General features: G+C 37.9%; 1 protein-coding gene across 1 annotated transcript; it reads left to right on the forward strand.

The window, feature by feature from the left end:
* The first annotated feature begins 22,576 nt into the window (after nucleotides 1-22,576).
* Nucleotides 22,577-121,355, forward strand: Megf9 (multiple EGF like domains 9). The gene is made up of 6 exons (XM_057784642.1): nucleotides 22,577-23,328; nucleotides 68,132-68,333; nucleotides 101,559-101,698; nucleotides 106,970-107,113; nucleotides 114,428-114,697; nucleotides 116,521-121,355. Exons 1-6 carry the CDS (start codon nucleotides 22,740-22,742, stop codon nucleotides 116,967-116,969), a joined length of 1,794 nt encoding a protein of 597 aa, XP_057640625.1. The 5' UTR covers nucleotides 22,577-22,739; the 3' UTR covers nucleotides 116,970-121,355.
* Nucleotides 121,356-133,826: the final 12,471 nt, after the last annotated feature.

Raw genomic sequence — 133,826 nt, forward strand, 5'->3', positions numbered from 1 at the left:
AGCACCATTCGGGTCTTAGAACCCAGCACATAGGCAGCAACACCTGCCAAAAAGAACAAAGACCTAACCCATCAAAGTCCATAGTTTTGAGAAAGTCCCTAAATGCACTAACCATGTTTTTGACTTCTATTGTACCACTTTTGGCTAAAATTCTTGCTACCTGAGGTATAGCAATCCAGGATGATATTCCATAACACAAAGACATACACATGCACACACACATAAGCATGCACATGTATACCACATTAACTTACATATATACACACACATAGACATGCATATGTACACACCCAGAAATATACACATATACACACAAACATAAAAGTACATGTGTACACACACATAAATATACACATGTACACACAGATAAATATATAACAGGAACACACACATAAACATTCACATATAAACACAAAAGAAAATGTGCATGCATAGACAAACATAATCTATACACATACACACACAAGATAATAAGTATGCACATGTTTACAGATAAGCATATACACATATACATGTAAATATATGTATACACATAAAAGTATATACATGCTCATACAAAAGCATACACATGTATGCAATATACAAATGTGTGCAACATACACATGTATGCTTATATTAATTATACATACATACACATAAATATATATGTGCAAACACAAAAACAAACACATGAACACACAACCATAAATATGCACATACATATCATAAATATATACAAGTATACACACCTTAAATAAAAACATCAAAAAACATATAAACGTGTACACCCACATAAATATTCACATGTACACATACATGGATATGTTCATATATACATACAAAGATATACACATATAAAACCATACACATGTAAACATAAGCACGTATATGTACATGTACATAAGTATGCATTTCTATACACACAAAGTATATCCATGTATGCAAACAAATATACACATGTACACAGATAAATATCACATATATAACAACACACAAACATATGAAGTACAAATACATGCATTGATATACACATGTACACATTTAAATATATGCATATACAACATGAATAAACACAATTACATACATAAATATGCATCTGTACAAACAGGAATTTTCATATCTACATTCAAATAAATATACTCATGTACACACACATTATTATACTCTTGCACACACCTAAACATATACGATGCACTCCAACATAATATACCCAGGAACACACACATAAATACAAACATGCACACACATAAACACAAACCTAAAACATGTACTCTCACAGAAATATTCACATGTACACACAGAGAAATATACACATGTATACACAACAGAAATATACATATATATACCAACACATACACAACCAAAAATACAAACATAGATATATACATGCAAATACATATACAACATAAATATATATAACTATTGTTGTACATTTACTTAACTCACATAGGAATTCCATAACAGACCAAAGTATAGAAACCACCAAAGTCCAGTTTGGTGAGTGAGTCATAAGTTTTATTTGGGGCTACATACAGAAAGATAAGTGAGGGCTTTCTTTCAGGAGCAGAAATGACTCAAAGAGCTACATTAAAAAGCTCACCCAAGCATGGGTGACAGCTCACAAAACTGGAAACGTGGAGCATGCTGCAGTCTGCAGGCATCTCAACAGGCACCTTCAGGGTGCTTCAGCGCAACTCTTCTAGGCAACTTGACTGGTTTCTGCTTCTTCCGGGTGGCTGGTCTGGTCTCAGTCTCTGCAGCCTTTCTCCTCTATCTTCTTTCCTCTTCGGTTTCATTTTCCCGGAGGACTCTTAGCTTTCATTGTTTCCTCTGGTCGTCAGGGACCTATGAATCTGGTCAGTTTCAGGGCATTCCTGAAGTTCTTTTGAGTTATTTACCTTCCTGCTTAAGAGTCTGCCCTACAGGATGTATGTTGCAATCTCAGAGGTAGCTGTCATTTAATACCCACCCCTTCCTCCAACTCTGACTGTGTTTCTGCCCCCTCTTCCACAGAGATCACTGAGCCGTGGGGAGAGTGACTATAACATTCATCTATGACATAGAAATAGATCATCATGCCACAGTAACAGCCAGTTGCTCTCAGGAGCTTTCTCAGTGAATGAGTTGAAGTTGGTAACAGCAGTGATCTATGAATATAAACAAACATGTTTAGAAGTCATCATGACAGGCACATCACATCCATCTAAAAAACCATAGAAGTTGCTTCTCAATGGGGACCTATATGAAAGGTTTTTGCCCTGGCTTATACTACCAGGCTTGAACTCTCTCTTATGGAGCAGGCCTTAAATACAATTGGAAGGCTGTGCTACCCCCAATGGCCAAGCCACTATTGCCCAAGTAAGTACATCCTGCCTAGCATGTCAGTATTTTAGCACACAGTGTCCATAGCTAATCATGAATGTTGGTGACATTTCTCCACCAGGAGTTTGTGAAAAGCACAGTGCCCCTTCCAGCACTGTGAAAGCCAATGAGCATGGTGGGAGTTTCCAGGGAAGTCCTAGCTTAATTTCTCCCTGTCCTGCAGTCAAAGGGTGCAGGGCCTCTAGCAATATGGTCTTAAAATCTAGTTCTGGCACACAGCCAATAGCAGTAGCCACAGCCTGTAAGAGTTTATGGGACCTCACAGAGAGGTAGCCTAACCCTGGCACTGGAGTTTTCATTCAGTAACTTTATGACTTTGGGTATTGCCCTTTCCCGACCATGTAGGATATATTTTGGATTTTTCTTTTTTTCAGTTTTACCCTCCTCCATAGGGTTGTAAGGTAGCTGGAAGCACCATTGTACCTAATTGTCTCTCCAATGGCTCTCCAAATCTGCAAACCACTCAGAGGTCAGCATTATGTCATCTATATTAACAGAACCCTTTCCAGAGTCTATCACTGTCTCGACACTGTTTGAAAGTCCAAAGTTCAAAGTCTCTTCTAAGACTCATGGCAATCTCTTAACCCCTTAGAAAAAATCAAAGAGCAGATTACATACTTCCAATACACAGTGCCACAGAATGTGCATTACCATTCCTAAAGGGGAAAGACAGGGTGCAGTGAAATACTGGACCAAAGCAAAACTGAAAGCCAGCTAGGCAAACTCCAAGCTCTGGATCTCCATACCTGATGTCAAAATGTTCTTCAGATCTCCAATTCCTTTTAATTTTGTTGTTGTAACACACTTCCCTCTCTTGGGATGGTTCCATACCTGGTCTGCAGCTCTCTGCAGGTTTCCCACAATTGGTACCTTCAACATCTTGGGGCCTCCAGTGGAAGCTAGACTTCACTTTCATAACTTCATGGAATGACTTCTTTGAGTCCCCCAAGCAGGAACATCCCTGACATATGCCTGACCTTAGTGGCTTTTCTTAGCCACATAGGAAGATTCCACAATCCTTTCTTGTTTGCTTGACTCTAAAGCCAGAACCACATGGTCAAGGTTGCCAAGTGCTGGTGCTAGATGGGGTTGGAACTTGGCACTCTCATTCAGTCACATTTGTACCAGATTTCTGTTGATGCTGGTTTCATTTACTGCTTAAGTTTTTAATTCGTTTTTACAAGTTGGAAGCTCAGCTGGGTGGAATCTTGCCCTAAGATAACCATTCCCTTTATTCAATTACAATTGGATTTTCCTTTAAATTTTTTATCTCCTTGAGACTGAACTTATTGCCATTATATTTTCTGGTTTAACTTTTCTCCTCTAATTATACATTTCATATATATATATATATATATATATATATATATATATATATATATATATATTGCTCAGCCTGCTTCTTTTCATTGTAGATGAGTTCAAGGCTGGCCTGGTCTATAAAGAGAGTTATAGGACAGCCAGAGATGCTACACAGAGAAACCTTGTCTTGAAAAAAAAAAAAAAAAAACACAGAGAGAAAGGTGGGAAGAGGGTTACAACAACAATCAATACTAGGCTATTTTGAAATCTGCTCTGCTAATGCCATTAAGTCAAAACTCTTCAATTTAGCCTTGGGGAGATTTTTAAGACAAAGGTAGTAAGCAGCCACATTCGTTTCCACCAAATATGACAAGAATGGTCTCTAGACCACTTACTAATATTCTTCCCCTCTAAAACATCTTGAACTGGGTCCTGACAGTTCAAATCACCCTCAGCATTGTCTTCCATGCTCCTATAGAACGGCCCTCTTAAAGTAGCCAACCACTTTTCTAGTCCAAAGTCTGTAGTGATGAGGTGGCGAACAGGTCTGCTTTTTGTCCCACCCGACTCCTGCATGGTTAGCTTTACATCCGAAATAACAACACACAAATTGTATTCATTTAAACACTGCCTGCCCCCATTAGCTCTAGCCTCTTACTGGCTAACTCTCACATCTTGATTAACCCATTTCTATTAATGTGTGTGTAGCACCACGAGGTAGTGGCTTACCGGGAAGATTCTAACCTACATCCATCTTGGGCTTCATCACGTCTGCCTTATTGCCCAGTCTTCCTCCCAGCATTCTGTTCTGTCTTCCCTGTCTACCTATGTTCTGACCTATCTGGCCAAGCAGTTTTCTTTATTAATTAACCAATGAAAGCAACAGATAGATAGAAGACCCACCTATATCAAAAGTCCCAGCATCTTTTAAATTCCTCCAACAAGCAGCATAGTCAGCAATAACTCCTTGGTAACAACTTCCATCTTAGTCACTGTTTTAATGTTGTGAAGAGACACCATGACCAAGGCAACTCTTAAAAGAGAAAACATCTAATTGGGGGCTTGCTTACAGTTTCAGAGTGAAATGTCCAACACAAGTGAGAAGAAAACACGAGACACAAACAAACCCATTTAGGAGTTTATTAGAAGAGGGGGGTGCTCACAGGCCCGAGGAAACATATGGGGGGGAGAGCAAAGCTGCCTAGCACATGCGCACAGGGGGAAGACGTGGCTATGTCAGACGCTGATGACATGCGACCCACACCTTGAAACAACATGAGCACAGGAGGTTTGTATGGGTATGTCAAATGCTAATGACGCAGATGGTGGGTGACCCACGCATACACACAAGGGCTTTAGTGGAGGTAACCACGCATGTGTGCACGTGGGTCATGCGGGCCCTTTGTTTCCAAGGGTCCGCCCACATGTGCCTGCCTTTAGGACCCAGAATTGCAGCCTTATAGGTGGCTGAATAATTACACAGAGGCCTTGTCCATTATCATCAAGGCAGGGAACATAAGTGTATGTGAATGTTACTTTCCTGCCAGTAGCTCCCAAATAAACACACTGAGGCTTATATTAATTACAAATACTTGGCCAATAGCTTAGGCTTGTTATTAGCTAACTCTAGTATTGAAATTGATGCTTTTTTTATCTACACTTTACCACATTACTTAGTATCTTTTCTCAATATGGCTTGTCCATTTTGTTTTTCTCTGTCTCTCTTGAGACTCCCCTGACTGTTTTCTTCCCTTCATTCCCTCTATGTCAGGCTGTTTTACCAAATCTCTTTCTGCCTGGTTACCAGCCAATAATCTTTTTACTATCAATAAGAGCAATACTTTTTTTCACAGTGTACAGGATTATTCCACATCACATAAGGACAGGAATGGCAAGCCTTGTTTTGGAGGAGTACTTGAAAGCTACATCCTGATCTACAGGCGAGAGGTGGGGGGTTGGAATGGGCCTGGTATGGGCTTTTGAAACCTCGGAGTTCACCTCTAGTGACACACTTACTCCAACAAGGTCACACTTCCTAATCCTACCAGAGTTCTACTCTGATAGGTGACTAAGTATTCAAATATATGACTCAATGGGGGGCCAGTATTATTTAAACCACAGCAGGTGCCTTTTGGATTTAAATCTATTTAGCTATTGGGTCAATTATGGGGGTAAGGCAGAAATCCTCAGTTGCAGTAAAGGAGACTGGTCTTCACACAGCTTGCATAGTATTGCACACACACCTCACTGCTGTAGGTATGTATGCCACCTTTGTAGAGTTTGATTCTGTACTACACCAGAAAACAGTTTGTCCAGGAGGCCTTCAGTCTATACAGTCACTGAGGTGGAGCCAGTTCTGATTCCACCTTCTGCAATGCTGTAGCTTCCTCTCCTTTGCTGTTCTAGTGCTATGTGCATAGATTCTTCTCCTTTCCATGACTGAGACTAAAATCCTACTGGAACCATTTGCTCAGGTAGCTTAAGCCACAGCCCCCAGTCACAGCTTCTGAATTCATGGTGACTTCCAGTAGGAAGAGGCACCAGGGTAGTGGTGCACACAGCTGTTTAGCTTGTCCTACAAGGATCTTAGCTTGCTCAAAAGCTTTTTGAGCTTTTCTGTCCCAAATCCATATAACACTCTTTATCAACTTATACAGAGGATGCAAGATATGATATGAAAATCTGCCAGTATCCTAAGGGTCCCCCAAATGCTTGTAGCTTCTTTACATTTACAATTAGAGACTGTTGTGGGTTTTATCAATAACATTATCAGTTATCAGACACATGTTACCAGACCATAAAACTGCAAGAATTTTTACAATCGTGCCTAGGCCTTTCTCTTCAAACCACAAAATCTGACATGCCTTTCCCTTTACTGGCCTCCCAGGTGTATCCATAAGTTTGGGATAGCCCAAACCCCTCTATAGCCAAACATCATTCCCCTTCTTGTCACCCAATTACAAAACTCTACCAATTACATCACCCAGGATCAATACTAACTCTCTCCAAAGTCTCAGTCAGGGGACTTAAGCCTCTTATTTCTTACCTCTTAAGAAAAGGGCTTTTGTGCCCACCCCTTCCCCACTTAGCAACCCCATGCTCACAGTTTAAAACCCAACAGAACCCACTGTTTGGTTCAGTATCTCCAATTATTAACTCTGTAGTGGGTCTTTGGGTGAAGAGGACCCAACTCCTATGCTCTCTACCATCACCTTAGGGACCTCTCATTTCTCTGTTCTAGAATTCAAGGATGCCTTCTTGTCCATTCTTCTTGACCCTTCAGCCAGAAAATATGCTTGCTTTTACTTGAACTAACCCAGGCACCCATCTTTCTACTAACTCACCCGGGCTACCCTACCCCATGGATTCTGGGACAGTTCACATCTATTTGGCCAGGCTTTGGCCTCTGATTTCATCTCTTTGTGTCTTCTTTAATCAATATGTAGATGATCTTCTCCTCTGTAGTCTGTCCCTAAAGATTAGCCAGGCTGACACCTCTACTCTACTAAATTTTTTGTCTAGCAGAGAATATAAGGTCTCACCCTCTAAGGACCAGCTGTTCACCACTCAGGTCATTACCCCCAGTCATTCACAGTCCCCACAAGCACGGATGGAATTCTATCCTTCCTAGGGATGGTTGACTTCCAATGTTCTTAGATCCCTTCTTTCTCTCTTCTTGCTTGTCCCCCAGATGAGGTAGCCCTTGGCCATTTACTTAAGCTGCTCCTTTCACCCATTGCCAAGCCTTTCCATAAGCTTCAGTGAGACCTCCCAGTCTGAACCACTAATCAGCAGGTCAGATTAATAGCTCTTACACATGCCTTTCAACTAGTGAGGGGAAATCCAAACCAAGCTTCTAATCTGATCAAGCTGCTGATCTGACTCTCTAAGATATATATGAATCATTTGTTTCTGCTTACTTCTGCCACCCACCATTGATTCCAAATTCTAGAGTCCATCTCTTCAACCACTTCCCTCCACCTCCTCTAACCATCTGTCTCTCCTTGCATGCTGAGTAAATGACCTATCTCTAGCTACTGGAGCCTGTTAATCCATCCACGGAGCCCACCACATGGGCATCTCACTGTTATGCCCTCCAGGGCCCCACCATGTGGGCAATTCTCTAGTTACTAAGATACTTGCTCCTGTCCCTCTGTTGGAACCTTTCCTGTTTCCTTGCCTTCTCTCCATAGGAGCTGCCGGCCAAGTCCTGCAGCCTCCTTAAGCTCTTCTGGGCCTCTAGGACCTTGTCTCTCCTGTCTCAGATTCCTTCTGGAAGTCTCAGCTTCTCTATGTCCCTCCTAGGCTTCTCTTTTGTGTCTCAGCTCCCACTTGGATCTTATAAAACTGCCTTTGGCAGAGTTCATTTTGTAACTCTTTCTCCCTTCACAGACTCAGATTTTATTTTAAAAAAAAATTGTTCTGTTACTGCAAACAGCTTGACCTCATTCCAGCCCAATGATCAAAACTGGAGTGCTCAATTATAAAATTCTTCCATATGGTAACACCTTCTGACAGGACACAAACAAATGATCAGAAAATTTTTTATATCTAAACGTGCTCTCTCCTCTTCTATTTCTTCCTATCTACACATGTCCAGGGTAGTTCTTGCATATAGATGTTTAACATTGAAGACGCCCCCCACCTCTAAGACATAACCCATCCTAATAGGATTAAAAAATTGCTCTGTAGCAAACTGTCAAAGTCAATCCAGTTCTCTAACTCCCTTGTCTATCTTTCCTTCACTGGAGCTTACTCCTTATACCTGTTTTCTCTATAACCAAAAGGAAGATTACTGTAAACAGTGGTCAGAAATTATATTCCTCCTCATAGTCCACTCTAGTTAGTCCTGGGTTTAAAAACATGCACCACCACCCAGCTAGCTAGTGTAGCTGCTGGGATTAAAGGTGTGTGCCACCACTCCCTGGCCTGTATGGCTGACTAATGTGGCTAGCTTTGCACTCTGATCTTCAGGTGAACATTATTAGATCATAATAAATGGATTATAAACTAAACATCATTGTAAATAAATGGTCTGGCTGCTTTGGACGTTGCTGGTTTTGTGTTCCTCGCAAGTTAAACCCACAACTACCATTCACAGCCTCACCCGTTGGTCTATTAGACTCTCTCACCTCATCACCTACTAAGTGCTCTGAACCAAACATTACTACCACCCCTTATCTCTCCCACCCTTTGGTATCATAGACCATTTTGACATTCATGGGCACACTGGTTTCTTTGGACTAACCCTCAGCACTACTACTCAGCCTCTATGCCCAAACATTTACAATGCCTTCATCCCTTGTGGCACTGATTTACTGCCTATCCACTGGGTGGGCTGGAACTTGTGCCCTGGTGTTCCTCCTTTTTAAATTAGAGGTGATACCTAGTGAAGAAGCTTTGCTGGTTCCCCTCTTCATCCAAGACCTCCAACAGGTGGCTCAGACCATCCTTACCCTCCAGGACCAAATAGACTCATTAGCCACTGTAGAACTACAAAAGCACTGAGAATTAGATCTGCTAACTGGAGAGGGTGGCCTTGCCTTTGTCTCTTCTTCAGTGAGGACTGTTGCTTCCACATCAACCAACTGGATATAGTAGGGCAGTATCTGACAACTCCAGACAGATCTTCAAAAATGTAAGGCACAGTTTGAGGCCTCTGGCTGACAGATCATTGATGGTCCAATATGGAATGATACTACCTTTCTTAACTCCCTTTCTCCTCCATCTCCCAATCCTACTAATTGCTCTCTGTCTTAAAATTTCTTGTCTAGATTCCTTCAACAGCAAATTCAAAAGAATTCTAACCAGACCTTGCACCAGTTGTTATTACAGAAATATTAGCCCCTGGTTACGGAACCAGAGACCCACAACACGTGACTATATCCTGATGGTGAAGGTCTAGTTTACCACAAGGTCTTCAATGCTCCCAAGGATCAGGAAGTAGTTCAGTGATAACATTGCCGTCCTTCGGAAAAGATCCATGGTTAGTTATCAAAAGTAAACAGAAAAGGAAAGGAATTCATTAACTTTATGTCAGCTATATAACAAAACCTTTCCCAGCGGATGGGGCAGAACAAGGCAACATCCTGAACCGCCATCCCATAGCAAATACTGGGGTTACAAAGATAACCTTGGCAGAGCACTCAAAGTCTGTTGTCATCTGTTCTAAGCAAGTGCCAGGTGATCCTAGTGGTTTACTACAGTCGTACAAAACCCAGAGTTAACACGGCCTGGTAGGATTCCATCCATTCATATTAATTGTTTCCTCTACAGATCAAAGTTGGATATAAAGCATGGCTAGGACAGGATAACTTCCTGTAATCCTCAGCCATTCTCTCTGAGCCATTAGGTTTTTATATACTGGAACTCTTCCACAGAACCTCCCTACATTTCTCCACACCTGATAAAAATGATGGGTCTGACTTCATCTATTCAGCCCTACTCAGGGTCAAAGGTGAGCATGGTTTTGCTCTCCTGTGCTGTACCCACTTGCTCCCTAGGTCAGAGAGACCCTGGGTTGGCACTTGCTCTGTCGCTGCTGTTGCCTCTCCATATACCATACCTGGATAGTTTCTGGCTGGGCAAACCATCTTCACCCCAGAATAACCTTTTGCTGGAGGGAACTGTACCCTCCTTAATTGAAACATATAATTACCCACCCATGGAACAGGCTTGCTTGTCTTCACCTGTAATGTTCTATCATGGATGTCTTCTGCGAACTACAAATCAGGCTTTAAAAGAGTGGTTCTCAACCTCTGAGTTTTGACCCATGGGGGTTGCATATCAGGTATCCTGAATATCATATATTTACATTACAGTTAATAAGAATGAAAAGTTACAGTTATGAAGTAGCAATGGAACAATTTTATGGTTGAGGGGGTCACCATAACATGAGGAACAGTATTAAAGGGTCACAGCATTAGGAAGATTGAGAACCACAGCTTTAACGTCTTCCTGTTTCTTAGCACACAATTTGACGTTCTCTCAGTTCTTTCCTTAGGAACCGAATTTGACATAGATCCTGCTACATGTATTATTAAGTAACCCAGGCAACCTATTCCTCTGTTTTACCTTTGGCTTACTGCCTGTAGCTTGTTCTTTTATTTTACAGACACTTTACATTCTGGTCTAAGTCTGTCAAAGCCTTTCCTGCTTTATAAAGATCTTACCCATCAACAGGCTCAGCAAAGCTGCTGAAGTTCCATAGCCATCTCAGGGTCCTGCTAGATCAATCTTTTTCTTTAACACTGAACACAGTGTTATCTGGTCCGGTGAACTTGGGTTCAAACGTAGCTTCTCTTATTCCTAATTCCTTCAATAGCCTCTGCCCCACTCCATGGGCTTCCAGTTCCTAATATTTATGGAACTTCAGACAGTGATAACTAAGTGTTCTTAATGGCTTTAATAAGCCAATCCATCAGGGACTGATTCCTTGCATACTGTCTCAGGTTATGCAACCTTTGCCTTAAGGGTGGTTAGTTACATCACTCAGTTTTCCTGTCTCTACAGTACTTCCAATCCTCACGGCCTCATAAGCCAGGCTGAGGCATTTTCTTTCAATGTTTAAGTCTTTCCTAATTTCAGCCGCTGAAGTGCTGAGTGTTTCCTAATCACACTAGCTTCTTGCATTGGCCCATGGGTGCAGATTTTTTTTCTACTAAAAAAGGTGTTATTTTTTGCTTTTACCATCTCTCTTTCATCCTCTTGTTTATATAATTTAGTTGCCAAATTAGAGGTTAGCACAGAGGATGCTTGCTTTATTGTTGCAATTGTTCCTGTACTTGAACAAGTTCCTGCTTTACATAATCAAGTTCCTGCTTAGCCTCCCTCTTGGCTTCAGAAGCATTTCTAACTACACACAACAGTGGCCAGGCAAGCTCTACCATTGCTTGTCAGCAGTTTTGACTCTTCTGCACTAATCTCAAAGACTACAAAATTTATTCTAAACCTTTGACTTTTCAGGACATCTCTGTACTCATGTGTTAGAACCGACTCATAAAGCAGACATGCCACCCTATACCATATAGATGAAGACTGCCTTTCTGGTATTCCTTCCACAGATACTCCTAACACTCATGGCTCACTGTTAGTTGTATGTCTCACTACCGGTAGCAAGAACTATGCAACTGCTATCATAGTGAGAAGGCACACTAACATACACAATACAGAAAAGGGCAACTGTACCACAATATCCTCCATGGATGTTCCCCTGTCAGGCTTCTCAGCCTCAGTAACATGCCGTTGTCAGTACAGTGCACCCACTCCTCCCCAACTCATCTTTGGTTCTGTTGGACTCTGGTTTCAAAGTACAGATACTACCACAGTCCAACTTGGAGAACCATAGGTTACATTGGAGTTTCATACAGGAATATGGGTGAGGGATTACTTACGGAACAGAAATAACTCAAAGACAGGTGCATAAACAAAGTCCACCCCAGCATGGGAACCAGGAGCACACTGCACAGCCTGCAGGCATAAAGGATGTCTTTCCAGATGCTTCAGTTAGTCTAAACCTCTTCCAGGCAGCTCAACTGGTTTCTGCTTCTTACAGACAGCTCAGCTGGACTCAGAGTCTTCTTGCAGCTTTTTTCATCTTAGAGTATTCTTTACAGCTCAGTTTTCTTTCAGCTTAGAGGGACACTCAGCTTTTCCAGGGAGGAACCTAGTAAATCTAGTCAGTTTCAGCAACTTCCTGAAGAGATTTTGAGTCATTTACCTTCCTACTTAAGGATGGTAATGTTTCAGTCACAAAGGAAACTGTTATCCAACAAGAACACACACAAAAATATACACATATATGCACACAAATATGTATACTTGTAAAATGCATAAATATACTCACAAACACACACTTAAATATACACATATGAACATACATAAACACACATTACAATACATTAACATAAACACATACATACATAATCATAGATATGTATGCACAGATTATGTATGTTCATGTGTATAATTATGTACATATACTGTATATATTTGTGTCTATGTGTATACTTATATGTGTCTACAAAGGTGTATGTTTATGGTGGCATGTATACAAGAGTATATTAATGTTTGTGTGTTTGCATGAGAATGCTTATGTATGTGTTTACATGGTGTATATTTATGTGTATATGTGAACATTTTTTGTGTACATGTGGACATTATGTGTATACATGTATATATTTATGTGTGTGATTATGTGTGTTTTTATGTGTTTATATGAGTGTATTTATTTGTGTGTACATGTGTATCTTTATGTGTACATGTATATTTATATATTTGTATATTTATGCATGTATATGTATATATTATGGGAATATATAAGTGTGAATGTTTATGTTTGTGTGTATGTTTACATTCATACATGTGTGTACATGTGTCTATATATGCACACAAATGTGTTTTTATTATGTGTGTACAGGTGTGTTTTATCTGTGCATGCATTTTATATCCATATTTATGTATACATATTTATGCTTATGGATTTATACAAGTGTATGTTTATATGTGTTTATGTGTACATGTGTATATTCATGTGTATACACATTTCATTTATGTGTGTGTGTGTATCTTTAGGCGTGTTTACATGTGTATAATCATGTTCGTACCTATGTGTATGTATGTATGAGTATGTGTATATGTGTTTATGCATGTGTATATTTCTGTATGTACATCTGTATATTTTGTATATATACATATATGTGAGTGCACATGAATATATAATCAAGTGTATGGATGTGTATATTAATTTGTCTGTGGTCATGAGTATTTATATGTATGTACATGCATATATTTGTGTGTACATGTGTATGTTTATGTGTGTATATGTATATGTCTTCAAGAATGTAAAAGTGTATGTTTATATGTGTATGTGGGGATGCATTGCTTCTTTAGATTTGTGTTTACATGGGTATACTTACCTGTGTACATGCTTATAATTATGTTGCATATGTGAATATTTGATGTTTACTTGTACATACTTATGTCTGTGTACAATGTGTATAATTATACCTGTACATGTGAATCTTTATTTGTGTACATGTCTATATTTGTACATGTGTACATGTGAATATTATGTGACTCTGCAAGTGTATGCTTATGTGTTTTTATATTTGTGCATATATTTGTATGTGCTTGTTTTTGTGTGTACATGTCCATGTTTGTGTATATCCATGTATATGTTTATGTGTGTGCACATATGTATATTTATCCATGTACTTTTGTGTACATATATATGTTTATGTGTGAATACATGTATATATTTTTATATGACATGTATAGGCTTATGTTTGTGTGTCCATGTGCATATTATGTATGTATGTGTGCATATTTACATATGTATGTACTTGTGTATGTATCTTTATGTGTATGTTTATGTGTTTATATGTACAGGTGTCTATTTATGTGTGTAAACGTGTATTTTTATGTGTATGCCTGTGTGTACATGATTTTGTTTATGTATGTGTACATGTTTATATTTACTTATGTGTGCAAATGTGTACATTATTCCTCCCTATGATTTCAGAAAAATATTTCATCCTCAGAGTGGCTTTCCTTGAACACTGTAAAAGGATATTGCTTCATTATTTGTTGTTCTCTAATTTCCCTTGTAACATTCACTATCTTCTCTAAATATCTGGGTTATTTGCCCATTTATGTGTTCATCACTGGCCCTACTTGCTTTGCTCTAAGTACCATGAGTGAAAAGCAATTTTGGTTGCTTTCTAAAGTGTCTCTGAATTATAGCTTGTACATTTTTGGTGGCTAAGTGAGTGAATAAATGGATGGATGGATGGATGGATGGATGGATGGATGGATCTCCTAGACCACATATTTGATGCACATTTTGTGGGTTCCTTATAGGACCTTACAAGAGATTGGGTTTTGCCTTCAACACCAAAGTCTGGGAGTGGTGCAGCTGAGCCCACAAAATTGTGGACTTTCCACCAGAACATTTTTCCTGAAGGGAAATGATTCTGGGCAGCGAATGCAGCTTGGCTGAATAATAGACTAAGTCCCCAAAGGGAAACCGGACGGCAGAGATTCCAGTGTTAAAGAGGTAGAGCTGCCAACATGTGGCTAAGGATTCCATCCAATTCCAAATTCCAGACTGTACTTGGGCATTTCACACACCCGGTAAGTGCCCGGTGATCATCAGAACAGTGCAGAAATTGTTTGGGGAGGGAAATGAGACCCATGAGCTTGAAAGAAGGCCTGATCTAGGACCCTCTTAAGAGGCTGTTCTAAGTTTGGACTGATGGAATGAGGAAGCTGTTTTTACTTCCCTTTCACAGTGTGGCTGAGTTGGGAAGATTTTGTCATTTCTCAGGTCACTGCTGATGTTTGCAAGCAGGCCCCATTATTTCCACTATAAAATCCTGCTTTCCCTACTGATAATAAGCTGGCAGCTGAAAACCACCTCTATGATTCTAGAATGGCAGTTTCTGTAGAGAGAACTTGGGATGTGAAGAGAACCGTGGCACAGAAATCAAAAGTGGGAAGGCCTGTGGGTGTCCAGCTGGACTTGAGGCTCTCATTGGCCCTCAACTGCCTCCCATGTAAGGAGTGATGGTGACTTGGGAGTTGGAGGGTTTAGAATCTGACCTTGATTCAGCAGCCATTTTTCAGTGTGAGGTACTGTCAAGACTGCCGCCCCTTTTCTGTAAGTCTTGGTTTATAGTTCACAGACAATATGTTTAGAGGGTCTGAGGCTCAAGATCACTCTTGCTGTGTAGGTTCAACTAAGCTATTTCATCACCAAGCAAAATATGTATAGCACTGAGCCAAAAACTTCCTAATAGTGACCACTCAGTAGTGATCGCCCTGTTTTCACGCTTGTCCCTTCTGTAACTCTTTCAGACACTTGCTTGTTTCTTTAAGGTGGGTTTTGTCTATCCTTCAGAAGTCAGCCCTTAGAAGTCAGTATAAAATCAATAGTTGCCATGATATAGTTGATCAGAGGACATCAAAGGCCTAAGCGATTTCAGGGGCACCTCAAATAGAAGGCAGAGTTAAGTGTCCACTGTTCCAAATCCTCCTTCAGTGCTGGTACTACCCTCTGGCAGGCACAGATTGTGGTGAAGGAACTTCATCAGAGGGCAGAAGGCAGAGGTCATAGGATGGAAGGAGTGTGACTTCTCGGCCAGTCAAGAAATTCTGGCAGTGGAGACTCAAGGACATTGGATTCTCCTGACCTTCACCTATTATAAAGAAAGGCAGTTGAGGAAAAGCAGTCCTATAACAACGTTTCTTGAATAGTCATGATTAGCTCTCAATGCTTTATATATTTGGTTTTGCTTGATGATGCTTATCCTACCAAGAAGGAAACCAGGACAGTTAGCTGAAATTGCTTAACTGAATCTACAAAGCTAGAATGACCAGGATTGAATCCAAGGACTCTTTACTGCCAAATTGATGTCTGTCCTAACAACAACAGTCATAAAAAAAATAACCAAAGTGGAGAGAATGTAGTAAGCAGTGGTAGAAACCACTTTGGAACTGAGGTCTAAAGTCCTTGGTGACCTTGGACAAATTATTTGACTACTTTGAGTGACAGGATACTTCCTTATAACATGGGAATAATCAATCTTTACTTCACAGTATAATTTTAGAGGACTGCACATGCCAAGTATTTCCTGTTGGTGTCTGACATGCAATAAATGCTCTGTAAATGTCATTCACTGTTAGTATTATTGTTACTGCTATTACTTCCTTCTTCCTTCCAGGGCTCTTACAAGGCTGACAGGGGGAAGCCGCTGGGAAAGTTCTGTTTGCTGTGTGCTTGTCAGCAATCTCTTTTGTTACAATTAGAACAGTCTAAGGGAAAGAGTTATTCCAGAAGCTCAGATCCCATTCCCCCTCAGAATGGTTCAAATTCTTTGCTCTGTTGCCAACAGTGATGACGAGCAAAGTTTGACTCAGTGCCCACTGTGAATGACGTCCTTCAACATCTCAAGAACTGTTCAGCAAATGCTTTTTCTGGGCTTATTTTAACATCAGAGAAGCTTTGAAGCTAGGTTTCAACATTTAACATTATTATTTAGAGATGGTGTTTTTCAATGGATAAAGGCTTCTGACTTAGAGGTACCAGAGGGTAGACCAAGGGCATGAAGGAAAAGCACCTTAGATTCAAGCTAATTATGTTGTTGATTGTTACTGATTATGACAACAGTGTATGTGCATTGTAAAAAAAAATGCAGAAATATATGGAGAGAAATTTAAAACATCCTGAGGGCAGTCACTCAGAAACAAAGAATGCATATAGATCAGTGTACTTTGACTTGTTTTTATTCTGTTATTATTTTACATGTATGGCATAATTGTAATCATATCAGTCATGTAATATATGTTTTCCATAATTTCATACTACCAGAATACGAATTCACTTTATTTTTTGTTTTATGTTTATATATCTTTACTTATGTCTTTGCGTGCTCCCCCTCTCTCTGATTGTGTGTATGTGTGTGTCGAAGGATTCCAGAGGAAGGTATTGGATCTTTGGAGCTGATGTTACAGATGTTGCTGGGAACCAAACTTAGGTCATCTACAAGAGCAGCAAGTGCTCTTAATTATTGAGCCATCTCTCCAAGCCCCATGAATTCATTTTCAGTTTGCAGATGCTTCATATTCCAACAAAGAAGCATAGAACAAAAGATACTTAATCAATTCCTTTTTAATTTTTTTTCTAATTCTTACTAACCTTTTTCCCTCCCTGAGGCAGGATCTCCAGACTGGTCTTAATTTCTACTTCTACCTCCCAAGTCTTGGGATCAGAAGCATCTGCCATCATGCCAAGCTTTCAATTTGTGTACACACACGCACACACACACACAAATATTTATTTTCTTTGAGTAGAATCTTAGTGATAATTAAGAGTTGAAGAAGAATGAAAAGGAGGAGGAGAAGAGAGTCAAAGAAGAGAATTTACAAGTTCAAGCCTTCCTAGAAAGACTTCATTCTATTAATTTTTACAGTCCTAACAACTGTGACACTCTTTGATCAGTAGCAAGTAAAAGTAGTTCTTAAAATATTTTGATTCCATGCAAATCAGTAGGTTTAAAAGGATAACAATCCACCATCTTGATCTTGGATTGCATTGCTGACTACTCTAGCCACACATGCAGCATTTCTTGTTTTTAGTCACATGTTTCTTCTTTTGGGAGTTGTCTACTGTGTTCTTTGCTGGACAGACTTGATTAATAGTGGCCCTGAATACCCTACAGTTGTCTGAAGAAGATGCCAAACCTTGCATTCAGCCACATCTGATAGGAGACCAGGTTCCTGAAGGATTAGTAAGAGTCTGTATTAGCACTTGTGTTTCAGTGAAACCAGAAAGGGCAAAGAGTCTGTGTATCATAAAGCCTTTGCTATCATATTTTTATGCTTTCTGACTTCCAGTACCTCTTTTTTTCTGAATTGCTGCTCTAGCAGGAGGGCTAAATTTGGTGCATGTGTCTGACCTTTCTTCAGTATTTGCCTTTGGCCTCCTGCTATGCACAACACCCATTGTCCACATTAACAGACTCCCGTATAAAGACAAGAATTGGCTTTGAAGTCAGACAGACCTTGGACAAGTCTCAACCTTTTAGACATTTGTTTTTCTCTTTCTTTCAAGTATAGATGACAGTCCCAACTATAAGGAATGAATGTGTTTCTGGTTTTTTTTGGTGCTGAGGATCAAATTCAACGTCCCACGCATGCCAGGCAATCACTCGACTCAGCTTCCAGGAGTATAAAACTCCGGAACAATGCCTGCCCCATCACAAGACTTCTCTTACCTCAAAAATTTCTGAGCTGATTCTGTGGATTTCATGCTTAGCTAGTGCCTAGCACAAAGTGGAATTAGACTGTCCCTTCTTCAGCATCTGCTCAAACAGACTCTGAGCAGACCTTCTCTGCATCTTTGTGACCTTAACTGCCATAGTGGGACAACAGGAAAAGTACTGAACCCCATTCTGATACACAGCATCAGAGTCATCACTTTTGTCTGCTCATCTCTTCCTGACATGATATCATGAGCATTTTCCCTTTGCAGTTAATGATGCCAGCCTGAATCCAGCCACTCTTCCTTATTAAGGGACCTTAGGCAAGCTGCTTAACTTCTCTGTGTCCTAGCTTCCTTATACTTGGATCATACAGATAATGAAAAGGTATAGAATCACTCTGTGCTACTCCTAGGCTTGTGTGTTGAAATCCTAACACTATTCCTATATAGTATCTGGAGGTTTGTGGAAAGCAGTAGGCCAGCAGAGCAAAGTCCTTGTGAATGGGTTCAGTGTCCTTATAAAAAAAAAAAAAAAAAAAAAAAAAAGATCCTAGACAACTCCTTTGTCCTTTCTTCCTCAAGAAGACAGTGAAAGGATAGTATCTGTGAACTAGGAATAAGGCTCTTCCCAGACACTCTATAAGGTGGCAGCATCTTGATCTTGGATTTCTTAACCACCACAATTGTAAGAGACAAATTGGCATTGTTTGTAAGTGCCCTAGTCTTTGCTATAGTAACCCAAACAGTCTAGGACATAAGTACTTACTTGGTGAGGTTCTGAGAGTTCAATGAAGTAAGTCATGCAGATCTCATGACTGGCACATGCAAACTCTGTTATCTGCTATTGATATCGGCTCTACTTATCTTGACAGCCACCCTGATATGATGTTCTATAATTAAATTGAACAGATGTATTCCTCTTTTCTGATGTTGGATATATATGGTATTTCCCATTTTTAAATGTAAACTATAAAGTTTACTTACAAAATAAGTCTTGTTGGGCATGATGTAATCCCAGTATTCAGGAAACTAAGGTAGAGGACTATTGTGAGTTCTAACCTAAACTGGGCTACATAGGGAGTTGCAGGCCAGCCCGGATCACAAAGTAAAACTCTGCTTCAGAAAACTTAATAAAACAAGCCATCTTGTAGTTTGTGGTTTAGAGATAAAATCAAAGCAGCGACTTAAAAAAATGTGGGCTGGTGAGATGACTTAGAGGACAAAGGTACTAGGTACCATGCCTGGCAACCTAAATTTGCTATGTGAAACTCACACAGAGGAAGGAGAGAACCAGCTCCCTCAAAATGTCTTCTGACTTCTACATGTGAGCCAAGGCATGCATATGATCATGTGCGTACACACAAATGAAATAAGCTTTTAAAAAGTAATAAAAAGAATTAATGTTGAATGGAGTAATACCAGTATATTTAAGTTATTTTACAGAGCTGGAGTGGTGGTTATATCTGGATGCCAGCACCTGGGAGACTGAAGCCAGTCTATGCTATAAAGGGAAACTGTCTCAAAGTCTTATCATAAAGAAACTCAACATATCCTTGCCATGTTTCTGGTTAATTGTCCCACCTGAAAAACCTAGCCTGAAACATCCTTATCTGAGGCCCAGGAGACTTGGTAACTCCGCAAGGTCTTCTAGGCCTTTATTTTGGGATCCTCCTGGCAGAAAAGCCAAATCAGCTTTTCTCCTCCGGTGGCAGAGAATCTCTGATACAGCACAGCTCCGGCCAGACCAGCAGTTTTTAGACAGCATTTGGAAATATCCAGTAGGGCAAGAGTCAAACCATGTCACCTGATCTGTAGTTTATGGGACAGAGGTTTCTTCAGACAGAGGCTTCTGTCTGTTAGTCTTTCAGCTAACAAAACTCAGAGTTAGCAATAGCAACCAAAATATACAGAGGGCATTTTGTGTGTCAGGATATTTATTTTTTTTTTTAAAAAAAAAGTTCTGATTTGTTTAAGGAATTAATGGCCTCCTTTTATAAACCAGGAAACTGAGGTTCAGAGAAGGTAAAGTTTTCCTCCAGGGAAACTTGATCGGAATCTGTGGCTGTAAAGGCCCAGCTCTCCCCATGAGCACAACAGGATCTTTGAGTTTAACCAGCATGTATTAGTGCTCTCTGCTAGGCACTGGCACAAGGAGAGAAAGGCAGGGGTATTAACCACAAGTTCTAGTCCTAAGGATGTGAGTGCCCAGGAGAAGCAATTAAGTCATGTGGGTGGTTCATTTTATTTGTGGTACATATGTCTGAAAGCCTTCATTAATCCTTTTAGGAAGAGGCAGGGGTTGAAAGATCAGGGTTATAAACAAGGGGCAGTAGGGAAATGTATGCGTGTGTGGGTGGGTGAACTCCCACTCAGAAATTCAAGTCTCCTAGAGGATGTGGCATGTTGGTTGGGGTTGAGGAACCAAAAGAATATGGCTTGGGGGAGGGAATGCCATGTCCACTCCCTTATTAAGGACTAGTAAAAATAGAACTCTGGTCAGTACTTGCTAAATATTGACCTTCAGAATAATATATAGCCCTTTCATTTTGCCCCCTTTCTTACATAGATAGGTCTATAAAGACACAGCCATAGACAACCTCACACTCAAAAACAGGAAATTGACACAAAACAACACTGATACACATGCACACATTATTATGTTAAACATATCATATGAATTTATACAAGTTCTTATATTCACAGACTCACAGATACACACAATCTTCTCAGAAAAACAAATATGTTTATGCTTTCATACACAAGCTTGAACACATCCTCTCTCCACCCACTACTCATTCAGGCAAATAAATGCATGCTTTCATTAACACGCACGAGTTCACACACAAATCTCACCCTGCCTGTCTGGTTAGAGGCGAATGACTAATGGGAAACCATGCACAAAGGCAAGCATCCTAGGAGAGGCCAGGGCTGCCTTTAGCAGTGAAGCTGGTAGGATGGGACTAAACCATTGGAAGACAAACTTCATCTGCCAGGCTGAACTTAGAAGTTGCTCAGCCGAGGCTACAGAGTCAGACACTGCACTGGATCCTATTGATGGTGTAAGTTTGCCTGCCTGATTTCCAACATCTTCCAGAGTTTGTCATCCAGGGTCAAGCTATGCTATCAGCCCCACCCCAAGGCCGGCCACAGGCTGGAATCTCTGGGGATGTAGAGGCAGTGCAGGCTGCTTTCCAACCTCAGGAGTGTCCTGACACAGTGCAACCCCGAGTGGTTAGAATTAATGAAGGTTTAGAAGGGTGGGTCAAGCACTAAGCCCTTCGTGTACATGATATCATGCTCACAACAGCTCTGTGAGGGGAATGGGGTGTGTCCTCTCATCTCACCATTTAAGTGGTTGAGAACACTGCTTGAGCCACAAAAACACTCAGCAAGAGGTGAGGAGCTGAAATTCAACGTGGTCCTGTCCTATTCTTCCCGAGGTTCGGGCCACAAAGTGCGCATGCGAGTGTGTCTCCCCCGCACCCGAAGCTTGCACCTTGTGCTCACGATGGGACTCTAGACTGTCCCATCCAAATTAGTCCAGTGCCAGGCCCGTAGCAGGTGTCTGTTGGGGGTTCTAGGACTGACTTGCTGAAGCTGTCAGCAAGAGCTTCAGTTTCTCCATCTCTGAAATGGGGGTGGCAGTGATGACACTGCAGGGCGGGGGCCAGGCTCTCTTGAGCAACAAAGTGAGTGTGGAGTACCCATCTATATACCGCTGCCCCCTCCCGCGCCCATCGCCGCGACGCAGCCGGTCTCCGCCCGAGTCGGGGTACCGCTCCGCGTCCCCATTGTTCAGGAGGGCGGAGATGGTGCCCCCAGGGGACTCCCCGCCCCGGGTCCAATTCGGAGCCCAGTGGAACAGATGACTTGGCCGGGTGTCTGCCGCGCGGGGCGCGTCCTTTGTCTGCTCGGCGGCGCCGGGTGCCCGAGGCCCGCGTCCCGCTCTGTGGGTAGACAAAGCCGGGGCAGCCGCGAACCGGGCCGGCTCCAGCGCCGCTCGCGCCTCCCGACGTCCCGCCTGCTCCCTTCTGCGTCCTCTGATTGGTCCGCGCCGTTACAAAGAGGCCGGGGAGCGGGCGGGTCACGTGGGTTGACGCGGCTTCCTATTGGTGGATCCCTGCTGTCTATCGAGGAGGGCGGGCAGTGCGCGCTCCGCCGGGTCTCTCCCTCCGCTCTGAGGCCCGCCCGCGGGGCCGGCCGCCTGTCAGAGGGAGGTGGCGATGGTGCGCCCGGTGGCGGCAGCGGCGGCGACGGCTTCCTTGGTCGGACGGCAGGGAGGAGAAGATGACTGACCGACCGACCGGATGAATGAATGAATGGCGGAGCCGAGCGCGCCATGAGGAGCCTGCCGAGCCTGGGCGGCCTCGCCCTGTTGTGTTGCGCGGCGGCCGCCGCCGCTTCAGCTGCCTCGGCGGGGAATGTCACCGGCGGCGGCGGGGCGGAGGGGCAGGTGGTCGTGTCGCCCACCCCGGGGCTGCGGGACCAAGCCAGCCACCCTTTCCCTAAGGCCGCGGCTCCCACGGCGCAGGCCCCGCGGAGCGGCCCCCCGCGCAACACTGTCCGCAGAGCCGGGGCTGCGACCCCGCCAGCCGGCTCCCCGGAGACCACCCCTCTCCGCCCCACCGCGCCACCCGCTGCCACCACCTTCCCGGTTCTAGGCCCTTCGTCCGCCACCCCTGCGGAGGAGGGACGCACTCCCGCCACCCAACCACCACCCTCCGGACCCGCGCCCAGCACCCTTGAGAGCACAGCTGGCCAGGAGCCGACCACCCCCATAGTCACCACCGCTCAGGCGCCCAGCACTGCCGGGACCCCGACTGCCGAGTCCTGGAACAGCAGCCGCCACAGCAGCGTCCCGCCCACCGCACCTGACACCGAAGCCCCTGCGCCTCCTCCCCCAGGTAAGTCTCGGCGCTTGCTCGCTCTCTGTCCTTTCCCCAGGCACTGCCCGTCTTCACCTCAGCCTCTGTCACCCCGTTCTGGCCACTTCGTGTCCTATAGACTCCCAGGGAAAATCCAGGCTCCAGCTAAGACTCAACACCAATCCTCCAAATCTAGAAAGCCTTTTGTCCCCCCTCACCCGGTGCTGTGCTCCATCCAGAGGGAAAGGCTGCTTAGTGCCTCTTCCTAAAACAGGGTTTTCTGGCTTTTATCAGAGTCCCAGAATGGACACAAACTTTTGGGATCCGCTCAGAAGGCCACCCTGCCTGGGTTATTTGGGGGGAAGTTTGAAAGCCAGAATGGTGCTCTGTCAACCCCCAGGTAAAAACCTGAAAGGATTCCTCCGAAGTTCCAATTTCCTCATTTCTTTTTATTGGTGTAGTTAACAGATGCTCGTGTGTGTGTGTGTGTGTGTGTGTGTGTGTGTGTGTGTGTGTGTGTAGGGGACGGGGGTGGAAGACATACAGAGTGAATTTTGCCTATAAACAGATCACTTTGGGGCCTGAAATTAAAAATAAAAATGGCATTGTAATCCATATCTTCTCTGCAAGAGAAGTAAGTAGACTTGGTAGATTATTTGGGACAGGTGTGTATCTAGGGTGAGCACGTTTATAAATTAGGTTAAATCCCTTCCTTGCACTACTTCATTTTGTCTCGATTCCAAGGTCAGTGCTTGGGCAAATGCCATTTAAGCAAGGATGTCCATTTTTGCCCGTTTAAATCTAGGATGTTCCTTATTGCTGATGTTGACATGGCAATTTCTGTTTGCGCTCACAGTAAGAAATACAACTCTTCTGCTAGTGAAACTCTTCAAGCAAAGTTAAGAGGCAACTGCTGTTCTTTCGCCCTTTGTATCTTAAGTGGGTCTGGAGCTCAACCAGTAACTCCTACCTCTCTAAGACATTTGACAAGTTTCTGAGATCCTTTGCTTTGCACTGGGGTGGAGATTTGCCTAAAGCAGTTGTCTAGCTTGATCTGATCATTGACCTAATTCTTTGGCTCAGTGGTTTACTGTGGAGTCAGGTATGGACTTTGGACTATAATTGAGCTGGTAGAGGATTTTCCCAGATAGTTAAGTTTTGAATTGTAGTTGGAGCTTGTCAAAGGCATAAGTAGGAATGCAGATTATTCACCCCCAAGAAGCCACATTTGGATCTCTTTCAGTTTCAAGGAACATATTAACTAGCCATTTTTTTTAGACCTGAGATACTTTTTGACTTTTATAAAGAGATTGACATATTACTAAAGTTAGATTAGTAGTTAACTCTGAAGTCCATTTTTAGGTTTGAATTACAGCTTATTGCCCCCCTTTGCCTGTGTAAGTCTGAACAGGTCACTTAGTCCTTGTGCTCTCACTTTCTTCAGTCTTGAGATGAAGGTTATCATAGTCCTTATAGGTTTGCTGTGCAAATTATGTAAGTTGGGCCGAGTGTGTATAGTGATATACTGAGGAAGCAGAGACAAGATCAGTTCAAAGCCAGCCTTGACTACATACCAAAGCTCTATCAAGAAAGACAAAAACGGGAGAGAAGTTAGAAGAACAAAAATATTTCCCTAAGTTAATGCATACCTAACTAATGCTTAGGAATAGTTCCTGGGGCATCATGCACACCACGTGTATGCCACTTTTCGCTATGATCAGCTCTTTTTCTGATCAGAAAATTATTAGAGAAGCTGAGTGGAGATTTGTGATTTTTATACTTTGTTTTAATAACAGAAAAAGAATGTTAGAATCTTTAGAGTGTTAAGCTTACAATATTTAAGTAGAAATTGTGTGCTTTTGTTAGTATCTGATAGATACACTTGAGTCATTTCACTTTTATCATTTTAAGTTCAAAAGAAATAACTAGAACCCTACAAAGAAAACGGTAAGTATCACTTTATCGCTTCTCTAGTTCCATTCCCTAGAGGTTACTCTTCTTAGCAGTTTGGTGGAGCTTTAAAAGAATGCTCTGGGCATCTATCAACATAAAAATACTTTAAGATAATTTTTAGGGCTCAGGGAAAGAGATTTGCTTGGATTGCACCGTATCTGACACCATCAAAACTTAATCAAATAGTCTGTAAAAATTAAAATGCAGTAATTCTATACATATTGTTTCAACTTAGTGTATTCACTTAACTAAGTAGCATAAAATTTAATTTTTTCATGTCAGTACTTAGGATCTACCTTATTCCTTCCAATAGTTGTGTTTTTCGTTGTAAATGTACACAGAATAAGCAGACTTGTTTAACAAGTTCCTTATTAATTCATTTAACTGGTTCCTAATTTATATATACATAGATTACTTTGAAAATCACAGAGAAGAATTCTTAAGTCTATATGTATTTATTATGTTCTCTGATACTTTGATACCAAATCAATACATATAATTCAAATCAACTTGAAGTGAAGCAAAGCTGGGGTGATGAATATTTACCAATCTGAACTTTCAGTAGTTTCCATGTTCTAATATTCATATGGTTGTCAATCTGTAGCAAACACATTCAGGATATCAAACTGAGGTCATTCACCTTTGTTTAAATAGTCTGTAATTTATACTCTTCTGTGAATTCATTCTGTTGTCTATATTTAGTTCTCAGAGACTCAACTGACTTTGTGGCCTTCTGGTAGGCAATTTTAGCCTTACAGTGATATAATTAAGTGGGACTTTTTAATTGTAGCATGAGCTCCATTCTACTTTAGATAGTGAGCATGGCTCTTTGACAGAGGTAAACTTCTACTTGAATTTGAAAAAGCTGATTTGGCTTGCAAAGCTGGATATCCTGCCTTTGGGGAAGATGGTTGTAAAATTTTATTTCAACATTTCTATGAGGACTGAGTACCATTTACTATATCATTTGGTTGAGCAGGTCTTATAGCTGCTATATGAATCAGTAAGAATTTTTCTCCTGGAGATTTAACTGAAAGCTCTTACCTAACTATCAGTTAGGGCCCAGTTGTTTACAGGGTCACTGATCTGCAAACTGAAACTAATTATCCAGCAGGCAGGTCCTTTCCTCTCACAAACCTAGTACAACACTATATGGATTGTTGGATGAAGAGTGGAGAGAAATGCTGTGATCTTACTAGAGAGTAATAATCAGCAGTAAGGCCCCGAGGTAAGGACAAATGCTTGCTTGTTTGTTTGTTTTAAATGGACTTCGGAGGCAGGTAGGAGCTTAGAAGCCACTAAAGACCAGTATGACTTGACATTTTAAGAAATACTTCTATAGTCTTAGGTGAAACACCTCTGCCTGTACCTAACACTTAACTAGGCAGAGTCTGGGCTTTGGGAACATGTACAAGTCTGCTTTCCCTGTTCATTTCTTCCGATTTTGCAGATGTAATCGTACTCTGAGTCTTAGCTAAATAACTTCAGCTTCTTCAATTGGTCTTTGACATGGTTTCATAATTCTTCACTATCCTGGTCACCTCTATTCTGAATCTTTTCAGTCTTTGTCTCTCCTAAAACAGAGCTGAACTGAACCTAATAATCTACTTGTACTCCAGTATAGCTCATAGCAGAGAGAGTGGTTACCATTGTTCAATACTGATTATGTATTTAGTTCCCTAAGCACAGTTTCTTTTTTTTTTTTTTTTTTGGCAGCCAAATTACGTTGTTGACTCATTGACTATATTGAGATATCAGACTATTTTAACTTATATATAATATATTTAAAATATATGTTAGATAAATCTTCTTTTATCTGAACTTAGAAATTATTGTAGTTTTCTAAAAATATAATCTGAAACATTTTCCAAGCTCTTAAGATTGATTATGTTAAATTCAGATGATCTTTTTCACTCCAGATTTGTCTGTCTGTTTACTCCACCTAAGTTGTTCATGGCGTGCAGGGTGTTCCTACAGACCAAGTCTAAGCACAAGTCAGGGCAAGTTATAGTTACCTCACTGGAAAAGGAAATTCGTGGATGTTAAAACAGTTTGGAAGGAAAGGGATAATAGTTTAGATTAGTTCTTAAGGGTCTCTCTCTTCCAGCTCTTAAATTTTGAGATGATTAGATATATATGATTCAAGGTACCCCATAAGCAATCTTAATTATTTATTTATGATTCAGACTACAAGAATAGATGTTGCTTATCCAAGCCAGAGAATCCAGTTGAAATCTCTAACTACTATGAGGTATGAATGCAACATTGCAAATGGATTCTTTATTTGCTTGGTTTTGTTTAAGATAGGGTCTAGTTGTATAACTCAGGCTGACCTCTAAGTTGTCATCCTCTTGTTGCTGTCTCCCTGGTTTTTGAATATGCCACTATGCCTGGCTCTTTAGAATAGATTTGAAAGGAACATTCTAGAAACTCAGGATCCTCCTAGCTGAACCAGAAAATGTTTTCTTTATCCCAACACTCTCTACTACTAAAGCCCAGAGTTGTCTTATGTGTGATTATTTGTGACTGTAACATTTATTTTATGAAAAAACAAACTCTATAGGCTCCAAAGATAAAGATTTAGAGTCTTTCATCCAAAACCTGTGTGTCTTGATATGTTGGAGAATACTTCAGATTTTTGAAAGTTGGCAAATGCATCATGGTGAAGTTAGGATAATATCTACTAAACAGACTAATGAAGACTTCTGTATCAACATGTACATTTAGTGGGATAAAGACCGTAAGTAACCTTGCATTTGACCAGGTCAGGCTTTGTTGACATCCACTTTCAGCGAAGGGCTTGGAGGATAGACAGCATGGTCTTTACCTGTCTTGGAATACATGCAAGCACTTCTGTCTGGCATTTAGATAAGGTTTCACTATGTTACCTAGATTGGCCTTGTATTAAAAAACTCAAGTCATCCTTCTGCCTCAGCCTAAGTAACTAGAATTACAGGAACTCACCAATATGCCTGCATTCATAATAGTTTTTCTTCAGCCCCTAGTCAATATTTAAGAGCCACACTTGAGCCCTATCTCTGGTGTTGGCCATTTGGCAAAAGCAAGGTAATGCAAAGTCCTAGCTCAACCATGCCAAATGAGAACAGAATTTTTTTTTTTTTTTTTTTGGTTTTTCGAGACAGGGTTTCTCTGTAGCTTTGGAGCCTGTCCTGGAACTCCCTTTGTAGACCAGGCTGGCCTCTAACTCACAGAGATCCGCCTGCCTCTGCCTCCCGAGTGCTGGGATTAAAGGCGTGCGCCACCACCGCCCGGCTGAACAGAAAATTATTATGGCCAATATTTCTCTGTGCCTGCCTGGGAAGGGGCCTGTATGAGCTGAGGCAGGATCTTCTGCCTTGGGAGAGGGACTATAGGGCACTGATATTAAGAATAGTTTAGAGCTGGGGGTTTCTCTGCCATCACTTAAAGCTATAGTTTGGGAGCCCATCTTAAACATTGTCCCTTCCCTGGACTAGTTGTGGCTTGGTCCTAGAATTGGTCTGCATCCCTACCCTCTACACCTCAAGAACTGGAGTAAGTTAGAGGGAAACAGCATGGGCATTTGGGTAAAAACATGTGGGCTCCGAACACTGAGAATGCTCTGCACAGCCTTCTGCTTTGAAGACAAAATGGGAGTCTAGTGGGTTCTGTGTTTCTCTTGCCTCAGGGCCAGACTGAAGTGTGGGGGTGTATAAACCTTAGCACCATGAAGAGATTAAGGGTGGCTGGTGCCTCTCGATGGTGTTGTTAAAAGGGAGTCTACTTGAGGCTAATGAAGCTTCAGCCTCTTTTGGTATTTGTTCTAAATCTTGGTATCTTTTGCTACTAAGAGTTACAGAAAAAAAAAATTGATTTTGGATCATCCACTATTTAGCATTAGGTTTGAAGGCTATGAACCACTGTAATAGTAATTGCAAACATGCTGTGCTCCTGGCACAAAATATCTTACATGTGTTAAGTTATTTAATCCTTTGAACAGTGAGATACTGAATTATATATTATGATCCTTATTTTTTTCTGATGCTAGGGATTAAATCCAGGCACTTACACATGAGAAGCATATACTCTATGGGCTATAAACTCAACCCATTTTATAAATAAGGAAGCAGGCCCAGAAGCAGTGCTCTTTGGTATTTATTGTGTGCTGCTCATCCATCTTTAACTTTTTGTTTTATAATGGTTTATTGCTGTGATACTAAACTATAGCTCATCTTTTTTATTAGGATTTATCTTGCTTTGATGGATATATTTGTCTGAATTATCTTTAGGTCCAGAGACAGGGATTCTTACATTTTATTGTGTCTTATTCCTTGCCTTAGTGCCTAGTTTTGTGTAGAAATTCCTTCATCTGATTAGTTTCTGGAATATCATAAACTCCATAACATTAGTTTAGAATCTTTCAAATAAAATTTCCAGGAGGTCTTCTGGCTAGTTGAAAATTTACACATTGAAATAATCTGACTAGGTCTTTTATCTTGATTTAACTAAAGACTCATAAAATTAAAGTACATTACTTTTCATCTCAACATTCTAAACATGTGTGCATTACCTTCCAGACATCCTGGCTCCCTTATAAAAAGAATGGACCAAAGTATTATATTGCTGTTTTTACTGATGGGCAAATTATGTGTAGAGAGTTACTGCTCTAGGGACATTTCATAGAGCAGAAGTAAATAGAGATAGGTGATCTTGTTTAGCTGAAAGAAGGTTAGATAATATTTGTAGTTTTATATAGCTTTAATCTATGCTTTTTACCATGGTCTTTCCTTAGATATAAAAAATCTTTATTGTTAATTTTGGCATTATGTTACAGGTACTTCTGTGGCTACTTTTAGGTCTTTTAAAAATACAGATTTCAGTTTACCTCTTTTTTTTTTTATAGTAGAAACAGTTACACCATCTTCACTTGTACCTTTAAAAGGAGATTCTTTTTTTAAAAAAAATTGTGATAAAGAAGATAAAGATTGTACCAAGATCCATATGTGTTTAAATTACAGTAAATACTTACTCAAAAGTAGTAATCTTTTAGGTCTTTCTGCCCAAGTATGTCCAATAAATTATGTCAAAATAGTCTCTGTAGTAATACTACTTTTCCATGAGTTACTGTCAGAGAACTCTTTCCCTACTTTCCTTCTCTATTTGCTAATGTTTTCAGTGCAAACTATTCCTTGTATTTCTCTTACTCTGTCTCATTCTTGGGCCCTACCCTTCTTTCCGTGTTATTTAAGGAGCCAAATTACCCTCTCTGGTGAACAATTTACCACTTTGTCCTCCTTCAGTGCCTCTTCAAAGCCTGATTCTTCTAAGAGATCTTTCTAGATGAACAAAAAGTCCTTGAAGATGTCTTGGTGTCAGGGTGCATGGGGTTGAACCCTTTTCATGCAGAACAAAACCTGTCTGTTTTTTTTTTTTTCCTGTGACTTTGACTTTCTTCTTGATGATTTGGTTTTAGTCTACATAATTTAGATTATTAAGCCTATTTGATAAGGAAATATCATTTATATAATAAACACATGTAATTCTTTTCAGTACATGGTGCTGGAAAAAATGAAGAAAGTATTTCAAAATGTTGTTGTTGTGTTTTGCTTTTTAATGTTGGGAATCAAATCCTGGGCCACAATTTTGAATACTGGAAAAGCATTATCACTGAGCCATATATCCAGTCCTAAAGTTTTCATCATTTTTCAGCCTTCCATTCCTTCTAAGGAACAATAAAGAAAAAAAGAAACTTTCCTAACAACAAAATATAAACCTTTTAAGGAGCAATTTCCCTTTTCTGTTTATGAATAATAAGTACTTCTTGTTACATTGATTTGGTATATGAGGCTTAATTTGGTTGAGAAACAAATATTTTCATCTTTCAAATGACAATTTTCTCTGTAGAAATAAAATTAATGTTAATAGTGAACCGAATGAACCTAATAATTAACAAGTATGGTTCTTGAAATACTCAGCATCCTCTAGCGTTTTCCATCTATGTTAGGTTAATTTCTGTGTATTATATGAGTGTAAAAAGGCTTAGTTCCTGCCCTCTTTTGATCCTTTTATTGGTAAGTTGGTAGGTTTCACATTTGATCATTTTTATTTCTAGCTGTTGTCCTTGGAATTTGTTGAGTTTAATTCTTTGGCTGGTTTTTAATTCTTTTGGCTCATATTTCAATAGCAGAAAGATGTTGATTAGAGATTATGATTGTCTACCTTTCTTTCCTCAACACTAAATAGGGTTCAATATAATAATAATAATAAACCAGGCATAATTGAAAATAAATGGTGCTGAAGATAACAAGTGAAGCAATGAAATTAGATTGGGAAACTCAAGTAAATTTCTCTTTTTCATTTTAAAATATTTTTTAGGGATAGGAATAATAGGAATCTGTTTGTAAATATGTTAATCTACTTCCTCAGCTGTGTTGCCCCAAATGAAATTGCTGGTATAAAAGAAACTTCCATTTTACCTCTCTTTTCTTGTCTGTGGCGAAGAATATAGAGTACTTATATGGCCAATTGCTTGTCAGGAATTTAAAATATGTATCATCACTTCTTCAACAAGAAAGGAGTTAATGTCATCATCCTCATTTTATAGATGGCAAATCCTGGGACTCAAGAAGCTTAAAAGAAAAGGGAAAGATCAGTGAGATGACTAAGCTGATTGTTGCCAATCGATAACATGGGTTCATTCCCCTGGACCCTTGTGGCAGAGGAAGAAAACTGGCTCTTGCAAGTCTGATTTCCACATGTACATGCAAGCACACTCTTATGTGCAACCAAGCATGAACACCTCGTCCACCGATACACTAAATAGATGACTGTAACAAGAGGGGGAAGGAGTTGGCTCGGACAGTTGTCCCACAAGTGATCTCCCACTCACTCAGCATGCGCATAAATAAATAAACGTAATTTTAGAGAGGTTATTTACATTTATATCTCCACTGATTAACCCCAACTAAAATTTCATTATTTAGTGATGAAATAAATGGAGTGATTGGTAGTTAAGAGTAGGCATGCAGTATATGCAGTAATCATGATTTTTCTCTTTTAAAATAAACTTCCCTCTAACTTTTCCCTTTTGATTATAATAGTAGGACATGTGGAACTCTGAGAACTCACATATATTAAATTAATTATTCATTTTTATGACTTGGCATTTTTCATTCTATCTTTCTTAGTTGAAAGAAAAGCTAAAGTAAACAAATGAGAATCTGATGACTTTTGTGGAACAAAAAGCTAAGTTAGAAAGCAGAATCCTTGTCTATAAGATATAAGGACTTGGGGCCCTTTTACTAATCTCACAAGTTGCGCAAATAATTTCATTTGTAAAATGAGATGAGACTTCTGGATTGTAAATTGGGCTCTGTGAGTATTTGTGCTTCCTCAGGTGTTTTTGGAGTCCAGTATTGGGATGCAGGAGGTAAAGTGCGTTTACTCATGCAGTTATCAACCTCCAGTCCCGACTTTTCACTCCCATACACTACCTACCTTCCAGTCAGCTTTGTTCTCCTCTGGTCTGTATCATGAGTACATTCTTTCAGTAGAGATTTAAATAAGAATTCTGCTACTCTTAAAAGTTTATGGCAAATAAATTATACTAGTTTCTGAATTATTATATAGTCATTAAAAGTCTTTCACTGGGTAGCAAAATACATAGGAAGGAGATCTACCAAAATAGTAATTGATGAAAAGTTAAGTAGGAGGATTGTGAGTAAATTTTAAGTCTTTTCTTTGTGTTTTTGATGAAATTTCCAAGTTGTTTTTTTGTTTACTGTATCCAATTTTAATTCTGTAGTCATAACATAAATATAAAATGAGAACAATGGACAATAGTTGTAATAAGCATGATAAATCTCTGTGTATAAGAGATTAAGTCAGATTATATCACACAAAGTCATTTACCTACAATTCTGTAGTAAGTTTGATGTGCATCTGAGATATTTACTCAGCATCAGTGAGAGGTAATTCTGAAGAAAGCTTCTGCTGAAGATGCTATCTTGATATAAGATACCTACTGAAGCCTGACAAACCTTAGATATGTAGAGATGATGGATCATATATATTATACACACATATATGTATGTGTGTGTTCTTTTGGGAAGATTAACTGTGTTTTCTTTTTCTTTTTTATTTTTTTTTAATTTTTATTATTATCATTTGGTTTGTTGAGACAGGGTATCTCTGTAGTTTTGGAGCCTGCCCTGGAACTAGCTCTTGTAGGCCAGGCTGGCTTTGAACTCACAGAGATCTGCCTGCCTCTGCCTTCCGAGAGCTGGGATTAAAGACATGCACCACCACTGCCCGTCTAACTTTGTATTCTTTAGGAAATCTGAACATAGGAAATTTGGTCTTTTCTCCATTTTATTCAGTTTAAAGGATTGAAATATGTGCTTTAAAATCAACTTATCTTTCACTTGTATAGAAATCTATTCAAAATGGAACAAAACCTTAATTTAAAACTTGAAACATTGCAGCTTCTAAAAGAAAACAAAGGTGATATCCTTCAAATGGTAGGGTAGACAAGAACATTTTTAGTAGAATACTACTATCACAGGAACTGAACTCAATTATCAGTAGATAGGACGTCATGTACAGTGAAAGAAATAACCAGCAGAGCAAATATCCCACATAAGGGGAGAAAATCCTTACCAGCTGAACATCAGACAAGGGACTTAAAGCCAGAATTTGGGAAGAAATGGTGAAATTAAATACCAAGGAAATAGCCATTTAAAAAATGGGCAATGAAATTATATACATTTCAAAGAACACACAAATGTCTAGTAACTCTTTTAAGAAATGTTCGTATCCCCATGCATTGGGAGAATGTAAATTAAACTATTTTGAGATACCACCTCATCCTACTCAGACTGGCTATCATAAATAAATATGATAACAAGTATTGAACAGGATGTGGAGAAAAAGAAGTCTTATATTCTGTTGGTGGAGGTGCAAATTAATATAACCATTGTGAAAATTAGTTTGGATCGTTCTCAAAAATTTAGAAATAGAACTAGCATATGACCCAGCTATTTCATTCCTGGGCTTATACTCAGAGAATCCCACATCCTACCACAGAGATAGCAGCCCCATGTTTATTGCTACTTTATTCACTATAGCAAAGAACTGAAGTCAAACTAGTTGTCAATCAACAGATGAATGGGTAATGAAAATTTGCTAGACATATAAATGAACACTATTAGAATGTATAATATTAAATATGGCCAAACAATTTCGGAAAGAAAAAATATGTTCTCCCTCATATACATAATCTGGCCAATAATATATATAAATATGTAAGCAATATGCATGAGGTACAGTATAGCATGTAGAAAAGAAGAAAGGCTAAATATTAGGAGATGAGGAAGGATTGTGTACAAAGTAATGGACACAAATTATGAAAAAGGATATAAAACTAATTGTTTTTATGGTTATAATTCTGTCATTCATATTTAATTTTTGAAACTAAATAAATACATAAAAATATATTTGATAGTGAGAGTGTAAAATCCAGTCTGAAGCTCCATAACTTCTGTTCCCAGTGCTATTCAAGCTGAATATAAGTTCATTGAGTTGTACGGTTTGGGGGTCTGGTTAATTTGGATGTGTCATTTTTATTTGCAATTTTAAAAATATATAATAAAATTTAAAATAAGAAAACAATTAAAATTATTTTGTTAAAATAACATACTGTTTAAATTAAAAAATATTTTAATTCATGGCATTGTTCACTGTCTTTACCAATGATAATCTATAATTTTTTCCCCTTAAAGATACAGAACCCTCTAGAATCTTGGTTTCAGTCTGCCCATATGGTTTGCAGTTATATCAGATGGGTTGCTTTTATACTGGTAATAGAACAGCTGTTCTATAAGATGCCTTGCCAAGGAGACAACTAAGCTCCAAGGAAAGGAGAAATGTATTCATTTGGAAGAAGGAATGTATTCTGCCTAGTCAAAGAGAAAGTGATAAGGAAAAGGAATGTTTTCAACTTGCAAGAGGAATGCTAAATAAAATTTAGTTAGTCAACATTAGGCCCTTGAGATAACTGATTTTGAAAGCATATCTCAGTCTTGCATGGTTCTTAGCAACTAGCATATTTTCAGGGATCTTCTTACATTTTCATGATTTATTTTAAACCTGATTCCTTTACTTCATATATGTGGGCAGAGAGGAGAGCAGTGAGCAGGATATGATAGTCACAAGTTCCTTTTTAATGTTCATAAAATGTGATTTTTTTTGTTTTAGTATATTCTAGGAAATGTTTAGATATTGGCCACTCTGGAGGAAATTGGGTGAACTGAATAGCTTTTTAGGTGTTCTTCAGCCTTGTCAGTCATTTATAGAAATGTAATACAGGTGTAGGCAGGGTTATTGGAAATAATGAGACGGAAGTAGGGGTGCTCTGCGTTCCCGTGTGCTTTTCTGTCCTATTTTCCCGTTGAGGCCTGATTAAATGAGGATGGCTGGACTTTGCTGCTGCGATTTCTCATCTGGCTTTATGTTCCTTACAGTCCTAGTTCTGTGTGTACAGCATTAATAGTACAAACCGCCACCCACTAGCAATGTGTGGGATAATGAATAGCTAGACAGTGCACCAAATACTCAAAGCAATTTGGCTGTTGGGTATTATTATACTGAATTGTTGGTGTATTGCCTAAAAACCTATCCAGTTTAACTGGTTTTAATTTTTATGTTAGTTTGTTGTTTCAACTTGTCCACAAACGCAGGGCTGAATGGTCCAACTAATCAGTGGAATGGCAGTCAGAGCTAAATTCCAGTCTTTTTTTCATTGATTCTGTATGCTATATAGAACATTTTCTGATGTTCTCATATCTTAGTTTTTCTATCCATAGAATGAAGTATATAGTTTCCAGTCTTCCAAGGTTTTTGAGCAGTAAAATACATGTCAATTTGGGTTTTTCTTAACCAGAAAGTCTTTATAGAGTTCAAGCTCTTTTGGAGTATTTTTCCAGATTACATGGATTATATTTGTTTATAATATAATGTGAATAAGATAGCTTTGTTAAAAAACACCACATGTACAAATTTATATGTGACTTTATGTTATGTTTTATAGTGGGTCTGGTTTACTCTTTTGTATAATAAAGTATGCTATTTTTTTAAGTTTGGGATACTTTAGTGCTATTCTTTCTTTATTTCCCTGATGAAATAAAAATAATAAATTAAGCTTTATAGGTATTTAGTATTATTTCAGTTGATTTTGAGAGGTTTTTCTTGGTTTCGATTTTGGGACAGGGTCTCGATACTTACCTGAAATTTCACTGAGTGAAAATAGAGTAGCCTTGATCTGAGATCCTCCTGCTCCAGCCTCTCAAGTTCTGGGATTATAGGCATGTGCCACTAGGTCTGGCTCGTGGTTGTGCTGTTTTTAATGGATTCTATTTAACCATTTTTACATTTAAATATATAAAGATATATTCATTTTAGAAAATGTAAGCAGTTATAAAGCTTAAAAGTGGACCCAGATATAATGACATTTTAGTGGCAACCACAGATGTTTTTTATTAACATTGTTTTTTTCCCCTTCCCTGACACTGAGATAACTCTGTATGGATATAAGGTATAGATACCATCCTTTCACATTTCAGTGTTTTAAAATGACATGGTTTCCAATTGAAGTTGAAAGTAGAAACTTTGGTCTTATTATGTTAGTTTACTTATCAAACTTTGAGAGCTTGGTATGTTCAAATTAATATATTGGTGCTTCCTTATTTTTACGGGAAGAAATCTATCCTATAAAGCTTTTTATCACTGAGTTTAATATTTTATTGCTATGCATATTGCTCCATTTCTCACAGCAATAAATGAGATCACTAATTTGTTAAGAAAACAAAAATGCAAGTTGGATTTAGCACTCTGGAGTCAAAGATATAACAGATCTACATGGGAAATTTTACCTTATTTAAACAATTTATTTGTTCTCCATAAAGAGTACAAATCTATTTTAGACAGTGACCAAGACTCTGTATGATACTTTGCTTGGTGTTCTCAGGCAGATCCAGATCAGTCACTTGCTTTTTTGTGTTTCTCCAGTACAAACATGCTTTTTCTTGGGTGCAAGGGGACCCATGAAGCCTAAAGCTGTCTGGAACCAAGCCTGGCATGTGGTATTTTCAGTCTTGTGGTGAGAAGCCAAGGTACCCATCTGCCCAGCTTAGGTATTGCCAAACGCTTAGGTGCTATGCTGAGGAAATGGCTTAAATGTAGCTCTGTCCCTCCAGAAACTGGTATTTGTCTTAGAAAATATCTGTACTTTCTCAATTTTGAACTTTGAAATCAATATAAATGATATAAGTGAATCACATAATGCTATTGAGAAAGGATTAGATTAATTAATGATGTAAATCAGTTTGACAGTGTTAAATAATTTGCACTTAGATTAAATGACACCACATTCTAAATACTCATGATTAGCTTTAATTATTATTAATATTGCTTTATTACCTATCAGTAATGTTTGGGTAGCATCAGAGAGAACATTGTCTATTAATTCTAGATTAATAAACTTATCATTTTCCTTGATAGTCTGATAAGACTGTTATAATCAGAAAGACATACACATTGTCACAGATCAAACTTCTCTTAATGAGTGTTTCTAATATGCAGAGTAGGATCAGTGTTCTCGCAAAGGTTATGCATTATCCTTTAGAGGGACCCAGTTCAAGTGAGAATCATCCCATGCCATGCTGTCAGACATGACAGTACTGGTACTGCTTAGCACTGGGCTACCTAGAAACTATTTTCAAAACACAAGTGTAAGTACTCAGGAGTAAGAGGCAGGAGGATCATGATACCAATGCCAGCCTGAGCTACATAAGACCCTACCTCAAAACAAACAAACAAACACATAGAAGATAAAGCAACAGCAGCAAATGCAAATGTAAGACTCTTAAAAAAATCTCCGGAATAGCCACTGTCCAGTCTGGTAGAAGTACATGCCTCTGGAATCTTTTGTTAATATCAGGCCATAGTCACAAATGACATAACAAAGTGAAAGCAAGAGTATATGTGTTTAGTTCTGTATTGGTAGCATGTTTTTTTTTTTTTTTTGTTTTTTTTTGTTTTTTTTTGTTTTTTTTTTTTTTTTGGTTTTTCGAGACAGGGTTTCTCTGTGGTTTTGGAGCCTGTCCTGGAACTAGCTCTGTAAACCAGGCTGGTCTCGAACTCACAGAGATCCGCCTGCCTCTGCCTCCCGAGTGCTGGGATTAAAGGCGTGCGCCACCATCGCCCGGCTGCATGTTGTTATTTTTAAAGAATACGAAATACACACTGCATGTAACAAATGCAAATTATTCAAGCTTCCTGGACTTCAATACTACCCCTGTAACATGAGTATAATATTGCTACTTAATAGAGTTCTTGAGTGTTAGCCCTATCATTTAAACCCACTTCTGCCTGACTCCAGAGTTTATGCACATTTTCCTCTGACTAAATTGTATTACATTGCCAAAGCAGATGGGAGTAGCAGAAAAAGGAATAAAGCATCAAGTGGGTACAAAACTCATTTTGGCTTCTGATTTTCTCACCTTTTCTAGCCTCCTCCAGCAAGCTCATATTTCTTTTTCTTTCTTGACACTTGGTTCCAGTTGTACACAGTGATCCGATCCATGTTTGCTTTCAGTAGCTCCTACAAAAATCAAAATTAGATCAAAGAGTCTTTCTCAAAGGCAGATATGGGTGCTAAGTAGGAGCAAAGAGAGGAGTTGGTGGTGAGAATAATGTGAGGACAGACAGGTGCATGAGCATGGAAGTGTAAAATAGAACTGAGAAGTAACTGAGATTTTCCTTCAACTCCAGACGTTTGAGACCGACTATGTCATTCTTGTTAGAATTTGGCAAGCGATACCACACACTGTGAAATGGAAGTATTGATTGTTTTTGACTGACAGTAAGACCTTTCATAATTAGCATAATATGGACTCTAGACTAAGATGCTGGTGTATCATAACATTGTACAAAAGTCCTAGAAGACTCATGCTTGTAAATATGAGTCAGACTTCTGCCAGTCACTTCAGGTTACAACCATCTCCCTATTTAATGAACTTCTCAGAGAAAAGTTAGTTTCTCTGGGGAAAAGGAATAGTTAATATTTCAGCTATAAACCCAGCTCCATCTGATACACTCACAAAACATTGACACATACATATGTGTAAATTTTTGGAGGGTTTGTTTGCTAAAAAGAATTGAATAGCATCAGTGTGTGGGGAATCGATATTTAACAATTATACTATCACACCTGCAAGTGGATAAGAGCAGTGATCAGGTCCAACTTCAGATGTAGAGAACACATATATAATACAAAACCAAATCATGTCATTCTCCTAATTAATAATTTAATATTTATATTGTAGTATAATAGTCCCTCAAGTAAGCAGTAGGTAATCTCAGCCCATAAAGCTCAGGTTGTTTAATATGATTTTAAAGTTCTTCATTATCTCTCTTTGTCTTCAGGTCCTACATCCCTTTGCTTGTGCTTTAGACTAGTAGAATCCAACTGCCATATTTAGTGCCATATGCATACTTTATGTCATCAGTAGTAGTACTGGAGCAGTCGTCTGTGAAGATCTTTCTCTATGTCAGATACTAAGCTTTAGATCAGTTGCATGACCTCATTTAATTCTCAAAAAGTATAAGAAATGCACATTATCATCCCACTCTGTTAAGCTGGAATTGAAGTTTGGGGATTTTAAATAGAATGAGCAGAATTTTTATGGCTAGTAAAATGTTAAACCTTGATTTCTATTCAAGTCTTTCTAGTCCCAAAGCCTGCTTTCTTAATCATTAAGCTAACTAGACTCTTGTTTTTTTGTTTTTTGTTTGTTTGTTTTTTTTAATGCCATTCTTCTGCCTGGAATATCTCTCTCTTCACTTTAAATAGGAGTCTTAATTGTAAGTATCAGAAATTACATTATGATTTAAACAGAAATGGAGTTTATTACAAGGATTTTGAGGAATTCACAAAATTGCCAGGGGAACCAAATGTAGGTCATGAAGCTGACAGTGATGCCTGATCACACCACCAAATGGGCTGCTGACAGTGCCACTGAGTGAGAACACTGCTACCCGGGTACTGACCCTGATAGTAGGCACTGCTGCCCATTGTCATACTAGATCATCCCCTCCTCAGCCACCAGAAAGGGCCTCATGCCCAATCTTTGAATCACTAGTTTCTAATTTTAAAATAAGGACGATAATTTGATTGTTTCATTTTCTGTCACTGTGTATGTCCTGCTTGCAGGGAAGGCCAGAAAAACAAGACTCTGGCTTGAACCACTTGATGGGGAATCAGGGCTAAAAAATGTGTATAATTCCTTTACAGAGACAGGGATTCTGAAGTGGTGGGAAATTATAATAGCAATCTGCTGAAAAGAATGTCAGACATAAAAATACCTCTTACAGAGTCTAACAAACTTATTTGTCCTTGAAAAACACCATTCATGCTGCCTTTTTACTACAATTGTGTCTTATATGTTTTAACATTACTGAATATATGTTAGGATTACTTGTTTTTAAAGGATTGTTGTTTTAAATATCAACAGTTTGTGTACTAGTTCTCTGTCCTCTTATCTAAAAGTCCGTGCTTTATTGTTGTTTGCACTTTGAAATCATCTGATGTTTAGCATGGAGGGTTGTATTGCACTGAGTTGTACTTTCTTCCCACCTCCACCTCTAGAATGTCATTTCTATAATGACAGCCCCCAACACCCAAACACAGGCTCCTAGATTAATTTTCCATGTATGTAATTCCTCAGTAATTATTGGATAGAAGAAAACTCCTGAAATAAATTATTTACCTTTGACAATGAAACCATATTCAGAGAGACATTTGAATGAGTATAGCCAGTTCAGAGCATTGTGTCATAGTTTCCAATTAAGCTATAAACAGTAAGTGGGTGGAAACAGCCTATTCTCTTTGGTTACCTCTTCCTCCTATCCAGAAGCATAACCAGAGAAGGGTAATTGTGAATTTTCCCGCAGATCTGCTACTATGGTCACTAGCAAAATGGCCTGAGGGTACTATTCTTGCTCTATACAAACCCCTTTGTCCCTTCTCCATTATAACCAGCTTTATTCATGATTATTGTCTGTTCTTGAGGAAAAAAGAACTGTTGTGCAAACTGCCTTGAATTTATGTTTTTAAAAAATAACCCATTAAAAATCGAGACTGAGAGATGTCTCAGTGCAAGCATGCAGGCCTGAGTTTGATACCCATTATCAGTGTGAAAAGCCAGGGGTGGTGTTGTAGGAGGCAGATACAGGAGAATTCCTATGGCTCACTGAAGCCACATCAGCTGAATATCAAGCCCCATGGTCAGAAAGGGACTCTATCTCAAAATACAAGGTTGAAATCATGGAAGACACCTGACATCAACTTCTGGCCTCAGTACACAGATACATGCATGAATACATACAAATACTACCCTATAAGAACATGTACACACACAAAAGTAAAATTAAAAACTTTACTTGGAGAAATGGAGTTTAATAATTCTGAAATTAACTTTTGTAAGAGTGGTGGAATAGTACAAATACAGACTGGAATTTTGTGCCTTTTTGATGTTAAGTGTTTTGGCATGAACAAAAGTATGATTTGGTTAGATTGAAAGGAAGCTTTCAAGTTAACTTGAGAATCATTATTAATGACAGCTATCATCTCTGAAGCTTTGGGCTGTGCTGCTTACCTAATGTCCTCATCTATAAAATGGGCATAATGGAGATTAATATGTGAATTAAACACTAATATATACAGCACCTAAAATTTCTGACATAAATTGGCCTTGAAAATGTTAGCTGTTCTTTTCACTGCTGTGTTTTGGATACCTGCTTCCCTTTTTTACACCCAGTTCTTAATTCTTCTGTACATCGAATCCTTCCAATTCTGGTGATTAGTGATGCACTATCTGCTACAGTGAAGAACCAGAATCTAAAATGAGGTTAGGTTGTTTGCCCAATAATCTGGTGGCTGAGAATGCTAGTTATGGAATTCAAACTCATATATTTTTGAAATTTTTCTGTAATGGCAAATTACATGCTAGGAAGAGACGTAATTTAATGCTCTCTATTATCCCTTTCTTTCACTCCTGTTAGTTTTAAATGCTTCATTCACCCCTTTAACATCTTTATTTCTCTTTTCTCATTTTTAGTCATAGTTTCTTTATGTCTATACCATAAATCTGTTTCTACTCTCTTTAGCTTTATCCGTGATGTTTATAGTAGAAAGTTTGCAAATGATTGGAAAGAACAAAGTATATTATCCCACACTACTCTGTCAATTTTTATTTTTCTTTCTTTTGTTGTTGTTGTTTTTAGCCTAACTGGTCTGTATAGTGGTGGGTTGGTTTCCAGAGGATTTATTGCGTCAGATGAGTAAATATACATTATCCAGGTTTGCCATTAAGGGAAAATATTGTATGTTCAAACACCGAGAGCTATTTTATCTGGTATAAAAGGTGAGGAATAAGTTGCTTAGAGCTGGAGATAGTAACAATGAAGATACTGATATACCTCAGAAGTTTTACAACCTTGGCATGGACTTTTGTATGCGTTAATCTTAAACTTGTGCACAAAACACTTGAAATTTTCAAGTAGATTCTAGACATTTGTAGAAAAGAAAAGGTGTTTTTAAAGTTGCTATTGCTGTTCCAATAGCAACCCCTTGCCCCCATTTATAACAACAGGTCTTTTAGTGGTTTATCAGAAAGTCAACATTTGTATTTGCTGAGCTTTTTAAATTGATAATCTGTGTAACAGTATCAATTTAAAAATACATACAATTAAAGTCAGTGATTACTAGTTTTCAGGGATGATAATCACAATTGTCAAGGTGTAATTAATTTGTTTCCTTACTATTTAACCAATTTTCAATGCGATCTTCCATCTTTTAACTTAATCATATAAATTTTCAGATGTTCGTTTCTCTAAATGTATCTGCATCTATGCTCAATTTTTTCCACCATACTTCATTAGCATGCTTACACTCCACATTCCCTTCTTATTTATTGTCATTCTGAGGATTGAACTGAGGGACTTCAGCATGCTCAGGGAGGGTTCAACCATCAACTAATCACCCAGCTCTATATTTATTTGTGTTTATGTACTAAAGTAAAGGGTGCACTTTTGGTAATAACTTTACATTTGCTTTACTCATAGTTATTATTGGCAGTTCTTTTATTCATTCATCGGGACTTTGTAAGTTTTCCACTAGGCACTGAGTGTTTGTTAATGTAGCTACTGGGGGAACAAATAAGACAGGTTTTGCATCCTGGACAACACAGTGGAGGATGACAGAAATTAGAAGATAGACTGGTATGGGGAGAGAATAAGAGTAGCAAAGAAGGGACACCCCACTCAGAGTTTTCTAGGATGTAGGAGAAGGATGAGGAAAGCTTTCTGGGTGAAGTTTTCTATGAGCTGAGTCTTGAAAATAAATAAGTAATGTCCAGGTGGTAGAGAAGGTGAATCTAGGGAAATTACGTAGAAAAAAAAGTACAGAGGTAAGAGGGGACATGGGTGGGGCATTTGGAAAGTCTTGAGTGGCTAAAACATTATTGGGGTGGTACAGAGAACGGTGAAGTTTGAAACTGGAATGAGTTAGCAGTTTCAAGTCATGGACTGCTTCCCATATCATTTTCAGAAATTTTTCTGAAAGCCGTGATGAGTTGCAGTGTGACCCAGGAAATTAACATGGTAAGGTTTGTGCTTTGAAAAGATTGTTGTGGAAAATGCATTGTTCTTTCAAAAGTGTGCTGACTCCCAGTAAATGTAATTAGAGGTCACTGGCTATTTCTTTTATTCTTTTCTGTCACCAATTTTCTGGATTAAAGGGCTTTGATGCTAACATAATACTAGAGGGGGCATGAATTAGTTCTCTATCCTCTCTTGTTAAGAAAACATTTGAAACCTATTTGGCTTGTTGATATAATGTTTAGCTTAGATGATTAAAGTAAATCAAATAAAACCAATAAAGTCATTTTCTTTTATGTACATTTTACTTTCTAACCTTACTGTAAACCTATAGGGAACTGACTGAGGAGAAATAATGAATTTTCTCAGGGTCATATTTAGTAATGCATAGTTAATAAGCACTATTCAATATTTTATGTTTTTTTCATTTACCCCTACCATATTTCATTAGTCTGAAGTGTTCCTCCCCCTTAATTATTTCCATTGCCAACCAAACCAAAACTAGTATTATGAGAAAATGTTGGCAAAGCACTTAAACAGTAAGAACTCAGAAACCCTAACAGACCTTAGAATCACTGTAGGAATAGCAGCTTATCTATGTTCCAAAAATAGTGCATTTGAACTGGTTTGCCATATTCAAATTAATCTTGCTGAAGAGCCTTTGTCTGGCACATATTTGAACTCTGGTTTCTTGTTCAGAAGCTCATCACAAATACAGATACAAGGAAGTATGCCACGTGAATAGCTTAAACATGACTTTATTGTGGGAAAATTGGTGTTTTGCCAAAATAAACATAATAAGATTATGACGACTTTTGCACCTATTATCCATATGGGCAAGCATTTTTTGTACCATCTGAATAAGATTGTCTCTTTTTTATAATTGATTTTTATTGAGTTCTACATTTTTCTCTGCTCCCCTCCCTGCCTCTCCTGTCCCCCCTTCACACCTCCCCCAAGGTCCCCATGCTCCCAATTTACTCAGGAGATCTTGTATTTTTCTACTTCCCATGTAGATCATGAATACTTTCATCTGTTTAACTTATTCTGGAATTGTTTTGAAATAAATGCCAATCATTGTATCATCTATGAATATTTCAGAATATAATTTTGAAAGAAATGGTTTTCCATTCAAAATCATACTTAAACAAAAATTAAAATATTTCTTAAACTAATTAAATGGAGATTCAGAAAGCCGTTTTCTTTTTTAACCAAAGAAATCTTTGGTTGCTTGCTTCTAGGTACATTTAGAGGCTTGATTTGGGATATATAAAAAACATACAGTATAGTGACCTTTCTTGTGCCTGCTACCTATTTGGACTGCCCTCACCCCGTGTTGTACTCTGCCTTAATCAGTACTCCCACCCATTTACCTTGCTGAAGCTAATTCTAAGGCTGAACTTGTCCTTTATTTTTTGTTGTTGTTATTATTGAGAACTGGTGGTTTTTGTTATTGTCTCTGTCCTTCTAAATGTCTCCTACAGTCCAACTGAGGATAGATATAGCAAGGAACCTTGGGAATGTTTTTGGTAGTGTAGGATAAAGATTATTATCCACTTTCTTTATTATTATTATTATTATTATTATTATTATTATTATTATTATCCACTTTCTGAATGTAAGGAAACTGGTTCAAATAGATGGCTTACCAATATTAAGGTATTAAGTACTGTTGAAATTTCTTATTTGAACCATGCTCATCCATAAATATATATTAAATGCAAGAAACTGCTTGTAGTTCTTTTTTGAGGTATAATTTTATGTGCATAAATGTCTTCCCTGCATATATGTAAATGTACCACATATGTGCCTTGTTCCTGTGGAGGTCAGATGTTTTTATACCCCCACAAACTGGAGTTACAGAAGGTTTTGAGTTGCCATGTAGATGCTGAGAATCAAACACAGGTCCTCTACAATAGCACCAAGTGCTCTTAACTACCAAGCCATCTCTCCAACCCCTTACTTTTTTTCTAATGCCTATTACCCACATAATTTTTATAATTATGCTAGTTCTGTCTTTGAATATCTAATTTCTTGTACTTTCTTACATTCTTTTTCCTCTGACTTACCCTACCTAACTTGAGTAACTTTAGAGCTAATATAGAAGAAATTTTGGTCTCCAACAAAGTGTCAGTTGCAACTATGAAAACAACTCAAGCAAATAGTCTATTGATAGAAGAACTTTTCATTACAAAATGTTCTTTTTAAACTCCAGGATATTGGTTGCTCAGTCACTGAGGAGTCTGTACTGCCATTCACTAGCACCCTGGGTGTCTGAGCAGACCTGGATAGGAATGCGCTGTTCATTTTGAATAAGAGAAAAGGATAGGGAAACTGCCTCAAACATTGCATCATCCAAGCCAAACATTCTATTTGTTTGGGACAAGCTATTGATCTTAGGGAATATCCTCAGATACAAAGAGGTTTCATTGTAAGTGGGCTTATTTTTACTGCTCTCTGTGGGTAAATAAAATTGTTTAATATGTGTTAGGTCTAGTGCTGTCAGAAAATGTGGACTTTGCCCACCATCTTTATTTCTGTTGAATTTTCAAGCCCTGGGGCCTTATAATTACCCCAACACTTGCATGCTGTCCACTTGACAATTAGAATGTAGTGCTAATGGAGAATGTCTTTTATATTAGCTCAGTTATATATCTGGAATGTTTATTCCCCAACGCTTTCCAACTGAGGGAGCCCAGCATGAACTCCTACTTTGGAAAATATCTGAGTGGGCAGGCCTGTTTGCCACATTACCCTCATTGTCTGTCTTTGTTTATTCAGCTGAAAAGCAGTACTTGCCTCTTAGGCAGCCAGGCACGAATCTCCAGGTTTCAGAAGCTATTCAAGTGGGTAGGAAAATTGTTTGGGGAAGAGAAAGGATGAAAATTGTTATCAGACATTAACACACAGTGCAGGTGAAAGTGCTTTCTTACGTGAAGAATGTAATGATTTTTTGTGATTATATAGTCTAACTCTGGAAACATTTTTGTGGACAGGTTTATTAAGGTCTTTGATTTCATTTACCTTCTTACATTCAGGATAAGAGGCACTACTACTAACTTACTGACAAGCTTTATTTATTTTTACTACAGCAAGAAGTTTTTAGGACCCAATCTGTGATCAGGTACAGTTGATGATGAAATTTCTGTGTCTAGATTAGCAGGCACATATTCTTGGCAGTTTTTTTTCATTGTCTTTATCTCTCAAGTGAATTGTTTTAGTGGACTCCTGAAATTTTCTTTGTTTTTATTCTTACCCAGACTTTTTCCACGTTGCCTCCCGAGTTATAGTTCTATAATGCACATCTATGATTCTTATGTAAAATTTTTTCATGGCTACTCAGGCCTCACATGTCACCACTTCTGTCTTATCTTCTTGCCCTATTTACAGTGAACTGATTTTCAGTCTCTAGGATATTCTTTCTTATTTGCTCATCACCCACTTACTATCTCCTTCTCTTAGTCATACCTCCTCAATTCTTTGTTCCTAGGTTAGATGCTTCTCCTTCAGAAAACCTGAACTAGATGTTTACATGTGCAAACGCATGTGCTGTGCTTTTCTTTAACACCATATGCATATCTCTGTGTAGTACTTAACAGGATATATTGCTTCTTTCCTTTTCGTTTTTCCTTCCATAAGACAGTAAATTGTTGGAGATCAGGGATCATGTCTGCCTTAGTTGTTGTACTTCCATTTCCTAGAAATTATAGTCTCCATTTCTGGCATAGCGTAGCTTGCTGAATGATTGAATTAATAGACATGTATTTTGCTCAGAATCTTTTCTTTGGGTGAATGCAAAAATTTTAGCTCTTTGTTCTTGTGTTCTTGAACTTTTCCTTCTTATGTTCTATTAATTTTCATTTGTTCATTCATTGATTGTCAGTCTGCCAAAATCTGGAATCACCTAGGAAACAACCTCCAGACACACCTGTGAGGGATTATCTTGATTAGGTTAACTGTCACGGCCCCCTCGTCCAGGAAGGAAGACACGCAACACCGGAGCTCTTCTTGCTAAGCAGTTTATTTCAGGACTTTATTCACAGCAATCTTTTCCCTTCTCTTTCTCTCCCTCTCTCCCTCACTCACTCTCACTCTCTCCCTCTCTCTTTCTCCTCTCTCCCAGGGCAAACCTCTCCCAGCCCTTAAGTAGGCATGGGCTACCAATCCTGGATTGCCAGGTGGGCACTGCTCATAGGTTCATGCATATGCAAGCAGCTGACAATCATTGTGTGATAATAGCATAAGTCAGGCCTAGTTGATATTAGGAGTTGATTATCACAGAGAGCACTCGCTTTCGGGATCGTGAAGGGCGGGAGCCAGCACCATTAGGTGCGACTCCACGCAGCTCTCTACACATAGCCATCAGGTGTGACTCCACACGGCTCTCTACAGTTAACCTCTGGCTAAGCATGTGAAGGATTATGTTAACTGAGATGGAAAAACCCAATGACTATAGGTGGCATCATTCCATAGGTTGGTGTCCTGTACTAAATAAAGATGACAGTGAGGTGAGCATCTCACTCTCCACTTTCTGACTACAGGCACAGCATGATCAGCTATCTCAAGTTTCTGTTGCTAGTTCTTTTCCACCACAATGAACTGTACACTTGAACTGTGAGCCAAAATAAACCCTTCCTTCCCTAAGTTGCTTTTGTCAGGGTATTTTATCATAGCAACAGGAAAAGAAAATAAGACACCCAATTATTCAACAAAATGTTACTTTGAACTTTTTGAACCTCCATGCCTTTCCCAGATGCACATGCAGAGATCTGAAAGGAAAACTTCAGCTATGTAAGATTGCACTATGACAGCAGGAGTGGTCCCTCTTAGGCCCCCTTTTATACCTTAACATTTAATAATTTTCTAGCTACTAGATTGATCGATCAAAGTGCATTGTTTTGTTTAATTCCTGCATTTTGTACAGATGGGAAAACTCAGGCTCACAATTAAATGTTAGAACCATTGTTTGGATTCTAGACTACTTAGCTTCAAAATTGGTTTGGAAAATATGTATACTTCTTTTGGCTTCAGTTAAGCTTCAGTCAAGAGTAGAAAAAGAAGAGAGTGATAGAGCAGGTGAGCAGATGTTTAAGTGTCAGAACTTAAAACTCCTTCAAATCTATGGTTGGCAAAGAAATAAATGAAGGTATACTATATAATATTAGTTTCCTCCCTAAAACTAGGCTAGACCCATGGAATTTGCCACTTTGTCATACAATTCAGTAGTATTTTATGTTATCTTCAGAAATTTTTATCTTGCAAACCTGAAACTCTGTGCCCATTCAGTAGCTCCCTATTTCTTCTTCCCTAAGCCCTAGCAACCCCAATTCTTTGGTTTGTTTTCATGAATTTAGTTACTGCAGATAATTTCCCTATGGGCAGTCATACAATTGTCTTTTTGTGCTTTGTGATTAGCTTATTTCACTTAGTAACTGAAAATTTTACTTATGTTATAGCATGCCACATTTTTAAAAATATTCTGTGGTCTGTGTGTGTGTATAAGTGTGTGTTTGTGTGCCACATTTTAAAAATTCATTTGCTTATCAGTGATTATTTAGGTTCTGCCATTCTTTGAAAATGAAATATCTCCCACAGTTGGATGTGTTTGAATATTTTGTCCCCAGCTGGTGGTGCTGTTTTGGGAAGTTGTGGGACCTTTAGGAGAGGGTCACTGAAATGTAAGCCTTGAGGAATATACGTAATGCCACTTCTGACCCAAACACTTTGCTTCCTGATCCACTGAGATATTTGGAGTAAGCCTGGTCCCATGTGCCTATGGACACCTACTGCCATACCTTCCCTGTCATGATAGACCGTATTCACTGAACCATGGTCCCAAATAAATCCTCTCTTCCTTGTGTTGCTTCTGTCAAACATTCTGTAATGACAAATCATCTCTTTCTTGTGGCTCTTACGAGCACAGCTGTTTAAAGTTCTCTCTGAAGCCCTGTTTAATGCTTCGTACATATACACTCAGACATATTGGTTCATATGGAAGGTCTATTTTTAATTTCTTGAGGAACTGCTATACTGTGATAGCTAATTTTGATTGTCAGTTTGTTGAAATTTAGAATCACCATGGAAACACGCTTCTTAGTGTGTCTCTGAGGATGTTTTCATTAAAGGCTTAACTGAGCAGGAAAGACCCATCCTAAATGTTGATGGCTTTGGTAAAGGACTGAAGGCAGGTAAAGCAGCATCATTCACAAGCCATTGCTTCCTGTTTCAAGTGCAGTGTTGGCCAATTGCTTCACCTTCCTTGCCATTATGTATTGCAAACTATACACTGAAATAAACACTTCCTCTTTTACCTTGCTGTTGTCAGGTATTTAACCATAGAAACGAGACACATAACTAATATACATATTATTTTCTTTTTTCATCTCCTTCCCCCCCCCCTTTCTTTCCATGGTTCTGGGAATCAAATTCAGGGCCTTGAGCATGTTGAACAAGGCTTTTATTACTGAACTGCATCCTCCCCAACCCCCTTTTGGAGGAAGTTTATGTATGTGGCATCATACTTGTGATCTTTATGCCTCTGGCTCCTAAGTTCTGGAATTATAGGACAGTACCACCACACCCAGCTACCATACTATTTACTATAGTGGTGTACTGTTTTATGGTCCTACTGAGACTATTGATACACCCAAAAGCAAATGGGAGGAATGAAAACAGAAATGAAGTAAGAAGAGTAGGCAGTTTTGTTAGTATAAATGGAAACATCACTAAGCAATTTACTTCCTTTAGATTTTTCAGCTAATACTTCCTTTTCTCCTCACCCCCAGGGCAAATACTTCAAGGAAGAAACCCAAATTATTTTAAATTATAGTTAACAATCATTGATCACTGAGAATTTCTAAGATTACTAATTTTGATAGTACCTTGGCAATTATTAGGGAAAACTTGAGGATTGTATTTTGCATTTTTCTCTGAAGTTTCATTTTGGAATGATGGTAACATGAAACACTGTTAAGAGTTTTGATGTCTGTGTGATTCCAAATTCTTATTTATTTTTTAAGTGAAGTATCTTAATCTGTGTTTTAGCTACTAATATTTAGCATTATGAGTTCTGATGTCTTAGCTTCCTCTTGAAGATTCTGTAAGTGTGTATATTGCTGAGGAAGTGGTTGAGTTCCATCAATGTGTATAAGATAAGGAGCCAGCAATGTAGTGATAATAGGGATTCCAAATAGATTAAACTTGTAGCCCTCTCATCACTGTAGATATATTTTCCTCTTTGCAATATTTATTCATTCAGAAAGCAAGTAAATAGACTCAATTGTATTATATAACACAAAGAGAAACTCTGTTACTGTGCCAAACCTGTGTGTTTCAAGAAATGGTTTTACTAATCCTGCCCAGACTAGGATTTTCTTTTATACAGCTACAATAATTTACTAATAAATATATTGCCTCTGTTATCTTTTTTCTAATCCTTCCTTTGTCCTGCTGTTCTAATCCCAGATGGATTCCATGGCCATCTGACCATTAGAAAGTTACTTAATTTCTCTGTGCCTCTATTTCACCATTTTATCCTACAGCTGATAAACACCATTAGTAATGTGGCAGGATACAAGATCAACTCCAAAAAAATAAGTTGCCCTCCTATACACAAAGGATAAGGAAGCAGAGAGGGAAATCAGAGAAGCATCACCCTTCACGATAGCCACAAATAGCATAAAGTATCTTGGGGTAACTCTAACCAAGGAAGTGAATGATCTATTTGACAAGAATTTTAAGTCTTTGAAGAAAGAAATTGAAGAGGATACCAGAAAATGGAAGGATCTCCCATGCTCTTGGATTGGGAGGATCAACATAGTAAAAATGGCAATTCTAACAAAAGCAATCTATAGATTCAATGCAATCCCCCAAAAAATTCCAACAAAATTCTTCACAGACCTTGAAAGAACAATAATCAACTTTATATGGAAAAGCAAAAAACTGAGGATAACCAATTAATCCTAAGATAAATATTGTACATACCTTTTAATTTTTAGTAAATTTCCAATAATTTAGGGCATGTAGAATACATAAGACAATGTATTAAGGAAGTAAATTAATAAAACAGTAAATAGTCATAGAGGTTGTTACTGTTTGGTTTTTTTTTTTTGCTATCATTATTACTCATTTTTGCTTCTGAAGTAGAATTCTGGATACCTGTTTCAATTAGTTTTATGTAAACTTGACACAAGTTACAGTCATCTGAGAGAAGGGTACCTCAATTAAGAAAATGTCTCCATAAACTGTAGGCAAGCCTGTTGAGCATATTCTTAACTAGTAATTAATGGAGAAGGGTCCAGGTCATTGTGGGAGGTTCTATTCCGGGACTGATGTCTTGAGTTCTTTAAGAAAACAGACTGAGCCAGGCAGTGGTGCTACATGCCTTCAATACCAGCACTCAGGAGACAGAGGCAGGTTGATCTATGTACATTCAAGGCCACCCTGGTCTACAAGAGCTAATTCCAGGACAGGCTCTAAAGCTACAGAGAAACCCCGTCTTGAAAAACCAAAGTGAAGAAAAAAGAAAAGAAAAAGAAAACAGGTTGAGAAATCCATGAAGAGTAGGCCATTAGGCGAGTAATCAACACAATTCCATGGCTTCTGCATCAGTTCCTGCCTCCAGGTTTCTGCCCTGTTTCATTTCCTGTCCGGATTCCCTTCAATGATGAACTATGGTATGTAACGGTAATTCAAATAAACCCTTTCTTTCCCAACTTACTTGTGGTCAAGTGTTTCATTGTAGCGATAGAAACACTTACTAAGACACTACCTTATTACACTGATTAAGAATTTTGCATTTTCCTTTGCTTATGACAAACCTTTCAGACACATTAGAATAATATTTCAGACTTGTAGTGATGCATAATCCTGAGTACCCTACCAGATCTGGATGAACCCCAGGAATTAGTGTATCATTGTGCTCTCTAGCTATGGTGCTGGAATCTTTTGTGGTGAATCATTCCATACAGGATCAAATGCAAACTTATCCTAGATTCAGGGATGCAGGTAACTTTTTCTCCTTCCATTATTCCCCATTAATTTTTGCTGCAGCATGGTAAGTAAATCTTCGCTTCACTCAACTATCTATTACTATAACTTTTGAAGTTTCTTAGGATGGCATAGTCCAACTCTGAGATCAAATACATACATCCTCAGTAAACTATCCATTTAATAATATGTTCCACAGTTGGTTGCATTTGAATAATAAGATATAATAATAATCTTCCTTAGGTTACATCCCCATCTACTTCAGGACAGCAGCTTTCAACTGACCTTTGTTCTCTTTGCACTCTTCTGAATGACTTTTCCAGGCATTACAGTGAGTAAATAGTTTCAGGCTTTAAGTTACTCAGCTGGCTTCTGTAAACAGAGAAACAAAGGCAGATTTAGTTCAATGACAAAAAAAAATAGTAGTATTTGAAATTGAAATTCTATTTCATCTTATGTTTCTATTATGTTGGGAATAAGATGAAGACATTACTTAGAGTATTTGAGTGTATTCAGATTTCTCTGATGGTCTTTTTAGTCTACAGTTCTTACTGTCTATAGTTACACCTACACCACTTTCCAGAAAGAGTGCTCACAACAGTAATATAGGGTAGAGAAAGAAACTACTTCTGTAGATATTCTTTTGTCTTGTATCTTCTAATTCTCAAGACACTCTTCAGTTAAGGTTTACAGGTAGGCATGAAATTCAGTATTACAGAGCAATGAACAGTGGTTTCAGGTTAGACCCCAAATCCCTTGACCCCACAGACAGATTTCCTTTTTCTTCTTCTTTTTAATTGATTTTTATTGAGCTCTACATTTTTCTCTGCTCCCCTCCCTGCATCTCCCCTCCCCCCTAGAACTCTCTCCCTAGGTCCCCATGCTCCCAATTTACTCAGGAGATCTTGTCTTTTTCTACTTCCTATGTAGATTAGATCTATGTATGTCTTTCTTAGTATCCTCATTGTTGTCTAAGTTCTCTGGGATTGTGATTTGTAGGCTGGTTTTCTTTGCTTTATGTTTAAAAACCACCTATGAGTGAGTACATGCAATAATTGTCTTTCTGTGTCTGGGTTACCTCATTCAACATAATGTTTTCTAGCTCTCTATCTATTTTCCTGCAAAATTCAAGATGTCGTTATTTTTTCTGCTGTGTAGTACTCCATTGTGTAAATGTACCACATTTTTCTTATCCATTCTTTGGTCGAGGGCACATCAGACAGAGGTCTGATCTCCAAAATATACAAAGAACTCAAGAAATTGCTCATCAAAAGAACAAATAATCCAATTTAAAAAACGGAATACAGACCTAAACAGAGAACTCTCAACAGAAGAATCTAAAATGGCTGAAAGACTCTTAAGAAAATGTTCAACATCTTTAGTCATTAGAGAAATGTAAATCAAAACAACTCTGAGATTCCATCTTACACCTGTAAGAATGGCCAAGATCAAAAACACTGATGACAGCATATGCTGGAGAGGTTGTGGGGAAAAGGGAACACTTCTGCATTGCTGGTGGAAATTCAATCTGGTACAGCCCCTTTGGATGTCATTGTAGCAATTTCTCAGAAAATTAGGAAACAACCTTCCTCAAGACCCAGTAATACCACTTTTGGGTATATATCCAAAGGATGCTCAATCATGCCACAAGGACATGTGTTCAACTATGTTCATAAGCAGCATTGTTTGTCATAGCCAGAACCTGGAAACAGACTGATTTCTTTGTACTGTTCTCTGGGCCAAATTTTAGGCTTTCAAATTACTGTGTTTACTCTTCCATCCCATTAAACTCTGGGCAACTGTGATCATGCTCTCAGAGAAAAGACCCATATATATTCAAAAATGATTAAGATGGAGTAACAATTCTGCAGATACTAAGATAGAATACCTTTTAGGCCTCAGATAGTTTAGCAATAAATTTATTTGTTTAGTGCATTTTAGATTTGACAGTGATCTGGGAGAAGAAAAATAGTTTTTATTAAATGGGAAATTTTCCACGTAGCTTTGAAAACTGTACGTTTGGAGAAATAGTAGCACAAAGTTGCGTGGTTGTCTGTTTGTTGTTTTCATTGAGCTATATATTTTTCTCTGCTTTCCTCCTATACATTCTTCCCTGTTCCCCTTCTACCCTTTCCTGTGATCCCCATGCTCCCAATTTACTCAGGTCATCTTGTCTTTTTCTATTTCCCATGTAGATTGAATCCTTGTATTTCTCTCTTAGGATGCTATTTGTTGCATGTCTGTTTAGGTCCAGGTAGCAGGTTGTTAGTTTAGCATAGTTCATCCCTGAAAGTCTTGGCCTTAATTTAGCACAATTTCTTTTATAAAGATATTTGAAAACTAATTCATGGTATTACTTTGGTAATAATAGTGCATTCAAATAAATTAAACTGATGACAAATATTAAATCATGAATTGTGTCTTTGGCTCTGTACAATATATTAAGACTTGCAAGCCAAGAGCAAATTCAAGATGCTCTGTGTCACCAGTTGAGAATTAATTTTGTTTCTTGAGCAACTGTTTTCACCCTACCCACCATTTAGTAATCATTTGATTTGATGTCACTTGCTTACAGAGAAAGCAAATGAAAGAGATGGATTAGACATAATTGGTAAATGGCCCATCTCTTATCTGAAGGAAGAAGGTTGTGTGGTGAAGTAAAATGAACAAGGACATCAGAGTAAAACAAGCATAAGTGTGCCTTCTGCCTCAGCCACTTACAACAACTGTGGATTCAGGCAATTACTGTGCATCTTTAAGTTTCTGTTTTCCTATTAATGAACTTGGGGCTTAAAAGCATATGAGAGCTAAATGTTAATTGAAGTAAAATGATCAACAAAGGTTGGCACATTATTGATAATAGTGAGTGGTAACTTTTTATTGTAATTAAAAATAATAAGGTTGACTATGCTAGTAAGGTTTTTATTACTATGAAAATACCCTGGAAGAAGTGATTTAAAAGGAAGAAGGATTTATTTTCAGTCCCAGTTTCAGAGATTACATGATCAAGTGGTTACTGGTTTTTGAGCCTGTGGTAAAACAGAATATGGTAGTGTTAAGTATGTGGCAGAGGAGGCAAAGATGCCTGGGACAAGACACAGTCTGCAAGATCACACCTCCAGTACCTACTTCCTCCAACTAGGCCCCACCTCTGCAATATTCTGAGCCTGTCTTAGTTGGGCTTTTATTGCTTTAAAGAGACACCGTGACCATGGAAACTTTTACAAAGAAAACTTTTAATTGGAGTGACTTACCTACATTTTCTGAGGCTCTGTTATCATCATGATGAGAAGCATAGTGACATGTAGGCAGATGTGGTACTGGAAGAATAGCTGAGAGTCCTACACATTGCAGGAAACAGAAAGTTGACTGACAGCCATAGTGAGGGAAGCTGAACAAAAGAGACTTCGAAACCCACACCCACAGTGACATACTTCCTCCAACAAGCTCACAACTCCTAATAGTGCCACTCCCATTGGGAGCATTTTCTTTTAAACCACCACAACCTTCAATAATATCACAAGATGATTCATTCATCAATGGATAAATCTATTGATTAGGTCAGAGCCCTGTTGACCTACTTACCATGAGTGGATCCATCAACTGAGGATCAAACTTTCAACACCTGATCCTTCTGAGGGACATTTTATATCCATATTCAAACCATAATACTGACTTAATTGTATGAAGTCATTTATTGACAAGGTACTGTGGTTAAGGAAAGTTAAAATATGCTGTTAACTCAGATAAGTATAACCTTCAGTGGGTGACCTTCCTTATAACATGTAACTTAGAAATAAGAATCTTATAGAGAACCAAGGAGAAAAATCTTCTGGAATGAGTTCATCAGAATGTTTCTGTGTATCTCAAAATCTAAAAGTTAATAATTCCTATTAACGAATGTTTGATAGAAGATAAAATGGAAAACAATCAGTTTTAACCACTACTGACAATGAGTAAACAGTTTAGAGGTAATCGCCACAAAATTTATATAAAACATATACATATATAATTTTTAATTATAAACTTTTACTGATGATATAAAAATACTGAATAAATAAGTTGTAAGGTATACCAGTACTTTTAGTTGGGAAATTCAAATATTGTAAAAGCTACTCATCTTTAATTTTTAGGATAAATGAAATTTTTAGGAAAATTACTATAGTATTTTTGGAAGGAATGTGACAACCATGTTTAGAAATATAAATAATTATGGTAATGTGAGATGTTCTGTATACGTGTTGCTTTTATTGGTTGACGAATAAAGTTGTTTGGGTGAATGGCTTAGCAGAGTGAAGCCAGGTGGGATATATCCAAACAGATATAGAGAGAGTAGACAGAGTCAAAGAGACACCAATGTAGCTGTTGAAGGAAACAAACGCAGGAACTTTACCAGTAGGCCACAACCTTGTGGTGATACATTGATTAATAGGAGTGGGTTAATTTAAGATGTAAGAGTTACTTGATAAGAAACCTGAGCTAGTAGCCCAAACAGTGTTGTAATTAATATAGTTTCTGTGTGATTATTCAGGTCTGGGTGGCTGAGAAACAAATGAGTAGTCTCCAGTTACGTTATGGAGAACTAAAGGCAAATGTGGAGATGAACAAATAAGGAGCATTTTATAAAGCTGTAGTTAGTAAAACCATTTTTCTTCTACTGGCATACAGACAGATCAATTTAATAAGTTAAAAATTGATTTTGATGTTTAGAAATGTATAGTGTGTGTGTGTGTGTATACTTGTGTGTATGCTTTCATATGGGTCTACATGTATGTGGGTGTGTGTGCAAATTTATGCAAGTGGGTGGAAGCCAGAGTCAACTTTGGGTGTTATTCCTCAAGCCATTTTCCTCATTTACTTAAATTAGGGGGCCTGCCTTGCTGTGGCTATCAAATTTTTCTCAGTTTTCTTCTGGTAGTGTTGTATTTTCTTACTGTGTATTTAGGATGATGTTTCTTCTGATAAAAAATTTTGTGTAAGGTATGAGATTAGATCAAATTTTGGTCTTTTTTCTATGGAAACTTATGATAGTGTTAACTGTCAGCTTAACAAAATTTAGAATCATCTGAGAGATGAGTCTCTGACATGCCTCTTAAAGATTTTTCTCACTGAGTTATTTAACATAGAAAGACCCACTCTGAATGAGGCAGAGAGAGCTGAGCAGCAAGCATGCATTTGCTACTTTCTTCTGACTGTGAACACAATGTGGATAGGTGCCTCAAGGTCTTGCTGCTGTACCTTCCCAACACTGATGGACTGTAAACTAGAACTGGGAAATAAAAAAAAAAAACTAAGATAAACCCCAACTATTTAAAATCATTTGTTTTGATAAAAAAAGAAACATATCCTTTTTACATTCACCTGGCTTTTCTCTTTGTTAAAACTTGGTTGATATCTATGAAAAACTTGTTTGTGGCTTTGAGAGGGGTTGAAGTAAAGACACAAACCAATAAATAAATAAAATGTAAGCGCAGATAGAGTGATGTATTTGTACAAATAGTGTAATTGTACTAATGATACCCAATTCAATACTTAAAATTGATAAAATAGTAAATTTTGCTGTATCTATTTTGCCACAATTGAAAAAAAAACTCTTTAAAAAAAATAAAAATATCAAGGAACTAAGAAACCAATAAATAAGAAAAATGACCCTATTATCCATCTAGTGACATAGTAACCTCTTTACATACTAACCACTTTTGTATAAATATTTAGCCTTGGATGTTTCTAAAAATTATTCAAATATAATTTAATTGAACTTTAATTGTATTCTATAATATATTGTTATTATAAATATTAAATACCATGGTGGCTCACTTTCTACCATATACTATACTAAAAAAATTATTTTGCAGAATTCTATAAGGTATCGCATGAGTGTGTGTGTATATGTGTGGGCATGTGTATCATGGTATATGTGTGAGGTCAGAGGACAATGTTGTGTCCATTCTCTCAATTCTCTCCTTCCAGCTTCATGTGGATTCTGGGTATTGAACTTGGTTTCCATCTTGCTAGCTAATCAGTGTATAAGGTGTCTTTTGAGGAAAAAAATATAAAAACAAACCAAGAAAATATAATTACAACACTTCTTCTGTTCTCCAAGTCCTCCCCAACATCTTTCATTTTTGAGACAGGATCTCACTATATAGCTGTCCTGAAATTTACAATATAGAACAGTCTGACCTCAGACTCTCATAGATTCTCCTGCTTCTGCCTGTTGTGTGCTACCTCAACCTGTCCCTCTCTCTGTTTCTCCCTCCTTCCTTCCTTCTTTCTTTCCTTCCTTCCTTTCTTCCGTCCTTCATTCTTTTCTTTGTTTTTTGTTTTTGTTTTTGTTTTTTTTTGTACAGGTTTTTGCCATGTAGCTCAGAATGAACTGAAATTTGTGATGTTTCTGCCTTGATCTCCTTAGTGCTGGTAATTCAAGAATACTGGCCTTGCTAAGCAAACAGTGACTTATTGAATATATGGAGTCTAGTTAGGTATCTGTAGCCAAAAAAGGAAATAGTTCTAAAAATGTTGTTATTCGTGTTGCTGGGAATGGAACCCATATGTGGTAGACAAGTGCTGTACTACTGGATTACAGCCTCGGCCCTGAAGCCATTTCATGTGACTGACTGTGATGAACGTATCTTATTTAGGCCACTGGGTATTGGGTGTCTATTGCTGTATGACAGCAAATTACAAACCTTAGGGTCATAAACCAACATTAGTGATTTATTTCTGTTTCTGTATTATTCTGTTGATTTCTTCTGGACTTACTCATTATTTTAGTTTGCTTTTCTGTTGCAATGATAAAACACTGATCAACAGGAGCTTAAGGGAAGAAATAGTTTGTTTTATTTTACAATTTCCAGGTCACAGTGATTCCCAGGTCATTGAAGGAAGTCAGGACAGGAGTTCAAGCAGGAACTTGGAAGCAGGGACTGAATCAGGGAACATGGAGGAGTGTGAATTACCGGTTTACTTGTGTTTTGCTTCAGTGATTTACTAAAATGCTTTTCTTATATAGCCCAAGCCCTCCTGCCTATGAATGATTTTGCTCACAATGGTCTTCTTATATCAATTAGAAATTAAGAAATGGCCCACAAGTATGCCCACAGGACAATCTGATCAAAACATTTTCTCAATTGAGGTTCTATAGTCCCAAATGACTAATCTGTGTCTAGGTGACAAACCAGTATTGTTTGTCAACCCATGTTGTTGAAGTGATGCATTAACTAGATCTAGAGAATCTAAGATGGTTTTATTCATGGTTGGTGCCTCACTAGAGATGTGTGGATAGCCATCTTCTCTATCCATAGAATTTATTTTAAAAGTCTTTTAAATTAGATTTATTTATTTTACTTTATATGTGAGTGTTTTGCCTGCATGTGTTTGTACGTGTGTGTGTGTGTGTGTGTGTGTGAGAGAGAGAGAGAGAGAGAGAGAGAGAGAGAGAGAGAGAGAGAGAGAGAGAGAGAGAGAATTGGTGCCTGCAGAGGTCAGAAGAAGAATCAGATCCCCAGGAACTGTAGTTAGCAATGATTGTGAACTACCCTGTGGGTACTATGAACTGAACCTAGCTCCTCTGCTAGAGCAACAGGTGCTCTTAACTGTTCAGCCATCTCTCTAGCCCCATCTGTAGAATTTCATCTTATTCCTTCTCCTTCTTCTTTCTTCTTCTTTTAGTCTTTCAAAACTGTTTCTTTGTGTAGCCTTGGTTGTCCTATAACTTGCTCTGTAGACCAAGCTATCCTCAATGCACAGAGATCCCCTCTGCCTCCCGAGTGCTGGAATTAAAGGTGTGCACCACCACGGCCCAAAGAATTTCTTATTGTATAGTTTTTGTTTGTTTGTTTTAGTTTTAGTTTTTTTTATTTTTTGTTTTTTAGCTCAGGTTTCTCTGTGGCAACTGGGTCCGAAACTAATGAAGGCAGAAGATGTAAGGTACTCTGAGACCAGGTTTGGAACTGTCACCTCACTTATGCCACATTTATAAGATCAAATCTTCTGATGAGAACATCACAGTACAAGGAGGTATAGACACAGGCAAAATTCATTGGGAAACATTATTATAAGGATCTTCAGTGACAGGCACACAAGCAAAAGGATAGGAATTAGCATGGTAAGTTCTCAGTGAATACTCAGAAAGTTGTTAGAGACTTAAGTGGAGAAAGGACCCAAAAAGGAAAGAGAAGGTATGAAAGTGTAGCTTAGTGATGGATCACATCCTTAGCATGTGTGAGGCTCTTCTCCCCCCCCGCCCCAAGAAAGAAGAAGTAATCAAAGATTAAAGTGGTAAGTGGCTTAGGAAGGCTGATGTTTTGTATCCTCTATTTTTGAGAGAGTATTTTCAGTAGTTCAGAAAAAGATTACAGAATATTAAAGAAAAAACACATGGTAAAAAAAATCTTTCATTTTGGGAACTTTATTTGGAAGATGAATGGTTGTTATATGGGACAGAAGGGTAAGGCAAATATATCTTAGACTCTCAGAGCACATATCTGAAGGCTGATGTGTCTGTAAAAGGTCAAAGACTGAAAAGGTGTGAATGGAGACGAGTGAAGAGAGGAGAATCATGAAAAGAGCCGGGAGAGGGTGTGGCAAAGAGCACAGCTGCAAAGACCACTTAGTTCATCTGGAAGGAGCTGGACAGTCTGAAACTGGAGAGAAAGTTAAGTGGTTGTACAAATGGAGGAAGAGAAATATTCTGTGTCCATGAAACTGGAAATAAAATAATTTGTGTTTTGTAAAGAAAAGTATTTTCAGAAAGTCTTAGGCAGTACATGTAACCGTAGATAATTTGACCTTTTATTTACCCATTTTTATGGTGAATGATGAGAATCAGAGCACATCCCAGAGCATTTAAGACTTATCAAAGAGCACAGAGCTAGCAAATGAGCCCTAAAGTATAACTTTAAGTGATTATGGCTTCGTCTAATGGTATTTCTTTATTTCTTTGGTTCTAGTTAGTTATATGATTTATTTCTTCTTCTAAGTATCAGATTTCTCACTCAAGATTCCTATATCCCCAGATTGTAGTAGATAACAAGGGAGGCCATTCATGTTGTTTCTAATGTTATATATGATATATGTAGCACATATTAAATGACTGGTAATATCATTTTCGTATGAGTAGTAAAAGCTAGCTGTTACCTTCTTGGACTCTAACATCTTGTCCCATTAATTAGATGAATTGCCCTTGAATTGTGGAATTCTGGCAGGGATAAGCTATACTAACAATATAGCCTTCGCTGTGAGACAGAAAATGTCTGTTCCTTTATTCTCAAATGTCTACATTAAAATAAATTAAATGTTTCACTGTAGAAAATTGTGTTTGGGAAGTTTTGTGGATACATTTTTATTTTTAAGAGTTAATTTTAGAGCTTTGCTTTACAAGCAGTGACTTTTAAACTTTCCACATTTCTGCTAAGCCTGCTTTAGCTCAAGAAACTCATCAGCTTTAACATTGTTTCCCAGATTTTAAATATTTATGACCCTAACCTAGCATATAATAAACGTGAAATGTAACTCGAATATCAATGCTATGTTCAAGTAAGACCCTTTATGAAAGCAAAAAAAAAAAAAAAACAAAAAAAACAGTAGATTTCTCCTTTTCCTTAGAGTGAAGCCTTTCCAAGATTCCTTCTCTCCAAATATACTGAAAGTGACACAGTCCTAATTAAAAAAAAAAAAAAAGTACATTTTGAACACACCATATCTTTAGGAAATCAGGCCCGTGGTCAACTTATTTTTCTAGTTTTTTGTTTGTTTGTTTGGTTTGGTTTTTCAAGAGAAGGTTTCTCAGTAGCTGTAGAACCTGTCCTGGAACTAGCTCTTGTAGACCAGGCTGGCCTTGAACTCACAGGGATCCGCCTGCCTCTGCCTCCTGAGTGCTGGGTTTAAAAGCCTGCGCCACTGCCACCCAGCATTTTTAAGAATCACTTGACGTGGCCAGAATCAGCGAAGGACACAAAAGGTGCCCCTGCCCTAGACTTTTAGGTCTGTGGGGGCCACGAGCATCCAGGAGCTGACCTGGTGTCTCTGATGCCAGGGGATCAGATGCCATCATTCTAAGTACTGCCAGCGGTCTCTAGGCCCGGGAATAGGGGAGAGGAGAAGCAACAGCTATCACCATTCCTTATGGCTGGGGTGGGCAGTATTCATCCAAGTCCCACCTGTGACCCAAATGAAAGCCCATTTGCTAGGTCGTTGGACCCCATAGTGGTGAGAGAGGACAGGATACAGAAGTAGAAGAGAGGGAGAGGTAGATGGTTTGTGGGCTGGGGAGAGAGGTGGATCCAGAGAGGTGAGGGTGGTGAGAAACAGACTGACATGAATGGTTAGTTGGCCATCCAAGTCCAGGGAGATGTCTGGGCCAGGACTGTTACCTTATTTAAATAACTGGTTTGCTGTTTTTTTGTTTTGTTTTGTTTTTCGAGACAGGTATAGTTCTTTTGCCTCTGTAAAGGGCTAACACACTATTGTACAAAGTTAATTGAGCTTTTGGACATCACCATTAGTTCTAAGATTTATAACATTGAGAAAGAACTTTTAAAGACAGCGTAGGGAGAGGGCACACATTGGCTAGGATGTGCTAGTAGTGTTAGAACACACACACGCACACACCTGTCATTTTTGTTTTAGTTTTGTTTTTGTTTGCTTGTTTGCTTAATTTTTGAGATAAGGACTAAACTTACTATATAGCCAGGATTGGCCTTGAACTCCTCATTACCTTGCTTCTGCTTCCCAGCTACAAACACCAAAAAGCACTGAAAGTTCTCTAAAGAGTATAATTGACCTCTGTGTATGTGATACTGGGGATTGAACCAAGGACCTCATGAACTCTAGGCAAAATCCCCTTTCATGAGCTATATAGACCCTAGCCTTTTTATTATTTTGAGACAAGGTCTCACTAAGTTGTCCAGATTGGCCTCAGACTCATAATCCTCCTGTCTCAGCCTGTAAAACAGCTTGGATTGTAGGAATATGGCAAGACTCCCAACTGAACAAAAACATAGATTATGAAAGTTAGAGAAACAAAAAAATTCCCAGTATGTACAAGGCTCTCAAGAAGTCAGTTATAAATTAATGAAGATAATGCCCTTCCAGAATAGGTGTTTGCATATGAAAAAGACACTTAAGAGAACTTGCAAGAAAAATCTTCCCTGAAAGCCAAGGCGGTTTCATTTATTGATCTTTAGTAGAGGGACACTTGAAGAAATGTGCTGATGGGGGTAGAGATTCAATGACCCCCATGATACTTTTACACTAAAATCATTCCTTAAATTTAAGTTCTCAGGAGAACTACTGTCTTTCTCTGGGTCTTCACATTTCTATTCTCAAACACTTAAAGCAGGGCTGGAGAGATGGCTCAGGGGTTGGAGGCACTTGCAGAGGATACAAGTTTGGTTCCCAGTACCCACATGATGGTTTACAACTATCTGTAACTTCAGAGCCAGGGGCATCCATGTGGTATGCAGACAAAAGCCTGTACATATGAGTTAAGCATTAAAAACAAAACAAACAAACAATCAAAAACCTTAAAGCCATTTAGTACCAGATTTTAGGGTTTTTTTTTTCAGGGTTCAAATCACTTTATTACATTATTCTTCAGAAACCAGGCAACAAAATGTTGCCCAATATTGTAGTCTGTCTGTGAGCATTTGCATCACTCCTTCTAATTATACCTTTATAGAGTTTTCCCCTAGGATTTCAAGGCTTTGGAAGATATACACTTGATAAACAGTATTCCATATTCACTCCTAGGAAACTGAATGAGTTTTGCATACTGTCTATGATGAGCTTCTGTTATTTCATCTCCATTAGTGGCTATATTGGTGCCTTACCATTAATCATACCATAGCCCCTTTGTGTTACTCTGATGTCTATGATTACAACTTATTAAAAGTCAGTACTTCCTCTGTTGCCTTGGGCTACATGTCCTTCCTATTATTTTATCAACTGAAATTTACTTTTTTCATTTTTATAGAGCTTTCCATTAAGGGGATTTACTATTTCTGCACTAACGCCTAAAGTTCCACATGAATGTCTAGAACTGTAAAAGATCTGAGATTTTTCTTACAAGTTACCAAATTACCTTGACAGAATATAATGGATACTCAGTGTTTCATATTTATTGCAGTTGCTCATCTTTCATTTGGTGTGCATAATTTTTATTTGTGGGCCATCTCTGAGATAGAGGCCAAAATTCTGAGCTGTAATTTAAAAGCACATAACCCCTCTCACACTTATCCTAGCTTCCTGTCCTTGCTTATGTTTGTGAGATTTTTGTGATATTGCATCATTTTATCTTTTCTATTATTGGATCCGTCTTTTTGGTTCAAATATTTGTCACTTACTCTGTTACTGTTAGTATGGCATAACACCTTAATACCAAATGTATCTAATCAATACATATTGTTTTCATTCTCCTTGAAAATTCTGTCTTAAATTCTTTTATTTTCGTCACTATATCATGGACATACTTATCAGTACTGCACATAACCCATTATATATAGACAATTATAACAGTGATAATTCTGTTTTCCAGACATTGTCCAAAAATGATCTTTCCCATAGGGCATAACAAAACTGTGGCCTATGAATCTAACATCTGAACTACATTTGTACTATTTTTGTGGTATCACCTTCCACTGTTTTCCTACTCTTACTTCAGTTATTACAATACTTCAGGCCCTATTTGGAACTATAATACAAATGCTATTATTCTACACTGTATACAGATGAAAAAAAAAAGAAAGCAGAGTAACTTACTTAAGACTATACAGTTAGGAGGTAAGAAGGCAGAATTTTAAACCTCAGCTCACCACCTCTTTGCCCGTCTTTCTAAATTTCTCTCATATGAGAGTTACAGGAAATATGTAGTATTTTGTTTCACAGTAATAAAATAAATTTTAGCTTTTTGTTGAATTTGATTGTATGAGAGAACCTTCAAGAATGTAGCAGAAAATGAACAAAGATTCAGAGATAGGCTCAATGAGTATTTTTAGGGAATAATGAAAACATTTAATTTTCTCCATAGAAATAATAAGTAACCAGTTATCTTGACATCCAAGGTTTATCCACTAGAACTCTACTAAAGAAATACTTTGTTTTAAATATATATACATTTTTAGATTAATTAGATTTTTAAAAAAATACTACTAATTGGAGATGGAGATAATAACTCAGTAGTTTAGAGTACTTGCTGCTCTTCCAGAAGTCCAGATTTGATTCCTTGCACCCACATGAAGGCTCACACCTGTCTCTAATTCCAACCCCAGGGGATCTAACCTCTTTTGGCCTCAGCAGGCACCAGGCACGTGTGTGGTCCACAGATACACATGCATACAAAACACCCATACACGTAAAATAATATAACAAAAAGACATGTTCTAAAAAGTAAATAAGATACTGCTAATTGTATATAATCTGTTGAGAGTACTGATTTATTTTTAATAAATACTTTATTAGTAAAGGAATAATAAAACTTTCAGTGATTATTGTAAGGCCTCTTCATCTTCTTTTTCCTTGAGACATTTTTGTCCAGTCCAGCATTATTTGTTTAGCATGTAATGAAATTTGATCTAGCAAGAAGTGTTAGATGTATGTTGAATTTCTGCTGAATTCCAGAAAAAAAGATGTTATTTTGTTTTGGCCAATTTTTGTCCAGCAGAGGTCTTGTCATGACAGGTTTACAAACTACTGAATGTGGTTTCTTTATATTCAAAAAAGACTGCCCACATATCCAAAGTATGAGACACAGAGAGAGAGTACTGTAGCTTGCATTCAGGGCCTCACACATGCTAGGAAAATGTTCCACTAGTTTACAATCCCCAGGCCAAAAGTAAGAATCCTGATTTTGTGATAAAGCTGATTCCTTTCCCTAATCTTGGGACTAAAGATGTTAGAACTCTCCATTAGATTTTATAGTTTGCCATTCATGCTTGAAATATACAAAAATAAATTATCCACTAGTATATTCATTACCTTTGCAGATTCAAAGGAAATGGGAAGAAATGAACTTATATCAAAGTTTAGGAAGAGAAAAAGCATGAGGGGTGGTTGGCCTAATGGGGATTTTATGTGGAATCCTTTGTTTTTACTTGTATGGATATGCTATTTTTAGAAACTTATTTCTCTTTCTACAATACACCCTTATAAACACCCTTATAACTTATTATGTAAGACTCTGGATTTACTGCTATCTGGTAATTTAAATGATAAATAATAATGTTAATTAAGATTAGTTAACTAATGTTAAGTTAAAGTTTTGTCATTACAATGCCATTTTTTATAGTGCCTTAATTATTCACAAATATAATTTTTCTCTCACCCAGTTTATCCCTATTTGTGAATGAAAGAAACTGGTCTATAGAATATACACAACATTTTATTTTTTTTCCTAAAGTTGATTTAAAGGGCATCTTTTACAAAAACAAGCTTGCAAAGTCCTTTGTTAATACTGTATTAAGCTCTGTTAAAAATACTTTGCCTTTGCTAAAATGAGTAGAAATACTAGCAAAAACTTGCAAACAAATATTTGCATTAGAAGGCTAAAACTAGGACTTCTAAGTCATTTACATCCAAAAAAAACTGTTTGAAATATACCTAAGAAAATGTTTATTTTCTAATAATTTAACTTAGAAAAGATATTTGATTTGTGATTGTTTTCTCATCAGGCTGAACTTGTACTTCCTTCTCTGGGCTTATTGTTCACTTCCCTTACCACTGAGTTTTAATTCTCCATTTCTTCCTAGTTGGAACATTGAATTTCTGATTCCAGCTGTGACACAGTTTTATGTGACCTTGTATAGCTTACTGGAGTTAGTCACCAGAGCCTTATGTCATTGCTACTCACAGGAGAGTTATTTATGATTTAACATGTTGTCATTTCCAGCATGTACTCTGAGAGTCATGTAAATAAGCCTGCTTTGAGAGGCTTTAGTTCAGAAGCACACATGCGCAAACACACACACACACACACACACGTTTAGGGTAAGGAAGTAGACAATGAAGACTACTGTAAAGCAAATTGAGAATGTCAGTTTTATAATTAGGAACTATACACGTTTTGTAATCTGCTGTATACATTGCTCAATTTAAATAAACTGAATAATATAGGAAGTCAAAACTAGACTTGATTTTATTTGGCCTTACAAATTTGTCACAATTGTTTATTAACAAAAATGAAGGTTTAATAATGGCTCCCTTCTCTTTTCAGAGTATATGTGTAACTGTTCTGAGGTTGGAAGCTTGGATGTGAAGCACTGCAACCAGACATCAGGGCAGTGTGAGTGTCGTCCAGGTTATCAGGGACTTCACTGTGAAACCTGCAAAGAGGGCTTTTACCTGAATCACACTGTTGGTCTCTGCCTGCCGTGTCACTGCAGTCCACACGGATCTCTTAGCATTCTCTGCAACAGGTAAGCAGCAGAGGGTGGAGGTGAAGTTCATTGTATTTTAGTAAGGAAAAGATGTACTGGGGAGCTAGGAGGAATCAGAGGAAAAGAGCAGGGGATAGGAATGGCTAAGATTACGTGTGTGTGTGTGTGTGTGTGTGTGTGTGTGTGCACATGTGTGTGTACATGCACACATACACACACGTATAGATATAAAAGAATAAAACACAAAGGTTTCCATTGTGGAGAATCAGTCATTTAATTAATGGGGAAAGTCACTGTGTCATAGATTTATAAAATTTTATATACACTAATTCTATCACTTTGTATATTATATTTAATATCATAATTATAAAACATTCATTTTCTGCTTTAGTTGATTAAGAGGACCTGGGCTTTGTAATGGTTTTTCTAAGTTTCCTGGAAAAAAAATCAACAAAGGGTTCTGTTTACTGAAGGGAGTTACTTTCAGGCATTTTTAGTGGAATATTCTTGTTGTAGTTATTAAAATGTGGCTGTATATTAAGGTAACATATTCTTGATTTGCTTTTTCTGTTATCAGAAGTCTCAAATTTGTGTGCACTATTTATTGTTGATGTTTTTGTTTTCTTTCTTATTGTGGGGAGGGGTGCCATTGCACTTGTGTGGAAGTCAGATCTCTACTTGTATAGGTCCTAGAAATTGAACTCAAGGCATTAGGCTTAGTGGAAAGCACCTCTACCCACTGGGTCATCTCAGCAATCATACATCTATTTTTTTAATGAGTGGATAATAAACTTCATTCTTATGGGGGAGATGGGTGTGGGAGAGATACTAAATTAAATTATTTTCTATTTGGAGGTGACTTAAACTTATGGTCCATGTTCTTTGACATTTACTTTGTACTACATGAAGTAGTTATTCTTTGACCTTGTATGAGTGAATACCTGGTGTTTTGTGAACCTCAAGCTAAGAAGCTGAAGAGCCAGTGTTTCACAGTGACAAGAGCATAAACTTTAGAGTTAATGTAATCTGGATATGGACCCAGTATCTGGAGCCATTTCTGTACTGCACTGTGCTGTGGGCAGTTCCACTTATTTCAGTGACTCAGCTTCTTCTCAAGGCTGCTATAAAGCGAAATGAGTTTGTGCATATAAATTGTTTAGCACATACAAATCAAGAAATTCATACTTCATTTCAAAGGAATATTGTTGAATTAATTGAAGATTTTTTTAAATAATACTTTAATTGAATCTTTGAGAATTTCATATATGCATACAATGTATATTATTATATTTATACCATACTCCTTATGATGAATTTTAAAAGAATTTTATAGCTCCATGATTTAAAATATGCTTTAGAGTTTACCAATGTATATTTTAGGTGCTTTATAAACCATTGTGTTATTATATAATATTATATAATGTGCTTGTATTAAAATATAGAAATAAATTTGACTGAAAACTTTATTTTGAAATGCAACAATAATGAATGTTTATGATATTCAATATCTTCAAAGTTAATGTTGTCTTAATCCTTATAGTAACTTTTTATATGTAGGTTAGTAAGTCACAAAGATATTAAATGACAGAAAAAGAATTCCAAATTAGACCTTTTAAGTCCAAGTCCTGGCTTTACCACCATACCTCATGCCACCTATAATGAAAAGATTGATTCTCTGGTTTTTGAGATTGAGGCTATAGTACTTTTTTAAAAGACAAACAAACAAACAAACAAAAACAACAAACATCTGTGTAGCCATGGATGACTTGGAACTCTTAAACCAGGCTATTCTCAAACTAATGGAGATATGGCTGCCTCTGCTGCCTCTGTTTCTGTCACTTCTGCTTCTGCTTCTCAAGTGTTGGGATTAAAATTGTGCACTACTATGCCTGCACATTTAGAAATTTCTTACTATACCCCCAAATCCATGCCCACACAAGTCATAATTTAGAAACTCCTCACTTAGTTTTCTTGTGGTACTGGTGACTGCACCCAGGAACTTGTGCATGTTAGACAGGCACTCTACCACAAAGTTATAGTCTCAGGCCAACACACCTACCATTTTAAAAGACAAGATGCTAAAAAGCTGATCATTTGCTGATGAGCTTAACATCTTAAGATATATGTACTTTCTGAACCTCAATGTTTTAATTTATAAAATATGATTAATATATTTAGCATGAAGGATGTCTATGAGAATTAAATTTTATGTGTGGTATGCATATATTTACATTGTGAGCTGTATTTAGGTTTGGCACAATAATTCAATAACTCTAGGAATTGAATCTGATTTGTTTGTTTTGGTTTTATTTTAAAGTGAGAAATAGAATTAGTGTCTCACAAAAGAGAAGGATTAAGTCAGCAGGCTTGGATATGAGTACAAAATGGAGTCATTTGTTAGTAAGTTATAGGAGAAATTAGTCATTATAAAAGAAAAAACTGCTTTTTTCTATTGTCATAAACTCACTTATAGCATTGAAAACTAACATTCTGTATTTTAGGGAAAGAATATCTAAAAATAATTGAATATATGCTAAACAATTATCTGTGCCCTTCACAATTAAACCTCATATCAAGCATATGAAGTAGACACTAGCATTGCCATTCTTACTACATTGCGGCTTTGAACATTTGCCTAGGTAGTAGCTAGTAAGATAGAGAGTAGTTTCTAAAATACCTGCTTTCTAGAACTAGAGTACATACTCCTGTCTACTATCATGATACATCCTTTCTCAGAACCAAGAGAGTAAGCATTGTTGTTTTGAACTCTGATTCTTGACTACTAATGTTCAGAGTACTTGAATTGTTAAGGAATTTCCTCCAGTGGTCTTCTGGTAATCAGATCGTGAACCTGGTAAGGTAATTCATGTTAAATCATAACTAATCCCAGTGTAGATTTAGAAGATAAAGATCAATCCTGTAAATAAGTAACTTTTGTGATGCTTATGTTGCTTTCTCATTACACTAGCACTTTGGAGTGAAAATATACATTTGTTCTTATCAGGAAACATATACTCTGTAAAGACTAAGGACATAGACTATTAACTAGAAAGTAACACAAAAGAGTGTCTGTTATCTGCTGGCCTAGTCTGTCACCTGGGTACCCTGTCCCTTTTAGAGAAAAACCCCGCCCCCTTCCAAACCGCCCTTCCTCTGAGGCAAAGGGACTCTTCCTCTATCTGCCCTCTCCCTTCCCCACCTTTCCTTTCCCCACTTACCCCTCCATAATCCACTAGATAAACTCTATACCCAAACTCTCTGTATGTTGTATCTGTCTGTCTCTCACCTGCCCCGCCATGGTCTCCCATTTGCCGTCAAGGCCTCAGGTGGCCGCTGCTGCCCCTCGTGGGATCAGTCCTCCCCCACCATGTTTATAAATGATAACAGTGTCTGAATGCAAGCCTTTTATCTACCAAAGGAACTGAGATGCGTCTTTTTGGGTTCTCATTTAAGGAAGTAGAGCGATAAGACCTTATTGTGGGGAGGTGACACAGGATTCTAGAGAATTTCCTAAAATAATACAAGAAGATGAGAAATCGCATCCCTTAATGCCTGCCTAAAATCTTTTGTCTTGATCTCTCTATTCTCATTAATAATGAATAGAAGTTCTGACCTGACTCTTTCACACATTGAAGGTCTATGGAATAAACAACTGACTTTTTAAAAATTCATTTTGCCACTCTTTCTGTCCATATGTTCAATGGGAGTTGCTTCAGTGAGGTAGATTTTGGTTGTGGGAGGCAGATGTGGGTGAGCAGTGTCTTTGTGTGCAAACACAAAGTCCTCTGTGTACTGACAGAAGGTCACCCCTCATGTCAGTGGTTGGTGTTCCAGTCTGTTTAATTGGAAAAAGCTGGCCTGTAGCATCTGAACTTTTTTATTTTTGATTTGGATCACATTCCTGGTGTTTTCCTGATCACATTTTAATCTTCAATAAATGAAGAAAGACACAATAATTTTTTAATTTTGTTATTCATTTTACATACCAACCACAGTTCCCCCTCCCTCCCCTCCTCCGGCTCACCCTACTTTACCACACCCTAACCCCATCCACTCTCCAGAAAGGGTAAGACCTCTCATAGGGAGTCATTGAAGCCTGGCACATTAAGTTGAAGCAGAGTCAAGCCCCACCCACCTATATCAAGGCTGAGCAAGGCATTCCAACATAGGGAATGGGCCTCAAAAAGCCAACTCATGCACCAGGGATAGATCCTGGCCCCACTGCTAGGGGCCCCACAAACAGACCAAGCCACATAACTGTCATCCACATGTAGAGGGTCTACTTCAGTCCCATGCAGACTCCCCAGCTGTAGGTCCAGAGTCCATGAGGGTCCCAGAAGCTCAGGTCAGCTGGTTCTGTGGGTTTCCCCAAACAGATACTATTTGATTTAAAAAAAAAAAAGCATTCTGCTAGTAATGTCCTAAATCTTTTCATATATAGCACTTAAGATACTTTTAGATCTGACTTTATATGTAAGTAATTAAATGTATCTGCAATTTTTTAATATTCATAATATTAGGATACATGATTTGGTATTTTAGGTGACTTTAACATGGTAAGTTCTATGATGATCTAATATTCTTCCCCTTAAAGTCCATGTTTGCTGCTATATAGTATATCTTGAAATACTTATTACTTTGCTTTTTCAGTTATTGGAAGGTGCTGCATGTGAGAAGGCAAATGTTAATTATGTCATAAACAAACAACAAAATTAATTTCAAATAGAAAGATTCCAGAACTCCTCCAAGGCTTATGTCCATAGAGGGCACAGAAAATAATTTTTTGTGTGTAGTATTTAAGGGGAAACAGCTGGTAAAAAATCACTGCTTTATTGTGAAGTTCTAGAAATTTTGAAAAGAAAACTTTTGATCACTGAAAGCAACAATGTGGAAAGCTTTGTCATTTCATCTACCCATTGTTTCATGTAATACAGACAATTGCATTGCCAGCCATGGCAAAAGATATTATCCCTATTCTCAAGAAATTCACACGTTAGTAGAAGGGTAGCTGTAAAAACCAAATGTTAGAACTTGCAGCGTATGCAAGTTAATTCAGGAACTTCTTAGGAGAAAATTCATATTTAAACTGAAATTTGATAAGTAATTAGAAATTTATATGAAAAGAAATGATCACTATTTCTTGAAGGCAAAGATTGGTAGTGGTAGTAGAGAGGAAGGTTTGAAAGAGAATAGGAAGTAGGACTCTTGTCTGTTTATTTTCTGTTGTATCTCTAAAGTTTGACTGTAGTAGACACCCAATAAGCATTTGATAAGTGAAAAGAATAGATTAATGAAGAATTAATAGAGCAAGACTATGGAGGAACTAGTGTGCCCTCACATTCAGTAAATATGGTTGAATAGGAGGTGATAAGAGATTCGTTTTTTAGAAAAATCATCTGCCATCCATCTTCCATCTTGTGAACGGAAAGAGTATAATCAGGCAAGGAAACCCATAAGCAAGTCTTCTCTGGAAGAACAGTACATGCTCTTTCTGTTAAACAGAAAGCTTGATAACAATTTAAGCAAGAGAAGCCCATATCTAAAGCACAGAGAAGGGAACTAATTTTAGGGTTAAATGGTTACTTTAAATGTATGAAGTTAATGGGAAATGACCTACAAAAAAAAGAAAGAAAGAAAGAAAGAAAGAAAGAAAGAAAGAAAGAAAGAAAGAAAGAAAGAAAGAAAGGAAAGAAAGAAAGAATCACAAGCTTAAGGTAAGTTGAAAGAAGACAGTGATGCTGTTTTGTTTTAATCATGTAGATATTGAAATGACTGAAAATTCAGATAGAGATATCTAGTTGACATTTTCTTATATGTTTTCTGACAAACTAAAGAAATATTCTAAATTATTATTTCTTAAAAGTTTATTTTAAAGTATATGTTTATGCATGTGTGTGTTCATGTGAGTACAGGTGCCTGTGGAATTCAGAAAAACGTATTGGTACCTCTAGAGCTGAACTAACAAGTGGCTGTGAGCCACGTAATATGGGTGCTGAGAACTGAATCCAGGTTTGTAAATGAAGTATACACATAAGATACTATACTTTATGCTGTTTTGTAGAAAAAATAAAACAGCACTTCATAACTTTATTCTATATACCAATTATTATTCCTACAAGTCACAAACCTCAAGATTAAGTATTTTTTTATCCTTCAATATACTTTTTCTTAAAAGATAATCATAGTGGTAAAAAGAAGTATATAACTCAGTCTGTATCTTTGATCATGGCTTATTTGTTTCAATAAGCATTTATACATTGTCAGGTAGTTTATGTTTTAGGAGACGTGGCACAAAGGTTTGTGGGAAAACAAGTTAGGCTAAAGTGTGACTTCAGTGGTCAGAGAGGGGCTTGTTCAGAAACGGGCACCGAGAACCCTGAGGTGTTTATGGAGACAATGCATATCTAATGTGATCTGGAAAGAGTGGTCTATCTTATATCTAAAGACTCCATTTCATGGCAGGCACAATTTGCCCTCCTGGTCATCTAATTATTAACTAGATAGCAGCTGTAGGCAAATGAATGGAATAAAAAAAATCATTCCAGCCACTAGTGACCTTTGAGATAAGGTGTCACAGTGAATTGATACTGCCGTTGAACAAACATGTTGCTGTTGCTAAATCTTATCATAGACTCCTCTTGTTTAAGTCAGTTTTAGAGAAGTTTGCAATTTTGAAAGTAGTATTTTAATGCTTTATTATTGGTTACATTAAACAATCATTTATTTTGCTTCTAATAGTCTAGTCTACTTCATCTACATGCCAATGGTAAAATCAAGTTCATATAAATGTTGTAGTTAGTATCAAGGTATTATTTGCTTAAGGTAAAAACTGACTCATTCCACAAAATATGAAGATGAACTATTTAAAGTGATCAAGAAGCTGAAAGACATCAATTATACGTGAAAACCAGAGTTGATTCATTGACGCAATAGCATTTAACCTGTTTATGAAGAAAGGAAACAATTTAGACATACAGAGTTAAAAAAAAAGAGGACTTTTTAGAATAGAAAATGAGAGTTAATAACTCAGTGATATACTCAACATAGATGTCAGATATAAAAAAGAGCAGGGATAAGAGATGAATCTTACAAATTCTTCTGGGGTCAGGTCACAAAAGGCCATATAAATTGAAATTTACTCACTAAATATTTTTAAAGATTTATTATTATTATTATTATTATTATTATTATTATTATTATTATTATATGTATGTGTATCTGTATGGGGTTTGGGCAGATGAGTACAATTCCACAGAGGTCAGAAGTGGGAATTAGATTCCCTGTAGTTGAAGTTATAGGTGGTTGTGAATTGCCTAACATGGATACTGAGAACTGAAAATGAATCCTCTGGAAGAACAGTACACGCTCTTAACTGCTGGGCCTTATCACCAACTCCCTAGCAAGCTATCCTCAACAGCAGGAGTAAGATCAGCACTGTATTGTAGCAATATCCAATGTGGTTATGTGTAATGGTGAATGCTTAAATGCCGAGTGAAAATTAACAAGGATCGAAATAAGTGTAACACGACAAGAATAAAGAATTGTAAGATAATTAAGAGTAGTTTGAAGGATAAAGTGTTGTAACAGCCATGTTCCTGTGCATAATCTCTAGGAATTAATGCTTGGATTAATGCAAACAAATGTAAGGGTAGTTTGTGTTCATAAACTGAATTAGTAAAAGTGTGCAGCAGTGCCAGCTTCCTTCTCAGGTCTATATCCTCTCTATGTGCTTTTTATTCTTTTGTTGCAGGCTGCAGGGGTTGAATTGCTATACCCACTATACTTCAGGAAATTTTAATCTCCCCAAGTTGTGCTGTTGAGTATCAAACAGTGCCTCTATTCCCATGTTCTTTATGTGCTGCTAAATATAAATCCAAGGATCTTTAAAGAGTTTTAAGAGCTGTTATTTTTTTTTAGGGAGGCCTTTGGTGTACAAACGTAAGTCAACAACTTATATGGTTGACAGTTTTTCACAAAGTTTGAATGAAATTATTCTTCTAATTACTTAATTTCTTCTTAATTACTTTGACCCTCATATGTAGTAGCAAAAAGTGCAGTGCTTTCCTTTTAAGGTCACCCATTCTCCAACAATTAATTACTCATTGTTCAGCAACTCTGGGGGCAGTCAGCCCCCCTATGACACTAAGTATAAAGGGAACGATTCTGATCAGCTCACTGATGTATTTTTGCTGATATATGGAATTACTGATGACACCTTGGTCCCTCAAAAACTGGATGCCTGATACATGCTCACTATTTTGATGGTATTTTACCAGTCTGGATCCTTACAGGTAGCGGTGATCTTTTTGTTTTAAGGGAGGATGAATTTAATCCTTTAATGCCAAGTTCTTGAAAGTATGCTCTAAACTGGGCTTCCTAAGTTACAGATCTTAATTAGTGTACACAGACTGCCATATCCTCTTGTGTTCTTGCCAGGGCCAAGAATATTTTTTAGAATTTCTTCTAATAAATCTGAAATTCTCCCCCTTCCTGTCATAGACATTCAAAATGAAAAGGGCTTTGTTAAATCCTTCTCTCCAGATAATGGGACTTGTTCAACCCACATTTGCATAATTGAGGGAAACCCAAGTAAGTTAAAGGATTCAGTTTAGGAGGATCAGCCTCAATGTTATTTTCGACCTCTGTTCAAATGACAAAGCAACCATAAGTTTCTCCTGCTTAAGAAGAAAGAAACCACAGAAGTAATCTCTAGGTAAATGCCTTCATCATAGGTAATTTCATTACACTTTGAAAGTTTTAAAACCTTACTTCCCTGCTCCGTCCCTCCTCCAACCTGATCCCTCGTGTTCCCATTCGCCCCCCTCCCAGTTTACATATGAGATCTCTTCATTTCATCCTTCCCAGGAAAATCTACATGTTCCACTTAGGGTCTTCCTTCTTACCTAGCCTCTCTAGAGATGTGGCTTGTAGCCTAGTTATCCTTTACTTCATAACTAATAGCTATTCATGAGTGAGTACATGCCATGTTTGTCTTTCTCAGTCTGATTACCCCACTCAGGATGATTTTTTTTCTAGTTCTATCTAGTTGCATGCAAATTTCATGATGTCATTTTTTTTATAGCTGAGTAGTAGTCCATTGTGTAAATGCACCACATATTCTTCATCCATTTTTTTGGTTGAGGGGCTTCTAGTTTGTTTCTGAGTAACAGGGAGGGGAACATTTTGGGGGTTAGGGAGAAACCTGGTACAGGAAGACTCCAAGGAATCCACAAAGATAACCCCAGCTAAGACTCTTAGCAATAGTAGAGAGGGTGCCTGAATTGACCTTCTCTTGTAATCAGATTGGTGACTACCCTAACTGTCATCAGATAACCTTCATCCAGTAACTGATGGAAACAAATGCAAAGATCCACCAGTCAAGCACTGGGCCAACCTCTGGGAATCCTGTTGAAGAGGAGGAAGGATTGTACAAGCCAGATAAATCAATTTCATCACAAGGAAACCCAAAGAAACAACTAACCTGGGTTTGTATGAGCTTACAGATTCTGGACCGACAGCTAGGGAGCCTGCATGAGGTGAACCTAGACCATGCATGAGGTGAACATATGTGTGACAGTTGTGTAGAGTGGTCTATTTGTGGGACTCCTAGCAGTGGGAACATGGCCTGTCCCTAAGGCTTGAGCTGACGTTTGGGAACCTATTCCCCTTACTAGGTTGCCTCACCCAGCCTTAATACAAAAGAAAGAGTTTAATCCTATGTCAGCTTGATAGGCTTGCTTTGTTGACACCCAAGGGAGGAGGTCTGTCTCTTTCTAAACAGAAGCAGAGGAGAAATGGATGGGGGGAAGAAGTGGGGAGGGAGCTGGAGGAGAGGAGGGAGGAGAAACTTCAGTCAGAATGTAAAATATATGAAAATTTTAACTAATAAAAAGAGAAAAAGTTTTAAAGCCTTATAAACATATAATGAGTTTTGATCTATAGTCTGACCTCCTTCTAAGATGAAAATACCATATAATTAGAACACGCTACTGACATGTTACTACATGTTATATAACCTTTCTCTAAAATGCTTGGAACCAGAAGTGTTTTACATTTTAGATATTTTTATTAACTTTACTGTTTAAGCAACCATAATCCAGAAACCAAAAGTCTGGTGTAGAATTTCCAACAAAAGCTATTTCAGAGTTTCAAGGTCATAATTGACAAGGAAGGTCATTGAAGTTACAAAATTGTAGAGGCTCCTTTGAGATGTGACTAGTAAATGATGGATGATAGCCTGAGAACCTGCAACAGAAAGACATAATTGGAAAGTTTAGGAAAATCCAAGTAAAGTCTGTAGTTATCAGCAGTCATATTAGGATTCTCTAGCAAAACAGAACTTATAGAATGTATATATTATTAGATATTATATATAAAGAGATAACATGGGTATAATATTCTATAAGACAAAATATATAAGGGTTATATGGGTGTACTATATATAATACAGGAGTATTATATCTGTATGTTTATTTATTTATTTTTTGGGGGGGATTTTTCGAGACAGGGTTTCTCCGTAGCTTTTGGTTCCTGTCCTGGAACTACCTCTTGTAGACCAGGCTGGCCTCGAACTCACAGAGATCCACTTGCCTCTGCCTCCCGAGTGCTGGGATTAAAGGCGTGCGCCACCACCACTTGGCTTATCTGTACGTTTAGAATATAGAATATATATATTTAAAGGGATTTATTAGAATGGCTTACAGACTGTGGTCCAGCTACTCCAACAATGACTATCTACTAATGGAGGGTCCAAGAATCCAGTAGTTTTTCAGTCCACTAGGCTGAATGTTTCAGCTGCTCTTCAGTGTATATCAGAATCCTGAAGGAGTAGTGTGCTGGCTAGTATTATGTCAACTTGACAGAAGCCAGAGTCATTGGAGAAGAGGGAACCTCAACTGAGAAAATGCCTCCTTAAGATCAGGTTATAGGTAAACCTGTAGGCCATTTTTTAATTAGTGATTGATGTAGGAGGGCACTTGTGAGTTGAGGCCACTCCTGGGCAGGTAGTCTTGGGTTCTTTAAGAAAGCAGACTGAGCAGGCCAGGTAGAGCAAGCCAATAAAAAGCACTCTTCCATAGACTCTGTATCAGCTCTTGCCTCCAGGGTCCTGCCTATTTGAGTCCCTGATCTGACTTTCTTCAGCAATGAACAGTGATATGGAAGTGTAAATCAAATTAAACCTTTTTCTCCTTAAGTTGCTTTGGTCATGGTGTATTTTTCAAAGCAGTAATAACGTTAACTAAGAGAAAAATAGGCTCCAGTGGCAGTGAGGGAATGGATTTGCCAATGAGAGTGAGGGCAAGTAGGCAAAGAGAGTGTTTCCTTCTTTTATGTCCTTTATATAGGCTGCCAGCAGAAGGTGTGGCCCAGATTAAAGATAGATCTTCCCACCTCAAAAGATCTAAATTAGAAGTGGGTCTTTCTACTTCAAATGATGTAATTAAGAAAAAAAAACCCTCATAGGTGTACCCAGCTGCTTGGATTTTAGTTAATTCAAGATGTGTTCAAGTTGATAACCATCACATCAATGTATGTTAACTTCTCAGTCTATAAATGTTCAGTGGTTATATATAATATTTAACTAAACATTAGGGGAAGTTGGGTGTCTTAGTTAGGGTTTCTGTTGCTATAAAGAGACACCATGACCATGGCAACTCTTATAAAGGAATGCATTTAATAGGGTAGCTTACAATTTCAGAGGTTTAGTCTATTATCATCATGTTGGGACATGATTGTGTGCAGGCAGACGTGGTGCTGGAGAAGGAGCTGAGAGTTCTACATCTTGATACACAGGCAATAGGAAGTAAACTGAGACACTGGACATAGTTTGACCATAAGAGACCTCAAAGCCCACCCCCACAGTGACAGACTTCCTCAAAGAGACCATATGTACTTAAAAAAAAAAAGACACATCTTCTAATAGTGTCACTCCCTGTGAACTTACATGGGCCAGTTGCATTCAAACTGCCACATTGGGAAAAAGACATGTGTTACTAGGTCCTAACATCTCCCTCAGGGGAGAGGGTGAGAAGGCACAGAGTCAACAGCAAAGATTCAGAGAGTCAGGCAAGTGCCAAAGCAGACTCATTTATTCAGCATTATGGAGAGCCTTATTTTTTTTAGAGTCTAATAAAACAATTTAATAAAACAAGGCATAATGTTTAAGGCAAAATTCATGAAGAAGGTATATAAAGTTAATATAAGATTTTTTTATAACCTTTGGGGGAAGAGGCACAAGTATTTAAATAGTTTAAACATTCTTTTTAGAATATTAGCTATTATAAGGTAACATAAATTTGATACAACAGGACTATATCTTTTCCAGGAGACAAACTCCATTATTAGTTTACATTTCTGTGTTACATTATAATTATGTATATACTTATATGGCTATTTCTAATATATAAGACTTTAGGTACTGAAAATTAAAGATGTTAGAGCATATATAATAATTTGACCAAAGTAAAAGTAACACCTTTTCAGCATCTTGTTGGCATTTGAAGCCCCCAACTTTACAGAAAGCTAAGGCTGATTATGCAGACAGTCTTTCCCATTGTGTTCTTTTCTAACAAACACCAAGTAGACTCAAAATGCAACAAACCTCAACACAAGTCTGCATATGACTGTTAGAAAGTGACCACTGGAGTCAACACTGTTTCTCAGGAACACCAGTACTGACCATGTGAACGGTGAGAACAGGGATTCTCAACTATCCCTGTACACAAAACCAACCAACTTATTTATAATTCCAGTAACAGCAGTACCAACCTCATCCTACTTTCTTCTTCCAGCTGGAGTTTTGAATAATATTCAATTTTTATTCAATTTGGTCATGGCAAAAGAATAAAGTATGTTCTAGTAAATGCAGACAGTTTTCTGCATGTAAATAACCTTCACCAAGCTACTAGATTTAATACACACATAATACACACATGAGACTGAATATTCTATCAATTATTGAGGCTGACTAATGCTAAGAGAAAATCTAGCAGCACCTGTCAAGACCACCTCCTAAGTGTTCAGCTGTGAGCTAGTGGAATGCTTAATTTAATCCTTAGTAAATAGAGATCAAGAAAATGTAAAAGAACAATGGCACTTATACATATTAAACTACCCTCGTTCAACCTATAGAAAAACTAGCGATATAACATGCTAATCCTCAGTGACAATATTTTCCTAAGATGCTATAAATATGACAGCAGAAGAACTTCTGTTGTCCTTTGTGGTAGCATATACATTTAAATAAAATACTATATAAAAGATACACTTCTCTTCTGAGGGCATAGTGGTGGTAGTGGTGCTTGATCCTTGCTTCCAGTGGGCTCTGATCTCCTTGCACAGTATAATTAGGATTCCCTCTCCAGAATTCCCCCCCATACCAACAGTGGGCCCTGTTGTAGCAAAGGAAATCTCTCAGGATCAGTGTTTCTCCACGTCAATGCAGAAGACCACAAGACCATCACTTATATACCCTCCTCCCAGCACCCGGGCTGTGTTCTGATTCATTGACATTGCATAGCCGCATGATCAGGATTCTGGCACAGCCTGTTGCTAGACCCTCAAGCCTACTCCAGGTTGGCTCAACTCTAGGCCTTGTAGGCCTTATCTTCCTTTAGCATGTGAGAACTCTATATACTTTTAAGACTCTTTTTTAATCTCATATTTTATGATTAAAAGTCAATGATTAGAATCATTATTGGAAGTAGTCAAGAAAGGTAATGTGGATAGCATTGTTGTCTTGACATGAGAGGAGAGTTAGTCCTAGTGATACTTCTTAGGCTAAAGGAATAAATATACTTCATTGTATTTGCACATTTAGATATATAACATTGTTGTAAGAATACACAATCAAACTCAAGGCTAATTTAATAACCTTTCTTAAGATTTTAGAAGAAGACTTTCTAGAACTGTGCTAGTAGACTTAGTTTGAAATAGAAGGAATTCTATTCCTAGAGAGAAGACATTATCTTCTCTTGTGTCTTAAATCAACATGACTTTTTCCATTTTCCATCTCTGATTTTTTTCCGTCATCCCACACCCCCCCCCCAAAGAAAAGAAAGTGTTGTAGTAGGCAAAGCTACTGGGATGTAGAGCTTTTTTTTTTTCTACCAGAATGTAATTTCCACTCAAAATGCCTACATTTTTTAACCCAGGAAAAGGATTTGGTTATGACATTTCTCCAGACTTCCTAAAAGAAAGGCTTTAGTCCATCAGCAGTATTATTGTGGCCTTCAACATGTAAGGTTGGTTTAAAAAAATCTGTTAGTCATTAGTTCTCTGATATGATACAATGCACTTTGACAATTATTTACTTGATTACATTTTTTACTCATATATAAAAACAAAAGTTATAAAGTACATGTATGCATTGTTCTATTTGCATTGAAAATATATCTATCTCTTCAAACATGTATCCTTTCTTTATGATAAAAAAAATTTAAGTCATTCCCTCCATTTGTGACAGTGAAAAAAATAAAGTTTTTCTTATGTCCTTTTGAAATGCACAGCACATACTTGACATCAGTAGTCACCTTAAAGTGCAGAGGGACACCAGAACTCTTGGTCCCCTTCCCCTCACTCATACATCTTTCTTTCTCATTTCCTAGTTCTACTCTTCCAGGACTCTGGTAACTACCATTCTATTTTCAACTTCAGTGAGATCAACTTTCTATTTTACATATGAATGAGGTCATGTAGTATTATCTTTCTGTGCTTGGCTTATTTCATTTAACATAAGGATCTCCTATATTACCACAAATGACAGAGTTTCGTAATTTCTATATCTGAATAGGGTTCTGTTGTGCATACTTCTTTGTCCATTCTTCAAGTGATGGACAGTAGGGTTTATTGTATTTCTAGATTCTTGTGAATAGTGCTCCAATGAACATGAGAGTAAAGATTCCTCTTTAGCAAGATGATTAAATTTCCCTTGATTATATAACCAGTAGTGGGATTGCTGGATCATATAGTTGCTCTTTTTTAATTGTTTTAAGGAACTTCTGTCCTCTTTTTTTCATCATAGCTAGCTGTAGTAGGATACATTGCCACCAATGATGCAGTGCTTCCCTTTTTTCCACTGAATTTGTCAAACTTCTACTTGTATTGGTAAATTCAGTAGTTTTTGTGAGAACGTTTATTTGATAATATTTATGAAGCAATTTACAATTCATAGTATTCTTCTAATTTGATTCAATAGCAACTTTGAGAATTAGATAAGTGTGATTACCCAGCAAATTACAGATAAAAAATAATAATCAAAAGGTTATATAGGCCCAAGTTCGGTACCAGACTGAGAGGAGTCAATTTGATGGCTTCTAAAATTGCATTTTCTTTCATTACTTTAAACTCCCATGAACTGTCGTGTCATACAGGAGGCAGTTCAGAAAGAGATCGCAAGTTCTAGGGTAGCCTAGGCTAAATAGCAAGCCCGCCCTAGTCTCAAGGAAGAACAACAAAGAAATAACAAGAACAAACCCTAAAGACTTCTATGGCATTCAGTGCTGTATTAGTTTGAGGCTCTGTGCTCTAGATCAAGAGTTCTCAACTAAGAGAGAGACACAAAAAATATTTGAATAAGTACATTTTTCAGTAGATACGTTCCATAATATTGGATAGGTTCTCAAAGATATCACAAGGGTTAAATTTTATTATAATTACTACACTGAAAGGGCATAACCATAATTTCCATATTGTCAAAAAAACTATAATAAAAAGACAGCTTCTGGTGTCAATGACAAACCTCTTTCTCTTCTGTGTCTAATTTTCAACACATACCATGACAATATCATTTATTTTTACCTTTTTAATCTTGTAATAATCCCTTAAAGAGTTTAGAAAATGAATAGGATGTACAATACAACAGATGCTATAGCTATTTTAGGGAAATATTTACAAGGAAATGTATTACTTTTCTTGACTGGCCTATTTGTTCAAAGAAGCAGCATAGTCCAGGAAAAGTATCAGGGGAAATAAGGAGATTCATGCTAATGAATGTGGTTAAACCTCTGTGTTTGATGCTTTACATATACACACTCTCCAACTACTGACAACTCAGTCCTCATTCTCTCAGGGTAAGTTACTTAGCGACATGTAATAATTATTAAATAGCACAGTTTCTATTTGAGCTGAGGGAAAATAAACCTGATGACTTGCACATGTTAGACAACTGCTTTTGAACTTTATAAATGGAATCTTAGAGTTAAAAAATAGTTGAACTCAGATCTGTTTGGACCAAAGACTCTTCCCACTGTGCATTGAAATAGAACATGGCAAGATTATAAATGGCAGTGTGGGTATCTCATGGAAGTGCTAGTTGGTGTGTGTGAGCATGATTCATTGCTGTAGGGGTTGTTCGTTGAAGAGATAAATTTAGAAACCACATTGGTCCACAATGACAATAAGTGTTTTACAGAAGGAAACATGAAGTACTGAGAGTACATATTGAGAATCATTGAAAGGAAAAGGAAAGAAGTAGGGCATATCAAACTGATCTGAAGAGTCAGAATATGTCTTGGGATTTTAATTACAGTTACTTTACTTTTGGAGATCTAAACACAAGTGTCATGGATTTATTCACTGGAGTGGGAATAAGGCAGACAGGGCAACTAAGACTAATAGCCAAACACTGCAAAGCTAGAGACAGCAATTGTAATTCCATTATTGAGAAGATTAGAGAGAGTAAGGTAAAAAGGTATTGGGGCTTAATGACACACCCCTGGGGTCATTTGCCTGAAGTAGGTTGGAATTCCTGTCAAGCTAATAGTATAATTCTGAGCCTAGAGATGGATAGTTTACCAGGAAGGACTAGGACTGTAAACATGAAATATCTAGTGATTTTTTTTTCAAGTTAATTTCATACAATTTCTCTAGTTATGGTCTCTGAAGCAATATGAGCATAGTCTGGGGATTAGTTGAAAATATAAATCCTAGGCTCAAGCCAGACTTGTTGAACCAAAACCTCTGAGATAGGACTCAACAATGAAGGTTACAATAAGTCCTCTGATAATTCTGGTGCATACTATAATTCCAAAAACACTGATAATAGTGGGCAATAAAAATATTGTTGCCAAAACCCAGACAACATATATACATGAGCAAGAAACGCAAGTGAAAGAGGATGGTAGAGGAATCCTCTAGTCTTTGCTTATATAAGATAATGAAAGCTGTTTGTCAGAGTCTTAACTGATTAAGCAGATTTATTAAGAGAGGTTTAGCTGAGGTAGGGTGATTCATTTGGTAAAGTGCTTGCCAGACTGAGTTTGGATTTGCAGTACCCATTTAAAAAGTTGGACATTGTGGCACACACTGGTAATCCAAGCGCTTGGAGGACAGATACGGGAGGGTCACTGGAGCTTCCTGACCAGCTAGTTTTGTTGAATAACTGAGCTTCAGATAAAGTAAAAAAAAAAATAAAAAAATAAAAAAATAGGGGGCTGGAGAGATGGCTCAGCGGTTAAGAGCATTGCCTGCTCTTCCAAAGGACCCGAGTTCGATTCCCAGCAACCACATGGTGGCTCACAACCATCTGTAATGAGGTCTAGTGTCCTTTTCTAGCAGGCATATATGCAAACAGAATATTGTATCCATAATAAATAAATAAATATTTTTAAAAAAATACTTTCTCAAAAAAAACAAAAACAAAAACACAGTGGAAAGAATAGATGAAGATACCCACCAATTCTTTAGACCACTACCTGTACCGGCACACACACACACACACACACAAAAAAAAAAAAATTATGTGTATATATAACATGTATGGCAAGGTTTAAGCAAAATAGTTTTTTTCTTTGAGGTACTTTTTTTTTCCCGGTAATCTTTTGTTTGTCTTGTTTTAAAGAACAAATCTAATCTCTGATGTGTTTATTGGCCCATGAAGGACCTGTCATTAAGGTTTTTTCTCGTCACCTAGAATGTCATTTGATTCCCAGAATTTAAAGGAGTGTACAAAATGTGACATAAAGGACCAGGACAAAGTGCACGGGAGGTACTAAATGTACTGAGGTGCAAACAGATGTAATGCAGTTAGAGATTATCATGAGTTAATGAAGAAATTTCATGAATTTTGGAGCCAAACGAAGTTTGCGTGACTGACTACTGCTACATAACAAGCTATGCATTGGAAATACAACAATGAATAAAACACATAAAGAAAATATGATACATTTACACAATGGAGTGCTACACAGTGGTTAAAAAAAAATAATGGCATCTTTAAATTTGCAGGCAAATGGATGGATCTAGAAAAAAACATATTAAATGAGGTAACACAGACCCAGAAAGACAAATATAATATATACTCACTTATAAGCGACTTCTAGACATAAAGCAAAGAAAAACCAAGCTACAGTCCACAACACCAGACAACATAGACAACAAAGAGGACCCTAAGAGAGATGTACATGTATCCACATAGAAAAGAGAAAAAGACAAGATCTCCTGAGTAAATTGAGAGCATAGGGATCATGAGAGAGGGTGGAAGGAAAGGGAGAGGGAGGGGAGCAGAGAAAGATGTATAGCTCAATAAAAAATAATAATAATAATAAATTATGAAAATGAAAAAAGTTCCTTGACTTCATAGAACTGATTTCCTAGAGGAAGAGAGAAAGTGAACAAGATAACAAGAAAATAAAATATGTATTTATATAAATTAGTAAAAAAAGAACTTAGAATTTTTAGTGTGATTGGGTAAGTTCTTATAGAAAATAAAGCATTTGAATAAGAAACAGAATAAATTAGGGGCATGTCATCAGCCTCTGTTTTGGAAGAGTATTGCCAGTGTCTCTGATAAAGGAGTATGCTTTGGTATTTGGGCAATGCAGAGTCATTGTGGCTATAGTGGTGAAAAATTGGAAGTAGTCATTAGAGAAGCGGAATGCTCAAATATTTCAGAGATATGCAGAATGCTGCTCTTTTGACAGGTATATTTTCAAATGTTCCCATAACAACATTGGTGGGAAGTAAGATGACAGCAGTTCCAACACTGTCAATCTAGCTCAGAGACAGGCATATAGATAAGACAGTGTGAACCCTAAGATAGCTCATATGCACAAAGACACAAACATGTGGCAGAAGAAGTTCTCAGGAGTAGAGGCGAAGGAGTTTACTTCCCAATAGATCTTACTCTAGAGTCTTGATGAACTGATACTATTATGGAAGAAAGTGTGGTGGTACCCCTAATTTATAACATACACAAAGGAAGATTTCAGGCAGATTAAAGACTTAAATGTGAAAGCAAACATAAAGTTGTAGGAGACAGCACAGAGAGATGCTTTAACAGTAGTATAAAACTAATGGCAGCATATATAATTTTTAATGTGTCAGACATTGTTCTACATACATGCCTAACATGTTTACTAAATTAACCTTTATGGCACTTTTATGAGATGCTTTCTCCATCTTACAGGTAGTAAAGGGGGTTAAGTAATTTATATAGAGAGAAGGAAAGGGATAAATGATTGACCCAGAACTAGAGAGATGGCTTAGCAGTTAAGGGCACTTGCTGCTTTAGTCTTAGTCATTGTTCTATTGCTGTGAAGAGATACAATAACCACAACAACCCTTTTAATTGGGATTGCTTATAGTTCCAGAGGTTTAGTTCATTGTCGTCTCATGGTAGGAAGCATGGTGGCATACGGGCAGACATTGTACTGGAGAAGTAGCTCACAGTTCTACATCAAGATCTTAGACAGCAGAAAGAGAGATAGTTACTAGGAATTACTTGGGTTTTTGAAATTTCACACCCCACTCCCCCCCGCCCCCACCCCACCAGTAACACACTTGTTCCAACAAGGCCATACCTCCTAATCCTTTCAAATAGTATCACTCCCTGATAACCAAGCATTCAAATCTATGAGCCTATGGGCACCACACTCATTCAGACCACTATATTCAACTCCTTGGCCTTCTAGTCACATCATAACTTAAAATGTCCCAATAGTCTATAAAGTCTCAATACTGTTTAAAAGTCCAAAGTCATGAGAATCAAGGAAATTTCTCTTAATTGTAACCCCCTGTAAAAGCAAAATCAAAAAGTGAATCACATTCTTGGCACAAAATATACATTACATTCCAAAAGGGAGGAAAGCGAGCTTAGTGATGAAATACTGGATCAAAGGAAGTCCAAAAGGCAGCAGGGCAAACTCCAAATTCTATATCTCCATAGCTAATGGCAAAATGGTTTTTAGATCTGCAACTCCTTTCAGCTTTTTTGACTGCCGCCTTTTCCCTCTTAGGCTGGTTCGACACCCAGCCTGCAGTTTTCTTTAGAAGATATTCCATAACACTGACTTCTCCAACATCTTGGAGTTTCCAATGAAATCCAGGCTTCACCTTTGCAGCTTCACAAACTGGCCTCTCTGGGCCTCCATGACAGACATGCTTGGCCTCAGAGGCTTTCCTTAGCTATGGAAGGAGATTCCACAATCCCTTTCTTATATCCTTGACTCTAAAGCCAGAACCATGTGACCAAAGCTGCCAGGTTCTACTACTTGCTGGGGATAGAACTTGGCCCCCATGTTCAAATACACATTTATCAGCTTTTAGTTTCCAATGGTTTCCTTCACTCCTCAAGTTTTTGTTTAGTTCCTTTTCACAGATTGGAAGATTACCTGGGTGGGATCTTGCCCTGAGGTCTCCACTCCCTTTATTCCCTTCAGCATCAGGCTTTTCTTTAAATTTTTTATCTCCTTGAGTGCTGGACTTAACTCCATTGCTTACCTCCTCAAATGTACATTTTGTATTTTTTCTTACTCCTTTTATTGTAGATATTCATAGGAGTGGCCACTAATAACCACTTGACGCAATCTTGTCTTGAAATCTCTGTTAATGCCATTAATACAAAACTCTTCCATTTAGCCTCAGGCAGACTTTTTTTTTTTTTTGAACAAGGGCAAAAGCAGCCACATTCTTTACCAAAATAATTCAATAATGGTTTCTAGGTCACTTAACTAATATTCTTCCTTTCTGAAACTGCTTGAACTGAACGCCCGTCATTTAAATTGCCCTAATCACTGTCTTCCATGCTCCTCCTAGTATGGTCCATTAAGCTTAAAAAAAAAATTGTTCAAATACTTTTCAAATTCAAAGTCCCAAAATCCACGTTCTGCCAACCAAACGTGTGATCAGGTCTGTTTTAGTCATCTATTACTGTAAAGAGAAACCATGACCACAGAAACTCCTATAAAGGAAAACATTTAATTGCAGCTTGCTTACAGTTCCAGAGGTTTAGTCCATTGTCAACATGGCTGGAAGTATGGGCATGCACAGGCAGACATGGTGCTGGAGAAGTAACTGAGAGTTCTATAGCAGGATTCACAGGCAGCAGGAAGACTGACAGCTGCTGGTCCTGCTGTGAACTTTTGAAACTTCAAAACCCATCTCCCAGTGACACTCTTGCCCTCCTAATCCTTTCAAATAGTATCACTCCCTGGTAACCACACATGCAAATCTGTGAGCCTACAGATCCATTCTCATTCAAAACACCACACTGTTCTTCCAGAGTACCTAAATTTAGATCCCAATATCCATGATAGAGATAGATGCAAGTAATCCCAGCTCTCGAGGATCCCACACCATCTTCTAACCTCTGTGGGCACCCATGTACATATGCATGTGTACATACAAATTAAACATAAAAAACTTCAACAATATTTTTAGGTTTATTATATATATGAATATATACATACATGAATCCATGTTTGTGTACCACATGTGTGCCTGATATCCATGGGATTCAAAATAGGATGTTAGATATGGAACTGGAGTTATGTATGGTTGTGATCCACCATGTAGATTCTGAGAATTGAATCCAGGTCCTCTGCAAAAGCGACAAATGATCCTATCTGCTAATCTATCTCTCCAGTCTCATAAAAAAAATCTTAAAAGTATGATTTGCATAGAATCATATGATTAGTGAGAGAAGGAAGGTTTGAATTCAGGAGTCTAATTCCTGAGTTTGTGTTTTTGTGTTTATTTTTCACAGATACATAAAATATAAAAAGTTGTACATCAGTGTCGTGCATACAATACTTTAATGCATATACACTTTGTTTTTTATTTAAATCTGGTTAAATATATCTGTCTCCTCAACTACTTTTCAATTTCTTTATGCTGAAAACTTTCAAAATGCTTTCAAGTTTTTTTAGTTAAAGTTTTATTTGCATGGGTGTTTCACTTGCAAGTATATCTGTGCATTTCTTGCATGAGGCCAGAAGTGGGGACATAGGGTCCCCTGGGCCTGGAGTTACAATTGTGACCCACCATGTGAGTGCTGGGAATAGAATTTGGGTTCCCTGGAGGATCAATCAGTGCTTGTTACTGCTGTGCCTCACCAGCCCCTTTATTATTTTTTAAATGCATGAAACATTATTACTTTAGTGTGTATGCCCTTAATTTTGCTAAACTAATCTTCAAAATATAAAAAGGAAAATTCTGAACAATTTAATTATAAATTAAAAGTAAAAAAAAAAGTAGAGACTTCTGTTTAAGAAAAGATCTTATAAAGAAAATAAAAAGAGAAACCACATTTTGAGAAAGGACAGTTACAGCATTTGAAAGTGACAGGACTGCTTTCCCAGAAACATTTCTAGAGTTTCTAGAAATAAATGTGAAAAGCACTTGGGAGACCCTTTACTGAAGAGCAAACTCACATGACCTGCAGTTATGAAGACACACCTCATCACTTTAATAATCACAAGAATGCCAAGTGTTGCTGAAACACAGAGCGCTTTGCTTTAGTTCAAAACCTGCACTGCCCGGTGAAGTCAGTTGCCTAGTAATTTATTCCTTAGGGGGAAGTGTACTCAGGAGCATAAGGAATATAGAAGAAGTTTGCAGAGTGCTGATCACAACAGTTCAAAAGTTGAAAACAAACCAGGCACGGTGACACACATCTTTGATTCCAACACTTAGCAGGCAGAGGCAGGGGGATCTCTGTGAATTCAGGGCCAGCCTGATTTGCATAGCAAGTTCAAGGTCAGCCAGGGACACAGAATGAGACTCTGTCTCAAAAAGAAAGAAAGAAATCACTGTCCAAGTAATGAAGTAATTGAGTGGGCTGAGAATTCTTAGAGCTCTATTTCTTCTCTAAAAAAAAAAAAGAAAAAAAAAAGGGAAGGGAATGAGAAATAACTTCCCTCTAAGTTAAGCCAAGCTCCTGAGGTATAGCTCTGAGAATATGATATTTTTGCTGTTTTTTGCCTCTGTTTTGATTTTGCATTTTCAAATAGACTTTTAAATTTGATGATGGTAAAATTAGTTATCAGAAAATGTTTGTACTTAGTCAGTATATTTTAATTAATAGGAATTTCTGTCTGAATTTGACTTTCCTCTAATATTCTGTGGTATTTGTTCTTAAAAATTACAAGGAATGTTTGGCATAATAGCCCAGTGTTTTCAACAATAAAGCTACCCTTTTTCCTCCAGAAAAGGAGCTTTGCTCATTGCATAAAGATCTTTTCCATGACTAGAAAGATGGGGAACAGACAATCTTCAGCCAAAACGGCCAATTGTTGAGTGTTTGTGCTAATAACACAGGAAGCTATTTTATCATCCCCTTTACAAAACTATGGCTCAAAAATAAAATGAAGAATTGTCAGTAACTTTTATTTTATTTTCCTATGTAAAACCTTTTTTACTGGCTAAATTTTCTTACTACCGCTTAAGCCTTACTTTAATAGTTTGAGAGAATAATAGTTTGAGAGATATTATAATCAACAGAGATGGGGGGGAATGTTGGTTTGTCTATTTGTTTGGTTTTGGTTTTTCATGATAGCTTTAGAACCTGTCCAAGAACTAGCTCTCATTTTCCAGGCTGGGCTCAAACTCACAGACATCCTCCTACATCTGCCTCTTGAGTGCTGCAATTAAAGGCATGTCCCACCACTGCCCTGCTTCAACAAAGTTTTTTTCATAATTCTATTGTAATTACCCACCTCAATCTCTTGCCAAACTAAATCGTTCCTCCTTCTTAAAACAAAAAGAAAAAAGAAAATTGATAGATATAGTTAACATAATTTTTCTGTTTCTTATTCTCTCTGTCAGAGCATCAACATGTAAACTCTCTGAGAAAGAAAGAGAAGAGTAAGGATCTTCAGGGACATGTATATATGTATTCTGTGTGTGTGTGTGTGTGTGTGTGTGTGTGTGTGTGTGTGTACAGATGTGCGTATGTGTGTATAAGGGTGCCTACCTCGGGCCAGAACATTGCATTGAATCCTCTTCAGCTGGAGTTATAGGTAGTTATAAGCTTCAGGGTATAGGTACTAGAAACCAAACTCTGTTCCCCTATAAGAACATCAAGTGCTTTTAATCACTGAACAATCCCTCTAATCCTAGTGACCATTAATACATCATTTTATATATTTTAATTAAAGTTAATGACATTATATTTAAATGTATACATAAACATGCAGTTTATATCCTGCAAATCTTAAGAATCATATAGACAGATGTTTTAATGAGAAAATTCCAAGATATTTGATATTTAAAAAATAAATGAACTCATTCACTGATGGAAACAAATGGTCCAGCCGGCTTTGATTCTATTTAAGGTAGGACTCTGTAGAGTTTTCTCTTGAGGATTGTACATTTTCTTTCCAGAAACTATTTGTAACCTTGTATCAATATATGTCTTTCCCTAGCTACCTGTTACTCCAAACTAATGAAAAAATTAAGTGTTTACCATTAATTTAGTACCACTTTTTGAAGGTTTTATACATTGAATCTAAAAAGTAAATAACTCAGAGTCTTTCCTTTATTTAGATATTGTGAATTCCACCTCTTCTAATGTCTTGAGGGAAAGACATGATCTAAGGCTATTGTTGCCATCTTCACAGTTGCTTTCATGTTTGAGTTGAAGTCTGTACTAACATTGTATGTATGGCTTTTATCTTCACTTTACGAAGGAGAATAGGTAGGCATCATTCAGGAATTGTGTAAGGATTAGGACTATAACCAGAAATTAGCATTTTTAAAGCATTTTTAACTATTGAGATAAGACATGTCATTACTAAGTAAATTAACGACACGAGAAATTTAGCAAATAAAGCAGAGTGAAAATATGTTATTGTGATCTGACTGCAAAGAAATCACATGATATTCTCTTGTCATTAATCAGACTTAATATTTGAAAAAAATAAACCCTAAAAATAGAAATAGTGATAAATAGAATATGCATATGAATAAGCAGTTGAGACCTGTCTTCTCTTCCACAATTTTCTTTTTTTTCTTTTTTTCATAATTTTCTTAAATAGAGTAAACTTATTCTCAGTACAATGTTCACAGATTGCTAGAAATTCAAATTCCTAGGAAACGACACCAGAGGAACAACTTCTACCTTAAATGTCTTGCTAGCATATCTTACAGATTTTTGATTTCTATTCAAGAACAAACCCTCTTTTTACAGCCACTCCCCCACGTTTAAATCATTGACCTTTGCTTCTGAATGCATTCAGCAGTCTGTGACAGGAAACCCATGAAAGGGTGCTGTGTGGCTTTGCTCCGTAAAAGAAGTCCTACAGGCAAAGCTTTATGTTTGCTGACTGATTGAATTCTTTAATGAAATTGATGGTGCACCATGAGTAACCTGATGGAAAGGCACTTTTAGTGTACGTCCCATAAGCAAACTTCCCACTCTATTCCCTCGATATTTTTAAGTGGAAAAAAAAAAAAGAAAGAAAAAAAAAGCACCTTCTTGCCTGTTATTTAAAAATAAAATCTAGCCGGGCAGGGTGGCACACGCCTTTAATCCCAGCACTTGGGAGGCAGAAGCAGGCAGATCTCTGTGAGTTGGAGACCAGCCTGGTCTACAAGAGCTAGTTCCAGGACAGAAACCAAAAACTACGGAGAAACCCTGTCTCAAAAAATTCAAAAAAAAAAAAAAATCTACCCAAGAAAAGTGAAATGTGAATCTAGATTCAACAATTGACTTTGTCAGGATTCCTGAATTAAGTCTGGTTGGTCTTAAAATAAATAACTAAGAGATAGATTCTCTAGGGGAAAACGTGACATCAGTGTTTTCCAGCTGACATGGGTGTTCTGAATGCCCAGAACAGAATGCTAAAGAGAAAACACCTTAGAGACCACTGGTTCTCAACCTTCCTAATGCTTCAAGTCTTTACTATAATTCCTCCTGTTGTGGTTGCCCCACACATGAATTTTTCTTGCTACTTCATAACTGTAATTTTCCGCTGTTATGAATAATAATGTAAATATCTGATATACAGGATATCTGATATGCGACCTCCAAAGGGGTCATGAACCCCAGGTTGAGAATTGATGTTATAGAGATAGCAACAACTAAGAAAACATGTCTATATTATAGCTGTGGGATATTTGCAATTCATTATCTCATAGTAGATCCTCAGAAATAACCCTTGATCCACTTGTATATGAAGTCATTTCTTAGTGGAATGAAGAGCAAGCATGTTTCCATAGATGCCTCAGAATTCTTAAAACTTGGCTAATAAAATGCAGGTAGCCATCTTCATTATGAATGAGATTTCCTTGTGATTTTCTCACATGTAGAAGGACTTAAGTGATCCTTATTACTGAATCGCAAAATCTTGCTGTGTTTCAGACATGACAAAAGTACATTCTCTATGCCAGTAGCTTTGAGGTATATTTGGGGAAGACTAAATATGTATCAGGGCAACTTTTATATTTTTCATAGTTACTTAAGAGTATTTACTTAACTAAATTCCTATTGCATTTTATGAAAGAGCAGTGCTCACCATCTATATGGATGGTACAAAGTTTAAAACTGTCATCTAGCTTGAATATCTGAATACCTGCTCTTGTATTCTCTGAGAACCTTGGGCTTTGTTACCCTACCACAGCTTTTCAAACTTCCGATTGTTCATCTTCTGTTGGGGAAAATTTGACTTTTACTGGAAGTGAGAAAGAAACAAAATTTATCCTAAACAAAGTATAAAAGAATTACTGCTCAGAACTGTAGGGACAGTGAGCTATGATGACTGGGATTCACAGAATGATGGTGACAAGTAAACCCAACCCACTGATTATTGACAATAACTCTGCCTTCACCAATCAAATTAAAGGTTATGACTTCTACCTAGAACAGTTACTTGGAGAAGAAGGAGATTATTTATTAACTTAGGTCTTCAACAGAGGGGCTCATTGTTTTTATATTATTGTTGTATTGTTACTTCTTTTAGAATGCCTCCATTTTAAGTTTTTTTTTTTTTTTTTTTTTTTTTTTTTTTGTAGATTAACTTACTTGCCAGAAACTTACATGGCTGAATAGATTAGGTAGCTTTGAATAGAAATGCAATTCAATGTATTTTTTTTTTTATTTAAGATACAATAGTTGAAAGGTGGTGTAGCACAAATCCTAAATGTTCTTAATAACAAAAACCTGGAGTCCACCATCGGGGCAAAAGCTGAAAGATCAGAGAAGTAAAAGAGCTAGGGAGTTCTTTTACCTCTACCACTAGGGAGTTCTTAACCTCTATCAATGCTCAGAACAAAGAGGTGATCATGTCCCTACGAATCATCAGTCTGCATACTCTCTCTACAAAACCGCAGACTGCATCTGAGCTCCTGTCTCTTCCCTCCTTATTTTCCTCTTTCTGCCCAGCTATGTCCCTCCAGTCTCCACCTTCCTAGTGCTGGGATTAAAGGCATGTGATCCTAACTGCTGGATCCCATTTGTGTGAGCTGTGTTTCTCTCTTAGACAGATTCAATCTCATGTAGCTCGCAGTATACTTTAACTCACAGAGATTTGTCTGTCTCTGTTTCCCAAGTGCTAGGATTAAGGTTGTGGCTACCCCTGTCTGACTTATATTACTAACTTAGTGAGTTAGCTCTGCACTCTGATCTTCAGGCAAGCTTTATTTGTTAGATTACCAACAAAATATCACTACAAAGTGGTAAGTTTATAATATTAACACAAGACCGGCTTTCTTTCTTTCTTTCTTTCTTTCTTTCTTTCTTTCTTTCTTTCTTTCTTTCTTTCTTTTCTACATAAGGTTTGAGCAAAGCTGTACTAACTTTCCATACAAAAATGAGGGGTTTTGTTCCTACTTTTCTGCTCCTTTTGACAATTCTCCAGATAACCATGACAAGAAGAGGAAAGCTGTCTTAGTTATTCTTCCTCTTGTGATAAAAATATTTGGGCAAAGCTGGCCGGGGACTGAAAAAGCATGGGACAAAACCGGTCTCGCTGAACATAATGGACAATGAGGACTACTGAGAACTGAAGAACAGTGGCAATGGGTTCTTGATCCTATTGCACGTAATGGCTTTGTGGGAGCCCAGGTAGTTTGGATGCTCACCTTAATAGACCTGGATGGAGGTAGGTGGTCCTTGGACCTCCCACAGGGCAGAGAAACCTGCTTGCTCTTTGGGCTGAGGAGGAAGGAAGACTTGATTGGGGGAGGGGGAGGGAATGGGAGGTGGTGGCGGGGAAGAGGCAGAAATCTTTAATAATTAAATAAATTAATTAATAAAAAAAAATATTTGGGCAAAAGCATCTTATGGCAGAAAGGACTTATTTCAGCCCTCAGCTCCAGGCTTTGTACAATCAGTAATGGTGGCAAAGTTCCGATACCAGAAGCTTGGGACTGCCGGTCATAATGCATCCCCAGTCAGGAAGCAGAGAATAATGAATAATAATGAATGCTCCTGCTGAGCAGCCTCTCTCCTTTTTATGCATTCCAGAACTGAAGCCACTTTTAGGATGGGTCTGCCCACCTCAAATAACCTAGTCAACATAATCCCTCATGGGTGTTCCTCAGGTCTTGCCTTCTAGATGATTCTAGATCCTATGAAGCTGGCCATCAACACTAATCATCACAGAAGCAAGGTTCAACTCTGTTTAAAATATTTTCTTAGGGGTAGAAGGTAAACTTACTGGTTGGACTAGGAGCATAGTAAACTGAGAAGCATATCTTCGTTAAATAAATAAAACCTTTACATTTGTAAACTATAGTCCAGTATCATGGTTAAAAGTTATACTCTGCAAAATTCAGTCCAGAGTCCCAATAATCTTCCAATTTAGAACTTCTATTTTTATTGCACTAATAGAAGCAGGGAGGTGATAGGGAATTGCACTAACTGACATGCATAACAGCTGTGTAAGTATTAATAGTTTTAGCTTGGCCTGCTGGACTGAATCAACAGCTCCTTAGGGAATCACTATTAGAAGCTAAATCTCTAAGAAATCTATTTTAAAATGTAGCCTTCAGTTAAACTGTATCCTATGCAAAATGGCTGTTGCCAAAATATTCTCAAAGTCTAAACTTCTGAGGTCTAGATGAGCATCTAACAAAAGGCATGCACGCCTGTGGTCACAGCATTCAGCAGGCTGAAAGAGAGGGAGAAGCCCAGCTTGGACTGGATGACCCACTGAATGTCTATCTTCAAAAAAATAATACAACCAAACAAAAACATTATCCCTAGTGAAGAAAATAGGGACAAAGAGAGAATCCTTTAGTTCTTTTTTCCCCAAGAACTCTGGTAATTAGTGTTTTTAATTTTTTTCTCTTCCCAGCACCTAATTCTAAATTTTTGTCTGTCTATTCATTGAACATTCATCAGTTATTCATTAAATATGTACAACAAACCAGGCATTTACTTTTCTGCATATCTGAGGTTACCAGGTTGCTTACCTTTGGATTGAAATACCCATTTAACAAGATATACATTAAAACATTCTGTTACAAGTCCCTGTACTTGTGTTAGATCCTGACAAAAGGAAACTACTTGATAAGCCATTGTTTGGGAATTTTATAATCTAATGGCAAATAAAAGCTTAACATGTTTAAAAAATATAGAACTGATTGTACTTGGGATTAAAATGTAAATATGGAAGCCACAAGATTTCTGTGGATGAGCTAGGAAAAGTTTCGTTTGAAAAAGAACCTTGAAAGCAGCAAAAATTATAGAGGTAAAAATGAAGAAAACTATTGCAGAAAAGTTTACAGAAGAAATAACTGTGCCAAGAGTTACTTGAGAAGAATTTTGCAGAAATGGCTGATAAACCCCAGATAAGTGAATGTTTGTAAGAATGTGGAGTGCAAAGAAGGAGTTGAAAATATCCAGAGGGATCACTGTGAGAGTATTAAATGCTGTCAGTTATACCTTATTCAGCCATTCGGAAGTGCTGTGCTCTGTGCCATGTGTTCCAGTCACTTTGATGATCTCTGTGACTGTGGATAGAATATACCAGGCAGTGGTTTTTTTTCCAGACATGTCTGGAATAGGTCATCAAATCCCCCTGGATCTGATTTTCAGATTCCCTGGAGCTGGAACTATGGATGGTTGTGAGCCGCAGTGAGGGTGCTGGGAATTGAACTTGGGTCCTCTGCAAGAGCAGTAAGTGCTCTTAACCAGTAAGCAAACTCTCCAGCAAAATAATTTGTATATTTCTGCCCCAACTAGCTATGATTTTACTAAAATCCATGTCATTATTTCTCCAGGAGCCTTCCTGCTTCTTGTCATTGGTGTACCACAGGCCCAACCTGGTTCCCAGCACTTGTATTAGTCAGACATTAGAAGCAACCTAAATTCCATCTGGAGTGGTATGTTGCTATGAAAGAATCATTTGAGGACTGGGGTTGAGTGTTTGCCTGGCAAATTATATCATACCTTGGGTTTAAATCCTCAAAACTGAAACACAAACCTGTATACTGATATGGACCCTCTCTGCTAGATGCTTATGTAGATGACAACCACAAGCACATCTTCCTTTTGTTCTGTTTTTTCTTGGCCCTGATCCTCCTGTGTATGGTGGAAGGCTGTCTTATATGGATCACAGCAATGGGTGTCCTCCTGTGTGTTAGGGAAGGCTGTTTTGCATGGGTCACAGGAATGAATGTTCTTACTCTTTGACTTCTGTTTTGATTCATTCAACAGAAGTTATTAAACTGGATGTGGTAACACATGCCTTTAATCCCAGCATTTAGGAGGCAGAAGAAGGAGGATCTCTGTGTTTGAGGCCTGCTGGTCTACATAGTGAATTCCAGGATAGCCAGAATTACATAGAGAGACACCATCTCAAAACAAAAACAAAAATTGTAGTTTTTAAAATAAAATATCCAAAAGTTTTATGTTTTAATGATTGAAGAGGATTCTTAATGTTATAATGGTCATCTATGAAAAGAAAATAGAGATGAGATAGTAAATAAAAATTTCAAGAATTTTATTTTTAGTTCAAGAGGTTGATGATCAACCTAGAATTTTTATAGGATTTAGTGAAAGAGCTGGAGAAATGATTTTGTGCTTAAGAGTGCTTGCTGTTCTTACAGGGACTAGAGTTCAGTTGCTAGTACGTATGTCTGTCAACTCACAATTGTCTGTAATTTTAGCTCTAGGGCATCCAAAACCACCTTCTGGCATCTGACATATACACAGACACACAAATACATAAAGATAAAATTTTAACAATGATAAAATGCATCAGATGTCCTCATTCCAATCGTAATAGCTTAATTATGAACTCCATCCTACTTACCAGAACTATGATTTAAATACATTGTAGGCTCAAAATAGAGAATTATATCAAATTCCTAGTCTAGAAATGAGGGTGAACTGGTTCACTTATCAAGATCTTTTTTGTTCATTTGTTTATTTAGAGTTCATTTGTTTGGATTTTTTATTGATTTTTATTGAGCTCTACATTTTTCTCTGCTCCCCTCCCTGCCTCTCCTTTTCACTTCAACCCTCTCCCAAGGTCCCCATGCTCACAATTTGCTCAAAAGATCTTGTCCCTTTCTAGTTCCCATGTAGATTAGATCTATGTCTGTCTCTCTTAAGGTTCTCATTGTTGTAGGTTCTCTGGGATTGTGATTTGTAGGATTGTTTTCTTTGCTTTATGTTTAAAAACCACTTAATGTCAGAATACTTGGGGAAATTGTCTTTCTGGGTCTGGGTTACCTGACTCAAAATGATGTTGTCTAGCTCCATCCATTTTACTGCAAAATTCAACCTGTCGTTATTTTTTTTTTATGGTGTGTAGTACTACATTGTGTAAATGTATCACCTTTTCCTTATCTATTCTTTCAGTTGAGGGGCATTTGGGTTGCTTCCAGGTTCTGGCTATGACAAACAATTCTGCTATGAACATAGTTGAACACATGTCCTTGTAGCACGACTGAGCATCCTTTGGATATTATAGAGGGAGGACCCGCTTGTTCTTTTGGCCGCCTGGCTAGCTTAGCCCTGAAATAATCACACAGAAATTGTATTCATTAAATCATTGCTTGGTCCATTACCTCTGGCATCTTATTGGCTAACTCTTACATCTTAATTTAACCCATTTCTAGTAATCTGTGTATCGCCACGTAGCAGTGGCTTACTGGAAAAGATTCTGCATGTCTGACTCTGGTGGCTCCATGGTGTCTCTCTGACTCTTTCCTTCTCCCAACATTCAGTTCTGTCTACTGCACCTACCTAAATTATGCCCTATCAACAGGCCAAGGTAGTTTCTTTATTCATTAACCAATGAAAGTAAAACATAGAAGGAACTCCCACACGAGGATATATACCCAAAAGTGGTATTACTGGGTTTTGAGGAAGGTTGTTTCCTAATTTTCTGAATGTTTTTGGTTTTTGAGACAGGATTTCTCTGTGTAACAGCTCTGACTGTCCTGAAACTAGCTTTGTATACCAGGTTGGTCATAGAAACTCATCTGCCTCTGCCTCACAAGTCCTGGGAATAAAGGCATGTACCACTGTGCCTGGTTCATTTATCAAGATATTAATCCTCACATTTGTGAGAAAGAAGCTAAGTAAAGACTGGCTTATTTTCTCCAAATTGGAACAGATGCCTGTTGAGCTGTGGGATAATCTTGAAATGGGAAACAGCAGTGGTACAAGTTCTAAGCCCCCACTGGTCATTAAAGAGAAGTTTTACACTGGTAACTGCATGGATCCTTTGTCATATATTTTAAATAGAGGATGGAATTGTCATAAAGTATTATTATTAATGCTATTCACTGAATTACATCCTTGAAGTTCTCTAGTATTGAAATCTGGGGCTAGGAGGTTATGACTTGTGGCAAGCCTGAGCTACATAGAGAAGTCCAGGCCAGACATGGCTACACAGTAACACTCGCATTCCAGAAAAGAGAACTAATCAAACAAACAAAAGCCCTTTAAAGATCCCTATTATGCCTCTAGAAAGTAAAATCTAGTACAAATTCTTGGCTGAGTTCAGATAATCTGTGGAGCATTAGAAAATGCAATTTTTAAAAATCACTGAACTTTTGTTCATTATTCTTTGTCTTTTATTTTATTCGTAGTTCTGGGAATTGCCATTGCAGAGCAGGTGTCACTGGCTCCCTGTGTGACCGATGTGAAGATGGACATTATGGCTTTAATAAGATAGGCTGCTTGCCCTGCCAGTGCAACAACCGGTCTGATAGTTGTGATGTTCTCACAGGTACGTAGTTTCCTTAATTCATATGAAATTACTCTTTATTAGTTCAATCTTGAAGTCTTTATTTATTCTTTTCAAATATAATTTACTTTCTCTTTTTTATAATTTTTTGTTCTTTTAAAAAGATATAATAAATCACATGGCAAGCCAAACTTTTATAATAACAAATATATTTCATGACTTTCAAAGATAGTATTGATTCAAGAGTTCTAGAAGTATGGAGATCAACACCACGTGAAGTGAAGACTCGGAAGTGAAGAAATGTGTTAGAATTCTTACAAGCGAGCATGATCACTTTGGAAATTTTGTGTGAAAAAAGTTGAGGCTCCATGAGACCTGAGGGAGAGTCAGGTAGATCCAGGATTGAAGGGTGCAATTTACTGGGTGCTCATGTACATAAGATTGGTCAAGGGTGGTAGCAAGCAACTTGGATCAGCAAGTGAAAATTATGTAGTGTTACGCGGACAAAGGCGACTCTCATTAAACTTAGAATGAAGCTAGTTTATCTCACACTAACATCAAAGATGTCAGGCACATTCCTGGTGATATTGGACAGGTTCTAGTAGTGAAGTTCCATTTACCATACCACTTTATTTTTTTTTTATCTGAAGTGTGCAGGGCAGCTATATAAGAAAGGGCATAGGGTTACATAGGCATAATCATGAAAGTTATGGCTCATGTTTTCTACAGTTAAGTCAAGCTACATGTTTCTTTTCAGGGGAGATTTGCTGGTTCTGGGTGTGGGGTGAGGAGTAAGGGTTAACCACAAGGAAAGGATGTGTACTTGAAGAAGAGCTTTTGACCGTGATTTGGAGCCTGCAGGACAGTTGGAAACTAGAAGAGCCCTAAACAGAAGACTGGCTTCCCCGAGGCCAGAAAATTCTTTATGCTGAGGAGACAAAATCCTTTTAGAGAGAGGAGAACCTGTTAAAACATATAGCCAACTCTTTCTGAATCCGTTATCAAACTGTAAAGATTCATTGAATGAGTTTGATTGGCCCCAATGGCCATTGCTGAATCTCTCAAAGTCTTTCAGAGCTGAGGAGACAAAAGTCTGCCAGATTCTTAATCCAAAAGATCATGCTAAGAAATAGTGAAGAAGTAGAGACAGATACAAAAATTGAAGTCTACATACAACCCACTTCCATGCCTGATTGAATTGGAACTATCATTTTCTCATATTTGCCTAATACAGGAAAAGAGGACCCTTTCTGGTTCTTTTATATATCAGGTATGATATACAATAATAAATAACATATACAATAATAAATAACAAAAAATAAATAAATAACAAAAATGGAGAAATGTGTCCAGTGATAAGCAATGGGGTCAGTACTACGAGTAATAGTGTTATAAGAGTTAACTTTGAACCTTTAAAATACCTAAAATTAGTATATTGTGGAATTAGAGGGAAAATCAGACAAAAAGGGTAAAAAGAGATAAAATGTTACTACAGAATAGCACTACACTGAACATGCACACACACACAGGGTGGGGTGGAGATCATGAAACCGAGGGAGGTAGGTAGTTCAGTGAAGTGTTTGCTGTGCAATCATGAGGACCTGAGTTCTAACCTCAAAGCTCATGTAAAAATGCTGTGTAGTTCCATATATATGGGTGCTTTGTCTGCATGTATGTCTGTGCACCACATGTGTGCAGTGTATGTGTAGGTCAAAAGAAGGCATCTGATCCCCTGTAACTAGAGTGGTAAATACTTGTGAGCAATTTCCATGTGAGTACTCGGAATTGAATGTGCGTCCCCTGGAAGAGCAGCCAATACTCTGAGCCACCCATGTCTCCAGCCCCAATGGCATGCACTTGTAATCATAGTGCTGGGGAAACTGAGATAGGAGGATTCCTGGGACTTGCTGGCCATCCAGTCTACTCCAATTGGTGAACTACAGGTCAATGAGAGATTCTCATCTCAAAAGAAATAGACAGCATTCCTGAGGATGACATTTGAAATTGACCGCTGACTTCCACTTGTGCACACAAACATATAGTTACCTACATATAAACCTGCTCACACATACATGTGCATTAAAAAGTAGCAATCTAAAACTGAAAATTAGTGATTTTTTAAGTTAAAAACTTATGACATTAGTTTAAGAGCATGTTTTACCCAGTGAAGACAAAGTTAGAACCAAATGGAATACAATAAAGGCTATCTAAACATACACATTTTGATAAAATTGTAGTAGAAGAAACGACAGGGGACAAGCAGGTCACAGCCCGAGATCAATGTAAATATAAGGGAGGCTCTGGAAGTTATGGCCTGGAATTTTCTAAATGATTAATAAAAAAAAAGAATACAAAGTCGACCTACAGATCAGCAATCTGAGCAACACCCACCCTATAACAGAGAAAACCACATTTGTGCAAACTCATTTAAATTGTCACAAATTCCCTAAATGTAAGATTAGAGGAACTTGTTAGAAGGTTTTTAAACACCAGCAGAAAAAATCCAGGACTTAAAGAATTCGATAAACACAAGAGGTTATGAGAAAAGAGTATCAGAATATTTGAAACTGAACTGATTCCCAGAAGGAAATATGCTAGAAACTTATACTGTATGCTAATCTTCTATTCTCCAGTGAAGTATGCATGGAGAAATCTGTTCAGAAGACATTGCATTATATTTTCTGTGTCATCTGGCCATACCTACTTGTGCACGATATTGTCTACTGTTCTTCTTTATTGATATATGTGTGATCCCAGCCTCTCTTCTATTCCATAGTTATGATTCGTGATATTTCTCCTGCCAAGAATCACCTTTCTAACTACCTCTATCCACACTGCAAACCCCTTTGTCTTATTAAGTCAAGTCTTCATTTAGGTCTGTCTTCATTAGCATTTCCTGATGCTCCTCACGAAATGCAGTCCTTTGCTATATGTTACCATGTGCACTTGTAATTTTTCAGAGCACTTGTCACAGTGATATTTACATGTTTACTTATGACCGTCACTCTCATTTGCTTACCCACAGTAAGTTCTATCAGGTCAGGAACAGCATCAGCTTCGTCGCCATCATTTCCGCAATCTCTAGCACAGATAGATATTGGCATATACGGAGCACTCACTGAATCTTTGTTGGATACATGAACAAACTAATGGGAAAGCATGAACAAAAACAGTGAGGTTCAACATTAGATAACAAGAAGAATGCTTCATTGTCCTGAACCATTAGTTGCTCCTGGGGTCTTTTATGGTACCGGAAAGCAATGTACAAGATTCTTTTCTTTTGTAACACTGAGGCAGCTCTCACACCCACATGCACATACTCTGGAGATAAAGTAAAATAAATCCTTTGAATTATTCTGATTTCTAAAAGATACAAATGTTTACCATATAAAAACTAAGAATCCAATTTAAAGAAGTGACCACCTGACTTAGAGCAGCCAGTTCATGTACAACTTTCCTAACAAGTGAGTTTTTAGCAGTGCTGGGATACGGTTGCCCTCTGGTGGCCACGTTGTATGTTTGCTCAGCTGTTCTCCCCAATATTTCTGGAATTTCTGTTTTAAATTAATTTCAAAGTTCTGTTTTTGTAGTAAATATAAATTGGTGAAAATGGCACAGGGACAATTTTGACAATAGATATAGAAAGGGTCTTAAAATATTTGAACCAGAAATTCTATTTTCAGAAACCTTCTGAGAAAATAATTCTAAATTCATTAAAAGGTTCACGTTGAAAAAGAAAATGCTCATCAGAATGGTATTTATGATCCTAAAGAAGGTAGATACTCAAATTCATAACAATAGGCAATTAATAATGTTGCCTAGATATATATGGTTAGAAACACATTAAATCAAAGCCACCTAGTAGGTTATTGTAAAATTAAATACATTTGTACATGTACAGGGCCTTGATCATTATAAGAAGCTGAGAAATCATACCTACTAGAATGTTTTCATTGCAGGGCTTTTATGACATATAACTTCACGACAGTGTGAATAATCGGACTATAAAATGACAAGTACCATATAATTAGACTATGTCAGTGGCAAACCCCTTAAAATAAAACGTTAGAGGGTCAATTATTTTCTAACTATAAACTTTTCCTTCAGATATCAGGCTTATTTTTAAGAACTCAAGACCCTATTGTGTGTTGGTAGTGTTCCACAAAACAGATTCCAGCAGCCTTGACTGCTCAAGAACCACTTTGCTTCAGGATGCCACATCCTCCTGGCTTTCTTTGTGTGGCTGCTTTTCCTTCTCTGTCAGCTGTGCTCCATCTCCCTTATTCAGCTCTACACTAGTACCTTGGGCTTGGAACTTAGCACATTTGTCCGCTCTGCTTGTCCTTTTCCTCTGAGTGATTTCAACAGGTCTCAGATTTAGCGTAAATGACATCAGTATATGAACTGTTGTCAGATTTGCTTCTCCCTCGGTCTCCATGTCCAAACATCTATGTGCCATTCTTCAGTTTGCTTTCTAGCCAGTGCTATCATTAAGATACTTGTTTGTATACATAGTTAATTCTTAACTACAAATTCCAAACTATGAAAGTGCTACAATTTATTTACTCTTCTATTGACATATATTATCTTTTTATAATTTGTGCAAAGTTAGTCTGTTTTAAGTGTTTAGCCAATAATAGCATATTGTGACTATAATCACACACCCAGCTTTTTTTTCTCATAGGACACATTGAATTCACAGCCAAGTCTAGATCAGAAATAAATCAGGAAGGGTTAGAAAGATGACTCCACAGTTAAAAACACTTGTTTCTTGGAGAGGCCCCAAATTGGGTTCCCAGCACCTTCTCTGGACAGCTGACAACCACCTGTGACTCCAGTTAAAGAGCTACAGTTCCCTCTTCTGCACTCTAAGGGCATCTTCACACAAATGATGCACAGAAACAGGGGTAGGCATCCACACACATACTCATGAACAACGAATCTTCTTTTAAAGTTAGGTATATTTATTTTATTGTTTTGTGTATATGAATGTTGGGCCTGCATATATCCATGTATACCTGGTGCCCACAGAGGTCAGAAGAGGGTGGTCTCCACCTCTAAATCTCTCTCTCTCTCTCTCTCTCTCTCTCTCTCTCTCTCTCTCTGTCTCTCTCTCTCTCTCTGTCTTTCCTTCCTTCCTTCCTTCCTTCTTTCTCTCTTTTTCTCTTTCTTTTTTTCTTTTTCTTTTTTATAACAGAATAGAAAACAAACACTACTCCTGTTATTTTTTTCTATGTAATTTTATGGTCTTCTTGTTGCAAGCAGGATTTCTGAAATTTCCTTAACTCTGAAACAATTATTTGATTCTTTTAGGTGCTTGTTTGAACTGTCAAGAAAATAGCAAAGGGGATCACTGTGAAGAATGCAAAGAAGGATTTTATCAGAGTCCTGATGCTACTAAAGAATGCCGCCAGTGCCCTTGTTCAGAAGTGACTTCTACAGGCAATTGCACCATAGGTAAGGACTTTTTTTCTAGGTCTTCACTTCCTTTGGTGAAGTGCAGTGCATTGATGAATTAGGCAGTGCATTGATGAATTAGGTTCTGGAGGATGTAAGTAAAAGTGAGATATAAAAATCACAGTCATTTCTCTTTCACAGGCATTCAGTTTAATTTTCTTTCATTGTTTATGTTGGCTTGGAATTTCTTATGAGACTGCAGTCAAGATATTAGTCAGGGCTGCAGTCATTAGTCTGAAGGCTTAATTGGAACTGTAGAATATGCTTTCAGTATGACTTGCTCATATGGCTTGCTAGAGGCAAAAATATTCTGATAGTCGTCATGTGAACTTCTTCATTAAGCTACTTAATATTATTGCAAAATGACTACTGGTTTCCCCTACAAGTGAATGATCAAAAGAGGGCAGTATGGGAGCCACAGTGTATTTTTATCATTTAGTTTCTAAAGCCATAGAGATGTTCCTAGGGCCACATTACTTACTCATGCCTATCCTATCCAGTATGAACATGTAATTACCAAGGGTAGGGAACATTTGACAGAATCTGAAGTCAGTTGCTATACCTAGTCATAAGAACTGCTATATTCCTCTTTTCATAGGAAGCTCTGAAATATTCTTTCATTTAGTTCTCAAATAGTAATTGAGTACCTAAAACATGCTTGTCATTGTGATACATAAGAAATACAAAAGTGTAAAATACGCTCTTTTTTCTAAAAGACTATTCAGTGTCATAGAGAGTAAAATAAACAAAGCAAATAAATTTATGGGTATGAACTTACAGGACACGAAGAAGGCTGAGCCATTGTCACTGGGACTGGATTTATTAACCCCTAAATTTTCCCAAAAGAGATGATGCTTTTACATAGCATAATTTGATGTTTATCACTACATATGTATGCATATAAAACATTTCGATGTTGTGACTATCGTCTTGAGTCAGGAGTATGAAAATTGTGTGTTAATATTGAAATTTGCATAAGCAGTATCAGAATTCTAAATCATATACATAGTAACATACTGTTAGTGACAATTTAAGATTTAAGACTTTTATAGGATTTGTAAATAAGACCTTTGGGTACATAAGTTTAGCTTATTTTGAATAACATTTTAACAAATTGCTTTACTTAGGATGTTGCTTTTTAATTATTTAATTGAGTAGCTGATTGAATTCTCTTTCATATGATGAATTTAAAATGTAGAATTTCGGGGCTGGAGAGATGGTTCAGTGGTTAAGAACACTGTCTGCTCTTGCAGAGAACCCAAATTCAATTCCCAGCACCCACAAGGCATCTCACATCTGTCTGTATCTCTAGTTCTAGGGGATCCAACACCCGTACACAGACACACATGCAGGCAGAACACCAATGTATATAAAATAGAAATAAATGAATCATTTTTAAAAAAAAATATAGAATTTCTCTGTGGAAAAAAATCCCTGTGAAAGTAATGTACTTGAAATTCTTTGTTCATTTTTTTATTTTTGTTTTAAAAAAAGAACAAACTATCATTTTTTTATTTTACATACCCATCCCAGGTGCCACTCCCCTCCTCCTATTCCTTCAACCTCCCCCCAACCCACACCCCACCCACTCCCTAGAAAGAGAAAGGCACATTTCTCCAAGAAAGGATCAAGACCCTCCCCATTATATCCAGGCTGAACGAGGTATCTATCCAAAGAGATTGGGTTCCAAAAATATGGTACAAAACAGCAGGGGCAAATCCTGGTACCACTACCAGTGGCCCCACAGTCTGCCTCTGCCATACAACTGTCACCCACATTCAGAGGATCTAGTTCAGTCCTATACTGATTCCTTCCCTGTCCAGCTGGAGTTCGTAAGCTCCCATTAGCTCAGGTTAACTGTTTCAGTGGGTGTCCCCATCATAGTCTTGACCTCTTTGCTCATATTCTTACCTGTCCCACTCTTAACTGGACACAGGAGCTCAGCCCAGTGCTCCACTGCTGGTCTCGGACCCATTTCATTCAGTTGCTGGATGAAGGTTCTATGGGACATTTAAGATAGTCATCAGTCTGGCTACAGGGCAAGGCCAGTTTGGGCACCCTCTCTGCTATTGCTTAGGATCTTAGCTTAGGTCATCCTTTTGGATTCCTGGAAATTTCTCTGATGCCAGGTTTCTTGCTAGCTCTGTAATGACTCCCTCAATCAAAATATCTCTTTCCTTGCTCTCCATCTCTGTCCTTCCCCCATCTCAACTATCCCGTTCTCTTAAGTTATCCTCACCTCTTCTTCTTTTCCCCTCCTCCTCCCACCCCCATGCTCCCAATTTTGTCAGAAGATCTTGTCTAGTTTCCCTTCCAAGGGGAATCTATATATGTTCCTCTTAGGGTTCACCTTGTTACTTACCTTCTTTAGAGTTGTGGACTATAGGCTCTTTATCCTTTGCTTCACAGCTAGTATCCACTTATGAGTGAGTACATACCATGCTCATCTTTCTGGGTCTGGGTTAACTCAGGATTTTTTTTTCTAGTTCAATCCATTTGCCTACAAATTTCAAGATGTCATTGTTTTTTTACCACTGTGTAGTACTCCATTGTGTAGATATACCACATTTTCGTTATCCATTTTTCGTTTGAGGGCATCTAGGTTGTTTCCAGGTTCTGGCTATTTACAAATATGCTGCTATGAATATAGTTGAACAAAGGTCCTTGTAGTATGATTGATTGAGCAACCTTTGGGTATATGCCCAAGAGTGGTGTTGCTGGATCCTGCGGTAGGCTGATTCCCAATTTTCTGAGATGCTGTCATACTGATTTAGAGTGGTTGTACAAAGTTGCATTCTCACCAGCAATGGAGGAGCATTCCCCTTACTCCACATCATCTCCAACATAAACTGTCATCAGTGTTTTTGATATTAGTCATTCTGACTGGTGTTAAGATGGTATCTCAGAGTAGTTTTGCTTTGTAAGTTTTGATTTGTATTTTTCTGATGACTAAGGATGTAAAACATGTCTTTAAGTGTCTTTTGTCCATTTGAGATTCTTCTGTTGAGAATTCTCTGTTTAGATCTGTAACCCATTTTTAATTACATTATTTGGAATTTTGATGTCTAATTTCTTGAGGTCTTTATTTATCAGTACTCTGTCTGACCTCGGGTTGAGGAAGCTCTTTCCCATTCAGTAGGCTGCCTTTTTGTCTTACTGACTGTGTTCTTTGCTTTACAGAAGCTTCTCAGTTTCAGGAGATCCCATTTATTTATTGTTGCTCTCAGTGTCTGTGCTACTGGTGTTATATTTAGGAAATGGTCTTCTGTACCCATGTATTAAAGGTTACTTCCCTCTTTCTCTTCTATAAGGTTCAGTGTGGTCAGATTTATGTTGAGATCTTTGTTCTTATAATGTCTTTTCTAAATACCATGTGCTCCACAAAGGGTAGAGATGATATCTATATTTTTAACAATTAAATACCCAGTGTATTGTTAATGCCATTAGTACATGCTGAATAAGTAGAAAGGGATATAGCTATAACTCAGGTAGAGAGAGGTCAGGTATGTAAACCTGGAGTTTGGTGAGCTTTGGAGGGACTTATTTTTCCTACTGGGAAGTACAGAAAGTCTTTCTGAAACAAGATATGTATGAACTGAGTCTTGCAAAGTAAGGAGTGGGAGGACACTTAGAAATTTATCCATGTAAAGGCAGTAGATCACAGCCAGACTAAATTGGGTTGGAAGAAATCTAACTAAGGTATACATTTGCCTGTAGGGGTAGAAAGTTCTAAGTCAATTCAGTTTGATACTTTCAGAGACTGTAGTCTGTTTTCTTACTCTTTACTCATTGATGGACCTGTTACCCCGCTCACAAATAAGAGAGGCTTATTCTTTCTTATGAGTGCCAGACTTACCTTAACTTGGTTCTAACCAATTTTTCTTAACTTAAATTATCCCATCTTCCTTTTACCTCTAGGCTTTTATCTTTTTCTATTCTGTATACCTTTCTTTACTTCTAGTTCTGTGCCTGCGTGAAACGGGGTGGCTGGTCCCTGGAGTCCTCCTTTTGTTCTCATTTCTCCTCACTTCTTGGCCTTTTCTTTTCTTCCTTCTATTTATTCTCTCTGCTTTGTAGCCCCACCTGTTTCTCTCTCCTGCATAGCTATTAGCCATTAAACCAATCAGATGTTTTAGACAAGCAAAGTAACACAGCTTCACAGAGTTAAACAAGTACAACATAAAATAATGCAACACATCTTCGCATCATTACACAAATATTCCACAGCATAAATAACTGTAAGACATCTTCAACTAACATTTCACAATAAGCGATCATTGTATGTAATGCACAAATAAGTTCCGTGTAGTTATTCAATCTATATACAGGGATGCACTAATAGGGTTTCTAGTTGAGGTTTCTATTACTGTGATAATACACCACTACCAAAAGCAACTTGGAGACGAAGAGTTTGTTTCATCTTAAAATTTCAGGCAACAGTCTATCTTTGAGCAAAGTCAGGAGAACTCAAACAGGGCAGGAACCTGGAGGCAAGAACTGAAACAGAAGCCATAGTAAAGTGCGCTTACTGGCTTGCTCCTCCTGTCTTGCTCTACCTGCTTTTTCATAGCACCTAAGACCTACATTCAGGGATGGCACCAATTGCAGTGAACTGGGTCCTCCGACATCAATCACCAGTCATTTTAATGTCCCAGGTTTGCCCATTTTCCAATCTATTGGGGCAGTTTCTCAGGGGAAATGCCATTTTCTCAAATGACTGTCTTGTGGCAAGCTGATGTAAAACTAGCCAGCACAAAGGGAAGCATTCTAGGCTAGTGGGGGAATATCAGTAATAGTCTCAGAAAGAGGTTGTGTGGTGAGAGTCAATGGAAGGAAGATTGTTTCAAGTCAGCAGTAGGGACGAGGAGGCAAAAGAATCACAAGTTTAAGACCAGCTTGGTCTACATAGTGAAACACTCTCTTTAAAACAAACATCAAACAAGACAGAATCACAAGAGGAATGTCAAAATCATGGATCAGATACTATAGGTGAGGCCGAAGCAAAGTGCAAGCAAGGAGGAGTAAAAGAAGAGACAGATCATGAATATCATGTCATGAGGTCCACAGGGTATGAACACTAGGGAGAGAAACACTCTTACAAGCCTTGATTCAGCCCTTCAATCTCTTCTAACTGTAATTTTTGAAAAGAGTTTCTATGCTATAGCTGTTAACCATGAAAATGTAAAACATGGTAACACTGTGAGTTATAAGCTTCTCCAAAATAAGTAGAAACTTTTTATTAAGTATTTTTTCCTACATATCATCTGTTGCAAGAGTTATGAATTCACTCAATTGTCACCGTATTGTACAAAGTAATTTAAGAATTTCTGATTTAAAATCCCTTAGTTATAATACGGAAAACCAAGATTCTGAGTTTAATTGGCTTAACTTGATAACATGTGACCAACTGGGGCTATAAATGCTAAGTTAAATTTGTTCCTCACTCATACAACTCTGTGGATTATACTAAAAACTCTTGATTTTGATAGTGTGGATGACAAATTATGGATTGTTTCTCAAATGAAACTCACTTTTCATACAGAGTCTGAGATGAGGTACCTTGCTGCCACTTTCGTTACCCTTGTAAATTATTCTTTGTGTAATAAGTTTACTATGTAAGATGAAATTATTCAAGTAGCAAACATTTATTGAACAGATACTGTGTGTCAGACACTAGGAAAGGATTGAAGATAAAGATGGAACACAAGTAGCTTTTAGTGTGATGGATGAGATAGACCACTAATCTAATTATTACCCATTTGATGTTATGTGTTATGGCTAAGTATCTGACTGAAACCCTGCTTTACCCTGCCATGGTCAGTTTATTGAATACTAGACTGAACTACAGAGGGGAAACAGGGTGAGCAAGGAGGGGCCAAAGTAGCTCCTGAAACAGCTATAAATTCTACTAGAAAAAACACCTAGGGTCCTGTTAGTAGACACTGCTATTATTGGAAGGGACAGGGGACAGTTATACCCTAGGAGGAATGGCCAGTTGGGTCCATACAGTGGTATACCATATACCATTGGTTGTGACAATAACATCTAAGGGTTCTTCATTTGCATACTCTGGGGCAACAGGATTCTGGGTAAGGAACCTTATAAGGTCATATAGGAAGTCCAGCCAGGAATAGTTCAGTGGTCAGCTATGGAACACATCCACACAAGCACTTGGGGAACCCTAACTGGTTGGGGCATGGGGTGGTGCCAGACACTACTATTGCTCTCAGGATGAGAAAATCCAGGATTTTAGGTATGCCTCCCCATTTTTAGCTTTAGGCCAGACCCAAGACTGAAGAGTATCTCTAACCCAAACAAAGAATCAGGTACAACTTTTTGTGCTTCTGAGAAGTAAGACCTGAGTTAATTTTTACAGTTTAAATTTGCAAAGTGGTTAGGGGTAAGGAGGCAAGATTATGCTGTGTGTTGACAAAACCATAATACAACATTTCAGAGAAGAAAACGGGCAGTCTCTGGGAGTACTCCTAAGCCATCTGATAAGCTTGAAATAAACTAGGTGATGAAGTGTGGAGAGAATGAAAAGAGCTAGGGAAAGTGGGCAGGGATTGGATTATTTTCAGTAGAAAATTCTATTAAGTTTTCACTAGTCTGACAGCCCATTAGAATTGAAGCAGCTTCTCTGATTGTTAGTATACATAGTCAGATTCACTCTGGAGGTGATAGAGACTGTAGAAGTGTACTACAGTAAAGAGCTTTAGGAAATGTTGAGAGCGTTGGAGGTAAGAAATGATGAGAGCCTTACCCAGAAGCATAACACTGGAGTAGACTCCTGCCAATATAAGAGTCTTTTAAATGATCACTGACATGAACTGCTAACTGCTCAAAAGTGGGAAGGAGATGGAGGACCGAGAGTTGGTTCTTAAGTTTGGGACCTAGATAAGTGGATCATTGTTGGGACGATCGCTAAGATGTTGAGGACAGTCATCTGTGTTAAATTTGAAAAGTTTGTAGACCCAGGTATGCAGGCAGTTTGTATATCATATCCAGTTTGTAATATAAGACAGGGGAAATGGAGCAGAGATACACTCCATTTTCCTTTGCTAACTGTACAAGTGAATGGACTCACCCATGGGTAAATGGATAGAGTGAAAGGTGAAAGAAACCAAGCATAGGCTTTCTGGACAGGCCCATCGTTCCTTCAGTATGCTGAAAAGTTAATAAACTATCTCGAGTATTGTTTCTGCTTATCTCTTAACAGTGAGGATTTGTAAACATTTTTGGAGGGCAAATAATTTAATATTTTAATGTACCTTGAGAATTTACTGAATTATTTTTATGTTCTTTCTATTTTAGAATCTGGTGAAGTGGAGCCTACATGTGTCCAGTGTAAAGATGGTTACACAGGACGGAACTGCAATAAATGTGAAGATGGCTATTACAACTATGACAGCATCTGCATACCGTGCAAGTGTCATGGCCATGTGGACCCAACTACAACTCCAAAGATTTGCAAACCCGAGAGTGGTGAATGCATCAACTGCATCCATAACACCACTGGGTTTCTGTGTGAGGACTGCCTAGAAGGGTATGTTCGAGACCTCCAGAACAACTGCATCAAGCATGGTAAGGCTCTACCTAAGATTACACATTTAGTATCTAATGCCAATGGTGAATGTTTCTAGACAACTGAAATTAGCTTTGTAAACCTTCCAGTTCCACCAGAGGAGTTTCTAGAAATAAATTTTGATAGGTCTTTGTCTAAAGAGGGTTCTTTCTCTTCCTGATTGTCTCCTGAAACTATAGCATCAAGTCTAGAAATACGAAGACTAAGACAAAGTAGGTGCGACAGTGAGACAAAGTGTGCTCATGTTTCCTCATATCTGTCTGTTATAATTGAAAGGTCCCGTCATTTGTTTTCCTCAGTGATCATCAAAGGCCTTTTCAGGTAGGGACCTATAGTCTGCTTAGAAGTTCCTCTGGAGCCGGGCGGTGGTGGCGCACGCCTTTAATCCCAGCACTTGGGAGGCAGAGGCAGGCGGATCTCTGTGAGTTCGAGACCAGCCTGGTCTACAAGAGCTAGTTCCAGGACAGGCTCCAAAACCACAGAGAAACCCTGTCTCGAAAAAACCAAAAAAAAAAAAAAAAAAAAAAAAAAAGTTCCTCTGGAAAACTGGGGTTTATTCTGTCCTCTTCACCCTTTGAGCTGACATATCTCTGTCTGTGGTATGTGAAATTTCATTAATATTCCCTCTGGTTTTTTTTAAAAGAAAATGCCATTCATACAATAGAATGTTTTCTGTAGCGAAATTTTGTGAGGATTAACAAAAGTTAGTTAGGAATTCAGGAGGAGCTAGGGATATTTAAGGATTGTTAGAAGACAGAGATGTTAGCCGTTGCTCTTGTACAAACTATTCCTTGTGATATTCTAATGCACACTGATTACTAAGCTGAGGTACAGTTGGTCTGTGAGCTGTGAAATATTTCTGCCATGTTATTGATATTTGTGATTAGATTGTACCACATCACTAGGTAGAAATATTGTCACTCTGCATCTAAAATGTGGGAGGTTTACCTTATCCAGTCCAACGAGTACCAAGAAGACAGACTGATTGTATTTGTTAGTCATGAAGAAATACAAGCTTTGTCTGTGTTAGGTTAATTGATGTAGTGTACTGTGGTGATGAATAATACTAGTTATTTTATAGTAATTTTATTGAGTATCTATAATATTCATTGAAGTCTTCCCAAAGGCTCTGTGAAGCACGCATTATTACCCATGTTTAACAGTTGAAAAATCTAAAATTCTGAGAGATTGACTTTCTTGTAGTAATAGAGTCCTAACAAGTCCAAAGCTTTCATTCTCCCATTGAGCTATGCTTTTGAGTAGAAGTCCAAAATGTAGTTCCTTGGTTATTTAATAGTTCAAATATACACAAAGCAAGAACTCTATACGTGGAATTAAAGGAAAGCTCTTTTCTATATTGGCTGACATCAATTCTAATGTCAATAGATTTTTAATAGATTTTAGATTTCCTCTGAAGAAAATTTTACCTTCATGAAATGCCATCAGGTGTATTGGATATATTTTTGATCACATAATTGTCACCATTAACCATGTGATTTAGAACTTGGTGGTGGCACATTACTGCCTTTACAGAAATGTCTGAGATTATCAGTGAATGAGGAGGGATAGAAAATTCCTATGTTAGAATTTTCTTAAAGTTTCAGAATGGGTATCATACACATTAGAGATGTAATAACTGGGCTTTATAGATCCCATATCTTATCATTATATTTATTTAAAAATTATTTTTAGCTTGCCTTACCCTGGGCAGAGTACCATGTCAACACCCCACATCAACTTCCACTCTCATGTATTTCTTTTATTGTTTCTCAAAACTAGATAATTTTGTCTTTTACATTTCATTCTCTGTTTTTATTTTCAGAAGTTATTGTTCCAACTCCTGAAGGTTCTACCATTTTGGTTTTCAATGCCTCTTTGACCACATCAGTGCCCACCCCTGTTATAAATAGTACATTTGCCCCCACAACCCTGCAGACTATCTTTTCAGTAAGTTCTGAAAACAGCACCTCAGCTCTCGCTGATGTATCATGGACCCAGTTTAACATCATCATTTTGACAGTCATCATCATTGTGGTAGTGCTGCTAATGGGATTCGTAGGAGCTGTGTATATGTACCGGGAGTACCAAAACCGGAAACTCAATGCTCCCTTTTGGACCATCGAGCTGAAAGAAGACAATATCAGTTTCAGCAGCTACCATGACAGCATTCCCAATGCGGATGTGTCAGGATTGTTGGAGGACGATGGCAGTGAAGTGGCTCCCAATGGGCAGCTGACCCTGACGACACCCATTCATAACTACAAAGCTTGAGGAGCTGTGCTGTCCTCTTGGAGTGTCAGGACACATTACTCACTAAAACGCATCTGCCCTCCAGCCCCACATACCCTGGGTAGAGTTTGCTGAGAATGGCATCGTGCAAATGAACTGTTCAGGTACAAACTGTAGTGCGCTTAGCCTATCTGTTGCTCTTAATTCATCCCCATGAAGATCTGAAGCACTCGTCATCATTGAGGACTTGAAGTAAAGTATATTTTTGTAACCAACCACATGTGTGTATGGAAAGGCTGAATCCCACACAGTAGCTCAAGTCTACCCAACCTCTCAAAGGACTGCTGGGAAAGTGTTCATTTCACCAGCCGTGACAAAATGCTGATGTGGAGGGGAAGACTGATAGAAGACGTCATCTTCATTTTGAAAACATATATTTTAGGAGAGGCAGGGATTGTGTTCATTCACTGTACTAAAAGATATAACTGATGAAAAGCTGATGTCTAGGCTGAACCACTCTAAACAATCTTGGCTCTATGTAGACTGAGGGCAGAAAAGTTCCAAGAGGATGTGTACAAGGGCTTGGCTTTCCTCCGTTGAGTCTCCTTCAAGGATGGGATGAAAGCACAGGATAAGCCTCTGTGGTGAGAGCAGGTGCAGCATCCAGAGAGCAGAAAATTGATGATCCTCCTCAGGGGAGGTGCCTGCCTCTAAAGAAACAAGGTGTACATAGTTAATGTAGCATACCTGCTCAACATTGTACTTGTATCTATTTGTAAAAAAATCATGTCCTATTTTATCATCTAGACTTTATTTGTATAGCAGTTAATGGTGTTGTAAAAAGAAGATATTGGTTAAAATACTGTAAAATAGGTGGCAATATAGCTAGAGCTTGGACTCTGTTGAACACCATTCGTTTTTCATCTCTATTTGGACACTGTTGAAATTTACAAGAGGTCAAATGTTTCTAATCTTTCCTCTCTCAACCTAGAGTCATATACTCTTTGACTTACCATAGATTCAAGCAATAGATTTGAAGTCTGTATTATTAAACTGGGACACAGGCTGCATTCTCTAGATACCCACTTAATTAGCCACTCTGTTTGTTTTACATTGCTCAGTGTAAACATCCTCAGAAAAAGACTCCTTTCCTGAATGTAAAGGACAGTCTTCCAAAGGACAGAAATTTTAAATTCAAAAAGAAAAGCCATCACGTTACTTGGGGCCCCTTGTTTTTATGCCCATGAAATACTTATGTATCTCCCATAACCTCCAAAATAAAGGCCTCTGACATTTGAGCATAACCTGTTCCCCACGAATCGTGAGGGATGTTTGACTTCTTCAGTGTAGAATTCATCCCTCTTCTTTCTGGCAGAGGGTTACTGTGGTTGAGTGTGCATTTAGTCCTTGTTTGTAGGTGCCATTTCCCCTGAGGCTGAGCACTGATTTTTTCATCTGTTATGCACTGACAGGTTGTGGACTAAGCAGGTCAAAAAAGGTGACCCAGTCCATGTGGTTAGGGAAATACAAAACAAAGACTAGACCTAGGAAACTCAGACTTACATTCCTCGCAGAGAAAAACAGTTTGTTCATTTTCTGTAGGAGACCCCACATTTGTCTCAGGGTTTGGAAATGACTGCACTAGAGGATCCGGAGGCCACCTGAGGGTGCTCTGCATATGTGACTTCTTTATTAGAGTAAACATGCATCTCCTTGTACAGAAACCATTTTCAACTGGTTGATGAGCTTAGCATATGAGTTTAATAGGTTTAATCCCCACAATTACAGAATGGATCAATATTTTTACTGTTCTTTGTCATTTACAAAACATTTTCCCATGTGTGTTCTTTGATCCTAACTGTGCCCTCCTAAAGAAGTAGTCTTGTACCCATTTTAAAAATGAAGAAATGCTAAATCATTCAGGGCTATATGCACACTATTTTTATGCTTGGAATCAATTCTCACCTCTACGGCATAGTCATTTGGCTATATGAGATTGACATATATATATATATGAATGAATCTACTAATCCTAGGCCCTAGAAGGCTGGGATGAAGATTCACATATGTGGATGATTCTACTAGAGTCCTTATGTGCTCTCAAGTGTGCTTCCCCCTTCATGTGTGTCTGTGTGTGTGCACGTGTACGTGTTTGTGTTTCTGTCTGTGCGTGATGTATGTGCTTTGCAAGCACAATTCAGGGCCACATAGCTACAACTGACTTTATGGAAAGAACACATGAGGATTTCTATCTAAAGTCAGAATTAATGATGATAAGATAAATCTGCCAGTTAGAGTTCATTAAAATGAACGAATTCCTGGAATGGGGGGAGGGGCTTCCTCTAGCAATTGCAGCACAGGTGTGTACTGACTGCATCACACAAATTACAGAGCATTATGCAGAGTGATTACCTCACTGATACCCCATCTTCTGCCAAAAATAAAGGTAAGGAGAAAAAAAGCAAACATTTTTTAAACAGATGTTTACCCAATAAATAAGAAGTGTTTGTAGGAGCCTAAAAACCAGTCAAATAGTCAAGATTCCAGCTCAGTAGAGATTCCTTGAAACAACTCTTAAAAGATAACACAGAAATTAAACCATAAAGACTGTTTATCAAGTAAGGCTCCTAGGTCATATTAATTTTTCACGTGATGAAAAGTTATAGCCTTAAAATGTAATTTAAATAAACAGCACTCTGCTTGTCGAAATATTTTTGCTCTAAAGATAAACCATGAGGTAATCTTCTCTTCAAATTAGAGTCGTAAACAATCATAAAACACAATGTAGGATTTTCATTCTCTGGAGGCTTCACCATCCAGCACCAAATGTCCTCTGGAAAATCTAATGTTTAAACAACTTTTGTCTAAGTATTGATTGTGTTTTCTTTTTAAAATATAATACCTATGTGAACCTTGCTGAGAAATAGTCATCACTGCTACAAATGAACTGATGCTTGCTTGCATCTTTATTGGCTTTCTTAGTAAGCCCTATGCATTTCCGATAGCTGGGTGTTCTCATCAGACTCAAGCATTTCTTTGACCTCCCTATCACTAACGCCCTCCACACTGCTTCCCAGGGCTGTCTTATTTACAGTCTTTTCAATTATAGAAAAGGAAAAAGGATAGTAAAATCTCTTATTTATTTGAACATTCTGAATGCATTATTTTTCCCCAGGATACTTGAATTTTTAGAGAGGACAAAAAGGCAGACATGGACTAGGAAGAAAGGGTTGTATTTGTTTTTCTTAACAAGATTATCTAAGTCCCAATTGATATCACTATTCTGTAGTTCCAATAGTCCATGAACCATTAACCATCAAAGCAGAACTCATTGACCTGCCAGATTATCTGGGTTATTTTATCATCCAGATGTAACTTAAAGATGAGAGACAGGTGGAGCTTGGTTATTGATTATTCACCCTGGCCCTATACCTTTTTTTTGTTTGTGTTGTTGCTTGTAAACATGAGATTGATTTTAAATGACTGTCCCTGGCATCTTACATTTTGAAGTCTTATTGGGTGGGAGTTGAGTTTCTGTATCTCTCAAGGAAAGTTCTCTGACAAAATATTCAGAATAAGTTAAAAAAAAATGGGACTGGAGAGATGGCTCAGAGGTTAAAAGCATTGCCTGCTCTTCCAAAGGTCCTAAGTTCAATTCCCAGCAACCACATGGTGGCTCACAACCATCTGTAGAGGGGTCTGGTGCCCTCTTCTGGCCTGCAGGCATACACCCAGATAGAATATTGTATACATAATAAATAAATAAATATTTTTTTTAAAAAAAGTGTAATCATTAGGGTAGCAGAAGTCTTTGTGATCTCATACACACACACCCTAATCTGTTGCTACTTTTGACAGCAGGTGGTTTAGGAACTGAAATGGGTTTGCTGTCTATGCTCAGGGTTGGAGAAGGTGATGGAGGGTTAAATCATCATTTTCTTTCACTCTGAGCCAGTGACTGTGCCATGGGAAGAAGCAAGAAAAACAGTTATCAGTCTGAAGAAGTCAAATAAATAATATCTAATGGCTAATGGTTATGTATCATTAAAATGTCAGTGGTTTGAATGATAATTTTTCAAAGGCCTTGGGGATCTTTCTTGTTACTTATGCACATGCAGAAACTGCAGCAGCCCTGGAATGAGCCCAGAGCTTCAGATTCGAGCTAGCCCAAAGCTAAGTGACTTCTAGTCAATTGTAATGCTAGGCACAAGCACTCTGTACTCTTAAATTTGAACCCAATTATTTAGGGAATGTTTCTAAAACATTAAACTTGTATTTATGTCACTAAAATCCTAACCCAAAATTTAAAAACATGTCTCATATGTGTACTGTACTAGGTTTCATGATGCATTTCTAAATTTGTGTATGATTTGAATATATGAAAGAATTTATACAAGAGTGTTATTTAAAATTATTAATAAATGTATATAATTTGTACCTATTGTGGATTGGTTTCACTTTTTTATGTAGTGAGAAAAGTTAGAAGTCTTCAGGTAAGTCCTGAATGTCATTTGTCAGCTCACTTCATGGAAGTCATTGAATCCTTCATGTACAGACCAACATTTTATATCAGTTCATTAAAGGAGAGTCTACCCCTTGGGGAGAAGATAGCACATGGAACAGTTCCTTTTCATAAAGCAAATCCATACCAGAGATGAAAATACATATTAAAAATAGTATTGGGTAGGGATTTGGCTTAGTTGTAGGACACTTGCATATCATGTACACGACTCCAAGTTCCATCCCCAGCACTTCCAGTAAACAAACAATAGCATATATTTTTGTTCATGCTGCTCTCTGTCCTCTTTGCCATTCACTGGGATATCTATCAAAATTGTGTTGAGTGTGACTCCCTTTGAATTTCTGACTTTCACGTGTGACACTTTCTGAAGTCTGGAAGTGAACATATTCTATGTTGATTAGGTAACCCCTAACAAGAGTGCATCTTTCTATTATTTCCAAGTTCCCTCGAAGAGGCTCTCTTTTGACAGTTAAACCATGTTTAATGAGAAACTGTCTGCATATCCCATTTCACATCCAAGGGGTGTTTTGAAAAGAGGCTACAAGAAGTCTAATTTCTTTGTACTGAGAACTTTATAGCCTTGAATCAATTCTAAATCAGATGCTCATAACTCATACCTGTGATCCCAGTATTCGGGAAGTGAAGGCAGGAGGATCAGAATTTGAGGGTCATCCTGCCTACATAGTGAATTCTAGTCCATGTTGGGCTATATGAGACTATCTTAAAAAGAAATTATGTTTCAGTTAATTAATCTAGAATTTTAAAACATAATTTTTTGTCCTTAACTTTACAATCAAATTTTAAGAAGTTAACATCATCTGTCTGTCTAATGTATATAAATTGGGTATTTTAAGAGAATGGAATAATTATGCCAGAAAGCTAAATAAATTAAATTTTCAAGAGAAAAAAAATGTATACAAATCAGTCACTAGGAAAAATATCACTAAAACAATAAAGTATTTTATGCTTCTGGTGAAAGTCTATAAAGACATCTCCATTCCATTATCAAACTGATTGTATTAATTTTCTGAGGAAAGCAAGACATGTGCCAAAGAATCAAATGTGTGTATACACACACACACACACACACACAAACAAACTCACACATACACATGCGTGCCCCCAAACAAAAACCCTGTCTGCTGCTAAATTGAGCACTGTACTTCACAGTTACAGAATAAAAGCAGAATATTTATTATGTGTGCAATAGCAAGCTTTTGTAAGAAAATGTTTGGGAGGAGAATTTTTGTGGTTCCTTTTGTGCTTTCAGATCAACTAATAAAATCATGTATGTTGATATTTTAATTTCTGTCCCAAATAAGGACTCCTACCTCTTTCCCATGTTCATTATTACCATTCAAATCTACCACTTTCAGCATATGTATAATTTCCCATATATATTCATCTTATGAACTGTTTTTCTTTACCAGTGCTGTTTCCCCTACCTATAACATCCTGAGAATGTTCATTCTTCACAGCCCTTTGGTAGAGAGCTTGTGGCTTCTTAATATTTGAAATGATATGAACACTACTTGCTTCAGCTTACTGAAAAGGCCTTTATTCCTACCTCTTACTGTAGTCTCATTTTCCTTACAACCAGGAGCTTTTCTTCTATCTCTGGTGTCTGTATATTGCTGATACTTCATGAACTCTGAGTTGTGGTAGTATAATGACACTTATGGAGCCAGGCAAAATTGGTTTATGAACCTACTGGGCTTAGTATGGTAATGTTATGGTAGGATGCTAGAGTTCCTGTAGGGTTGGTCTACCTAGGAATTCCTGTACTGTCTTCACCCACAGGACGATAGCACTATGGAGGTGATGAAATCTTTTAAAAGAATCTTTTAAAAGATGGGCTCAGTGGGAGGTGACCAGGCCTTAAGAGGTATTGATGCTTTCATCCTGGAAGTATGTGCTTCCTCTCACAAGAGAGTTTCAAGAGAGCAGCTTGCTAGGTGAGTCCTGACCTTTCTCTATGTTTGCTGCTGGTCACTCTTGAATTTTTCCCTCCCTTTATAATGCCATCTACTGTGAGGTCCTCCCTAGAAGCAAGCAAATGCCAACCATGCTCTTGAGTTCCCTGAAATGTGAGCTAAATAAAGCTTTATAAAGTACCCTGCCTTAGGTATTTCATTATGGCAACACAGATAAACTCAGAGAAGTACAATATTTCTTATGCAATAGCGCTATCAACATACAGGCTTCAGAGGGTTTGAGAAACCCTTCAAACTCTTATAGATCTAGCTCTTGTTTATTTGATTTTCACTTTTTGAGTTTAAGGATTAACAATTGCTTGGGTAGGGATTGTTTCTCTTTTTTTTTAACAGTAGATATTCTCCTAAGGAATGTTAATTGATTCAGTTAGTAAATTGGTTTTGACATTAAAAAAAAAAATCCAAGACCTAAAAAAACAGAGACTTCTACACAATTTTTTTCCAGTCTTGTGTGCAGTGTTTCTAAAATGGGAGAAAATTCTAGATGTTCAACAATAGGGAGATAGCTTAATGCAGATTCTTGTTAGATAATATATAACCAGTAAAAATGATTAAGAATTGTTAAAATGGAATGAAGATTAAGAAAAATGTGAAATTTAAAGATAATCATGAAATTACACTCCTAGGACTACTGGATTTAAGAACTGCTTATGTGTGTGCACCAGATTCCTTGTTGAAGCATTATTAAAGTAAGTTCATTAGAACCAGCCATATGTCTGGATAGATTACAGTTTATTTATATTCTCATAGAATCCTATGCAGTAGTGGAAGATACATGAATTATAGCTATTCATCAGCTTGATTATTATGGCATCTCCTAAAAACACTGAGGAGGGAAAAAAGCATTTCATGGGGAGTGTATATATAGCACAATTTATCTTTTAAAAAAGCCAAGAATTTTGAAATAAGACATGTTGTTCAGAAGTATATGTATCTCAAAACAATGGAATAATTAGTACAAAAATGTAAATTTAGACTGAAGCAGGAACTGCAGAGATGGCTGTGAAGGTACTGGAAATGCTCACTTCTGAAGCCAACGTGAAGAGATGGGTAATCATGCTGCTCTTGTACCCACAGAAAATTGGTGTCAGGACACCAAGCACTACAAATGCTGTAGATGCTGGTACTTCTCATGTAACTTTATGTCATATTTATAACCTACACATGTTGTATAGACTTCAAGGAATCTCTGACTTCTATTACCTACTGTAATATAAAGGTAAATAGTTGTTATTCTCCAAGGATATCACATATGGTTTTTTTGTGACTAGATAAGGTATTTTTATTGAAATAACATAGATAAGGATTAGTATTTTAACTGGAAACCAGAATGGTAAGTGATGAGCAGAGGGTTCAGGAACATTGCTATCTTCAAAGGAAATAAAATGGGGATTAAAAATTTAGAAAAAAGGTATCATTTGTAGACCTGGAGTTCAGTCACCTGTGGAAAAAACTAATCTTTATTGCACTCATATTTGGCAACCATCAAATCATAAAGAAGAGAAAAAACGTTCTGTCTTGCTCTAGAAACTACATTCTGATTATGAGTATAACCAGCAAAGTTGGCAGGAGTGAAGCATCACGGTCAAAACTGCCAGGCACATGGTCTCAACCCAAAATATCGCATTAGAAACTTATAATTTCATTATAAGTTCCTGATAACTCAGTGTATTTCTTTTTTCTTTTTTATTACTTTTTTTTTAATTAAAAATGTCCACCTCCTCCCACTTCTTTCCCCTCCCTCTCCAGTCCAAAGAGCAGTCAGGGTTCCCCACCCTATGGGAAGTCCAAGGTCCTCCCTGCTCCCCCCAGATCCAGGAAGGTGCGCATCCAAACACACTAGGCTCCCACAAAGTCCGTCCATTCAGTAGAATCAAAACCCAGTGCCATTGTCCTTGGCTTCTCAGTCAGCCTCCACCATCAGCCACATTGAGAGAGTCCGGTTTGATCACATGCTCGTTCAGTCCCAGTCCAGCTGGCCTTGGTGAGCTCCCATTAGATCAGTCCCACCATCTCAGTGGGTGGACACACCCTTCGTGGTCCTGACTTCCTTGCTCATGTTCTCACTCCTTCTGCTCCTCATTTGGACCTTGGGAGCTCAGTCCAGTGCTCCAATGTGGGTCTCTGTCTCTATCAAGGATATCATATGTGTTTTTACACCACATGTTTTTGAAAGCATTCTGATCCATGCTTGCTTGAATCAATGATTGTAGAAGATAAGGATATAGAGGGCTGACAATTCTTTATAAATCAGTGTATAACAGACATTGTTATATATGTAGCATACATAATGAAAACTTTTAAAAATTACACTTTGTTGTTTGAATTGGGGACACATGCCCTGGTGTGTGTGTGTGTGTGTGTGTGTGTGTGTGTGTGTGTAGATCAGAGAACAGTGTTTGAGAGTTAGTTCTCTCCTTCCACCTCTGAGTCTCACTAGTGGACCACTTAATAGAGGAGAGTCAGAAAGTTACTAGAATAGCATGATTTAATGTGTGATGGCTTGGATAAGAATATCAACCCTCCAAAAGACTCCTTTGTTTAAATGTTTGGTTCTCAGTAAGTGGAACTGTTTGAGGAGGATTAGGAGGCCTTTTTGGAAGAGGCTTTTCAGTGGAGGCTTCAGAAGTTCACACCAGTCAGAGTCTTGTTCGCTCTTCCCACCATCCCTGCCCCCCTACCCATAGCAGATAAGATGTGACCTCTCAAACTACTTCTTCAGCAGCATACCTGCTTGCTGCTTGCCAACCACCATGGTCCCCACCAAGAGGTTAACAGACTAAGTCTCTGAAACTATAAGCAAGACCCAAATGAAACACTTTCTCTTAAAGGTTGCCTTTGTCATGTGTCTCCTCACAGCTAGAGAACAGTAGTTAAGATATCATCTATGTCAAAAATATATATCTATGAAGGGGATATTTCTGGGGAAAATACCATAACTTAATTACCTGGGCTAAAGAACAAACAATATGAAGATACTGCTTTATTTCATAATGGTAAAAGAATAAATACAACAAGAGAGTACAAAATCCTGTTTATATGTACTTAATAATGTTGCTTCAAACCAGATGAAACAAAAACTAATAATTCATTTAAAAAATAGATAAACCCACAATTATAATTGGAGGTTATGATACCTCTCTCAATGCAAAGAGCGAGTAGACAGAAAGCCAGTAATGGTGTAAAAGAACAGGAAAACACTCTGCCCATCTTGTTAGCCTAGAGCACTACAACCAACAATAGCAGCCTATTATAGAACACTTACCAAGATAGGCCATACAGTGGGCCATTAAACAAGATGAAATAAACTTACAGTATCAAATCAGGGCCAGTAATATGAATCATCAGATAAAACACTTGCTGCCCAAACCTGATGACCTGAGTTTTTATCCCCGGAACCTATGTAAGGTGGGAAGCAAAGAACAGACCCCTTGGCATGAGCTTGATGACAACCATGTTCACATCTTGGCACATCAAGAAGCAGAGAAAGGGAAGTGCTGTCCCTCAAATGACTTCTTTTGTTATTTAGTCCAAGACTCCAGTCCAGAAGATGTTACCTTCATCAAGCTTAATTCTTCCACAGGTACCTTCACAAACATACTCAAAGGTGTGCCTCATTAATGCCAAAGGCGGTTTGTTTGCTTGTTTGTTTGTTTGTTTGTTTGAAGATTTATTGATTTGTATTCCATGTGTATGAATGTTGTATCTACATGTGTACCTATATACTACATGTGTGCCTGGTGAGTAAGAATGTCAGACGCCTACATCAGATCCTCTGAAACTGGCATTACAGATTGTTATAAGCTGCCATGTCAGTGCTAAGAATTGAACCTTGGTCTTCTGGAAGAGCAGTGCATGAATTTAAACCACTGAGTTCTCTAGATTCTTATGTTCATCATCTCCTTTTTGTTGAGACAGGGTTTCTCTGTGTAGCCATGGCTTTCCTGGCACTTGCTCTGTAGACCACGCTGGCCTCAAACTCAGAGATCTGCCTGCTTCTCGTTCTTGATTTCTGAAATTAAAGGCATGTGCCACCACATAGAGGTTTCCAGGTCACCATGCACAAATGAAAAACCTTTACCTGCTGAGCCATCTTACAGATCCAAGGTGTTTTTTAATCCGATAAAGTTATCACTCAAAATTAACCACCTTTGCCACGCATTGTGGTACATGCCTTTAATCCCAGCACTGGGAAGGAAGAGGTACGTAGATCTCTGTGAGTTCAAGGCCAGCCTGGTCTACATAGGGAGTTCAAAGCGACCCTGGTCTACATAGGGAATCCAAGGCCAGCCAGGGCTACATAGGGAGTTACAGACCAGCCTGGTCTTCATAAAGAGTTCCAGGAGAGCCGGGGTTACATGGCAAGATCCTGTTTCAAAATGAACAAAAAAGAAACAACCCCAAATTAACCACCCATTAGTTGATAAAAAGCCATTGAAACATCAAGTTCTGAAAATCTGGGTTTTATTGCTGACCCTTGAAATAGTTCCAGAATGCTAAAGGTATAAGGAACTATTTTTTTGTAACCTTAAGCCCTTGTCTACTGTACCTGAATTAATAATTGTCACAAAATCCTTATCGATAACATAGATGGCCAAGTGAATCAAATCCACGATTTCAGAGGGTCCAGACATTTAGTCTACCTCCTAAGGTCTAGAGAAGGGAGAAAGGCTGAGAGTGATTTTAATTATCAGTGGTCAGTGTCCTCATTAGTTAGACCCATGAAATGACACCTCCTTCAAACTCTAACCTGAGGAGTTTGGACAACTTTCAAATTGGTGACCATGTAGAGGTATAGGGATAGACTGTTCCAAGACAGCTCCTGAATTTCTGCTACCAGTACTCTAGCCTGCTCATCCCATCCACTTGGCAGCTCTGAGTTACAGACTCTGTAATAAACAGGTAAGCACAAGGATAGGGTCCTCCTGAATTCTGCCATCCATTCTAGCACAGTAGCAAACTAGAGGAAGAAATCATAGAAGCATTCTCTCAGAGTCAGCATAGGAGGCCTAGATTTTCATAGACATTTGACATGGGACACATCTTAGTGGGATGGTATCCCAAGGCTATAAGATCTCATACTACTTCCAGGTAGACAGTGTCAGAATAACAATAAACTGTGTGCAGACCTTTTGTTGTTGGCAAGGATTTGGGGAATAGCCTGCACATATATTTGGTGTGTCTTAGGGTTTCTGTTGCTATAAAGAGACATAATGACCACAACAACTCTTATAAAGGAAAACATTTAATTGGGAAACATTTAATTAGATTGAAAGGGTTAGTCCATTACTGTTGTGGGAGGAAGCATGACAGCATGCAGGCAAACACTGTGCTGGAAAGGTAGCTGAGAGTTCTACATCTCTGCAAGCAAGAAGAAAGACACTGGGCAAGGCTTGAGTATTTGAAACTTCAAAGATCACCCCTAGTGATACACTTCTTCCAAAATTCCACAACTACTCCAACAAGGCCACATCTCTTAATATTACTACTCCCTGGTGGTCCAGCATTTAAATCTATGCACCTGTGGGGGCCATTACCATCCAAACCACCACAGGGACAGAGGTGGAATACATGAGAGCATCAGAATTGGCTTCGCTCCATTTTTCTTTTTCTGCTGTGAGATGATGTGTGCAAGTTGATGGCAAGGGCTGTCCTGTTGTCGGAGGTTTCTATTCTGCCTGGTTTCTGTCCTCCCACCAGGTCCCATAGCTGTTTAGCCCTAAAGAAATTAAACAGAGGTCTATATTAATGATAAACTGATTGGCCCATTAGCTCAGAATTCTTATTAATTCTTATAACGTATTAACCCATTATTCTTATCTATGTTAGCCACATGGCTCAGTACCTTTTCAGCAGGCCAATCACATCTTCCTTCTTCTTTGGTTGGGACAGGACTGGGGAGGAATGGGCTTCCTCCTTCCCAAAATTCTCCTGTTCTCATTGACCCGTCTCTACTTCCTGTCTGGTTGTCCCACCTATACTTCCTGCCTGGCTACTGGCCATTCAGCACTTATTTAAGCCATAATTGACAGGATATAGACAATTGTCCCTCACCACTTTCCCTTCTTAAAAAAACAAACAAACAAGAATATCCATAGTCCATTTTTTGGGACTATGGGCATCGTTTTCCAGGCTACCCCCTGCTAATGTGGGGCACTAATAATCTTATGGGGACCTAAAGAAAATTTAGAATTATGATTGATTCTAAATCAAGTCCTGACTGGAGTATCCTGTGAGTCTTGATCATCTCAGGCAGCAGACTTGAATCATCCAGGCCATCTGTTCCTACTAGAGATATCTTAGGTGGTCTTCCTTGATCAAACCTGATTTTTCTTAACTCAGAATGAATCCACAGTCTCTCATTTCCTGTGGAAACAAAAGCAAAATCTCTTCCCCAAAGTAACATACCTTTAACTTCAATTTTGAAGTCAAGGTATTTTCAAAATACCTATCTTGAATTAATTTAGCAGCATTTATAAACAAATATCTTTTAGCAGCTGTTACTCCTTCCTCAGCATTCAAACAATTCAAAGAGAGCATAATAACATGCAGTATCCAGACTGTGTATTTTTCATCTTTATATGGCTTTATTTTAACCTTTATTTCTTTTAATTTTATTTTTTATTTTTGGCTTTTTGAGAGAGGTTTTCTGTGTATCTTTGTCCCAGAACTCACTCTGTAGACCAGGCTGTCCTTGAACTCACAGAGAGCCACCTGTCGTCACTGCCTCCCGCATGCTGGGATTAAAGGTGTGTGTCAACACATCCTTGAATTCTCAGATATCTGTGTGCTTCTACCTCCCAAGCTTTGGAATTAAAGGTGTGTGCCACCACACCTTGAACTCACAAAAGTCTGCATGCCTCTGTCTCCCAAGTGTTGGAATTAAAGGTGTGTGCCACCACACCCAACTACTCTCTCTCTCTCTCTCTCTCTCTCTCTCTCTCTCTCTCTCTCTCTTTTTACATTAAGGCCTTTAACCTTTAGCGTGCATATATTTTTAACACACTGTAAACCATTTAGAGGTTTTCTTTATCTTTGACACTCTCTTTACTGTATATCTCTCTTTTTTTCTGACCACATGAGACTTTAATTTGCTAAGCAATATGAAGAGGATTAAATCTATGGCTTTGACTGCTAGATACAACCAATTCCTTAGCTTTCTGAAATTCTAGGCTCATGGCAGAGGTACCATGTTTATTGCCACAACATTATGGCATTTCAAGGTCCTTGCCAGCAAGCAAGCTGCAACAGTGTGTCCACAAACAACACTCAAATGTTCTCTCTGTAACCGAACCTTCTGCCTCAAAGAGTCAGAGTTTACACTGGCAGCAACAGCCCAGAAAGCTGGGATTTTAAAACAGTGCAGCTTTTTTCCTGCTATCGCTGAAAACCAAAAAGCATGTGGTCAGCTTTTATCAATACCATTTAAGTGTTTCATGGCAGGACCTCTTAAAGAGCTGCAGGCTTTTGCAGCTAAAGCTGAGTCATAAAGCCTCTTTTAAATGAGAGTGTTGCTTGCCTCTAGCAAGCAGAGCAGAGCCCATCTGAGAAAATGCTGCTATCAATAAGTCATGCTTCAATTCCCAAGCTCTGTCAGATTTTATGCGGATGCAATTGTTCATGTGGGTGCCATTTGTTGTCTGGGTTTCTGTCCTCCCAACAGGTTCCACAACCATTTAGCCCCAAAGAAATCACACAGAGGTCTATATTAATGATAAACTGATTGGCCCATTAGCTCAGGCTTCTTATTAACTCTTATAACTTATATTAATCCATTATTCTTATCTATGTTAGCCACATGGCTCAGTACATTTTTCAGCGGGCCAATCACATCTTTCTTCTTCTGTGGTTGGGACAGTACTGGGAAGGAATGGGTTTCCTCCTTCCCAGAATTCTTTTGTTCTCATTGACCCACCTCTACTTCCAGTCTGGTGGTCCCTCCTATATTTCCTGCCTGGCTACTGGCGTTTATTTAAAACATAATTGAAAGAATATAGACAATTGTCCCGCACCACTGTCCTTAGTTTGGCATTCCATTAAAGTAGAGGGCTAGTGTCCTTCATTCTAGAGAAGCTCAGAACATACTAATAAATGAGAAACGGAATCCTGGGTAAATGTAGTGGACACTGCCTATACATTGCAGCCTGGGACGTTGAGTTAGTGTTTGATTTGAAAACCAAAGAGGCTGGCATTTGGGTAAGCATTAAGTCCTCTGTAAAGAGAGATGCTCGTGAGGGACCCTGGGAAAAGCCTTCTTGACTAGTGGAATGATGCTGATGCAGCAGATTCCTTAAGGAGGCCTCCTCTGTGGCCTGGGCTAAGGATCCTCACACTTCCACATACCATCCCTCATGCTGAGTGGGTAGGAAGCAAACCTCTTCTGAAGTGTGGATGCTTTGGATGCCCTCCCCTGTCTGCCTTTATTTTCAGAAACTTGTTGAACAGACAGGCTACATCATAGCATTTTACACACACACAAACACACACACACATTAATCATTTTCTAAATGAGTCACTGTCTTTAATCACCATGGAAAAAGTATTATACAGCCTTGTTTAAAAGGAATTTTTTTTCTTGCCAAGAGATAAAGTTCTCCCAGACCAGAAGAAGGACATGAAAGATTGCCTATTAAGATTCTGCTTTAATTTAGATAATAATTTGTGAATAATTAACTAAATTGTATAGACATCAATGGACCATAAATCCCTCAGAGAAATTGCCTAAGATGCATAGGACTTAAAGTGTTGAAAGAACAGATCAGAGCCGGGTAGTGGTGGTGCATGCTTTTAATCCCAGCACTCAGGAGGCAGAGGCAAGTGGATCTCTGTGAATTCAAGGCCAGCTTGGTCTACAAGAGCTAGAACCAGGACAGGCTCCAAAGCCACAGAGAAACCCTCACTCAAAAAAGAAAAGAAAAAAAGAAGAAGAACAGATCAGAATTAGGCACCAGTTACTTTTGAATTTCCTGACATTATAATGAAAAGGTAGATTCAGAAATGTCTCTTATTCTAGTCACTTAGGAGGATCCCAAGCTCAATGCTAGCTTAGGCAATTTAATGAAACACTATCTCAAAATAAAAGATAAGGCTTGTATTTAGGTGTGTAGTAGCTCGGTGGTAGAAAGCTTCCCTAGCATGGGGTCCTGAACCACAAACAGGAAGCAGAAAGAGCCAGCTAAAAATGACAAGAGTCTTTTGAAACCATAAGCTACCCCCAGTGACATACTTCCTCCATAAGGCTCTTTCCCTATTTTCCCCTAACAGCCACCCAATAGGGGTCAAGCATTGAAGTGCATAAGACTTAGAGAGGCTACCTCACTCAAACTGCCACATTCCCTTCACTGGTTTGTGGCCATATCACAATGTAAAATGCATTTAGTCCTACTTTTCAAAAGTTCCATAGTCTTTCACAGTCTCAACAATGTTTGCAGGTTGCAGGTCTAATCCCTCTAGTGACACTCTAGGAGATCTCTTAACTGTAACCCTGTAGAATAAAAAGCAGGTATGATTCTTTCAACATACAATGGCACATAATATACATTACCATTCCAAACAGGAGGAATTAGAACAAAATGGGAAAATACTGGACCAAAGCAAGGCCAAAGTCCAGCAGGACATGCTCCAAATCCTGTAGCTCCATGATTCCTAATATCAAATGGTTTAAATGACTCTGCTTTGTTGCCTGCAAGATACAGCCTCTCTTTCTTTCTTTTTTTTTTTTTTTTTTTTTTTGGTTTTTCGAGACACGGTTTCTCTGTGGTTTTGGAGCCTGTCCTGGAATTAGCTCTTGTAGACCAGGCTGGTCTCGAACTCATAGAGATCCTCCTGCCTCTGCCTCCCAAGTGCTGGGATTAAAGGCGTGCACAACCACCGCCCGGCACAGCCTCTCTTTCTTGGGTTGGTTCTAATCCGTGTGTGTAATGGTTCTTGGCAGATGTCTCTTGGTTCAGGAACCTCTACCTCTTGAAGTCAGACTTCACATTCATGGCTTCAGAAAATGACATCTTATGGCCTCCACAAAGGGACTTCACACACAGCCACAAAGCTGACCTCAGTGATTCTCCATAACCACAGAGGAAGGTTACATGACCCCTTTACTTGTGTATCCTTCCTGACACTAAAGGTAACACCGGAAGGATACATACCATTTACGCTCAGATTCAATTAGCCAGGTTTTTGCTTGCTATAGCGAATCTTAGCTGGACCTGATGGGGTGCTGAGGCCCTACATGAAATCTTACATACTCATATACACTTAAAATTAATCTTTCCCATTTGTTGTTTAATAGAAAAACTTATGCTAAAAAGCTATATATTGACACACATAACTCTACTCTGAATTTCTTGGCAACCAATGGAACATGAAAGCTGAGTCTTGAAATAT

Source organism: Chionomys nivalis, chromosome 11 (genome assembly GCF_950005125.1).
Source record: "Chionomys nivalis chromosome 11, mChiNiv1.1, whole genome shotgun sequence".
Classification (NCBI taxonomy): Eukaryota; Metazoa; Chordata; class Mammalia; order Rodentia; family Cricetidae; genus Chionomys; species Chionomys nivalis.

What these genes read in the sequence shown, in the direction of transcription:
- Megf9 (XM_057784642.1), top strand. Translation starts at nt 22,740, where the DNA reads ATGAATGGCGGAGCCGAGCGCGCCATGAGGAGCCTGCCGAGCCTGGGC. An exon ending in TAGTTGTGATGTTCTCACAG is followed by an intron (nt 101,699 to 106,969) that starts GTACGTAGTTTC and finishes TGATTCTTTTAG; the next exon opens with GTGCTTGTTTGAACTGTCAA. An exon ending in TACAGGCAATTGCACCATAG is followed by an intron (nt 107,114 to 114,427) that starts GTAAGGACTTTT and finishes TTTCTATTTTAG; the next exon opens with AATCTGGTGAAGTGGAGCCT.